Source organism: Stegostoma tigrinum, chromosome 3 (genome assembly GCF_030684315.1).
Source record: "Stegostoma tigrinum isolate sSteTig4 chromosome 3, sSteTig4.hap1, whole genome shotgun sequence".
Taxonomy (NCBI): Eukaryota; Metazoa; Chordata; class Chondrichthyes; order Orectolobiformes; family Stegostomatidae; genus Stegostoma; species Stegostoma tigrinum.
In genome coordinates, this window is record NC_081356.1 from 72,983,028 (window position 1) to 73,127,206 (window position 144,179).

Sequence of the window (144,179 nt, forward strand, 5' to 3'; positions counted from 1 at the left end):
GAGGCAACCTCCTTTTCCTTAATACATATTTGCTTCCTGCACACTGTGCAAATTGGTTTCCTGCCCTGAATAAGTGTTAGGGTGCCCACTTGTTTTGTCACTGTTGCTGTGAGATGACTTTGATACAAAATCTGCAAAAAGAGTAACAGAGAAACTTTTTCTATTGACTTAATGCAGGAGAAGTAGAAAAAGGAAGGCTCTTTAGAACAGAAAATTATCTGTTGAGTTTCTTATGACATAGAAAGTAAGGTACAAGTGACTTTAAATAAAAATGGGAGCAAACACAAAAAGTTGTTCAATGGTTTTAGGCTAAAACCAAACTAACTAGATCATTTCTCCATATTCACTGGTGAAACATAAGGTGGCATGACAAGCTGGCAATCAAAATGGTAAGCTGTTCATTGCATCTTGATGTCTAAATTAGATTGCTTATACAGAGCCAATTGTGGGCAATTTTATGCAGTAAATCTAGACCCATTAAGAGGTAGTCTGACACTTGCTTTATACTAGGCTATTTTACCTTTTTATTGATTATCATCATTCAGGGCTGCACAATCCAAACAACGAGGGTACAGAGTGAACACATGAATGAAATCCATTAAAAATAAGTTAAAACCATTAGCTAATAATCCAGGTCTCATTTAAGAGTGACATGTAATACAAACTGCAGCCAACATATGGCAGTACAGAAAGATAAACAAGTGCAGCATAAAATTGCATCCCACGCCGTTGATGTTGATTGAAACTGAAATTCATCCTCCTGCAGTTTTTGTCTGACCTGTAATTACAGCAAAGTTCTGCTTTTAATGAAGCGACAAATTTAACACTACAGCACTTTTAAATTGAACACCCTATTAAAACTAACTGTGTCACGTCTCTTCTGGAAACACAGCTGTAATTTTCCTATTACATGAACAAGGCATAATCACTCAAGTCCATTCCATTATATTTCATGGGGAACATTTTCCACATTATTCTGGATATGGATGCTAGTAAAAGTACAGGTGCAAAACAACAGCCCTGGATAAATCATTATGCTTTAAAATTAGAACCTGCATAGCCCCTTTGTAAGGGTGAAATTAACGCATCATTTTGCCTGTTCTTGTCAGAGAAGGTGATGTTGGAGCATCTAAATATCACTTTCTATGTTGGTATCACATCTAAACATGTCACACATCATGTTTTTGATAGTATTAAATATTGATACACTAACATATTCAGATATCTTTTAATCATATTGCACTCATTTTCTTTTAGAGAACAGAGAACTGGTGACAAATAATAGACGAAGGAGCTTTGTAGTGTTTGGTTAAAAAGGTGACAAGTTCTATCATGTCAAATAAGGAACTTGTAATTTATCTTTACATAATGATTCAAGATGTGCATACTCATTATTAACTCTTATGTTTATGACAAGTTCCTGTAAATTCAGAAGCCAATGAAAAGATTACATTCAAAACATTTAGATGTTTACAAAATACGTTCTGTAAATATGTCCACTGACATAAGTTGCCACAGTTTTCAGTCAATTATTTTTTCAGTGGGACTTTCTTATTCAGTAAACATTAAGCTTTTGCACACAAATATGTTGAAAGTTATTTCCTGTTACTGGCATGGTCTAAATTGTTTGGAATTTTTGAATATTTATTCAGATATGAGGGGTGAATTTGAGTTAGTATCATACCTCCAGAGTCAACAAACGTTTGTAGGCTTTAAAGGCTGGTAAAATAGTTTGATGTACTTTAGCATTTGAATAAAATCTATCTATTAAGCAGAAATGAAAACTTCCAGAGTTGATGAGGGGGAAAAGGAGAAGTGGTTATAACTTGGGAACGGTGTTCATGTCATTTTCTTAATTACATTTTTTATAGACATTAAAAGCTGCATAGAACACAGGACCAAACACAAATATTTGTCTGTGGTAGAAAGCCCAGTGCTGTAACAATATTTCTGTATAAATCATAATCACCAATCAGAGACATTTAAGGAACATCTTTATGGTGTGTTGTTTTATTAGTACTGTGTCTGTACACTGTATCAGTTGCTATTTTCTGAAGTTTAACAGCATTAATATACCAAATTTCAATTGCTGGTTAAAATATACAAATTTTAGAGGGAACACAGAATGTTCACCTATTATATGTTGCTTTCATGTGCAAACATGCATTGTTTGTGACCTACCCATTTCTACTAGGCAAGTAAGTGGACTAACGAAAAGATTTTTAAAGGAATTTGGAGGTCACTGCTCCACAAAGGACTCTAAACTTTAGTTTCTTGTATTTTTATCGGAGGGAACGGCGAGTAGCTGTTTACAAATCTGGGAAATCCTTGTATTCAGAAAATGTAACAAAAAGACTAGAAACTAGGGATGTTCATGTTGATGCCAGGTTTGGAAGTCTGGAAGACGCACTTGAAGGGGGGGAAGTGAAGGGTCAGAACAGCATTGTCTCCTATCTCCTTCCAATTAAGTTCACATTGGGAAGGCTTGTGGACAGCTTTCCTGACTGAATGCCAGCTGACAGCGATTGGCATTCAGCCAAAGGTGGGCAGCAGATTTGCCACGCAGGAGGCCACCCAGCTAATTATGGGGTAGAGTACTCTTTCAGTTTGACTTAATTGATTCTTCCAAGTCCTTTTCTGTGAATACTGAAGTCTACTTATGTGAATACTCAGAAAACTGAAAGCTTTGACTTTCTCAGCTTTCAATATCTAGCAGATTCCTAACCAAACCCTCGTTGCCTGGAAGTTGAAATGAAGTGAACTGACCTGTATTTTGTTTTATGAGAACAACTATATTTGCTGTTAACCCTAGCCAGGCTTCCTCCAAAACTGCCTAAAAGCTTTCAGTCCCTAGTTTTTCTGAACTAAAATCAATCCTTGATTATCCTAATGCAAAACAAACTAATGGCTTTCAATCTTTACTGCATCTGTCATAAACTGCCACAGTAAAAGCGATATTATTTTAAATAATCCTGGGGCTGTTTTCTGCCTGACATACTCAGTTAAGTCACCATTCTGTGAGGGCTGTTTGACCCAGTTATTATGACTTTTTATGCAGTTTGCAACTGTAAGCCATCCATATGCCACTATTTTAAAATCCAAACTCTAAAAATGATACTTTTATACATAAATCACACATCACTCATCACGAGTGTCTTTCATGAGTACTGGGCATCTCAAAGCACTTTCCAGCTAGTGATGCACTTTTAAAGCACAAGAGCAAATGTGAAGCAACTTTAACAATGTAGGAAAGGCACCAATCAATAGGCACACAGTAAAGTTGCAAAAAGAGCACTATGGTAAAACCTAGATTATCTGTTTTTATAATAATTGAGGGATAAATATTGACCACCATGCCAGAGGTAATGGTCCTGAGCTTGTAAACCATCTTTCAAACCCACCTGAAAGGGCAGGCCAGGCATTGGTTTAATGTCACATCAGAAAGATAACATAACCAACAGGGCAACGCTCCTTCAGTACTGTACTGGAGGGTTAGTCTGGATTTATCACTCAGGAGCTAAAGTTGGACTTTGGTCTTCTGACTCAGAGATGACAGCACAATCAATTGAGCCAGGAGTGACATATTAACATCTCCCTTCTGACTTAGTTTATTTTGCTTAAGGTAGTCTGAGTTTCACATACAAATTGTGTGGTGTATAATCCATTGATATTCATTTGATGAGATTTCCATTGTACGAGCAAGAAATAATATGAAAAGATCATAGTCCTTCCTGCCGTACACAATTTTCATTGAATTAAGAATGTATTCATGTGAGACAAGGATGAGAAGGAATGAATTTCCCAGAGTACATGTCAAAAGACATGGACTGTGAAATTGTAGACCTGACATTAATGATAAAAGTCCTGTGGAATCCCCAAAAGGTAGGTGTATCACCTCAAAGCAGGGGAAATATCCTAGCAAAGGTAAGATATGCACACATATTTCTAAGCAAGATGCTCCATTGAAAAAAAAATTTCCAATTTGGGCAATCTTTAAAAAGAAACACTAATCTGTACATTGACATGACTCACCATGTATGACATCGTAACTTCTTCCAAGAATGCAAACATCTCTGACTCAAATTTGTTTTTTGGTCTCTATGGAACCTTTTACAAACAATGCTAAGGGTACTTATTTTAAGTGGAACTTCAAGTTTCCCATGTTTCAACATGAACACACTTCTCTTTCCATTTCAACACGTTGATTGTAAAGTTTCATAGAAAGAAAAAGACAAAATACTACAGAGAAAACAGGACTATGCTGCTGCCTTAATTTGGCTTTCAATTTGAGTGGAGTTAGCGTGGAAATGACGTCTGATGTTGAATTCCTTAAGCATTTTATGAAGTAGCTGAATTTTTCACACCTAAATTGAGAACCATTGTTACTCATCACAATGTTTAGAATGCAGTCATGAATGAGTGTGCTTACAGGCTTTCTACAGCATCACTGGTATTAGTTGTCATCAGCTTGTCTAATTTCCAGTATTCACAATAGTAATTAAAGATGAGAATGAATAAGTCTACGCCCTGCCTCATCCATAGTTTGTTGAGAATGTCATGTGTCAAATATGGCTCTTTAGTTTGCTGAACTTGCTATTTGTTACAAGTACTGCACTGGCTGCTTTTGTCATTAATCTCATTTCTCATGTTTGACCAGTAGAACAGTTCCTTGCTACGTCAGACTAAAATTCAATTCCTTGATGGTTTTTTGGATACACTTCAGCATCTCTTTTCTCATCTCCTTTTGCATAATGACACTATTTGCTTTGAACTACTTTGAGCTATCACTTCATGCCCTATGAAGCCCCGTAAATCTCTCCTGCATGTTTTGGGTTATGAGTTCAAGCTATAAGTTTCGTTCAGCTGAAATCAGTGGATAATGCCTAACATCTACAATCTGGAATCCCAGAACATGGTTCTTCCAATTGCATTGGATGCTCAACTTGGTTGTTGGTCCTTTGGAGACCCAGATAATGTTCTGAGGACTCAGGTTCAAATCCCGGCATGGCAGATGGTGAAATTTCAATTTAATAAAATATCTGGAATTAAGAATCTAATAATGACCATGGATCCATTGGCAATTGTTGGAAAAAAACCCATCTGGTTCACTAATGTCCCTTATGGAAGGAAACTGCCATCCTTACCTGGTCTGGACTATATGTAATTCCAGACCACAGTAATGTGGTTGACTCTGAACTGTCCTCTGGGCAATTAGGGATGGGCAATAAATGCTGGCTAGCCAGCAATGCCCTCATCCCGTTAATGAATAAAGAAACAAGAAATCTTCTCTCCCATTAATGTGCTGTAGCTGATGATGGACAACCTTAGAGCTTCGCACATGTAGATAGTAAGCCATTTTTCTGTTCTCTCAGGAGATGTCCTCTCATCACAGAATCTCTCATGCCTTGGACAACCTTTTCTCTGATGAGATCATCATTCAGTTATTTAAATTTGTAAGATTCAGCAAGACGCATAAGTGTGGCCACATACTGATCAATAGTCCTTCCCTCCTGAACTATAATTTTGAACACATAGTATTCATAAGCATTTCTCCAAGGCTTCAAAATCTTCGCAGTCTGGATTTTCTGCTTCTCAGTGAGATGTAGGCAGGAAAATGGCTTGTGGTGCTCTTTCACCAACACTGATACCAGGGGTACAACTCCTGTTTGCTCAGTTTAAAAACGTGCAGCTATTTTATAACTTTGCCATTGAGAAGTGGGGGGAAAGAGTTCAATTCTGTCTCATACTTCTTAGTTCATGTCCATAGTGGCAGAGTAGAAAATGTGCAGCTGTATTTACTAACCCAGCAGTTAAAATTGCAGAATGCCTTTACTTCTTCCTGCTGTTTCTTTCAGTAGTTGACCTTGTCACAGCTCAGAAAAGCTGCATATTTTCAGCTCCATCATTCTTGGCATCATGTACTTAGTGATGTATATTAAAGGCTACCATAAACTGAACAAATAGGTACTTACAGCAGAGGCAAAGATAAGATGACAACAGCAAGTACAATTGCATTTCTCCAAGCAGCTGGGAGGGAGAATTTGAGCAGCAGAAGGATCCCAAAAGTAGGATCAGTTCCAACTGCAGATAGGTAAGTGCAAGTCAGGCATGCAGGTAGCGGTAGGTTAGAGTTGGTATCTAAAGGAGATATTAGGGAGGAAACACAGGGCAATGAGGCCTAAAGATTCTTTATGGGATTCAGAGGAGGACCTTGTTATTTGTTACATTTGAAAAAAATGCAGGGAATGAGAAACTCCTCATTGGCAATGCAAATTCTCAACAAATCAGTTTTGTCAATTTCCACATCAGGGCAGCACGGCAGCTCAGTGGTTAGCGCTGCTGCCTCACAGCGCCAGGAACCTGGGTTCGATTTGGCCTCAGGCGACTGTCTGTGTGGAGTTTGCACATTCTCCCCATGTCTGCGTGGGTTTCCTCCGGATGCTTTGGTTTCCTACCAAAGTCCAAAGATGTGAACCTACAGATTAGGTGGGTTAGCCATGGAAAATTGTCTATAGTGCCCTGGAATGTGCAGGCCAGGGTCAGCCAAGGGAAATGCAGGGTTATGCAGAAAGGTTAGGAAGATGGGTCTGGGTGAGATGGCCTTTGGACAGTCTGTGTGGACTCGATGGGCCAAATGGCCTGCTTCCAGACTGTATGGATTCTATGACTGTAATGGACATGAATTTTTAACACTGATGCACCACTAATTTGATGTGTATGCAATAAAATAATGGAGTTAATCAGAAAATCTGTAAAGATGACTGGCATGGTAAATGACCACATTTGGTAGGAATGGTCTTCTGAGTGTAGTTAGCAAACATTCAGACATCGGAAAGAGAAACAGTAATGCACTGTCTAATGTTTCTATTTCCTCTGCTGAGCAAACCAAAGCCATCCAACATCTTGTTGCTGTGGTGGATAGCAGCCAGAGGTCACACAAGTTCAACTGTGGCCCTCCTCACAGTTGTTGATCAGTCAGTCAGTTCATAAAGCTACCAGCCCTGCTGAGGTAGCATACTCTAAAGCCAGGTCTGCTGGGTCAGATCTGCTGTAAACCATGCAAGGCACAAAGAAGATAAACACGAAGGAAATGTACAAGGATGGCTAATTGACATTCGTATGTAGTTTGGCTTTGGTTTAACCTGATGGTTTTGAATGCTTATTTTGTGTTAGCTTTCAGTTTTGTATGCTGGCTGCTACGGAGATCAGTAATAGAAGGAATGTAAAGGTGTCGTTAAGGGAGGAGTTAGAGTTGCATTCAAGGATACCATGAATTTTGACACCTGCTCTGCTGAGTCTATAGATGTCTTCTAGAGTGATCCAGGCAGTGGAAGCTTTATTTGGGCATCCAAGTCATTGGCTTGATTACAATTCATGTGGCAGTGTTGTTTTTACTGTATTCTTGCTTCCTTAGCATATCACATTAATGATGCATGACATCAAAGACTGTTCCAGCTGGCTGGCCAGCACTTCACGCCCATCCTTCTGAGAAAATTGTGGTAAACTGCAGCCCACATGCTGTAGATTGACTCAAAATACCCTTAAGGAAGGAATTCCAGGGTTTTGACCCAGCAATAATGAATGAATGGCAAAGCGTTTGCAAGCCAGGATGGTGAATGGCTTGGAGAGGAAAGTGAAAGTGGTGGTGCTTTTTTCTTCTCTTCATTTGTGGGATGTGGGCATTGCTGGTTGGCCAGCATTTCTTGTCAATCCCTAATGATCCCATGAAGGAAATCTACTACCCTCACCTGGTCAGGCCTACATGCGACTCCACACCCCAGCAATATGGTTGACTCTCAACTGCCCTCAAATGGCCTAGCAAGCCACTCAATTGTATCAATTGCAATGAAGCCTCAACAAAGAAATAAAACCAGATAAACTACCTGGCATCAACACAACCACTGGAAAAGACCATGGCAGAAATGGCCCTGACAATCGTGCAAAATCCTCTGTACTAATATCTGGGGGCTAGTGTCAAAAGTGGGAGAGCTGTCTCACAGATTAGTCAAGCAACAGTTATACTCACAGAATCATACGTTACAGACAATGCCCCAGACACCACCATCACTATCCCCGGATATGTCCTGTCCCACCGGCAGGACAGGCCTAGCAGAGGTGGCGGCACAGTGGTATACAGTTAGGAGAGAGTTGTCTTGGGAGCCCTCAGCATTGACTTTGGACCCCATGAGTTCTCATGGCTTCAAGTGCCTCCTGGTTACCACATGCCATCCTCGCTTGGATGAACCAGTATTAGTCTATTTTGAGTAACAGCAGGCGGGTACACTGAGTGGGGGGTTTTAATGTCCACTACCAAGAATAGTTTGGCAGCAGCATTACTGATCCAGCTGGTTCGGTGCTAAAGGATGTAGCGGCCGGACTGGGTCTGCAGCACGTGGTGAGTGAACCAACAGGAGGGAAAAACATATTTGATTGCATCCTTACCAATTTGCTGACTGCAGATGCATCTATCCATGACAGTATCAATAAAGGTGGCCACCACAGAGTCCTTATGGAGCCTAAGTCCCAACTTCATTTTGACATACAATAGTGTGGCACCATCATAGTTTCATCTCTAAACTAATGGAAGATGTCATCAACAGTGCTAGCAAACAGCACCTGGTCAGCAATGACCTGCTCAGTGATGCCCAGTTTGGGTGCCGCCAGGGCCACTCAGTTCCTGACCTCATTACAGCCTTGGTTCCAACATGAATGACAGAACTGAATTCTAGAGATAAGGTGAGAGTGATAGCCCTTGAAATCAAGGCTGCATTTGACCAAGTGTGGCATCAGCAGTCCTGGCAAAGCTGGAACCAGTGGGTATCAGGGTGCAAGCTATTTGCTGGTTCGAGTCAGATTTGGCAAGTTAGAAGATGACTGTTGTTTTTGGAGGTCAGTCTTCTCAGTTCCAGGACGTCTCTGCAGGAGTTATTCAGGGTTGTGTCCCAGGCCCAAACATCTTCAGCTGCTTCATCAATGACTTTCCCTCCACCATAAGGTCAGAAGTGGGGAAGTTCACTGATGATTACACAATGTTCAGCTCTCTTTGTGATTCCTCAGATATTGAAGCAGCCCATATTCAAATGCAACAAGAATTATACAATTTCCAGGCTTGGGTTGATAAGTGGCAAGTAACATTTGCGTCACACAAATTTTAGGCTCTGGCTATTGCCAATAAAAGACCATATAACCACCATACCTTGACTTACAATGGTGTTACCTTCACTGAATGCCTACTATCAACATCTTAGGGGTTACCTTTGATCAGAAATACTCACTACATTACCACAATGCCTACAAGAGTATGTCAGAAGCTAAGAATTAGTAACTCTTCTCCTTACTCCCCAAAGCCTATCCATCACCTATAAGCCTCAAGTCAGGAGTATGATGGAATACCCCTCACTTACCTAGATAGTGCAGCTCCAACAAAACTCAAGAAGCTTGATCCCTTCCTGAATAAAGCAGCCCACTTGATTGACATTACATCCACAAGCATTCACTCACTCCACCACTGACACTCGTAGCAGCAGTGTGTACCATGTACAAGATACACTGCAGAAATTTTACCAACCATCCTTATACAACACCTTCCAAACCCCTGACATTTCTAGCTAGAAGGGCAAGTGTAGCAGGCACAGTGGAGCACCATCTCCTTCAAGTTCCCCTCCAAGGCACTCTGCATATTGTTATTCCTTCACTATTGATGGGTCAAAATCCTGGAATTCCCTCTGTAAGGGCATTGTCGGTCAACCCACAGAATTGAAAACAAGATGGCATAGGTTTAAGGTGAGAGAGGAAAGATTTAAGAAGAACTTGAGGGGCAACTTCTCCAGGCAGAGAGTGGTGCACGTATGGAAGGGGCTGCCAGAGAAAGTGGTAGAGGCAGGTTAATAGGAACATTTAAAAACCATTTGGATAGGCCATAAGACCATAAGGCAATAAGACATAGGAGCAGAAATTAGGCCATTCGGCCCATTGAATCTGCTCTGCCATTCAATCATGGCTGATAAGATCCTCAACCCCATTCTCCATTTCTCCCTATAAATAAGATAGGTACATGGATGAGAAAGATTTAGAGGGATATGGACCAAATGCAGGCAATTGGAGCTGGCTGAGTGGGCACAGTGGCCAGCATGGACCAGTTTGGGCTGAAGGGCCTGTTTCCATGCTGTGTTACTCTATGACTCTATAGGTGAAGTACTCTGTATGCCACTGCAGAGTTCTTAAGTGTTTTGCAGAAACAAAGCTAAAAATATTTCTACCGTGACCCTGCCCATTTATTTGGTATTCTGTTCAAATACTGCCAGAGCAAAACTGGTGTATGTGATCTATAAGAAATTGTAATATGGAACATGAATTGACTGAAATGCCTGACTAGTCGCTGAGCTGGAAATGAGCTTAGATATTACCTTAATTGTGTGATCATGTGTTTTTATCAAATGAAAACACAAGCGTTGCATGAAAAACAGCCTGTATTTTCTCTCCTTTCAGCATTCTAAAGAAATTATTCGTTCTATGATATAATAATAATAATAAAAACTGCAGATGCTGGAAATCTGAAACAAACATAGAGAATGCTGTGGAAATTCGACTGGTCTGAAGCAAATGAGGAGAGAGAAACAGTTAGCATTTTGAGTTTGATATGATTCCTTTTCAGAACTGAAATGAGTTGGCAAATTATGGTTTTTACACTTTTGACAGTGGCAGAGAAGGGGAAAGGGGAACAGATGATGTGGGGGCCAGGGTAAAAGGCAAAGGGGTCAGTCATTAAATGGAGTGAAAAAGAATGAGTTGTAAAATAGATTTAAGTTGTAAAAAGTATGAAAAATTGATATCCAAACACTTTGAGTCCTGAAAATGTCACATCAAACTTGAAAACATTACTCTGTATCTCTCTCCACAGATCTAAGATTTTCTAGCATTTTCTGAGTTCAGTCCTGCTGTGGCAGCTTAATGACAGCCCTCACTACAACCGTGCCTTCAACACTCCCACCTGCTCTCATTCTGAAGTTCACATTCTGAAATATCTCCTCAAATGTCTGCCATTGCATCTCTTTTAACCTATCCCCAACCTTGACATGTAAGTCAAGGTTGTAAACATGGTAAAAAGTCCTACGTGAAGGTGTAAAGGGTTTTATGATCTATTAAACGTATGTCTGAGGAACTTGGTAGGGATTAAAGAAGCAGTAAATTCATCAAAGGATTCAGGTATATGCCACACGTGCGTAGAAATGAGTTGTTTATGTGTCGTCCAAATCTATAATTAGATTATTGCTTTGAAATCAATCCAGGGTATGAACCAATTAAAGAAAATGTAGGGATTGCTTTCATTTACTTTTGAGACAATGGGCTGAATTTTACCAATAATTGGCCAAATGTCAATTTGTGGAGTTTCATGGAGGGTTTCTCTCTGCGAGCTCTAATGAGTTTTCTCATGTTATTTTCTGAAACTCGCCTTATTAACTATGCACCGTGCCTCTTTGATACCCCACTCATGCTATTTTACGCTCACCAGCAGTGGAAGTGCTTGCTATTGTTAGGATGTCTGCCGCTGGTGCCATAATTAAATCAGAACTATGCACCGGATCAATCAGTGCTAACCAGGACTACTCTTTCCAGTTTCAGTGTCAGAGGATGTGCCGTGGAGATGGGTGACACAGGCAAGTTGGCAACTTGATTTGCAGACAGGGATTTGGTCTTCCTGGTGGGCAGGTTGATGAAGATGAGGGCAATTCTAGCACCAGACCCTGCCAGCTTACTCTGAAGTTGCCATCTAGGTCGGTGCATTATTCATTGAGGGAACATCCAGCATTGCTGGAAGACAGTTAATTACAGTCTGCATTCTGTGAGGTTAACTCTTCTCTCTGCTACCTCATAAGTATATAGGAACATGAGAAATAGGAGCAGGAGTAGGCCACTTTCCCTCTCAAGCCTGCTCTGCCAGGATTCAGTTCCACTTACCCACCCACTCACCACAACCATCAATTCCTTTACTGTTCAAAAACTTACCTCTCTTTACCTTAAAACATTCAGTGAGGTAGCCTCAACTATGTCACTGGGCAGGGAATTCCACAGGTTCATAACACTTTGGGAGAAGATGTTCCTCCTCAACTCAGTCCTAAATCTGCTCTCTCTTATTCTGAGACTCTGCCCCTAATTTGTTGGCATATTTCTGTTATACCTGTTTTGTTAATTCTTTTTATTGTATTTAATAGAGCATGATAGAGCAATAGGCTCACCAATAACTAAAATCAGTGTGAGGTGTAGAATGAAGTATAAAACTCAAATTTACCCATACATAAAAAAGATGGTAAATCGTAGCAGTTGGTCAGGTGAAGGTGAAATGGTACATGAGAAAGTTGATGAGGCAGAAAAATGGCTTCAATGCCATCAATGCCCACTGCTCCTGTAATGACTGCTCCAATAATTTCATGCACCATTTCCTTGCTGGAGACATAACATTAACCTACCATCCATCACACTGGAAAGAGGGAAGCTTGTCAGTGAGTAGGATGTGACACGTTTGAGTGATGTGCCTAACAGAGGTGAATAACGACTGGTTCAGAAAGCTGTGAGATGTGTGTGAGAAGTTTGAGGCAGTGCTGTGTTTGTGAGGATGAGGAAAGACACCAAATGTGTGATGATTTATGGCAATAGAGATAGTTGGTAGGCGAGTGGTGAATGGGGCAAACTGTGGACAGCAGAGTAGTTTTCAAAAGACAACATTTGAAGACATATTCACTTACTTTACTTCACTCACTTCTTGTGGCATTACAATCAGATCATCAGGGCTGGGCTGTTGGCATTTACTGTTATAGCCACCTGTTCCTTTGTCCTTGTCTTCTCTATATTTGTCTAGAAGATCTCCTGACAACTGAATTGAGAGGCCCTTTCACCTCCTGTCAACTACCAAGGCAACCAATGTGAGCATAAAGCATAATAAAATGAGAGGCTGGATGGACACAACAGGGTCTAGGCCCGAAACGTCAGCTTTTGTGCTCCTGAGATGCTGCTGGGCCTGCTGTGTTCATCCAGCCTCACATTTTATTATCTTGGATTCTCCAGCATCTGCAGTTCCCATTATCACTGAGCATAAAGCATACTTTGCATCCAAAAATGCTGGGCAGGCTCTCTGCCATGTTATGCCATTTTTGTAGGCTCTTTCTGGTCTTCAACTCTTCTGTCAGAAGTTGTAAACCTTACAAAAATCAGTATGCTGCTTACATGATAGAAGTGAACTCTCATTTTAAGGAACACAGGCTGCCTTTGAGTGATACCAGCCTTACACAAACATATTCTATTGCTGAGATATCAAGCTAATCCAACAGCACATTTCATCAGAGATAATGGGAACTGCAGATGCTGGAGATTCCAAGATAATAAAATGTGAGGCTGGATGAACACAGCAGGCCAAGCAGCATCTCAGGAGCACAAAAGCTGACGTTTCGGGCCTAGACCCTTCATCAGAGAGGGGGATGGGGGGAGGGAACTGGAATAAATAGGGAGAGAGGGGGAGGCGGACCGAAGATGGAGAGTAAAGAAGATAGGTGGAGAGGGTGTAGGTGGGGAGGTAGGGAGGGGATAGGTCAGTCCAGGGAAGACGGACAGGTCAAGGAGGTGGGATGAGGTTAGTAGGTAGCTGGGGGTGCGGCTTGGGGTGGGAGGAAGGGATGGGTGAGAGGAAGAACCGGTTAGGGAGGCAGAGACAGGTTGGACTGGTTTTGGGATGCAGTGGGTGGGGGGGAAGAGCTGGGCTGGTTGTGTGGTGCAGTGGGGGGAGGGGATGAACTGGGCTGGTTGAGGGATGCAGTGGGGGAAGGGGAGATTTTGAAACTGGTGAAGTCCACATTGATACCATATGGCTGCAGGGTTCCCAGGCGGAATATGAGTTGCTGTTCCTGCAACCTTCGGGTGGCATCATTGTGGCAGTGCAGGAGGCCCATGATGGACATGTCATCAAGAGAATGGGAGGGGGAGTGGAAATGGTTTGCGACTGGGAGGTGCAGTTGTTTGTTGCGAACTGAGCGGAGGTGTTCTGCAAAGCGGTCCCCAAGCCTCCGCTTGGTTTCCCCAATGTAGAGAAAGCCGCACCGGGTACAGTGGATGCAGTATACCACATTGGCAGATGTGCAGGTGAACCTCTGCTTAATGTGGAATGTCATCTTGGGGCCTGGGATGGGGGTGAGGGAGGAGGTGTGGGGACAAGTGTAGCATTTCCTGCGGTTGCAGGGGAAGGTGCCGGGTGTGGTGGGGTTGGAGGGCAGTGTGGAGCGAACAAGGGAGTCACGGAGAGAGTGGTCTCTCCGGAAAGCAGACAGGGGTGGGGATGGAAAAATGTCTTGGGTGGTGGGGTCGGATTGTAAATGGCGGAAGTGTCGGAGGATAATGCGTTGTATCCGGAGGTTGGTAGGGTGGTGTGTGAGAACGAGGGGGATCCTCTTGGGGCGGTTGTGGCGGGGGCGGGGTGTGAGGGATGTGTCGCGGGAAATGCGGGAGACGCGGTCAAGGGCGTTCTCAATCACCGTGGGGGGGAAGTTGCGGTCCTTAAAGAACTTGGACATCTGGGATGTGCGGGAGTGGAATGTCTTATCGTGGGAGCAGATGCGGCGGAGGCGGAGGAATTGGGAATAGGGGATGGAATTTTTGCAGGAGGGTGGGTGGGAGGAGGTGTATTCTAGGTAGCTGTGGGAGTCGGTGGGCTTGTAATGGACATCAGTTACAAGCTGATTGCCTGAGATGGAGACTGAGAGGTCCAGGAAGGTGAGGGATGTGCTGGAGATGGCCCAGGTGAACTGAAGGTTGGGGTGGAAGGTGTTGGTGAAGTGGATGAACTGTTCGAGCTCCTCTGGGGAGCAAGAGGCGGCGCCGATACAGTCATCAATGTACCGGAGGAAGAGGTGGGGTTTGGGGCCTGTGTAGGTGCGGAAGATGGACTGTTCCACGTAACCTACAAAGAGGCAGGCATAGCTGGGGCCCATGCGGGTGCCCATGGCCACCCCCTTAGTCTGTAGGAAGTGGGAGGAGTCAAAAGAGAAGTTGTTGAGTGTGAGGACGAGTTCCGCTAGGCGGATGAGAGTGTCGGTGGAGGGGGCCTGGTCGGGCCTGCGGGACAGGAAGAAGCGGAGGGCCTTGAGGCCATCTCCATGCGGAATGCAGGTGTACAGGGACTGGACGTCCATGGTGAATATGAGGTGTTGGGGGCCAGGGAATTGGAAGTCCTGGAGGAGGTGGAGGGCGTGGGTGGTGTCACGGACATAGGTGGGGAGTTCCTGGACCAAAGGGGAGAAAATGGAGTCCAGATAGGTGGAGATGAGTTCGGTGGGGCAGGAGCAGGCTGAGACGATGGGTCGACCAGGGCAGGCAGGTTTGTGGATTTTGGGAAGGAGATAGAAACGGGCCGTGCGGGGTTGGGGAACAATGAGGTTGGAGGCTGTGGGTGGGAGGTCCCCTGAGGTGATGAGGTCATGAATGGTGTTGGAGATGATGGTTTGGTGCTCGGGTGTGGGGTCATGATCGAGGAGGCGGTAGGAGGTGGTGTCGGAGAGTTGGCGTCTGGCCTCGGCGATGTAGAGGTCAGTACGCCATACTACCACTGCGCCACCCTTGTCTGCGGGTTTGATGGTGAGGTTGGGGTTGGAGCGGAGGGAGCGGAGGGCTGCCCGTTCTGCGGGGGAGAGGTTGGAGTGGGTGAGAGGGGTGGAGAGGTTGAGGCGGTTAATGTCTCGACGGCAGTTGGAGATGAAGAGGTCGAGGGAGGGTAGGAGGCCTGGGGGTGGTGTCCAGGAGGAGGACTTGTGTTCCCTCACCCCATCCCAGGCCCCAAGATGACATTCCACATTAAGCAGAGGTTCACCTGCACATCTGCCAATGTGGTATACTGCATCCACTGTACCCGGTGCGGCTTTCTCTACATTGGGGAAACCAAGCGGAGGCTTGGGGACCGCTTTGCAGAACACCTCCGCTCAGTTCGCAACAAACAACTGCACCTCCCAGTCGCAAACCATTTCCACTCCCCCTCCCATTCTCTTGATGACATGTCCATCATGGGCCTCCTGCACTGCCACAATGATGCCACCCGAAGGTTGCAGGAACAGCAACTCATATTCCGCCTGGGAACCCTGCAGCCATATGGTATCAATGTGGACTTCACCAGTTTCAAAATCTCCCCTTCCCCCACTGCATCCCTCAACCAGCCCAGTTCATCCCCTCCCCCCACTGCACCACACAACCAGCCCAGCTCTTCCCCCCCACCCACTGCATCCCAAAACCAGTCCAACCTGTCTCTGCCTCCCTAACCGGTTCTTCCTCTCACCCATCCCTTCCTCCCACCCCAAGCCGCACCCCCAGCTACCTACTAACCTCATCCCACCTCCTTGACCTGTCCGTCTTCCCTGGACTGACCTATCCCCTCCCTACCTCCCCACCTACACCCTCTCCACCTATCTTCTTTACTCTCCATCTTCGGTCCGCCTCCCCCTCTCTCCCTATTTATTCCAGTTCCCTCCCCCCATCCCCCTCTCTGATGAAGGGTCTAGGCCCGAAACGTCAGCTTTTGTGCTCCTGAGATGCTGCTTGGCCTGCTGTGTTCATCCAGCCTCACATTTTATTATCTTAGCACATTTCATCACTGAGTTTCAAGGTGGCACAACATCATGGGCCGAAGGACCTGTAAGTGCTGTACTGTTCTGTGTTCTATGTTCTATGTTCTAAGACAGAATTGTTAGATCTAGCAGGGGGAATGACGTTTGTTTGCTGTCCGTATCACTTTGCTCAGGCCAGGGGTAATTGTTTATTGTCATCCTCCATATTACCAACTGGAACAGGGTTGTTCATTTTTCTTTTTATTCTTCATTGTTGAGGAAAGATTTTCGTGAGTCTGAAATCAAGTGGGATTTGGCATAAATGCTACTCTGCATTCACTGACAGCAAATTAGAACAGAATAGCAAGCTAGTGTTGTCTCACTAACAAATTAAGCAGTTAGCCTTTTAAAAGACTGGGGAAATGTACATGAAAGTGTGTATCGTAATCATAATAATCAATCCATATAACAAGAGGGCATCATTGATTGATACCTGACACCTCACTCAACCTGTTACAGTTTTATAAATAATACCTAAAATGTAATTAATGTACCAAGTAAAATGAAAGGTTGGCTGAATATTAAAATTAAATTTTCAAATACTGTGACAATTTGATAAATACAGATGCTGATGGACTATTAGTAAATTTAACCATCTAACAAGACTTTCAAAATAGGATGTGTCATCTGGATTGCTAATAATTCAATGCACTCGTGTGATAATCAAATGCAGTTGATCACAAATGACAGCCCATTTTCTAATTTTCCTGAATTTTACGCCCATCAAAGTCAAATTGGGATTAAAAATTATGGGAAACATAATATCAACTTCAAATTTAGTAATATCCATTCTGAATAACTGCACAAAGCCAAAATCACCCTTTAACAATAAGTGGGCTTAGCATTTGCAATTACTGAGAAGAGTTGCCTTATTAGATTTCATGGGCATACATTGTTCTTTTAAGTTTATTTTTGGTTCTCCCAAAAAACAGTCCAAATGATACTTAGCTCCCTTGGGTTTACTTCTGCTCTTTTCACAATCTGAATTTTTCTTAACCCCTGAATTTCCTTTCACAGTATGAGTTTGCCGGAGAGTTTAAATTTAAGCTAGGCAAATCTAGATTTATTTCAACTTGACAAGAATTCGATCTATCCGGTATGAGCACAAGCTTCCAGCCACCAGATCCTGGCAAACTTACTGTGTCTGAGAGTTTTCGGGAATGCCTTGGAAATCTTTTTCATTTCAAAACCTATTTCTATGGCAAAGTAAACCAGATGAACTTTGTTACAAGTAGAAATGATGGTTAGCTATATTTGAGAGCCCAATTGTCTTTGAGTGCACAACACAGTATGTGTTCAATGCAAGGACTCAATTCAAGTAAACTCAAACTGTCTTCTAATAATGCATATACCTGTGGGCAACCTTTCAATTCAATCATCTCCCTTTTGACACAAAAGAAAAGAAAAATATTGGCACGCATTACAGCATATATTTTTAATTACCCAAGTTTACAACTATGTACAAGTACTATTCTCTAGTGTTAACTATTATTTGTGATTGCAACTAGTTCCATTTTTGCAGTCCCAGTTTAGTTGCACACATGATCTTTAAAATGTTGTATGTTGCAATGTTCATATGTGAGTTTTCAGCATTTCCTCCAATGTTTACTGGTTTGGAATGATGTACTGTTAGGTCTGGAAACTGTCTCATCTAATTCTGCTGATTTACACTGTTGCCTTCAACCTCTGTTTTTGTTTAGTTCCATTTGCTGTGTCTGACAAGACATTGATTTCAGCATCAAGGTTCTTTTGTATCCCTGCAGTCAAACTCTCACTGTCTTGCTCTTTGTTTGTGAGTCAGTCAATGTGGCCTGCGAAGCACTGTAAATCTCTTCTGGAGACTGAGGTTGAAAAGTCTGAGCTTTCAATTTGTAATATTCATCGACTGTAAATTTGTGGCTGCTCCACCGGAAAGCAGGTCCTGTTTTGTCCCAAAAGCTAATTTCAATTCGTCTTTTTCTTTGTTCACTCTCGCTTTTCTTGTTTAATAGAAGTTTTAATAATTGTTTTAAAGGCTTTACCACATCGGATACTCACATAATTAGGAATAACAATATGTTACATTCCGATGGGCATTAGAGAAAAAGTAAAACTCCTTCAGGCACAATTCATCATCATCTAGTGTGAGAAAAGACTAGCCTCTATCACTTGGTTCTTGATCTTATAGCTCAAATTACAGCCCATCTGTAATTGTCTATGTGGAGTTTGTACATTCTGCCCATGTCTTTGAGTTTTCCCCGGTTGCTCCAGTTTCCTCCCATAGTTCAAGCATGTGCAGGTTAGATCAATTGTCCCACAGTGCCCAGGGATGTGCAGGGTTATAGGGATAGGATAGGGCTGTGGTTCTGCGTGGGAAGGTCTTTGGGGGGGGGGTTGTGTGCGGACTTGATGGGCCTGATTGACCTGCTCCCACACTGTATGGATTCTATGATGATTCAGTCAGGTGATACTTTAAACTACAAATATGTTTATGTGTGTGATATTCTATCAACACTGAAGAGACAGCCATGTCACCCAATGAGATTCAGATGGTTGTCGTTTTCCTCGTCATCCTACTATGACTATGTGTTGTGAGTCTGTTGTTGATGTGGAGGAGGCCTGCCCTATATTGGAGCCTGCTATGTCTGAAGGTTCAGGAGAATGACCCAAGGATGTTTTTGGCTAGAGGCCCCTGATGTGCTGCGTGTGCAGACTCATCCTCCACAACATCCACAGAACTGATGGTCGCAGGTGGGGGATTCCACCTCTGTCTGGTTGCTGATTGGCACCACTCATCTCCTTGAGGTAGAGGACTGGGAGTAGTCAAGTTCCCTCATTCCCCTGTTGTCTTGTCATTGATGGTGAGCATCAATGACTGAAACAATGGTTCACAGGTCTGTGTGCATTTCTGCTGGACCTGGCTGTCCATGACAGCTCTCAAACTGTCCATGAACACCCAGACACAGGAATGCCAAAAGAAAAATGGTGTTAAAGTTGGTCGACTCCTCCAAATTTTCATCCAGTTTGCTGCGGTGTCTTCACCGACCTGCCTGCTGCTCCTCTATTTGTCTATGCATATTCACCAAGTTATCACTGGCCAACACCATCTTCTGCCTGGGTCTGAGCAGGCACCTGGTCTCTGGCAGTACTGAGCACCAGAGACCTGTGATGTTTCTTCTTCAACCAGCTGCCGAAATGTGCCCATGAAGGGCACACTAAGAATATGCTCCAGAATCTAATCTAGGTACATTACCCACTGAAATGAAAGTATCTAAGTTGGTGGAGGGAACTGGAGATAGCCTTGCCAGTGTATCCTCAGAGAAGATCCTGGCGCTGGCCAGGGAGAACTGAGACCACTCCTATAGGAATTCCAAAATGTCCATTTCTTGTCAACCAAGTAAGGAGAGTTGTCCATTTCTGTTCTACTCACTTTTTGCAAGGATACAGCTTTGGAGTGTTGAAGCATTTGGTAAGTGGATTGGAGATGTGCCATGAGTGTGTGGAGAAGCTGTTTTGAGTCAGATATGAGCATCTGCGGATGTGGTGTACATGTGATTGCTGCCCATGAAGTGTGCCCTGAGATGTTGGTGCTGGGTATCCAAGGTGGATGCCTGATGGAGCAAGCAGCGAGCTGGAGTCACCAGCACTCGCTCTGACCCTCATGCCAGGAATTCAAGCTTCTATCCAGCAGGTGGTAGAATGGGAACTTGCATATTAATGAGGTAAAGTTAGGCATGAATGAGAGTGATAAAGAGTGATAATCACCGTTTATATCTCCTTCATCGGTCACATGTGAGAATCTTGTTTGGATATTCATAATTTAGTTGTAATATATAATCACTGCTCCCAACATCAATAGGAACCTTGTTCCATTTCTCAAGTGATTCCCCTACATTTCTCACTTTTACACAAGTGAGTAAGGGCCTTTTTTTAAAAAAAATCATTTACTTTTTCTACTTTTCTATTAATCCAAACTCATTTTTCACTCTTCAATTTGAATCATAGAATCCCCACAGTGTGGTAGCGAGCTATTCAGCCCATTAAGTCCACACCATTCCTCTGGAGAGGATTCTACTCAGATCTAACACCCTATCCTATCCCTGTAATCCTGCATTTCTAATGGTTAATCCAGCTAGTCTGCACATCCTTGGACTGTGGGAGGAAACCTACTCAGACATGGGGAGAACATGCAAACTAGTCACCTGAGGTTGGAATCGAACCCGGGTCCCTGATGCTGTGAGGAACCAGTTCTAACCACTGAGACACCATACCACCCTACTATCTGGATGTGGTTTAACCTTGACTTCGATATTCAAACTTCCACCGTGAAGTTTCAGTCTTCATTGTCCTTAAATTTTTTTTAGCCTGATTAGTTCATGGGATACTATGTCATTTTGTGTCAAACTGATTTTAATTGCAATGAAGTGAGTACAGTTTTTTTGTTGACAGGAACTTTCATTTCAAACACCCACGGAAAGACTACAGACAAGAAATGTATAATGAATAACAATGTTCATTGAGAAGAGACCTCAAATTCTAGCCCCCTCAGACTTGCGTATGAATATTCAGGTTGTTGTCTAGCCACACTGTCGCACAACCCAGAGAATACATTGCTAGCTATGTGTGTACAAGTTTTATGATCAGGCAAAATTGCTCCCACTGAGACACAGCTGAATCTAATATTGGTTCTGCATCCCATTTGCTTATTCTCAAACACAAAGTAGGAGAATGCCACACTGGTTTTATCTGGTGGTTTAAGAACATATGGAAAATGTTGCCATATAAAAGAAATATATTGCATCAATGGTGAGAATGTAAAAAAATTGAATTCTCATTTGGTGCTCTAATAATGTAAATAAACTCATACTGTGCATGGCAACGAAGACTGTGGTTGGGAGAATGGAAAGTTATTATCGTTATATTTCTTTTTGTTATTACATTGCTGCCTTGAGGCAGACTAGGTTTATGATTGCAAAGTGCTTTGCTTCTTATTGTATTCTGTAATAGAAACTGATTTCTTCCTAAAGATTATTTTCTGCTCTAGCAGACAGTATTTTAATTTCCTACTCTATTTCCTCCATGTCCAGAGTCGTCAAAAAATCAACACTAAGCCACTTATGAGTTTTGTCGTTATAATGGCTGGGTTATATGGCAAGAACAGAGGCAACAACAGCTAACGAACAATGAACCAAGTCTATATCAACTGAAAAGGTCATCCAAATCCTCAGTGAGCTCCTGAACAAATCATTTCTTTCTAATTCCATTTAAACTAAACTACATATTGTAACTTCTAAATATAATTCGGTCTCGATGCAAATCTGGCACTTATTTTGGAATATTTGTAAACTGCATTTTTAATTTTGGACAATTTATCTCTCTAATATGACCACAGCCACATGTCTATTACTTAATTAAGAACACAGTTGGAAACAGCACGATAGGGCACTGTCACTGTGTACAGCAAAATGACTGTTGAAGATATTCTCAATTTCCCATAATGAAAGGAGCATTTAAAATAGCTATATTATAAACATGTTATCAAATGAATACATTTTACAACTCTGTTGCATTACTGCAGCAATTGCCCCTTGTAGTTCAAAAATAAATGTAGAGAAAGCAGTTATAACCTAGACTAAAAGCTGGACAGATGCTTTGATTTTGAACCTGAAGCAAGAATGGTGTGAAGAGATGAAATCCTGAGACTATTAGTGCAGGGAGAGCACAGATGTATAAGTCACTTGAAATTATACAGTTTACAGGAGCTAACTTAAACATAGGGATAGATTATATGCTGAAGGGTCTCAACACCTCAGTGTAGATTTTGGAGTTGAGTAGCCGCTATAGCTCTCTACCTTTTATGGATAATACCTTTTTAATTATTATGAAATGGGACCTCAGCCTTTAGAAGAAAATCCTTGAACAACCAGTCAAGGCCAGTAGCCCTAGGCCACACCAGGATCGGTAGCCACTGTTGGTAATGCAGGAAACTCAAGAGGAATGAAGCCACGGATGCTGCCAGAGCCAGGTAATTCTGAGATCTTGGTAGGAGTGGGTTGCCAGGACCCAGGAGGGGAGTTGGAGGCAAATTCTGTACAGGGCAAGAGAGGGTGTTTGTGGCGGGGTGGATGGATGTGGGAAGGAAGGAGAGTGCTCTGAATGGCATCTAGAACAGGGAAGGAGGCACACACTTTTACTGGCCAGCACTCCACAATGTTAAACCTCCCAGGTTGAATGTTGGATGTAGGTATCTACTGCCAATTGTTAACAAAGAATGGCAGCAGCAAGAGGACATTAATTGTTGTCACTTTAAAGGCCTCACTTGTTGGGGTGACCCTTACTATTCAGACCATAGGGAAAATAGGATTGCTGCAATAAGAAAATATATTTTTGAAAGCAATTAGTTTGATAATAGATAAGTTGGAATTTTCAGGCATTTAGACTATAGCAAAAAGGAATGACTATTCAGAAATACTTCTGATTTCACTACTCACTTGTTCATTAGAGCAAGACTTACTTTCTAAGTTAGAAGGAAATTATATGAACAGATCATTTGAGCCCATGTCATATTCTATTCAGGCACAATCCAAGTAAGAAAATCAGGATGTGAAATGTGAATGCAAATCAACATTAAATATGTAAAACTTTAAATTTAAAGCTGAAGTAAAAAGAAAATGTTAAAATGCACGGATACTGTGCAATCTAAGGATTTGTCTTGAAAATGACTTTTGTTTTACAAAATGTTTGAGCTAAGCACCTGCCACACTTCAGTTGGTAATTCAATACAGGCATTACAGACTCCCTATTTACGAATGTCTGACCTACACCGGCACTTCTGAACATGGTCATGGGAAAGGGTGTAATTTTAAAGATCAGACAAACAAATGTTTCCTCACACTTACGAGCCACTATTTTATACAGCCCTGCATTGTGTTTTGACTTTAGCGTAAATCAGCTTGTGAGTGGACTCAGGCTCAGGGCCCATTTGCGACTCAGGGACTGCCTGTACATTGAAAATATTCATTGTTTTGTATTACTTCATTGCAAGTACAATACATTAGCATCAATGGGGTCTGCCCAATCAACTGAAAGGGTTTTCCAAGAGATTTTCCTGATTTTTTCTTCCCAAATTTATACAGGGTTCTATCTGCACTTTGACATTTACCAGGAAGTTATATGAATGTGTTTGGCAGTGTACTGATGCATAAGACATCACAACTTTATGAGATTAGTTATATGAAGCAATTGGTCTTTTCCTGTTTGTCAGTCCAAATGCTTATACATTTGTATATGTGGCAGAATATGGCAAGATTTGTAATAAGTTGAACCATTGAAATTTTTCCCTTAGGAAATACAGAACCTATTGTAATGGCAGGGAAGGGACTGAATAAACCAGAACAATTCGAGATTTCTTTGGCTTGAAAGCCTACAGGCCTATGTTAATGTGAAAGTAATGGTTGTGTAGCTTGAAAAACTTCAGAAAAAGATGAATAAACCTGAAGCACATCAGCTTCAATGATTTTCAAGTGTTAGTCTGCTTTGCAGGATTTACATCTCACTGCCAGTATTCCCTCAAGATGGATATTCTTCACAATTAAAACATCAAACTGCAATCCAGTGAAACTCACTGATTGCAGCAATGTTTCATTGCTTTCAACGTGATTTTTAGATTTCAATCACAGTGATTTAGAAGAATGTGAATATAAAGATGAACCCGTTTTCAGAATAAAGTGGATAATACTCCAGCCATAAAAACTTGCATCCTTCTATAATTAACCATTGCCTGTGGGGGGCCTCAGAATCTCTCTATTCACCAGAGTTCAGTGCGTTATCGTCATTCCTACTGCCAGTCAGCGTCTGATGCCCTTCTTGGACCTCATTTCCTCTTTCTTGATGTTTCACTTTCTACTGTTGTCAGCAGTAGACCTTCACCCCACCAGTGCTTTCTTAATTTTTATTTCTTCACTTCAGCTAAAAACCTCTGAGATGTGGGATGTGGGTTCTTCTGATGACCCTATATCAGAGCGGTATTTTAATAGCTGGAATACTTTTCTTGTGAGTTGGAGGGTCCAACTCTTGCACCCGTGCAATATGATGCAGTGTGTGCACAAAGGATTTTGAGAGTTGCTTTTTCAAAGTCAGACTACTAATGAATGTTTCTACACCTTATTCAACTAGCAAGTCAGAGAGTGTGTAGTTACTAACCTATTCTCGCCTTGACTACTTTGTGATAGGCTATAGGATTGACCATAGGCCACTACCTGGGCCACAAATGTTATCACTTGAGATCTTGAAAGTTGAAACTGATCGACATTTGCCGTCTTTGCACATCTGAATCACTAACACTGTTCTCAGTGTAATTACTGGCAGTGGGTAGCCCTTGTTTCCTAGTAACCAGCACTGTATGGCCTAGACCCCAACACAGCAGAGACACGACAGTGCTCCAGGACGTATGAGTTGTGACAGCTGCCAGGGTAGTGGCCACACACTTCCAGGAAGCGGAACCACTAATCACAAATTACCACATGACATGGATCGCTTTTGGCACAGCCTGCCGATTCTCACCTACTCTCAGCTCTCGTTATCAATTATTCAGCTTCCCTTCTGTTTTTGCCTACTATCAATAATCCCCTCATCTGCCTACTCCTTTCATATTTCTGTCTCTCTGGGCTCCATCTCTACCTAGCAGCTTACATCACACTCCACCTCTACCATCCAGCCTGCACACCACCCCCCCACCCCCACCCCACCAAATCATAAATAGCACTTTTTCCTTGCTGCTATCAGATCTGATGAAAAGTCACCAGACTCAAAATATTAATTCTGCTTTCCTCCTACAGATGCTGCCAGACCTTCTGAGTTTCACCAGCAAAGTCAGTTTTTGTGCTTGGTAGAGATGCTGGGCTGGATGAGTGAGCAGCACAGAATGGTTTATTGGGATTGTTTTGTATGTTCTGAAGCCTTCTCACCCCAGACTCACATCAAACATGTAAGTTATTATTGCATGCTGTAGTGTCTATTATACTCACACTGCAGGGTATCAGTTTTGTGTTCCACCATGCCCTTGGAAGTCTGAGTTTGTTGTGGCCAGGATTTTCCCTTTTAAAGTCAGTGGTAATAACATCTACTTCAATGAGATCTCAATGTGCAATTTGCAATGGCCAGTGGCATCGTGGATGTTGCCTCCAACCAGCATCTGAAACCCAAACACTTTTCCATTTTATATATTTATGTCAATGTCTTGATTACAAATGAAGTGTAGCTGCATTTTACAGCTGCTTGCCCATCCATGTTCTCTCATGCAACAGAAGAGGAGCCAATGCTTTTACCCATTGGATTGACACTGACTTTACCCACGTCGCGTGCAGATCCAGGCATTTCTTGGTGCAGATCATTTCCATATGGAGAGCGTTGACAGAGAACACAGCATGCAGTAGATGCCCTCCATATCAGGCTTGGCCTGGTCTTCAGCATCCCATTTCCTTAGGGTCTCCACATTCTTTTTTACCTTGTAGTTCCTGGACAGTTCATTTTCTCTGATCACAGCCATGTGGAAACTCAGTACATAGAACTTTGTCTCCAGCATTTCTCTTTATTCCCTGAGCCCTGAAGCTACAGTGCGATGACGTCCACCAGTGCCCTGTATGCTGTGTCTCATGGAGGTCACTGTTGTAGTCACTGCCAATAACCAGCCTTCCTAAAACGTTCCATGCCCTCCCATTCTGTACTGCTTCCATATATTATACCATGGCTTTCCTCCCATCTTTGTCATTCTTCCTCCCTCAAGATATGCTTCTGTTCTTCCGAATACCCTTAGCCCTCTTACTCTTAGACCATCCCTTTGACCCCAGCCTTTCATCTCCCTCTTCATTGTTCAACAATATGACCCCCAGGACAGATTCTCTTCAGTTCCATGACCAACCTCGATGGACAGCCCAAAAAAAAGACTGCTGTTCTTGCTGCGCTCCAGTTGACGGAGTGGGATTTCCCTGACTGTTTGTGATAGTCTTATGGGGTTTTCCACAGTCTACCACTCTGGCTGTAGATGGATGTATCTCCTGACCACACCAAGCAGATGACTGGTTGTGGCTTAGCCTGTAGAATGTTTACAAACTCCTTCCTTTCTGATGGTACCGGGGCACCCTGAGAGCCAGCAGCCCTTCTTGACATGACAGAGGACTACCCCCACCCTCCTCACCCCATACCTTGAGATATTGCTAATGGTTGAAAAATCGTACAGTGTGCTTGTTGTGCAGACAGCTGGCACATGCTGGTGAGGTGAGATTGACCTCTCACTGTGTCAAACAGTAAGATGTCCAACCTTTGCATTGATCACTACTAACAACCATGGCCAGCTACCCGGGCTGTGCTTGTGCTAAACAGCTAAGCAGTATGGCTGCTCTATGAGCCTTTTGTCTCTGGTTGAAGCACCATTCGCGCTAAAAAGCATAACATGGCAAGACAGGGCAGGGATGCTGTGAGCATGCAGAAAGGTGTTAAGTTAGTGAGCACTTAGACAGCAGCACTGAGATGTAGCCCAGTCGAGTGCATGAGCTGGGAGCCTCTCCCTGTGCACAAAGTGTCCTTGCCACAGCATTGCAATGATAGTTGACGATATTCTCTGAAATGCAAAATTAAAGCGCAGGAGCATCCTGGAAGTGGATAAGAAGGTTCTGAGACGCCGCCCGTTTTTACATACCAGTGTCTTTAAACAGAGTCTGCTTACGGCTAGTCCCCTGGAACATTTGGGGCAATGTTTCTGGGTGCCTGAGATTGTGGCCTGGACAAGGTAGTGTCAGGTATTCACTCTGGCTTTCATGTCGCAAACTGTCAATGTTTGGTTTCCTACTCGTGGGTCATAACATAGGAAGCTGCATTTTCATAAGATTGATTGTTAATGAAACTGTAAACAAGAAATAATTCCACTTAATCAGACATTTTTCCATCCCCACCCCTGTCTGCTTTCCGGATAGACCACTCTCTCCATGACTCCCTTGTTCTCTCCACACTGCCCTCCAACCCCACCACACCCGGCACCTTCCCCTACAACCGCAGGAAATGCTACACTTGCCCCCACACCTCCTCCCTCACCCCCATCCCAGGCCCCAAGATGACATTCCACATTAAGCGGAGGTTCACCTGCACATCTGCCAATGTGGTATACTGCATCCACTGTACCCGGTGTGGCTTCCTCTACATTGGGGAAACCAAGCGGAGGCTTGGAGACCGCTTTGCAGAACACCTCCGCTCGGTTCGCAACAAACAACTGCACCTCCCAGTCGCAAACCATTTCCACTCCCCCTCCCATTCTTTAGATGACATGTCCATCATGGGCCTCCTGCAGTGCCACAATGATGCCACCCGAAGGTTGCAGGAACAGCAACTCATATTCCGCCTGGGAACCCTGCAGCCTGATGGTATCAATGTGGACTTCACCAGCTTCAAAATCTCCCCTTCCCCCACCGCATCCCTAAACCAGTCCAGTTCGTCCCCTCCCCCCACTGCACCACACAACCAGCCCAGTTCTTCCCCTCCACCTACTGCATCCCAAAACCAGTCCAACCTGTCTCTGCCTCCCTAACCTGTTCTTCTTCTCACCCATCCCTTCCTCCCACCCCAAGCCGCACCCCCAGCTACCTACTAACCTCATCCCACCTCCTTGACCTGTCCATCTTCCCTGGACTGACCTATCCCCTCCCTACCTCCCCACCTATACTCTCTCCACCTATCTTCTTTTCTCTCCATCTTGGGCCCACCTCCCCCTCTCTCCCTATTTATTCCAGAACCCTCACCCCATCCCCCTCTCTGATGAAGGGTCTAGGCCCGAAACGTCACCTTTTGTGCTCCTGAGATGCTGCTTGGCCTGCTGTGTTCATCCAGCCTCACATTTTATTATCTTGGATTCTCCAGCATCTGCAGTTCCCATTACCACTTAATAGGCATCTGGCTGCTGCCTAGCAAGAATCTTGTCTTGATGCTCACAACTCTGTTTGCAAATGGAACACCTTGTTCCTGACACCGAGAACGGTCTTGCCCAACTTCTCAGACAGTACTCCCAGATTTCTCAGTGTAACCGATAACATTCAGGACTCCTTAAGATTTGGCTCATACTTACTTCAATAATGCAGTCTACTGGGTTCATGGCTGCAAATACAGTTGAATATTTTGACCAATCTTCGCATTTGTTGGTGGTATGTAGCAATTTATTTAAACAATATGAGTTAGAACACATGTATATTTAGTTTTTCTAAAGTGAGATAATATTATTGCCGCAGGCCAAATTAATAATGCAGATGGATCTCAAAGAATCATTGAATCACAAAAGCGCTACTGTGCGGAAAGAGATCAGTTGGCCCATTGAAGGCGCACCAACCTTCTGCAGAACATCCCACCTGAACCCATCACTCTCTCCTATCCCTATAACTCTGCATTTCCCATGGCTCATCCACCTAACCTGCACATCCCTGGACACAACGAACAATTACACACAGCCAATCCACCTAACCTGTATACCAATGGGCTCAAATAAGCTGTAGTCACTTATTTTTATGCTTAAAAGGTCTGATACCCATTAAAAGTGTAGGCATGGTGGCTCAGTGGTTAGCCCTGCTGCCTCACAGCATGGGGAACCCAGGTTCAATTCCACTCTTGGACGACTGTCTGTGTGAAGTTTGCACATTCTCCCTGTGTCTGTGTGGGTTTGTGCCCAATGCTCCAGTTTCCTCCTACAGTCCAAAGATGTGCAGGCTAGGTGGATTGGCCGTGCTAAATTGCCCAAAGTGCTCAGAGATGTGTAAATTAGGTAGGTAATGGGGGATGGGTCTGGCTCTGATGCTCTGAGGGTCTGCATGGACTTGTTAGGCCAAATGGCCTGGTTCCACACTGTAGGAAGTCCATGACTGACTATATATATTTGATTTGGACCAACATGATGGTTGAGCACTTTGGTTTGAAATAAGCATAAATGTATTGCTGATCAGGCTTGGAAGCCTGTTGCCGGTACAACATGTTCAGCATCATCAGATGTAAAGGCCAATCAATTTTCTATTCACCTACTGTGCTTCAGAATGGCAGCACACTTGCCTCTAAATTCCAAGGTTCCTGGTTCACCTCCAGGGCTTGACAACATAAAACAAGGTTGTCAGTCCTGTGTAGTACTGAGGGAGCGCTGCTCTTGTCAGGTGCTTTTTTTGGATGACATGTTAAAATAAGGCTCCATCTTCATCAGATTGTGAATGATCACATGGCACCATATCAAAGAAGAACAATGGTGATATCCCTGCTGTTCTGGCCAATATTTGACTCTCAATCAACAGGAAAACGACAGATAACCCAGCCATCATGACATTGCTGTTTGCGGGAGATTGCTGTGAAAAATTAGTTGTCACGTTTTTTTTACAATTCAACAGTGACTACACTACGAAGAAAGCACTTCATTGTCTGTAAAGTGGTTTGAAATAACTAGCGGTCATAAAAAGTGCTGTCTGAAAACAAGTTATTCTTTTCTGACTTATTACCTGTCTCCTTCGATTTGCTGAAATGTAATGATACTCGTCAACATTCCTATTCCATATGTATATATAGTGAACAGCAGGGACTGCAGGTCAGATTCTTTCAGAATGCCATTAATACCTTTTTCTCAGGGAGGGAATTTCTCACCTGACTCTGTTTTCTGTTGTTAAGCCAGAATCTCAGCTGTACTTTATCATTTGTATTATGTGCCTCAATGACTATTATAAATCTTTGTGAGCAACTTTGTTTCGGAAATTCAAAAACACCATGTCTTTGTGTTGTTCTCTTTCATTACTCTTCTTAAAGACTTGCAGTAGCTTTGCGAGACATGGCTTCTGAAACAATTCACCCAGCCCTCTGCATGTTATTCTGCTCTTTGATAGTTAGTTAATGGTATCCTTTAAAGGACCTCAAAAATTGATCACAAAGTGTGGGGCTGGATGAACACAGCAGGCCAAGCAGCATCCCAGGAGCACAAAAGCTGACGTTTTGGGCCTAGACCCTCCCTGGACTGGCCTCTCCCCTCCCTGACTCCCCACCTACATTCACCTTTACTGGCTCTATCCCCGCCTCTTTGACCTGTCTGTACCCTCTCCACCTATCTTCTCCTTTATCCGTCTTCTTTCCGCCTCCCTCTCTCTCCCTATTTATTTCAGAATCCCTTTCCCCTCCCCCATTTCTGAAGAAGGGTCTCGACCCGAAACGTCAGCTTTCCTGCTTCTCTGATGCTGCTTGGCCCGCTGTGTTCATCCATCTTTACATCTTGTTATCTTAGACATTAAAAGATAATTGTTTTATTTATTTCATTATTTCATGATTCTAAGATATGTTCTATGTGATGTTGGGAAGAAACCATATGTTCCAAGCATCCTTCCTTGGCCATTGCCAGTACTGCCTGCCACCTTCTCTACCACAAATTAGTTGTAGGTCACCAGTAGCTATGGTAACCAACAGCAGTAACTTGAAAACAGGAGATCTGAAAGATTTCCCCCTCAACCAGTTCTGAATCAGAGATCAGCTGGGAACCAATATCCTCGAAATTTGAGTCCAAGTAACTTCAAAGCCTGTTGAGAATTCCTTGCTCTACCAATTTGTTACTTCAAAACTGTGAAACATTGAACCATGCAGTAATCTGTCTCTATCCAAGCAACATACGGACGATGATCTGGACTACACAACAGTTAGTGCCAACGTCTGAGGCTCAAAAATCACCACTCACTACCTCTGCTATTGCACATGTATCTTAACAATGCCCCGAGCCTACAACGCTCACTATTGTATGCCACACATCCACTCAATTGCTCCGTTATTTCATCTGTTAGAAGTTAGGCCCCTCATTCTGCTGCTATCAATTTGCCCAGTTTGAAACTTTCAAGACATTTAACTGAGACAGGTTCGAACTTTCATGTCCAAATGAAAACAATCTTTAACAACAAAGGCATTCACCAACTGATATTACCCACATTTAAATCGATCAGCTGCCCAGATACCTCTGGCTGCTGACTTGTGGAAATGCTGGAGGGCTGTAACAAGAAAAGGGTACCACGGTTAAATTTCACATTGCTGAGAGGAATTCTTTCCCCTTAGCACAAAATTTACAAAATCCACCAACATCAACACAATACCATCAGCAGAGTATAAACAAATCAGTATTTTTCTAGATGTGTTCCCAAACTGAACTAAAATTCTGAAGAAGTCATTAATTCAATTTCTGTCTCCACAGACGCTGCCAGACATGCTGAGTTTCCACAGCAATTGTTGTGTTTGCTTTAGATTTTGAGCTTCTACAGTACTTTGCTAGTATTTTGGTGATGTTTCCACCATGGCTCACTATCTGAGTGTATGCACAAGGTGTGTAAATTGTGACTTGCAGATGTGCGACTTGAAGAAATGCCATGTTTATGAGAGTGAATCATGTATAATAGATTTTAATGAGTGAAAGAGGGTGGTGAATTGAGTCATAGTTAAGGGCACTGGTACAGTTGTTGGGATTTGGCGTTTGAGGATGAATTCATTGATTTTGACTGCATGCGTGAGGTCATTAAAGATATTTGCCACTGCATCCAGGCCCTTGGACATCTCCACTGACATTGACCTGCTTGGCTGTGTGTTTTTGTTGCATTTTCAGAGTTTATCTGGACAGCTTCTGGCTCCCTGTGGCTAGAGGACCTTGCTCTTCCTTCCCACCCCCTGCACTAAGGACAAGGAGTATTGGAGCAGACTGTGTGCCACGTTGGCTTATTCAATATCAAACTGACTTCTAGGTTGACTTCCAACACCTGCAGCTCACCTTTAAAAGATGCAAGCTAGTTCTAATAAATCAATGCTAGCTTGAACTTAAACCTAAGTAGCCTAAGATGTGTTTATAGAGTTTACAGCTGGCATGGTAGTGCTGTGGTAATGTCACTGGACTTGTAATGCAAAACCCCAGATTTCTGGACAAGAGCAATGGTGTGGGCAGTTGGGTGGTTAGTAATATCACTGGGTCAGTAATCCTAAATATTAGCAGAATTTCCTTCGGTCATCGATTCAATTCCCATCTGTAGTAAAATGCTATATAAAGCTATTGTAGAAAACATGTATAAATAGCGCACAGCTGCCTACATACAATATGTTTGATACCAGTTGCATGCCGTAATTATTTAACGTGTAGGCAGTGTGGAAATTCTGAATCAATAGGTGTAGGTTAATTGCAGATAACAATCCCCTTGCTCGTTTCTGATCCTCAATAAAACCTCCTCCACAATGAATTCTTGTCTTACTTTGGGTTAATCAATCACTTGATGAAGATTTGCCAACACTGTATAAATCGGTATTTATATTTAAATTTTTATCACTTAAGCTAGTTAAGAGCCTGTTATAAATGCTTGAAAGACGTTAAATGTGAATTATTACAGGTGTAACCTTCTTGGCTGATTTTCTTTCGTGATTGAAAATTGATTGAGGTTTAATGAAACTTTGGCAACAGAATTGCATGTAAATGAAATTTGCATTAATGTTCATTACTTTCTCCAGCAATAAAGGCAATTAAGCCTTTATTCATGAAGATGTACACATCCTAACAAAACATGTTTCAATGTTAAATGTATTGAGTTGTTTTGTATTGGAAAATAAGTTACGATTTTGCTCATTTATAACATTACACACTAATAAAACATAGATTATTTGAATTTCTGCATTGTTCTTTTGCAATTTCAAGGCAAAGTATTAAAAAATGTTTATTGGGGAATATAATAAATGTAACACAAGGGAAAGTGAGCTTTTAATTTCAAGTTTTTACTTCAACAGCTGAATATCTTGTGGAGCATGTAAGGTTTTAACATCATCAAATTACTATTCTTAAATAATAACCTGTTTTACAGAATAATCTACATATTCAGCAGTGAGAAAGGCCATTTTGTCCTTCATGTCTATCCTGTCCTTTACAGGAGCAGTTGTCCTTGCGTTTCCACTCAATCTCTATCCTTTAAAAGATGCAACACTCCCTGCCTCAACCACTTCCTGAAACAAAACATTCAATGCTCCTAAATCGGATGCTACAAAGGAATTTTGGAGCCTCTGTCCTCTCGCTCTCTCTGATTTTTGTATATTCATGGCTGCTTGCTATTGACTGTTGAACCAAATGGAATATATATTTATTCAGTGTATCAAAACTATCCACATTTTTAAAAAAATGTACAAAAACATCCCTCAGTTTGTGTTGCTTAAGTTTCAATATTTTGTATCTTTGATGTCTAAAGCTTACTGTTCTGTATCAGTCTGGTAAAACCTGATGATAGGTTAAAGATAGTAGGAACTGCTGGAGTCTGAGATAACACAGTGTAAAGCTAGACAAACACAGCAGGCCAGGCAGCATCAGAGGAACAGGAAGGCTAACGTTTCAGATCGGGACCCTTCTTTAGAAAAAGGTCTGAAGAAGGGTCAAGACCCGAAACGTCAGCTTTCCTGCTCCTCCGATGCTGCCTGGCCTGCTGTGTTCATCCAGCTCAACATCTTGTTATTTGATGATAGATTAATTCTTTAATGTCAAATGTGCCAGATTTCCACCAAAATGTAGACATTCACATTTTTGGCCTTGACTGTGCTGAAGCCATTTTGATATGGGAGTTAGCCAATGCATTAGGGATATGATGTCGAGTGGTACTGCCACGGGATGATTAATGTGGGGACCCAGGTAATATCATGGGAATCGAGGTTTTGAATCCTACCTCAGAATTTGAATTACATAAAATCTACAGTTAAACATCTATTGATGACCGTGAATCTGATATTTGCTGTTATTAAAACATTTATCTGATTCAGTAATGCCCTTTAGGAAAAGAAACTGCTGTCTTTACTAAGTCTGGTCTACATGTAACTCCAGATCCACAGCAATGAATTTTAACTGCTCTCTGAAAAGCAGTGGCTCAAAAAGGCAGCTGACCACCACTATTTCCAGGGTTCCTTGGGACGGACAATAAATATCGGCTCAGTCAGCGACGCTGTGTGAATAATGAAAACGTTATAAGAGTAATGCAGAGGAATCAGACCATTAGTTAAATCTGCATTGTGCTAACACATGGTTTTGGGGAAAAAAAATTACATGCTAAATCTTACAGTTTTCTGGCTAATTGTCAGTTTTGCCAAATCGCAGAGACCATTTCTTTGCGTGAGGGTTGGAGAGACGTCTCACCTTATATTACCAAACTTACCTTAATAATTACCGAACATGTCTGTTGCATGCACTTCACTTGAGTTTAGCCCCTTTCCATCAGCTCTTGCATCCAGTAGAACTTGTTATTCACTGCAAAACTGCTGAAGAACCAGCATCCACAGCACATGCACCTTCTTTAAAATGTGACTGTGTACCTGGATAATCACTGGCATTCCAAACTTGTCCTTTTCATTAGTAGTTAGTCTTTCCAAACAAGTCAGAGAGCAATATATTGTCATTCTCTAACAGGGGCCTGGATGTCATGGTGGATGGGGCAGTGCAAAGGAGGGCTATCCCTTCCCTATGAACTGGTAGAGGAGGACATGTCATCAGACCCTGGAGGCCTGGCCTATGTTTGCCAATCAGTTAAGCCCTGTCTCCATGCTGTAGAGGAATGGACAGCAGTGTTGCAATAAGGTCAATAAATTCTTCACTCTGCTGAAGTAAATGCCATACTCTTCTCTCCATTGCCCTACATTCACGCTATCTTTGCTACAGCACCCTCCTCCAACTAAAGTCATGCTCTTCCACTCTCACAATTGCTTGCAACATCTTTGCTCACTCACTCTCACTTCCCCCATCAACCTGCCACACCACTAACCCGACATGGCATCTACACTGACTACTCACTTCAGTTCAGGCACCTCACACTTCTTACTGATCTGCATCAGCACCAACAGCTGTGTCAGCCATGTTCACATCCCTCAGTACCACCCCCCCCTTCCCATGTCACGGGAGAAAAAAATGATCCATGACAGGGTGAAAAGAGCCAGTACAGGTGAAAGGGTGCCTAATGGTTGGCTCCTCAGCCACCATGAGAAGAGAGCCCTGTCACTCACAGGAGAAAGATCATGTCTGTGGGAATGTCCCATCAAATGAGTAAGTACCACTTGTCATTAAACCTAATAAACCTAATGTCAATGTCATTCACAATGCATCATTTCTAACTATTGGCTGTAGTGCCTTCTCTCTTGTGTTTTGTAGGTGCCAGCAGGATGATCACAGCTCCAGAAGAGCAATGTCACCAATACCACCAATGTACTTCAAAAGGTCATTTCTTCAAAAGGGCTGCTCTGCTCAAGGGCAAATTGCAGATGTATTATGGGTACACAGCTGCCTCCAGCATGTGATCTTCGGCTGCCTCCAGGGACAGGTTGACACCCGAGCCAGGACCTCAGCAGCTGCTGAGCACAGGCCTACACTCTATCACCAAAGCACTAGTCCTCATGAAAAAAACATGGCAATAAGGTTGAGGAATCTTGAATTTTCTCCAGGTGCCCCTTCCTAAAATAGAGACAAAATGGTGTCAGGAGTAGCAGAATAGCAGCTAGAGAAGAAAGCATATTCTGCCCCTTAGAACTCTCCTCTGATTGTACTCTTGATGTGACCTGATCCTCTACCTCCACCATCCCTGTCCCCTCTCCAATCTGTGGAAATTCAAGCCAAGGAGGGTCCACTTAAGGAGAAGATCAGCATGTCTGAGCTGTCTAAACACAAATACCACTGGAGCTGCTTTATCAAATCTCCATGGCCAACAGTCTCCACTTCTGAACTCCAGCTCAGCTGCAGAACCTGGGACAACATTAAGAGGGAGAGAAAAAGAAACAACCTTTTGAAGCCACATTGGTGATATTGATGACATTGCACTATGTATATCCATGTTTTTCTTTTCATAAAAGCCAAGAGTTTAATGTCACGTCTGTTTGTCTCTCTGTATAGCTCCGAGGGTAACTGTGGCACCATGTCCAATTTGGATGCATCATGGAACAATGTTTTTATTGAAAGTCTGCTGCAGAATTTCAAGGAAAGATTAACTAAGCATATATAGAGCAATGCTGTCACCATTGCTTCTCTTAGTCAAACATTCACGGATTGCTTCCCTAACCTCTCTATAGAACATAGAACATAGAACATTACAGCACAGTACAGGCCCTTTGGCCCTCGATGTTGTGCCGACCTGTCATACCGATCTCAAGCCCATCTAACCTACACTATTCCATGTACGTCCATATGCTTATCCAATGACGACTTAAATGTACCTAAAGTTGGCGAATCTACTACCGTTGCAGGCAAAGCGTTCCATTCCCTTACTACTCTCTGAGTAAAGAAACTACCTCTGACATCTGTCCTATATCTTTCACCCCTCAATTTAAAGCTATGCCCCCTCGTGCTCGCTGTCACCATCCTAGGAAAAAGGCTCTCCCTATCCACCCTATCTAACCCTCTGATTATTTTATATGTTTCAATTAAGTGACCTCTCAACCTTCTTCTCTCTAATGAAAACAGCCTCAAGTCCCTCAGCCTTTCCTCGTAAGACCTTCCCTCCATACCAGGCAACATCCTAGTAAATCTCCTCTGCAACCTTTCCAAAGCTTCCACATCCTTCTTATAATGCGGTGACCAGAACTGTACACAATGCTCCAAGTGCGGCCGCACCAGAGTTTTGTACAGCTTCGCCATAACCTCATGATTCCAGAACTCGATCCCTCTATTAATAAAAGCTAAATATGCAAACATATTGGTGTGAATGAATGCAATGTCAGTAATGTCTGATGTAAGAAGATGTAGAGTACATTGGGAGCCCATTCATTAGGATTGTGAGGGATTAAGGAACCCACAATTCTGAGTGCTCTACAGTCTATGTGCCTGTGATAAATGTTGTTGCCCTCTAAAGGACCTGATATTGCTGGGCATTGCAGTCTATCCCTCATGGGCTGCAACATTCATCTGGTCAACTCCAGTGGTTAGAAGCAAAATCAAGTGCTATTTGGGCAGTGATTTTCAGCCTCTGCCTCTGTGTATTGGAAGGGCCCTAAGCATTCAGATCCTCTTCTTGATGACCTACACCCTAACCTCCTGTGAAACTCTCAGCCCCACGTTTTGCATCTTTCCTAGCCCCCCTCCATCCCACCCATATTAGCCTGCAGCTGCCCACCTTTTCTATTGGAGATAACCATGCCAGGTACACTCATACTCTGTCACCTTGTTTAGACCAAACTGCTCCAGACTTATAGATAGAATTGCACCACCCCCACTCCCAATTACTGGCCCTCTTCCAAATCTGCAGTTCCAATCCCTTCAAACAGATTCCTGAGTCTCCTTTTCACAGCAGCAGCCCCCCACTGCCCCCATCCCATCCCTTTAGTTTCTGTGGACAGATCCTACAGACTGACTGTGGCCTATCTTGTTGAGGGTCCTAACTGGACAGCCAAGACAAGAAGGAGCCGCACTCCTGACTGAAGCCAGTATATCACTCCAATTGTTTTAGCCCGAGCCCTGGACAGGTTGAAAGGAGGTACCAGGGCTTGCTGTGATCGAATCTTTGATGTTGAGATAGGCCTTGCTGAACTTCTCACACAATTTTTTCACACATCTCACCAGAGGCCACATCTTTCAGGCCCCTATAATATTCCGTCCTATCTTTTGTGATGGGATGATGTTCTTGTGAAGCTAGATTTCTCGGGAAGATTCCTTATAAAGCTCTTTATGTTCAGAAACTGATAAAGCCATCTGGGAGAGAAACAACAAAAAGATGGCTCAACAAGAAGTTAGTTATAGGAGGGTCTAGGTTCACGGCTGTGATTCTGTGTTCAAGAAGTTTGGGTTTTGTTATGAACAATCAGATTTTAGAGCAGTGAACCGATCTTTCCAGAAGAATTCAAGTGAAATCCTACATGATGGTGAAAGAAATTTAAACCTCACGTTATTTGAAGGAGTCCAGCAACAGAGGATTGGATTTCTGGCCAGAGCCAAGCTGAAAAGAAAGAGGAAGTTTTAAATGGAAGATTCACGAGTTAATGAATAGTAGAACCGAGAGAGTACTCAGCCAAGTCTGTGTTTAAGATGTTAGCATTACCTGTGTTAAATGGAGAGTCCACAAGTGTGCAATAGTTGGACAAGATTCAAAGGGCAAATCTTGCTGGAAATAAGTGGTAGGCCCCCAAGATATCTCAACTCTTGTACAAATCTTTGAAATAATTCTCAAGATCAAATGGTTATTTTTCCTTTCTTAAGTATTTGACTTCAGTTATTGGGGGTGTAAATCAAACTGGTACAGTAGAATGAGATAATGGGGACTGCAGATGCTGGAGAATCCAAGATAATAAAGTGTGAAGCTGGATGAACACAGCAGGCCAAGCAGCATCTCAGGAGCACAAAAGCTGACGTTTCGGGCCTAGACCCTGAGTGCTCTACAGTCTATGTGCCTGTGATAAATAGACCCTGAAGGGTCTAGGCCCGAAACGTCAGCTTTTGTGCTCCTGAGATGCTGCTTGGCCTGCTGTGTTCATCCAGCTTCACACTTTATTATCTTGGTACAGTAGATTGCAGATTTCAGTAAGGAAGGGTTACTGGACCTGAAACATTGACTCTGATTTTTTTCTTCACAAACGCTGCCAGACCTGCTGAGCTTTTCCAGCAACTTCTGTTTTTGATACTGGTATGAAAGGAGATTTTAGATTTAACAATTCTGTCTTGAAGGCTGTCTTCATTGTAATTTTAATATTTGTAATGTAAATGATTATTTAAGATGGAAAGTAATTATTGGTGTCACGTTGTTTGATTCTTCTGTAAGAAAATTTTTTTTTTGTGGTTTCATTCTGAAAGCAATTTTCAGATTTTCAGAGTCAGGTTTTCAGATTCCAAAAATAATAAATGCTGAGACCACAGCATGGGTGGTGTCTTATGGGATTATAACAGTGTTTCGTACTTATTTCATACCAGGATTGCCACCTTGAAACTCAATGATTCAGCTAATGCCCTTTCTAAACAAAGTTAAACATGTGCTCAACAGCAGACTAGACCACTTGCCAACTCTATTCAAAGGGATCATAAATAAAGTTCAGGTTAGTTGCTAGTTGAATTCTACTGGCTCTTATCATGACCTTACAGGTGCTTAATAGATTCCGGAGCCATTTAAAATTGCTATAGTCTCCAAAGAGTGGCATGGAACATGAAGAAAAGATTTGGCCTAATTTGAAAGAACCTGCACAGACTCACTTGCTGCCAGACATGGGTCCAGTTATGTTTATCCCTTCACAGGAGAATGTGCAGCAGTGACCCAAAAGACAAGCCTCTTGGAAAGAAGAAGTGCATTCACTATATTCACCTAGTGTTGAGGAAGCAATTCTCCTGTCTGACCTTCAGTGTGGAACAGTGTATGAGGTGCCTGCATTTCATTAAGTATGTCCTCACTGAAATCTGCAATCTTTTTCCAGCCACAGCTACAACTTGAGAACAGAACAAAAACTGTATTGTTTGTTCCTGTGAAGGTGGCCACGGCAATGAACGTTTCTGCATCTGGTTCCTTCTGAGCTGAAGCAGGCATTACTTGCAAAGTTTCTCAGTTCACTATCTACTGTTGGGTAAAATAAGTCACTGTATGCCAAACAAGTGACATGTATTTCATTCTCTCCAAATAAAAGAAGTGGATGAAATGCATATCTTTTTGTGAAGATTTCAGGCCAAGCTTCCTCTAATTCTCCAGTCACCTGAATTTGCATCTTCATTTAATTTGTCTCCTATCTCCATAACCAAGCCCCAACCCCATGTCATCTCTGAGCTCATATTGTCCACAAGACTCATCCATAGCTCCCTTGACTCTGTTCGACTGAATTGTTTATTATTCAACAACCCCTCCTGTTCATCATGTTCCCCAATATTGTGAATGGGTCAATTTCTACAATGTTGTCCCTCCTTTGGATTTGCTACCACCATCCTTGACCCCGCCTTCATTATGTACTGTCACAACTGTCTTTCCCTCTCCAAACTCTTTGAATGCACTGTTGGCTTCCAAATCCATTTCTCTCTTTCCCAGAACTCCACATTTAAGTCTTCCAAATCAGGTTTTCATTCTGTGAGAGTTTGAAACAGCTCAATAAAGTCACAAACGACATCTTCTGCAACAAAAATAAACTTTCACTCCAAATTCTTCCTGATTTTTCTATACCTTTTAATTCATTCAACAACCCCATCCTCCTCCAATAACTCTCTACTGTTGTACGGGCAGTTATGATGGCTGTCATTTGGTTCCATTTTTTAACTATTTCAGCCAGATAGTTACTCACAATAGCTTAGCTTCCCATCACTTCTTCATAATTCATGAATGTAATGAGAGTTTCTGCCTCTACCACCCTTTTTTGGCAGTGAGTGTCCAAGTTCCTACAACCATCCGGGTGGCAAAACATTTCCTCACATCCCTTATAAACCTCCTGCCCTTTGAATCTATGCCCTCTGTGCATTGATCACTACATCAAAGGAAAAAAATCTCTTCCTGTCTACCCTATCCATCCCCAGTCTGTTCAATCTCTCTTCATAAATAAAAGCCTACCTCCCAGGAAAACTCTGGTAAATCTCCCGTATCATCTCTAGTGTAATCACATCCCTCCTATAATGTGAATTCAAGAGCTACATGCAATACCCTACCTGTGGCCTGTCCAATGTTTTATACAGTTTCAGCATAACCTCCCTGTACTTCAACTCAATGCCTCAGCTAAGAAAGGTGAGTACCCCATATTCCTTCTTCACCACATTATCTACATGCCCCGCTTGCATAGGGGACCCGCGGACATGTACGCCAAGATTCCTCTGGTCCTCAGTGCTCTCCAACACTTACCATTCATCGTGTATTCCCTAACATATTTTTGTCCTGCTCAAGTGCATCTCCCCACACTTATCTGATTGAATTTCATCTGCCACTGACCAGCCTATCTATATCTCCTGTAACATGAGACTGTCCTCCTCACTGGTTACGAATACACCAATTTTTGTATCATCTGCAAACTCACAGATCAACCCTCTTACATTTAAATCTAAATAATTTAAACAACATTTTTTCCAAAACAGATCCCAATGGGTCCTTACTGGACACAAAGTCCCATCACCTTCTGGTTCCTGCCATTCAATCATTTCTGGATCCAATTTGTTAACTTTCCTTGGATCCCATGGGCCCTTACTTTCACTGTCAGTCTCCCTTGCAGGACCTTATCAAGAGCTTTGCTGAAATCCAAATAAACTACTTCAAATGCATTGCCCTTATTTACCCACTTGGATACCTCTTCAAAGAATTGAATTCAAATTGGTCAGGCATGATCTCCCTTTATGAAAACCATGCTGATTGTTCTTGATTAATCCTTGCTTCTCCCCACCTCTGAGGTTAGACTAGCTGGCTATAGTTCTGTGGTTTATTCCTTTCTCTCTTCTTGAAGCTACCTCTTTGAATAAACTTTTGATCATTAGACCTTGTTGTCACATTACATTTAATCATGTTGCTGTGAAATACCTTACAATGTTCTCTCAGCTAGCCAACACACACTGCTTCTGACCAGGCATAGTTTTGTTTCCCAAGTCAAGCCTTCTCAATGAAGAGCTGCTCAAGATTGTCTTCCAGGGCCATTGGTGGAATTCCGTGCTAATATTCAGCAACATTGCATCAGCCATGCAGTAGTACTGCATAGGAATATAAGAAGAGGTAAAGCTACATGGAAAACAAGGACTAAGAAAATGCATAAGAGTGATTGGTGATGTCTGCAGGTACTGTGGCAAGTTTTGGTTTAGAAATCGGACTTGGAATATTCGTATTGCTTCAATCATCGATTTTATATGATGTCAGGTCAATACTGCGAAATTAGTAACACAGGGAAGGAAAGGTATGGGCTGTTGGGAAATATGAAGTCGGATAGAATGACCATCGGATGAATTGTTCACAAACCAACTGCAAGAAAGGAGCTGCGTTTGTTGTTTCCTGCATTCTTCTCCTTTTCTCTTCTCTTCCTCCTCCTATTCATGCTGCATGGCTGCTTACCCTAAAACAAGTGTCAAGGACTGTTTCCTTTCGATAGTATGATTGTGTGGCCTGCAGTAGACCACTATGAATCTTGACAGAGCACCCCAAGCACAGAATGTGTTAGTTCGCTACAGGAGTTGTGTGCTGTAGCATATTTAATGTGGCAATGTGTAGTTGCACACTAATGTCATCTCAGATAGTCTTTTAATCTAGTTACTACACTTTAATTTACAGTGGTGGCTCAAATCCAGATAACATGGCACAATGATGTAGAATGAAGGCATAATAATTTCTGCCATCAGGACAGCAGACATTGACATGTACGATAGACTGTGCGTGGTTAAAAAAAAACTGGACTTTTAATGGTGATAATGGGAACTGCAGATGCTGGAGAATCCAAGATGCTGGAGAATCAGAGAGGCTCTCTGATGAAGGGTCTAGGCCCAAAACGTCAGCTTTTGTGCTCCTGAGATGCTGCTTGGCCTGCTGTGTTCATCCAGCTTCACACTTTATTATCTTGGACTTTTAATGACTGGAATTCTTTTCACATATGAAGTGTTTTGGGGTATTTCTTGTATTCAAAATGCTTTATACATTGTTATGAAGCCATGCTTGAAATAAAATGATTTTAGGAATTTACTGGAAGGAAACTGCTGAATGAATTTTTCAACAAAAAGTCCAATGTCTTGCAATCACAGTCAAAATGCCCAAACATTTGCATCATTGAACCTTCTGCATTCCATATCTATTGAAATCGTGACAGCCTGTCTGCAAAGCCTTATCAGGAAAAAAATTGCTTTGGATGAGTAGGAGTTGGGGTCACCTTCTGTCCCATTAGCAATGCTTCTAGTCAAGTAGCTCACTACTTACATGGGTGGAGACAAACTCTTAGATGTAATCACTTGGACAACAGGACTCTGACTGTGAAAGAGCTTTACCCAGACACCAGGTAATCCTGTATGCCACACACTTAGAATCAAATATACCAGATTTGATATCTAAAGAGTCAACAGACTTGACAAATTCTCTGTTTCTCCATCCACAGATGCTGTCAGACCAATAGAGTTTCTACATCAATTTCTGTTTCTGTTTCTGTTTATTTCAGATCTCCAGCATCCACCATTCTTAGTTTTACATTTTGGCAGATTTGAACCCAGTCTGTTGACTATTGTCTGTCCTGGTGCCTCAAGGCAGACATTTTTTAAGGAACTCAACACTGCAGCTGCTGTCCCAGGAGAAAGATTAGTCATCTATCCATTCCTGTAAATGGAGTTGTGCCAGACCCACCAAATTCAAATTCAGCCTGAAGCCAGCCAAGCCACTGACATTCAAGAACTGTACACCCTTTTAACTTTACTGGGCTTTAAATTGCTTAATCTATCTCCCCTACTTGTAACCTATTTGTTTGGTACTGATTTACATTGTAGATGTGCAAAGTTTGGGACAGGGCCAATTACAATAAATATTATTTGATTTCCTCTTTAAAAACTCAAGGAGAAGTATTTGTGTCTTTTTATATTCACAGAACTAGATTGACAAATATTATCCTTTCCAAACAAAAACTGTCGCGATAGAATGAGAAGCGGGAAAAGACGACAGCTGCCCAAACCCTCGTCACGTTGTATACTAACGTCAACTTGTTTCAGTTATGCTATATCTTAGAGTTGAGATGGAGCACCCACAAAGCAACATTCATGCAGCCAATAGCACTATGGACAAATTCTCAGTCCTTGGCAGCATGCTTACTCCCTCGAGCCTTCATCAGAGAGGCTCTCTGATGAAGGGTCTAGGCCTGAAAAGTCAGCTTTTGAGCTCCTGAGATGCTGCTTGGCCTACTGTGTTCATCCAGCTCCACATTTTGTTATCTTGGATTCTCCAGCATCTGCAGTTCCCATTATCACTGCTTACTCCCTCTGCTGCTCTCTTGCACAAAGGAATAAAATGCCTTTAGTTTTCTTGGAATACAGAGCCTCAGTGGTCACCTTCCTTACACAGAGGTGGGAGAACGGTGAGATGTTGCAAATATCTCGAGCTGCTGGAAGGATCCTGACATAGAAAAGTTCATGACCAGGTCACTTTCGCATCTACTAGCAATCCAGTGCTCTCAGCGCTGTGAGCTCGCATTTGTGGCCACTGCATGGAGCAGATTTCAATGAGTACATTCTTGATGAAGAGCAGAAGTCTGATGCATTGTTAACTGCTGAGCTTTGATGCATGGAGCAGATTTCAATGAGTACATCCTTGATGAAGAGCAGAAGTCTGATGCATTGTTAACTGCTGAGCTTTGACTCATCTCTGAACAGGCTGGCCTCCTACTGAAAGCATTTCTTCCAGTTGCTTGTCCTACGGTCCTTGCTCGTCATGTGGTTTTCCATGGAAAATGCCAATTATTGTCTGGAGGATCTGGTTTTTGCTGAAACTTTGAACTCAAGGCCATTTCTTCATCACCTGCCACTCAACTCCTGGTTAACTTTAGCCAACTTGCAGAATTCTGGAAAACAGCCAAAAAGTGTTCCATGATAACAACGGTGATAAAATCAAGTTGGAGCTAATGTGAAAATGGTTGCTACTTTTAACCTGAGATCATAATAGATTCTGCTGTTGAATGTGTGCTCAGGTTTGCAAGATTGAGAAGGCATTAGTGTGAGTGTTGAGTTGCAACTAACATCAGCATTCCACGCTGACTGACAACATCATCTTTCTGAGCGCATTCTGACGGCCTCACCAAAATATTATCGAACGAGTTTCACACCAAAAGTGTCCATGCATGCTGCAAAAGTAATTTCGAAACTCTAAGACCACACATTGCCATCCAAAACAGCAAACTACATCAAAATTTTGCACTGTCAAGATTTTTCCACAAGAGGCGGGACAGATACACAGTTATTAAAATTGTCCTTCACCTAACTGTTTCTCATCTATCTCAATGAGATCTCAACGTCTGTCACCAACAGCGGTTTCCAACAGCAGCACTACTGACCGAGTTGGTTCAGTTCAGACGGACATAGCTGTCAGACTGGGATTGTTGGTGGTGAGGGAACCAAAACAAGAGTGAAGACCCTACTCAAACTCATCCTTATCCATCTTTCTGTCCTATATGTATCAGCCACTGGCACTGTTGTTAACTGTGACCTCCATACATTCCTTGTGGAAGCAAAAGTCAATATTTTCATGCACTGTGTGACACCACTATCGGGCTGTACATAAGAAATTTAACTCAGATCTCGCACCTCAAAATTCGAAGTCCATGAGGTGCTATGGGCCCTCAGTAGCAGCAGCGTTGTAATCCACCACAACCTGGCAGCATGCCACCATTAATCAAAGGATCAATACTGATTCGATCACGGTTATTTGAGAGCATGCCAGGAGCAGCACGAAGAATACATTAAAAATAAATTCTCAATATACTGAAGCTACAACACAGGAGCACACACAAGCTAAATAGAAGAAGCAGCAAACAATAAATAGAGCAAAGTGGTTCCACTAATAATTGGCCAAATGGCCTCCTTCTATGCGGTAAACATCTAAAAATTTGTTAATAAGATCACAATTGTTGTCAATACCATCATAATATGCAAATTAGCACTGTCTATTCCAATTGGATTTAGACAACTCGATTTGATAAAATACAAAGCTACTGTAATTAAAGTTTTATCTGGTCAATCATTAAAAATCTCACTACAGACAGTTTTTTTTGATGAGCTGCCATTCAACATCCATCAATGCAGAAATGAAAGTTAAGAGCTGGGATTTTTGTAAATTGGTAGAGTTTGGTTAGACAACATGGTTAATACTTCTTGAGGAGCCAGGTAACTCAACTAGATAAACACAAGATCAGATCTCAAACAACAGCAATGTTGGAGAAGTATGAAATTGATTCAGTTCAATCATTTGGTGGTTAGACTAATAATTTTAAAATCAGTGCAATTCATTCATTCTTTCAGATTGTTTTTTCATTCACATTCCATGGGAAAATTTTAAATGAGAAATCTGCCCTAAATTATGAATTACCAAAACATTTTGCTGATTCACCTTGTGGGATGCTTTGAGACAGCAAATATTGTATAACCTGATAGCAGTGGGCCCTGAGGTGTGAAGAAGAAATTTGTGGCGGGAACCAGATTGGCTAGATTTTAAGAGGTAGCAGGAATTGCCAATGCTGGAGAATCTGAGCTAACAAGATGTAAAGCTGGATGAACACAGCAGGCCAGGCAGCATCAGAAAACCATTTCTGAAGAAGGATCCAGACGCAAAACGTCAGCCTTCCTGCTCCCCTGATGCTGCCTGGCCTGCTGTGTTCATCCAGTTGCACACCCTGTTATCCCTGCTAGATTTTAACTTGAGCAACCTAACCTTAGAAAGTTTGCTTGTGGGGAGTAGCGCTCATGTACACTGCAACCCCTGCGCCCCCAACCCCCAACCCCACACACACACCTCTGGAAGCAATTATGACGCATATCTGAGATAATGGGAACTGCAGATGCTGGAGAATCCAAGATAATAAAGTGTGAAGCTGGATGAACACAGCAGGCCAAGCAGCATCTCAGGAGCACAAAAGCTGACGTTACGGGCCTAGACCCTTCATCAGAGAGGGGGATGGGGAGAGGGTTGTGGAATAAACAGGGAGAGAGGGGGAGGCGGACTGAAGATGGAGAGAAAAGAAGATAGGTGGAGAGGAGAGTATAGGTGGGGAGGTAGGGAGGGGATAGGTCAGTCCAGTGAAGACAGACAGGTCAAGGAGGTGGGATGAGGTTAGTAGGTAGGAAATGGAGGTGTAGCTTGGAGTGGGAGGAAGAGATGGGTGAGAGGAAGAACAGGTTGGGGAGGCAGAGACAGGCTGGGCTGGTTTTGGGATGCAGTGGGTGGAGGGGAAGAGCTGGGTTGGTTGTGTGATGCAGTGGGGCGAGGGGACGAACTGGGCTGGTTTTGGGATGTGGTGGGGGAAGGGGAGATTTTGAAGCTGGTGAAGTCCACATTGATACCATTGGGCTGCAGGGTTCCCAAGCGGAATATGAGTTGCTGTTCCTGCAACCTTCGGGTGGCATCATTGTGGCATTGCAGGAGGCCCATGATGGACATGTCATCTAAAGAATGGGAGGGGGTGTTGAAACGGTTCGCGACTGGGAGGTGCAGTTGTTTATTGCGAACCGAGCGGAGGTGCTCTGCAAAGCGGTCCCCAAGCCTCCGTTTGGTTTCCTCAATGTAGAGGAAGCTACCTACACAGGCCCCAAACCCCACCTCTTCCTCTGTTACATTGATGACTGTATTGGCGCCGCCTCTTGCTCCCCAGAGGAGCTCGAACAGTTCATCCACTTCACCAACACCTTCCACCCCAACCTCAAGTTCACCTGGGCCACCTCCAACACATCCCTCACCTTCCTGGGCCTCTCAGTCTCCATCTCAGGCAACCAGCTTGTAACTGATGTCCATTTCAAGCCCACTGACTCCCACAGCTACCTAGAATACACTTCCTCCCACCCATCCTCCTGCAAAAATTCCATCCCCTATTCTCAATTCCTCCGCCTCCGCTGCATCTGCTCCCACGATGAGGCATTCCACTCCCGCTCATCCCAGATGCCCAAGTTCTTCAAGGAACGCAACTTTCCCCCCACAGTGGTCGAGAACGCCCTTGACCACGTCTCCCGCATTTCCCGCAACACCTCCCTCACCGCGCCCCGCCACAACCGCCCAAAGAGGATCCCCCTCGTTCTCACACACCCTCCCCACCAACCTCTGGATACAATGCATCATCCTCCGACACTTCCGCCATCTACAATCCGACCCCACCACCCAAGGCATTTTTCCATCCCCACCCTTGTCTGCTTTCCGGAGAAACCACTCTCTCCGTGACTCCCTCGTTTGCTCCACACTGCCCTCCAACCCCACCACACCTGGCACCTTCCCCTGCAACCGCAGGAAGTGCTACACTTGCCCCCATACCTCCTCCCTCACCCCTATCCAAGGCCCCAAGATGGCTTTCCATATTAAGCAGAGGTTCACCTGCACATCTGCCAATGTGGTATACTGTATCCGTTGTATCCCAAAACCAGCCCAGCCTGTCTCTGCCTCCCTAACCTGTTCTTCCTCTCACCCATCCCTTCCTCCCACCCCAAGCCGCACCTCCATTTCCTACCTACTAACCTCATTCCACCTCCTTGACCTGTCCATCTTCCCTGGACTGACCTTTCCCCTCCCTACCTCCCCACCTATACTCTCCTCTCCACCTATCTTCTTTTCTCTCCATCTTCGGTCCACCTCCCCGTCTCTGATGAAGGGTCCAGGCCTGAAATGTCAGCTTTTGTGCTCCTGAGATGCTGCTTGGCCTGCTGTGTTCATTCAGCTTCACACTTCGTTATCTATGCGGCATATCTGTTCTTTCTCAAGACTTCACTCAGCTTGTCTTTACATACGTCAGCTGGAAAAGCATATGTATGTGTCTGCTGAATACACTGATCACTGATTTAAGTCTAGGAATACAGGTGCTTCAAACATTAAGATTTACACCTTCAATTTCCACAGCTTCTACAAATAATAAATGATTGTCCTGTGGCAGGCGCAAGGTGACAACAAGTATGTTACTCAGTTTCGTGCATGATTCTTGTGGGGTCCATGAGGTGTGGCACAAACCTCTATTGGTAAATATGACATGCTCGGAGACGCACCGTACCTCAGGCATTATGGAAAACCATTCCCTTTTTGTATACTCAGTAAGAGCTGCTGGCGCTTGAGTCAGAGATAACACAGTGTGGAGCTGGAAGAACGCAGCAGGCCAGGCAGCATCAGAGGAGCAGGAAAGTTGATGTTTCGGATTGGGACCTTTCTTTAGAAATTCTTTCAACTTTCCTGCTCCTCTGATGTTGCCTGGTCTGATGTGTTCCTCAAGCTCCACACTGTGTTATCCGTTTATGTACACACCTTCTCATTGGCACACTTTGATAAATGATTGAGACGCTAGCCAAGAAATGGGAGAGGCAGTGTGATTGTCATTGACCTATTAATCCAGAGAGCCAGGCTAATGCTCTGGGGACACAGGTTTGAAACCCACCAGGGCAGATGGTAGAATTACAAGCTTACCTAATGTCCTAATGGACCACTGTCAATTGTTGTAAAAACCTGTTAGGCTCAAGGAAGAGTATTGAGCTTGATGGTGAGCCATGATCACATTGAATGGTGAAGCAAACTCAAGGGGTCTAGCAGCTTTCGACTGCTCCTTTCTTCTATGTTTCTATTGTTCACTAATGTCCTTTAGGAAGAAAATCTCCAATCCAACCTGGTCTGATCTACACATGAAACAGGACCCACAGCAACGTGGTTGAACCTTAACTCTCCTCTGCAATGACCTTAGCAATCCAGTCAGTTCAAGCACCTGTTGTGGGGTGGACACTAAATCCGGGCACAGGCAGCAACACCCAGCCCCTAGGAATGGCTCTCCAGGCAGAGTACTCCTGTACTGGTAGAAAAGGCTATTGGAGGTAGGCCCATAAACGGATTTGAGGCCTCATTTAGATCAATACATCAACGTACCGGATGACACAGCAGCCCCAAGGGCCTGTGTGGTATATTCCTATCCCTATACTACATACTAATTAATACTAAATCCCTAATTTGTATGTATGTGGGTAACCGTCAGGCAGAATGCAGAACAGAAACCTCTTCTAAAAAGACCAGCTCATGTTTCTTCTCCATCAGCTAATAAAGGCTTGAAGGCCTGCATTCCAATGAGAGTATCATGGCCACCTTCTGAATAATGGCCACTAATGTGTTTGATGATGATAGTCTTTTGGTCAGATACCACTCTGAGTTGTAAATTAATACAATACCTTTTACTGAATGAAAACCATAGCTTTTTTTGTTCTGATTTGATTTGATTTATTATTGTCATGTACTGAGATACAATGAAAAGCACTGCCTTGCATTCAGACACATCATACCTTACATATCACATCATGGTAATAGGACAGAATGCAGAATATAGTGTTACAGCTACAGAGAAGGTGCAGAGAAAGATAAACTCTTGGATATGAAGGATCTTGGTTTACACATAGATATCACACATAATTAGTTGAGCAGACAGGAACCCAACCAGTAAGATCTCTGTGGGACCAACTGTTCAGTTGGTCTTTATGTCTAAGGAAAGAGAAAACAGAAGCATTTGCACCTATGAAGTTGTTTTCATGACTACTGGATATCTCAAAGCAATTTTTCCAGACAATGATGTATTTTTTTGAAATGCAGGTACTGTTGTAGAGTCATGGAGTTATAGAGTCATACAGCATAGAAGCAGACTCTTTGGTCCAACTAGTCCATGCGATTCAAGTTTCCCAAATTATAATAGTCCCACTTGCCTGCATTTGGCCCATATCCCGTTTAACGTTTCTTACTCATGTACCTGTCCAAATATCCCTTAAATGTTATAATTGTACCTGAAACTACCACTTTCTCTAACAGTTCATTCCACCTACATATTACCCTCTGTGTGAAAGAATTGTCCCTCAGGTCCTTTTTAAATCTTCCTCCTCTCACCATAAAAATCTGCTGCCTAGTTTTTGAACTCTCCCACCTCAGGGAAAAGGCCTTTGCTAAATTACAGAAAATTAATCAGATGACCTGCTTTTTGTGAGGTTGGCTAAAGAATAGATATTGGTCTGGACTCTGAGAATAGCTCCTCCACTTTTCTGTGAAGTAGTGCTGTGGAAGTCTTTTGTATCCACTCAAGCAAAGAAATGAATATAAGAAATGGAAGCAGGAGTATATCATTAGGCCCTCAGGGAATTGCATTAGTAAAGTCCTATAAGCAATGAGAGCTTCTGGCTATGATTCCTTACAAAGGTCAGAGGATGATACCTGATAGGACCCTGAGTGAATGCCACAGTCACAGAATATCCACAATCACAATTTGATATGAAGTCACCAGTCAGCACATCATTCTGTGATGTGACTGACTCCCTGAAAAGAAGTCGTCTCCCCAGGCTCTGGCACTCTGACTTTTGCAGGTATTTTAGGCTTTTCCATTAAACTCTGCTAACAAGATAGTACCTTTGCTTCGCTCATCTTTCCTGATGCTGTTATCTCTCCTTGGCTGTACATTGCTCATCAGTAAATTCCATGACTTATTGGACAACAGAGATTTTGAGATAACGGGAACTGCAGACGCTGGAGAATTCCAAGACAACAAAATGTGAGGCTGGATCAACACAGCAGGCCAAGCAGCATCTCCTGAGATTGTGCTCCTGAGATGCTGCTTGGCCTACTGTGTTCATCCAGCCTCACATTTTGTTGTCAGGGCACTGTCTTTTGCCAGCTTCCCTCTTTTCCTCTCCTCACCTGGGGAGGAACCTCCTCTAGAATACATTATGCATGGGACTTCCATTTCATGGTTCACTACTGGGATGCAGAAAATTCAATTTATACCTGTCTTTAGGGTCTGTTCCCCAACAATATCTCACAGAGAAAGCTCAGAATGATTAGTCAAGCGACTCGTCATACTAGTAAGCTTCCCCACCTTCTTCTGTTAAAGTCAGCTGTCGTTCCTCTTGCTCCAATTTTTTTTTCGGCTTTATAACACCTCTTTTTACCGGGTGTATTTCCTTTTGGATGTTTTTGCTGTGTATCCATTGAAAAGCAGTGTGGACACTATAAAATCCCAGTCTACTGGCTTGTTAACAAGCATTAATAATTCAACAATTAGTTTTTAAAAGAATTGTCGGACCGATGCTGATTGGTTGTTGATTTTGTTGTCCACCAATTTCTGCACGATCAGAGAGTTGGGTGGTGAGACCAGGTAGAAACCTGTCACCAAATTTGAATCAACATAAATACAGGGGGAGCAGTTATCCCGATTTCTAACCACAAAATTTAATCCCCTGTTATGGAAATCTCCTTTTCCGCAAGATGCCGAGACACATTAACATTCGGTTATTTTATAGCAGATGTTTTGGGAAGAAGAGGCAGCAAAGATTATGCTCTTTACATGAGCCAGTGCAAATTTCAAGGTAGTTATTCCTCAGATGTTATTGTATTTCACAAATTGCTTTTTTACATCTCAATACTGCAAGCCTGAAATCCCCAAAAGAATAGGGACTGCCACCTTTTTGCTAATCACAATGTTAAACCAAAAATAAGAGATAACAAGGGGAAAACATGAATAGAAAAATGAACACTTCGACAATAATCATTAACAACAATGCAGTCAAAAATGTTGGAGGAAAGCAAATTACTTTGAAATCTTAACTTTTCTTTGACAGGCAAGTTTTTGCAGATTCCATATGTGTGAACTTTTAAGTGCCATTTCTTGTTAGCATCTTGATCCAACCTGAAATATTCATTTCCTCACTCTTTACGTTATGTGTAAACTGATGTGGTACATAGGAGTATTATGTGCCATTATTTTGGCTTACACAGTTGGCATGAAATAGTGCATCTTGCAAGCTAATCAGATATGTAGTCCAATTGTTAAACCTACCGCTGTTAATCAGAAAGCAACACACTGTGGACGGCCGCAAGCTGAAACAAAACAGAAAGTGCTGGAAATACTCACCATGTTGGCAGCTTTTGTGAAGAGATTCAGGTTAATGATGTTGCATCAGGACAGTGGAAAATTAGGTAGATGATAGCTTTTGAGGAAGTGTGGAAAGCTCAAGAATGATACAGGGAGTGTTAACCATGATTTATGGCAGGGGCGTGCTGCATTGTGTCAGGGGAAGGGTGAGGGCCAGTGAAAGGTTCCCTGGCAGTGGGAAGAATGCTTATCTGAGGACTGAACCTTGAGATTGATATTGTGAAACTCAATAATGATTCAATTTTCAGGGTGACTGCTCCAGCATCTGTGCAAATATTTGTAACTGATCTCAGCTAAAAATGTTCAGAGCGGAATTGATCATGGTGGGCTTAGTGAAGGTCAGGGTGTGTCCAATACTAAATGGAACTTACCTTGGGCTGAAATGTTCAGGACTGGAGAGAGTACCTGAAGGTGTTCGCTGACCTGAACATAGCTTGAATTCTTTCCCAGGTCACCCCAGGCAGCAGATTTGATGAAGGGTCAAGCTGCCACTGTAGAGGGGCTGGCACAGTGTGGATCAGTGCTTTGGCTGTTGCTCTACATCAACAGGGAGAAGCTACAAAGGGCCAAGCAGCACCAGATGCTGCTAATCACGGGATCAATGTGACTGTGAGCAACGGCGAACAGATAAATATACCACAGACAGGCCTGCTACCTGCTGATGGCTGAGAGGCAGTGGTAGAGGCAACTTAGGACTGTAAACATATGCCATTATTTACACATGCCATCTGCAAGATCAGAGGCTAACCAATATTGGAAATATTGAAAGTGACTCGAGCATTGAATTTCATCACCAGTGATTCTTTTCAAGGTTCCAATGAGGACATGTGCGGAATATTGCAGTCTGCAGCATAAAAGTGGATCAGGGAGGCGACAGATTCCACATTCAGAAGAGCTAATGACTTTGTAAAATTCACTGCTGAAGCTGAGAATCAGACAGCCAGATTTGCTGCCATTGCAGGATTTCCACAAGTGCAAGGAGCAATGGACTGCACACATGCATGTTACGAGATTTTCTGGGAGCAGCCAGCAGCTTAGTCTAACAGAAGGAGATTTCACTCTCTGAATTTACAGCTTGTCTGTGACCACAGCAAACAAATCCTTCCAATGCGTGATAACAAGGTGTAGAGCTGGATGAACACAGCAGGCCAAGCAGCATCAGAGGAGTAGGAAAACTGACGTTTCAGGCCTAGACCCTTCTTCTCCTTCCCACGTGTACTGGCTACCAAGGGAGCTCCCATGATTCCCACATCCTAACTAACACACAGGTGTAACAAGCGTTTTCTACCTTTCAGCAATTGCATGGGAGGTTTTATGGTGGCAGGGGGTATCTACAGTCGATCTGGCTAATGACACCATATGGAACTCGCAAAGGGCACTTGAGGGGGAAGTACAACGTCACCCAGACTTCAACAAGGAAAGCAATCAATTAGGTTATTGACAACGTTGTGACCCTTGGATTGCTCAGGCAGAGGCTGCAGTACTCGCCAGAGAAAGAAAGGCCAGAAGAGGAATAGTAGATGTGACAGATGAACTCTGGAAAATTTCACTCAGCAAAGAAGGGGTTTAATTTTCAGAGGGAAGGGGTGCTGGAAATGCCAAATGTCCTGTTCAATAAATGAGAATGGGGAGGCAATGCAGCTTATGAGGGAATGGATGCTGCGAATGCAGCAGTGAATGGCAGGACAATGGTATGATGCGGCAGACAGACCTTATTGTGACACCTCATTGCAACTAAATTCCGGGCCAAGTGAGGTCATCTCTGCTACAATAGATATTGCCTTCCAATGTCTGGAGCTCAGAGTTCCCTTGGGATTCTGCACATTGTGTTCTAAAGGTTGTATTAAATTTAATGTTTCCAGCTTAACATTACTGTTATTGTGATCCTATACATGGTACAATTTGAAATAATACACATCCCAGTAAAGGTAAATGTGCTTCTCAGACAATATTGTCTTGTCTGTGTTAGCAGGACTGGCACTCCTTGTATATCACTGCGCATGCCCATGAGCCTGGGCACCTAGAACTGTTAATAATGTAGGACTTTGGCACAAGCAAGTTCCTGTGCTCCATTGGATGTCACTATTATTTTGAATCTGGCTAAGGTACATTATATCTCACTGACACAATCTCCAAATGGAGGCAATACCTTGGAAAGAGCTCCATCATGTAGATGCCAGCAAAACAGGTAATGACCTGGTCCCAGACAATTCTCAAGACAGTAGCCACAGAGACATGGGAATCGGGTGAACACTTAGTACAGTGTGTTGCAGGCACCCGGCTTACAAATGCTGCTCAAGGATTAAGTTTACACATGTCATGGTTTTCAGGGATGATGAAAGATCATTAATATTGTATCCATAGGTACTCCTCATTTAGAACTGATCAAGAATGAGATTCAATGCCTATGAATGCGCACAACCATGACAGCAACGAGTAACTAAAATAAAACAACAAACATATTTAAAGTGGATTTAAACATATATGTTTGTGTCTGCGCCACCTTAGAATTTTACTTTTTCCTTTTTCTGTCTCTGTGCTTTGGTCCAGATCCAACATCCATAGCTAACGGGGAAGGAACCCAACTGCTATATTGTGTTGACCAGTGAGCCAGTAGTGGTCATTTTCCGGTGGTTCACACCTTAGAATGATCTGGCCTCTGGGGTTTAGGTCTCACACACCAGCTGCGCTGTCTTCATCCTGACTTGCTGGAGGTGATGGGTCATTGGCAGAGGGAAGTTGGAGAGATAGGGCACTTTGAAGTGTCCTGAGAAGATACACCTGGGATGCCAGGCTGCAGATTCCCCTCCTGTTGGTGCACAATGAAAGATACACCTGAAGGGAAATTGAGGTGCCTCTTCCCTCCCCCTTCCCTTACTTAGACATTGCTGCACAGCACCATCGCTAGCATAATAGAGTGAATCTCCAATTGCTTATCTGGTAGTGACGGTCTGTTCTGCTGCCCCTGGCTCTCCAAGGTGGCTGTCATCCTATATACAGAGACAGCTGAGAGCTCATAAGCTGGAACTTTGATAGCAGACAGAATAAGGGAGGCCTTCTTCACATTTTGCTTGAGTTTGCACGCAGACTGTGGTATCTTTTCTAGATGTTTGCCTGCTTGTGTCTTTATCTTCATCACATTTTGTATTATCATTTTCAGAAGCTCATTTGTTGTATGGTGTTGAACAGAGATTAGGACTTCAACAATCTCCTGAATGCCAGAGGCCTCATCTCTCACAATTGTATAAACTAAGAACTTGAGGTTAGTCTAAAATATGCACCCGCTGAGGTGAACGTTTCTCTGTCAGTGGAGGGTGTAGGTGAGTGTCGTGATGGTGCATTCTCTGAGCATTCAGAGTCATTGGCCTCAGAAGAAGTTTGCAAAGTGGAGCTTGGGGAAGTCTGCCTCATCCACTTGTTGCAGGCACTTACTGTGAAGAACAAAATGAAAGAACTGATGGTTTTGAACAAACCCTTTTCTCAACAATGTTTATCTTTCTCAATGCCCATTTGGTAACAACAGAATGGAAGTATCCTCACAGGACTGCTGCAAGATTCTAATCTCCCCATTAGTATATATTCCATACCAATCCTTCAGGAAAGATCTGCAGCCTCCTTCTCAAACAGAATGAGGATTCTTACAACAGGTGACTCTCCACCAGTCATAGTGACATCCTTCTGATTCAATAGCTCTTTCTTCCTACAGATAGACAGAATGGTTAATGATCATCCCAACTGTGTCATGGCCAGACCCCAGATGAAGTTCTGTAACTCTCTCCAGTTTCAGATGAGATTCAACAAACAGTCTAGCTCCCAGTTGAAGAGAAATGAACTGTCTCCCCTTCTTTATTCATCCATCCCCTTGGTTTGTTTCATTAAGGTTCATTTAAAAAGAATCTCATTATTTGTGTGTATCTTTCTCCCGCACCCAAATTAACTTTGACTGGTCACGTTGAGATTGTACGGGACATCGGTAAGGCCTTTTCTGGAGTGCTGTGTGCAGTTCTGGTCACCCTGTTATAGGAAGGATATTATTAATTCTGAGGAAGGGTCACCAGATCCAAAATGTTAACTCTGATTTCTTTTCACAAATGCTGCCAGACCTGCTTGACTTTTCCAGAAACTTCAGTTTTTTTTTAAGGATATTATTAAAGTGGAGAATGTTCAGAAAAGATTTAGCCGGAAGTTGCTGGAAATGCAGGGTTTGAGTTATAAAAATAGGCTGAATAGGCCAGGACACTTTTCACTGGAGCATAGGAAGTTGAGGGGTGACACTATAGAAGTTTATAAAAACATGAGGGGCACTGATAAGGTGAATGGCAGGTGTCTCTTCGCTAAGGTGGAGGTGTTCAAAGCTTGGGGAGCATATGTTTAAGATGAGAGGAGAAAGATTTAAAAAGGACATGAGTGGCAATTTTTTTACACTAAGAGTTGTCAGCTTATGAAATGAGTTATCCCAGCAAGTGGTGAATACAGGTACAGTTACAATGTTTAAAAGACATTTGGATACTTACACGAATAGCAAAGGTTGGAGGGTTATGGGCCAAATGCAGGCAAATAGGACAATCGCTTGGACTGGAAGGTCTGTTTCTATGCTTTATAACTCTATGGCTCTATATCTCTATAACCTACAATTTCAAAGAAGCCAACTTAACCAGTCTACCTTGAATTAACAAAGAGTGAATTTATTAATTATTACATGTGAGAATAAATATTTACCTAACACACATTCACCTAGTTTAGAAACAAGAGATGAGTCTAAAAAGGCACAAGTTTGAAAAGAACATATAAAGTGCTGTCTCTGAAATGCTTGTGAAGAACAAATAGTTGAACTTTGAAGCTGTTGTGTTGGAGGTTACCAATTAATCTTGTGCCTGGGCAGTCTGTTTTATGGATTGGCTATAGTTCTGAATTCTTTCAACTGCTATTGAATGCCTGTGTTCAGAATGAGGGAGTCCTTTTGTTATCCTGTTTCCTTTTGTATACTACCTAGTCAACTTCTAGCACTCAGAGTGAGAGACAACCTTAATACGTAACACCAGAGTGACCAGGGGATAATTCTTTGACAGGGACCTTAATAACATTCTAGCAATCAAACTCAAGTTTGTATACTCAAGAATATTCACTTCCACAAGCACACTCCAGTTAAGCTGAGATTGGCTTCTGAAGTGCCATCGAAGTGAAAAGTACAAAATGCATCTGCCATTTTGGATGTAATCCACAGGGGGTGGCTTGCTGTTGATTAGGGCATCGCCCATCCCTTGTTACCTGGTAGTTGTAGAAGATCACAGTCTCGCCTGTTTTGCATCACCTCCTCTTATTTACAGAGCTGTTGTTTGAAGTTCTCTTTGCATTCATAGGCATGATATTCCTTGGGTGTCTGTCTCCAGAAAGATACATAACTTGCATCTGCGGCCATTTTTGTCTGTATCTACCCTGTTTCAAAAACACATTTTGGAATTGCAAGTTAAAAATGTCCGTAACACTTTGGGGTTCTGATCCATGGTTATGACAATAAACACTGATCCATCCCCATTAAGTGCTTGACACCCACACTGTCCTGCGATCTGTAGCAAATTTACAGCAAAAAGTGGCTCCTATACATTCAGGGTCCAAATTCGAACAGATGCTGAGGTCTGTCTTCCAAAGGCAGCTCTCCACACTTTCACAATTTTGCTGTTTTACGCCTTTATGAGTTTCACTCTACAATGACTACATAATTCTGTTGTGGACAGCAGCAGACCAGTCATCTTTTTCCTTCACTGGATCCAGGTTCTTCTTTGGGTGTCGCTATTGCTGATCTCACTAGGTCTTTGGCCAAGCCACCTTAATCACCTTAATCCAAGATGTAGCAGTTCTCATCTCTCTTGGAGGAGAACTGGCAGCAAAATTGTACCAAAACATGTTGGCTGTGCTCAGAAATGGCAGTTGATGATAGTAGGCAGAGAAAGTGTGGCAACAGATGCAATCCCCAAAGTTCCCTCAACAGGAGGAATGATGTTCCAGGCTTGCAAGAAATGCTTTGACCATCTGACTGCTTGGACTGTCATTTCCTGAGGTAAAATGGCTGGCACACTAACTTCCCTCCTATCTCTGCCACATGACTTGTCCTGATGCTCAGATGAACATTCTGAATCGGCAGGCTGCTGTGAGAATGCACTTGGCCAGCTGACACATTCCTTTATAGAACTGCTGTTTATTTCTGGCCCCTTTGCTGACAACCACATTGCTAATGCAAGATCACCCTGGTGTTGGCAATGGCATTCATTACCCTTGCCATCTCACGATGTTATATAACAAAAATACAATTATTTGCTCTAATTGTCCAACATTCTGCTGCAATACAAGAGTTAATGAGAATTATCTGCCCTACTGCTGACTTCACGTCCATTTCTTTTGGCAATGAAGCTTGCTTAGGTACTCCAGATTTCATGATTACCTCCTGCCCTTAAATCTGCTTAAAGATTTTTGATGCTCCCGCAGCAGACCACTTTTTCTCCCCTCAGTTAGAGAGTTCTTTGGAGATCCTGTACATAATTACAAATTGGTTGAATTCAAAATTATTCTCACAAAATTGAATAAAAATTAAATGCTATTTCTGTATGTCCAAACAAAAGGTAATTTTAGTAGTTGTTGATCTTGTTATAAATTCCATTATAAAATATATGCATAATTGTAAATTTAATAATTGTGCGCACTGTAACACCTTAAATTTTAATATTGATTGTCTAGCGCCTATAATACTACAGTTTCTGCTTCATTTGCTTTTGTAATATTATATTGTTAATAAGGTGCAATCATTTCCTTTGACTTTTTGATGGATAATGAAAAAAAGTTTCCTCATGCAACTTGCATCAGTGTCAGGATCATTTGGAATTGTAGTTTACCTCTACTAAATGTAATTGGTTAGAAATTTGATTGAGCTGCCTCTCAGAATGCTACGAAGATTTACCACCATTTCCTGGGCTCAGTTTCTCATGTGGCCTGTACAATGTTGCAGCAGAGGAACAGCATACATGGGTGCAAATGCAGGAAGAATTGAATCATCTCTATCCTGATGTAATGTAACCAATCGACTAATGTGACAAGTGTATCAGAATTTTTCTTTGGGAATAAGAATTATGACATTTCTGGTCCTCTCCATACACAATGTCAGAAGTGGTCAGATTTGATTTTCAAATAAATAGTCAATTTAGGGCATATAGGCGTACTCACCATTTAAATAAGAACTTGGCAGGTTCCCAATACAGGAGTGCCAACTAACAGTAGAGAAGGCAGCACCCTGCAGATGCAGGTAAAGACAAAAAGTCTCAGAATGGAGATGGCCTTTTACCATATTTTTTTTTATTTAAGGCATGTAATATGATGTAATACACATATTAATATCTTTTATTTTAGTGTCTGGATTTTGAAGTAGTGGCATGTGTGTTTGGTCCATGTGGATGAAGGGATTTAGTAACTAACTTATTAGTTATTCTGGAGCCATGATTTTAAACCCATACATGTCAGAGAACAGCTGATGGAGATCTTCAGGACTGATAAAGGGAATTACACGTATTGTGAGAGTTTTATGATTAGAGAGAAAAAAAACATTGAAAGGCATTACTTGCTTTTGATTTTGGAAAATCAAGAATGTTTTTATTAGACCATAAGACCATAAGACATAGGAGTGGAAGTAACGCCATTTAGCCCATTGAGTCCACTCTACCATTTAAATCATGGCTGATGGGCATCTCAACTCCACTTCCCAGCACTGTCCCTGTAGCCTTTCATTCCTTCTGAGATCAAGAATTTGTCAACCTCTGCCTTGAAGACATTTAATGTCCCAGCCTTCACCGCACTCCGTGGCAATGAATTCCACAAGCCCACCACTCTCTGGCAGAAGAAATGTTATCTCATTTCCATTTTAAATTTACCCCCTCTAATGCTAAGGCTGTGTCCACGGGTCCTAGTCTCCCTGCCTAATGGAGACAACTTCCCAGCGTCCACCCTTTCTAAGCTGTTATTACTGAGGAAAAATCCATAGATTGAAAAACTTGCTGATTTCCTGTATGGAATCAGATGTAAAAATCAGTTTTTTTCAGGAGAAAGGGTTTACTTGGAACACTAATGAAATAGGCTACCTCTGTGCAAGGATTTTTGGTTGAAAATTCCAGACCAGATGTGTTTAGTTAGGAACTTGAATGGTGTATCCAATGATAAGAGAGTTTAACCTCATTTGTTGAATAATCAAGGAAAAGACTATCAACCTCTAAAGGTCTAGAACGAAAAGATCTAGTTATCAAACTTAGAGATATGTTACCAAAAGAAGGAGAATTTGAGTACTGTAAAGTGATGGTGTTGGGATAGATGGAATTTTGATTTACAGTGTTTCGAAATCTTACCAATTATATTACATGTAAGTACCTTTCCTTTTGTAATAAACATCTGCTTTATTGTTAATACTAATCTGCAGCATTGCATGCTGATGTTTCAGTGAAAGGCCACCACGTTTAAGTGTAAAAAAAAAGGTGATCTATTAAGCTATGTTTCATTGAGCTCCGGGATTTGCTGCAGATTGTTATTGCACCCTCATTGGTTAGGGCAGAGGCTGCTCATATACAGGCTACAACACGCAGAGGGAAGAAATGACAGTACCTCTGGGTCAGATGACAGGGAGATGGAACAGTGGCAGCTGAGATAGCAAGTTTTAAATGTTACCATTTAGAACTAGACTTCTGTTTGCTTCTTGACAGAGATAGAAAGTTGTCTGCAGACCAACTAATGCACCAGGATCTCAGTGTCTCTTATGACAGTCCATCCAGGTTCGCTCAGACTGTGTTTGTCCATTACCTTGCCCTCCCCTGAGCTCAAAAATGAACCGCCTCAAGCCTGGCTCCCAATTCTATAATAGCTCCAGGGGGTAAGCAATGCCAATAACTGTGCTGATAGCTGTAAGTGTTGGATCGAGGCTCCTCATCAGTGTTGTATTCTTGTTAACAAAGTGTGAAGCTGGATGAACACAGCAGGCCAAGCAGCATCTCAGGAGCACAAAAGCTGACGTTTCAGGCCTAGACCCTTCATCAGAGAGGCTTCATCAAAGGGTCTAGGCCCGAAATGTCAACTTTTGTGCTCCTGAGATGCTGCTTGGCCTGCTGTGTTCTTCCAGCTTCACACTTTGTTATCTTGGATTCTCCAGCATCTGCAGTTCCCATTATCTCTGATACAATTGTATTGTTGTTGTCTCTCTTGCTTGTAATGCTGCTGTGTCTAGACAGATGGCAGCGTGAAAAAAAACAGGAAATCAGAAAGGGAAGGTAGATGTGAGAGAACGGGGGTGGATTCAGAAGCAAGATTTCCATTATCACCCTATAGCAACCTGTCCATCATGCCAGATGAGGTGATGCTGGGAGATGAGGAGGTGCATTTGTGATTCTGGATACCAGAGGCCTGTTGCAGATTGCCCATGAGTGAGAAAGAAAGCTGGATGTTGCATCAAGATATCAATGGATGGGACAAGAGGGCAGATAATAGTAAAAGAAATTCTGTGTGGGAAAGAGAGATAACATTTTTTAACGAGGGGTACAAAGACAAGGAAATGCACAATAATTAGAAGAATCAATGTTGCTCTACAGATCTGTTCAGCGAATTTTCCTCAAGAAAGGTAAAGCTGTTAAGGTAGCATATGAGATATTTCTCTTTATTAGCTGAAACATGAAAATGGAAGGAGGTTATTCTAAAATGGCATTAAATATTAACTAATCCACAGCTCAAATACTGCATTACATTCTGGTCACTGCATTACAGGAAACATGTGAGTACATAAGAGAGATTAGAGCAGAGACCTATGCAAAAGATGCCAGGAATGTATCATTTCAGCTAAACAGAAAGATTGGATAGGCTGAGGTTGTTTTTTTTGGAAAAGCAGAATTTGAGGGTACAAAATAACAAGGTGTAGAGCTGGATGAACACAGCAGGCCAGGCAGCATCAGAGGAGCAGGAAGCTTGATGTTTTGGGTCTGGCCTCTTCGGAAAGACCCTTCGCCAGACCTGAAACGTCAGCTTTCCTTTTTAATTTCTGCAGAAAGGCCCAGACCCGAAATGTCAGCTTTCTTGCTTTTCTGATACTGCCTGGCCTGCTGTCTTCATCCAGCTCTACACCTTGTGACCTTAGACTCCAGCATCGGCAGCTCCTATTATCTCAGAATTTGAGGGTGGATGTGAAGCCTAGATATGATGAATAGGAAAAACATATTTCCCTCAGCAAAAAAGCCAATAGCCAATTGGTTGAGATTTATAGTAACTAATAGAAAGATTTGAAGAAAGTTGTGGAAAATAGATTTTGCTCAGAGGATGGACGCGGTCTGAAACTTGGTCCTAAAAGGCTAATGGTTGCAGGAACCTTCAGGATGCTTTTAAAAAAATGTATTTTTTACACACGGTTGTAACCTAGGAAGTTTTGTCACAGAAGTTGCAAACTATGATTAAGCATGAAAACACATATGATGGCTGAATGAATTTATCCAACAGATTGAAACCAATCATTCAATGATCTCATCATCCTATTCCACACTCTCAGAATCATAGAGAACAGAAGGAGGCCATTCATCCCATGTATCCATGCTAGCTGTCTGCAAGAGCAACCCATCCCCCACTTTTGGCTACTTTTTGAATACCACATCTATGTCTCCCTTCTCCACACTCTCAGATAATGCATTCCAGATCTTGTCCACCATCACAAGCACAGGTGGTCTGTGAAATATATTTTTGCATAAGGTCATTTGTAGGCTCCTTTTAGCTTTTGAGATTTTACATTAAAAAAAAATGCAGCAACACATCTTTGTGTTTTAAACAAAATACACAACTATTTTATTAAACTATCATTTATGATTTATGTTTAAAGTGATAAGGAAGTAAGGATGCAAGTCACATTAAAAATGCAAATGAGACCAGTCAATAATCATTGCAGGCCTGGCTTATTTGAAGATTCTCTTTCTAAAGGAAAGGGGTTGATAGCTTGAAGTCAGATTCAGCAGCTGCGATATATTTGATAGTCAAAAATTCAATGTTGATCCCATAGATAGACTGAGCAGAGCAGGTAGTTGGAGTATAAGAGTAGGGAGGGCTTGCTACAACTGTACCAAGTGCTGGTGACACTACATCTGGAGGACTGTGAGCAGTTTTAGTCCCCTTGTTTATTGAAACATGTCATTTCATTGGCAGTTCAGAGAGAGTTCATTATGATGATATCTGGTATGGAGGAATTGTTTTAGGAGCAAAGGCTAAACAGTTTGGGACTCTACTCAGTGGAGTTGAGAAGAATGAAACATATAGGATTCTTAAGGGGCCCAGAAAGGGTAAGTACTGAAAGCACGTTTCCCCTTAATAGACAACCTAGAATAAAAGGGCAGTGTCTCCGAATAAAAAGGTGCCAATTTAAGATTGAGATAAGGAGGAATTTCTTCTTTCAGAGGGTTGTAAGTCTTTGGAACTCATTGCCATGGAGTGCTGTGGGGGCAGAGTCCTTTTGGATATTTAAGGATGATGTGGATAGTTTGTTGATCAGTTAGGGAATCAAGGTTATGGGGGAAATGTAGGAAAGGGAAGTGAAGAATCTCGGATCACTGTGATCCTATTGAATGGCAGAGCAGGATCAAAGGGGCTGAATGAACTACCCCTGTTCCTATTTCTTCAGGTTTAATGGTCTTTTAGGGGCTGGGAATGCGCAGAGACTCCTTCGATTCACTCTTACACTACTGCGGATGGTGGAATGGTAGACTGGTTCAGTATAATAGTCCTGATACTGTCCCGCTGTCTCCATGTTTAGATGCAGTGACTAGTTAAGATGTTTTTTCTGACAAAATGGTTGCTTACAGCCAAATCTTTATATAGATCAATACTGAATGTGACCCCTATCCCTACACTATAATCAGGCTTCTCTTAGTTGTTGAGTTGGTCTGGGTTTGGGACACTGAAACATCCACTAACTTTCAGGGAATGAACTTTTTGACTGTCTCAGCCATTAGTTCAGATGCCAGTTTTATTTTAAAATGCAGATTTGTGTTCTTCACAATATATATTATTACTACACTTTTGTGGCACCACTCACTTACCTTGTAGAAATGCTAGCAGCGGGCCTCTCTTGGCTCCCTTTTCAACAACTGCCTCTTCAGTTCAGGCTGCCTGTACTGAAATAAAACTTCAAGTCATTATCAGAGGTGTATTTGGTCTGACCATTCAGCCACTGGGGCTTCCTACAGTCTTCAGTGCACAGCCAAGATGAACAAAATGGAAACTGAACATTTCCTTAGACTTTTGTAACTGCTTGAGGAATAGTCAGCATTGTCTTACCCCTTTGATAAACCAGGAACAGCTTAACAAACAGAATTCCTTACAAGTGCATGCTGTCCTGCATGCTATGGTCTGTGGAAGTTATATTAAAATCCCGTTATTGGATATTAAATTTTTGCAAAATATTGGCCCCTTTAATCACATTGCACATTGCTTCGCAGGATCATTCTTCCAATTTTCCTCAACAAGGCTGAATACTGCAGGCTAAGCAAGGTAGCTGCTGTAGCTTTCACGCTGGGTGAGGGCAAGTCAGAGAAAGATCTGAAGCATTCAAGAGATCAGTTTTTTTGTTTTAAAAAAGATTATATCAAAGTGACCTCCTTGTTGTCCTTAGAAATCCTGAAGCATAATATTGGTCAACAGGTTTGTTAATTCAAATACATTGAAACAGAACTAAAATTAAATGTATATCTTTGAACTCAAATTCAAATAAAAATACAAATCAGACATGAGTACAGACAGATTATGCTACAGTCATTTGATGCATGAAATAAGTCTTGATAATCTAGTGTACTGGTTGCCAATTAAAAAGTATGGCAGCAAAGTAATGCTCTGTTAGCTTTCAGACACAATTATGGATTATTATACTTAGGTTCCAAAGGTTAATTAAAGCCTGGGGTGATAGCAATTTGATCTGAATAAATTTTGTAACAAAACACAGATGAATGGAAGTGAGTAACATCAATAGTGCAGAGGCCCAAATTGTTGCTTCCAGTAAAATGTTACTTATTTGGAATGCTAATTCATAGAAATCAGGACAAGATGAAGCATTACATGCTACAGTTTCCAAGAGCACAAGAGTTACTGGCATATTTCTCCAGAGCATTGATATTTCTTTCACAGTTATACAAATCATCAATAACTTTTTTATATAGTATACCTTCTACATTAATGCCATTTTGTACATATATTCACTGTAATATGGCAATACTGGAGAAATATAGCAAGCCAGAGAATGCTTTGTTATTAGCACAAATAATCTTATAAAACTCTAATGTTGTTTATTTGGCATACAGTTCTAAAGGAACAGCATTCAGCTTATTGTACTTTTGCTGTGGAATGTGACACATTTTTCTGAAAAGCAATAACCTCATTTTTAAGCTGTCATGCCTTTTAACATGTAGAAGTAGTCACAAAAGTGTTGAATAACAAAGGAAAAATTATTCAAAGATGTATGACTCAGATCATCTGTATTGGTATTAGAAGATTAATATTTTCCATATGCTAACTCTTTCAAATGAAATGCGTATAAATCAAGGCAATTTTATGTGACTCAAGAGTTATTACAATCCTCTCAGTTATTATGTGTGAAACATAAAGGCTATGGCATATAATATTCAGATGCATTTTGTCACATTCATACAATTATTTATAATCATGAAAAAAACGCCACCATTTAAGATTGACGTTGATTGTGTTGTACATTCAAAGCCAGTTTTGTGGCCAGTTTCCATGGCCTTTGTGGTAGATATTTCCTTTGTCTCAACAATGCTAGTCACTTTTGTTTCCATATCTCTCCCTGGGTTCTACAGGATGTATATCGTTTCCTAATAACAATTACATTATAGCGTAACCCAGGGATTCTAACACAGAACCCTTCTCCATACATTGGCCACAAAAATGAATTCTTCTGTGTATGAAATATTACTTTACTAAAGTGGGGAAAAGATTCTGACCTCAGACTACTGGTGTTAAACACATGCACAGACAGCTTTTATGGTGAGAAAAATGAATTTTCCTATGCTCCTTGATGATTGCTTTATTGGTCAATTTTCCATCAAAATGTCCCTTTGTTAGCTAAAGCAAAAAATGAAATGTGGATGAGGAAATCAGAAACAAAATCAGAAATTGCTGGAAAAATTCAGCAGGTCCAGCAGCATCTGTGGAGAGAAAGCAGAGTTAACATTTAGGATCCAGTGGTCCTTCAGAACTCAGCATTCTGAAGAAAGGTCACTGGACCCTGAACCTTGGCTCCGCTTTCTCTGCGCAGATGCTTGGGACCTGCTGAATTTTTCCAGCAATTTCTGATTTTGCCCCTTTGTTATCTGTTTATTAACACCATAATTAACATAAGCTCATATTTTTTGCTATATTGAGGGAGCTTGTTGGTTTAGACTTTAAAAACACAGTTTCATGCTGCTGTGAAAATGCAGGCCACTTAGCGTCTCGGGGGAGAAAAGAGAGAAGAGAGAGAGAGAAAAATGGACGAATTCTTCTCTTTGGGAAGGATATTGCCCACTTATTTGTATCTGTTCCGAACCTGATTCATTGGGTTAAAGCTTCTTTACATTCAGTGAATTGAAGGACTCTTGATCACCCAAAAGAGGAAGAATTCAATTTTGTGACGATGAAAGGGGAAAAATCAGTGATGACTTGAAATTTGGTGCCTCTAGGAACCTAAAACCAAATTTAAATGCAAAATTAGTAAACTTTAAATGTTAAAAGTTGTTATCCTTATGAGCTGGTCTCATGTAGAAGATCATAAATTGATTTCAATGGCTGTTTTTGTACATTGGTAGCATTTCTACCTCTGGGTCATTTCTGGTTCTGTCTGCTCTGGAGGTGTGTCATAACGCATCCAAACAGGTTGATTTTTAAAACAGAAAACCTTTACCTGATTTGTACTGCAAACAGGAGTAACAGGTTGTGAAAGTGAAATTTAATGGGGCTGTTGTGATGCAGAGATGGTACGCCCAGAAGGAGCAAATCAGTCCTGTTTACTCCAAAGATGGCCAATAACATGTCTGAACAGGTTGATTTTATCCCCTCTATCGAGAAAAGCTTCCATGCACCTTAGAACATTATTTTGATCATCACCAAATCACCCATTTTACTTTCCCTTAAAACATTGTCTTCACCATGTCTCTAATTAAAGAAACATTTACATGAATAGCCCATCAGGGGGCAGTGCAACAGCAACAAAAGTGAGGAGCAGCAAGGAGAGAAGGAGGAGACTAAATTAAAATAGAGAATTAAAATAAAGAACAGGTTGATTATTAAAAACTTTTGTTTTGCATTTTTTTTTATATCTGGAGGTGCTTTTACATACAATTGAACTTTAGATTAAACTGTCACCAAATAACCCATTGCTTTTTTATAAATCTTTTTCCCCCACTACCACATTAACCATGTCTGTAATTAAATGATGAATTTAGATGTAATGGCGATAAAACATGGAAGGTTAGGGAGAGAGTTAACTAAATCAAAATGGATTTGGAAAGCTGAACAGGTTAATTTTATTTATTGCATCTAAAGCAGAGCAATAGTTTCTCACTAACCCTGACAGTAAAAAAGAAGAAAATAATATTGTTGGTAAATTGACACGTATAAAATTTTAGATTGGAGTTTAAGAAAATCCTCATTAATTCCTGGGATATAACAAAGATGTTCCATTTTCTTAAAATGTACAGGTCAAAAAACTTTTGCTTGGAGATGTTATTACACACTACTCGAACTCAAACTGGAGACACTGCTACTGTACTTTGAGAGCCCTCTGAACTGGTTGACTTGTTTTTAATTCAAGCTGTACAGCGAAGTTGTTACACATGCTGCCGGAGCCTTAAACTCACCCTCTTGGCTTCAAGGTAGGGACACTACCATGGGCCACAAAAGCCCTGAATATGTTGTTTCCTCCCACCCCCCCGCAAAGTGCTTTCACATGTGTTAATGTGATGGTTGAAATCTCAGCATTCTAATAGTTCACAATCTATTTTGAGTGATACCATTCTCATTGAGATTATTTAGTAGTGAGATTGGAAAATATGTCATTACCACCAATCTATTTATCCAGCACTCCCTTATGTCTTTAGACAACTAATATGTGTGGTAAAAATAGTAGAAAAACCCCAAGGTAATAAACCAATTACAATTCAAATAATTGAACACTTGATTATTTGCCTTCGCATGTACCAATAGAAATAAAAAGCCTCAGTATATTAAAAAAGTCAGTGAGTGCTTGTTATATTATTAAGGGATGTATTATCTCCTCAAATGAAATTATAATTGTTGTCATCACATTTGCTGAGAGCAATGATAATCTTGAATGGTAGCATAACATGGGTCATTGTGAATCAAAAGTCTTCTTTGAATTTTAATTTGGGCTGTGTCATCTCTTTACACAAAGCCAAAATTACCCTGAATGACTTTACAATTATCTTAGTTGCACAATAACATATTTTTTTCCTGAATTACCTCAGAACAGCAACTACGAGTAGCATTGTTCTAGTCAAATCTCACCTGCTATCAAAATTACATCAGTTACTGGGATGAGATTGGAACAGGGCAGCAAGTAAGTATATGGACTATCCACTGACTTTGAAAATAAAATATGATGTGGAGGCACTAAAGGCATATGGTGAGATGTTTCAAAAATGTCATCAGAAATGAACCTGGTCATGCCTTTCATGGTTATAAAAGTGCTTGTGCATACTAGACACTAAATCCTTGTTATAGGCTATCAAGTTAATTTAGTGAAGATCCTTTCTCCTAGTTGGCACTGATAATGTAACTTCGTGATTTAGGGAAGATGCCAAGTTATATTTCATCCTTTTTGACTTTTCTTTCTTATCTGGAGGCTGTATAAGAAACAGTTGAAGTATGAAACTAACACCATTACAATGCTGCCATTTCTGTTTTAAATCAAGTTTAATGTTTTCTTTTCAGGTTATTTTTTCAAATTTTTCCAATATCTAATTTTGGTATCAATTGTACTTTTTAGACTGTTATGAGTCCTGTTCAGAAGTATTCCAAATATATAGAATTACTCAATAATAAGTCATATTTCACACACCACCTGCACTTGGAGCTATTGATCTGACAATACAGCCCCACCTTCTACTGCAGATGTGATTAACTAACCCCTGTGGAATTGGAACATGCCTGCAGAGTGCTCTGATTAGCTGGAAACTGAGGAGGGAAAGACTAGAGTACATTGAATTTATGACTCCCTAGGAAAAGTGGAGGAAGGGATTAAGCAAAAACTGTGCAAATGCATCAATATATGTCATTGAACCATAAGTGAGTAGAATGGTTGCTGCTCAAATGGAGGCAAACAGCTTGTATCTTTCCCTTACACATTCTCCATTGCCCTAAAGTTTTATGCTGTTTTAAGTAGTTATCCAACTCTCCTTTGAAAGCTGCTAACTAATTAGTCTCCACTGCCCTTTCAGACAGTGCATTCCAGATAATGACCATTTGCAGCCTAAAGAAGATTTTTCCTAATTTTTTTCCTTTACTTTTATTGCCAATCACCTTGTATATGTGTCCTTTGCCTCTCAATCTCCTTTCAATGGGACCAGTTCTCTCTCTTGCAAGGTATCTTTGATATTTTGGTATTCAGTCAGGTTCTAATGTAAGACACTCTGTCCACCTATTATTGGCTTATCCTTAAACTGTAACCCTTGATTCTGGACTCCCTGGTTATTGTCAACATACTTGCTGTATCTATTCTATCTATTCTTGTAAGAATTTTATTGGCTTACATAGGTTTCCCTCATTCTTTTCAATTCAGTATATAGAGCCCTAACCAATGCTGTTTCTCCCATACCTCTGTCTTGCCATCCCAGAACTCAGTTCGATGAACCTTCTTTGCTCCCTGGGTAACCTGATCATCCTTCCTCAGATAAGAAGACCAAAACTGTGCACAATACTCGAGGTGTGGTCTTACCAAGGCCCTGTACAAGTGCAGGAAGATATCCCTGTTCCTGTACGAATCCTCTTGCTATGAAGACTGACATATCATTTGTTTTCTTCACCATCTGTTGCACCTGCATGTTTTTGATGCTGTATCTCCCCCTTTCTCAATCTATCCTGATTGCGATAATAACCCCCCTCCCTGTTTTTGTTTCCAAAGTGAATGAACTCACACTTATTCACATTATATTGCATCTGCCATGTATTTGCTCACTTGTCCAAATTCCACTGAAGCTTCTCTGCATCCTGCTCACAGCATACACTCCAACTCACTTTGTGTCAGCTGCAAACTTGGAAATTTGACAAATAGTTTCCTTGTTTGAATAATTACTGTGTATTGTGAACAGCTGGATCCAAGCACTGATTCCGGAAACATATCATCTGTCATTGCTTGCCACCTTAAAAAAAGCCCATATATTCCTCCCCTTAGTTTCCTGTTTGCTAAATAATTCTCAACCCATCCAACTGCTAATCACATGCATATTAGTTGTGCATGCTAATTGCTTAAATGGGGCCTTATAAAAATCCTTCTAGAAATCTAAGTAAATCATACCCTCCTATCCACTCTACCAAGCTCAAATAAATGAAAGAATTCCAACAGAATTGTCAAGCACGACTTCCCCTTTGTAAATCCATGCTGACTCGATCCTTTTACTATCTTCCAAGTACTCTGCTATTACATCTTTTATAACACACCTTGACATTTTTCCTCACTACCAATGTCAATCTAAATCATCTACAATTCATTGTTTTCTCTCTCTTTCCCTTCTTAAACATTGGAGTTACACTAGCTACCCTACAAACATAAGAATTGTTCCATAGTCTCTACATTTTGGAAGATGACCATTAGTAACTGTTTCCTGGCCACTTATTTAAATTCTATGGGATGAATTTTTGTCCATTTCCCTACTGAAATAACTCCAAAGAGGCTGGTATCCCATCACCAAGTCACCCTTTACTTACACATTAACTGTCCTTCACTATAGTTCTGCCTTATGCAGAGTCAGGCACCAGATTGTCAGTATCTCTGACTCTTCCCTTTTTATCTGTCAGCCAGAGCTCCCTGATCGGACCAGCCCCAGTCAGGGATCTTATATTCTATGAGGTCCAACTGACTAACACTGTTATGATCACTACATCTATTAATTTCTTTCAATTACTCCTTTCCAAAGGCCCCTGAGTTCGCCTATATTTTTTAGGTGTCACTGTGACTTGCTTTGTGAAGATAGAACTAAAGAATATATTAAATCAGTCTGACATCTCTCTGATCCCCATTTTAAATTCCCATGTTCCTGACTATAGGCGGCCTATATTCACCTTTATTAATTTTTTCTCTTCACAAAGCTATAGAAATTTTTGCTATCGATTTGTATGTTCCCTGTAGATTTACTCCCACACTCTATTTTCCCTCTCTTAGTCAGCATCTTTGCCTCCTTTTGCTGGAATCTAAATTGTTCCTAATCCTCAGATCTGTTATTTTGACTGATTTTCTTTTTCTGAGGATTTAATACTATCCCTAATTTTCCTTGTTAGCCTTTGTCTTCTCATGTTTCCCATTTTATTTTTGTGCTGGACTGGAATGAATTACTTTTACATTTTGTCATGTGCCTACGACTGTCATCTTTTAAATAACAATTTAGCATAGCTAGCTCGTGCCATCATAATTTCCTTTATTTAAATTCAGATCTCTAGTCTCAGAAGCAACCACTTCACTCTCCAACTTAATGTAGAATTCTATCCTATTGCAGTCACTCTTCCTTCAGGGCATACGCACAACTAGATTATAAATTATTCTTTCCTTATTACACAATATCCAGTCTTGTATCTATTTGGATCCGCAATATATTGAATCATGAAACTATCCCTTTACTCTCCAAGAATTCCTCCTTTACTGTATTGCTACTGTAATAAAAACTTCTTGCATACCTAGCTGTTAGTGGGATTGACTCCTGATCTTGCTTGATGTTACACTTACTGTGCTATTTGACGTGCTTGACTGTAGAGAAATTTCTTCCAAAATATTGCTGCTTTAAATGCTGACCCAAACATCAAACTTACAATGACAGGGATTAGTTGTGTCAGGAGCTTGCTACGCTTGATTTAATCAGTGGGCCTCAGAAGAATTAACAAGGTCAGAGATTTCACGTTGATGTGGACACCAATTACACTCTGCTTAATTCCTGATCATTCCTCAAATACCATAGAAAAATTACAATTTGTTTTATTACATAGTTTACTGGTATTGGGGTAATGAGATATACCAACTAGATTGTAGTAGACATAAATTAATTGCCTTTCATTTATAGTATATACTGTATCCAAATGGATCAGATCATGATGGATTGCATTTGGAAAAAAAAACTGGAATGGGAGGAAATTAAAAATGCAGTTAAGAATAATGATAAATAATATTATAACAAAGCCCAGATCTGTCATCACTTACAGCTCTCGGATGCGCAGAACACAGCTCCAATTCTTAAAATAACAAGCAGCACTCATTCCAAACTACAAGGCCACAAGTCTTCTATTCGACCAACAGAAATTTGGATAAAAAGTCACTTTCGTGTAATATATTCCTTTTGGTAATAACGTGAACCAAAATGTTTCTTGAAAGCTGTAAGTGTATGATAAAAAATAGCTACATTTGTCTTAAAAAAAACTATTGGGATACTTAAATAATCTGCTGCATCCAGCTCAGTGTTCAGTGTGGACAAGAAAATCTATTTCAGTTTTCCTTGTATTCATCTGTAATAGAACACAGAAAAGTGCAGACTACAAATACCACTTTCTACCGAATCAATATAGCTTTTACCTGGGCAACTTAAAATGGAACAAAGATGAATTAAAATTAAGACAAAATGTTCTAACTCCTAAATCTCAATCCCACTGAATTGCTGTCCGAGTCAGATACTTGACCACTTCCAGTGACCAGTTTCTGGGGTGGATTAGCCTAAGGCTTGTTTAATTAGATGTCGCATTTTCTCATGCAATTTGCTTTTGCATTTACTCTATGGGCTGCTAGCAGCAGAGTTTACTTTAAATTGTAACGCTGGCACACCTCAAGATTTTCATTGTCTGGAAGTGTCTGTGGAAAAGTTCAGTGTGGTTAGGCTATTTCTGTTTTCCAGCAGTGCCAGGAGGATTTTCAAATAATTTGTGTTGACGACAGTTAGCGCAGAAAATTATATTCAACATCATTCACTCCAATTTTGGCCTTACCAGCAGTGCCCACATCCCACGACAGAATCAAAAAAGACTGAAACTAAACTAAAACAGGCAGGATTTATCTTTTTTACTTCTGTGAAAAATTTTTCAGCGTTCTAATAAGGATAAAATGCCTTGAAAACTGAAACACAGGCTCGTATTTTATCAATGAGAGGATGGGTCTCAAATTTGGGACCTATTATGAATCCCTTTGGGCAGACAGTGGGATGACGTTCATAATCTTCATAGCAGCAGCCTCTTAATTGCCCTCTCCCTATTGGGTCTAACATTCAATTAAGAACAGTGAGTTGGCTGTGCCCACACTGCTAGGCAAACCTGTGGGCTGCAGCTCTGTCGCCTTGGCAGTGTCACCAGCAGTGGTGGTCACTATTGAAATTACATGAGAAGAGGTACCTGTGTGGGGATTGTTAAAATATGTTTTCTCTCCAGGACCAGGCAAGAAAACCTGGGCAATTCGAGTGCTAAACCCTCCAGCGATGATTTGGTGCTGTGAGGGCACAAATGAGTGTTTCAATAGCAGATAAGCTGTGACACTGCATGAAGTTTGCCAATGTTATGCGCTTGGAAAAAAGTGATGACATGAACATTAGGTCAGGCAAAGGCACTATCACAAGATATCAGTGTCTTGAGGATAGATTATTACATATAGCCTACTGTTTTATAACATTGCAAAAACCATTGCAAGCAGTTGAAGGAGCTGCTAGAATGATAAGGAAAATAGCAGCTGATTTAGGATACTGCTGAATACTTTTACATTCAGAAACACCAGCAGTAATTGATGATAATTTTAAAAATTTAAGTCATGTTGACGCGTGATATCAGACATCTACTCCCATTAATCAAAAAGTTGAAAAAAAGGACAAGGCAGACTTACAGTTTGGAAAGAACGCATCACAGCTGCAAACTGAGCATATGAAAGCGAACAGGGGAGGTACTTTCACATTAGCTGGCAAATCTCTCTGCCCCCTCCTCTACTTTTTATTTCCTTTTCCTGCCAAATTTGCCTGATGAATGCTATTCAGTTGAGAGGTCAGTACAGTTCAGGTTGTGTATATATCTCTTCCTGGATGCTGCTAATGCTGTTTTATGACTGCTCAAAATGAAATGAAATATGACCATGATGTTTTAGCTTGTAAGCTCCAGGGAGAAGAATGATCATTTCTAGAGTAGAATTTGAAGGATTATTTAATTGAAGGTTTAGCTGTAATAAAGCAAAGATACAGCTAAACAAAAATTGTGGCATTTGAATGACATACTTTTAAGTAGAAGAGACAAAATTCTAAAGCTGTCACTTAAAGGTTAATTAACACATATTATCATAGAATCTCTATTAGCATGGAAGCAGGCTATTCTGCCCATCAAGTCCACACCGACCATCTGGAAAGCATGCCCTCAAGATTAGACCCCCTCCCTGTAACTCTGCATTTCCATGGCTAATCAACATAGCCTGCACATCTATGGACCATGGGAGGAACCCAGAGGAAACCCATGCAGACACAGTGAGAGTGTGCAAACTCCACACAGACAGTTGACTGAGGGTCGAATTGAACTCAGATTTCTGCTGCTGTGAGGCAGCAGCACAAACCACTGAACCACCGTGCCACCAATTGATAATACATGACGTGTAGACATTCTTTTTATTCCCACCTTGTCTGAAAAGGTGGGTTGTTTCCATGCTACCATTTTGAGTGGCTGCATGCAGATGGATTATACCCAGTGCAGTGTCTAGGATTGGTGGGGAAAGTCCTTGTGAGATAAATGGACTAAACCCATACGAGGGCAAAATGTAATAAGAGGGAGGAAGGATTTCAGATAAGGCGGAGAAAAGGTTGAAGTAAAAGCCTAGATAATAGCAAAATGAGGGTGATGGAAAGTAGAAAGTAGGAGAGGGAAGGGGAAGAAGAGGGAGGAGCAAATGTAGTAGCCAAAAGGGAGAAGGGTATGGGTGAGCTGAGAAGGGTGAAACAAGAGAGTGTGTTTGTGATGAATGGTGAAAGAGGTGATGAGGACGTGGTCAGACAAAGGATGAATGGAAAATCGCATCACCAGAATGAAGAGGGGGAGAGAGACTGAGAGTAGATGGAAATATGTTGATGAAAAATAGGGTAGTGAAGGTAAGAAGCAAAATTGAGACAGGGGAATTGTGAGGAAGGAAGATAGAAAGGGAGTTGGAAAGAGGACAAAAAAATGCATTGGAGTGAGAGGTATAGTTGGAGAAGCAGAAGAAAAGATGAGGAGAAAAGCAAAAGGGAAGTAGAAGTTGAAGAATCATTGATAAACCATGATTATTAGATTTCTCTTTTCATCATTGATTGGTCCTTTCCTCATATGCACCTGAAGTCCATTACCATTTTCCTTCACATACTCGTTCAATATTTATTCATGAGGAGTAATAGGAGACAAAGACCATCATGCCTCGGAGCAGTTTGTGTATTTCATATCTATTGTAGCAGCTTCTTAGAATGGAACCGATTCAGCATGTTACACTCAGAATGTATTGACTGCTTCTGATACATCTGCTGAATAGATCAAAAAGGTCTCAATGCCAAATTCAGCAGGGTGCAAGGTTCTCCAGTCAGACTTGTTGACATTTATAAACTCATCAACAGCAATGAGGTTTCTTAGTCAACATTGTAAAAAGGCTGCAATTGATCTGCTGTGAACATTTGTTTGTGACCAGATTGCTTTCTCTCTGCTGATCAGTGAACTTGGTTACTGATAACAGATCTGTTTGGCCCTGAAGCTGCCATTGCCTTTACTGGCAAATGATAATCAACAGGCTGGAGGAGGTTGTTTTGGATTGCGTTTATGTTTCAACAATTATGTTATATTTTGGTTAGGTGTAATGATCAATCAATTGAGATATCAGTGTTATATGCTGTTTAATTATTGCCAGTAAGGTACTAGCATCACACCTTTGTTTGTAGTTTTATTTTCCGTCTTCATGTGAGATTTGCCATATGGCCTCTGATGATGAGTAAGATTATTGATTTATATTTTTACAAGCTGAAAGACCAGTCCCATTGTTACATTTTCATAAAATCATAGACTCCCTACAGTGTGGAAACAGGCCCTTTGTCCCAACAAGTCCACACTGACACACAGAGCATTCCACCCAGACCCATCCCCTTAATCTACACATCCCTGAACAATACAGGCAATTTAGCATGGGCAAACCACCTAGCCTGAACACCTTTGGATTGTGGGAGGAAACCAGAGCACTTGGAGGAAACCCATACAGACATGGGGAGAATATGCAAACTCCACAGACAATTGCCCAAGGGTGGAATTGAGCCTGGGTTCAGTGCTGTGAGGCAGTAGTGCTAACCATTGAGCCACCGTGCCACCTTATGGTATTTTATTTCTTCATTACAAGACATTTGTGAGGCCATGTCTGTTAAAGCAAATTCTGTGAAGATAAGTTTACAATTTCAGAGGTGATGTAATACTAATGTTTTCTCTTCAAAGATCACCTGTGCTATATCAAACCACATTAGGTTTCAAGATGTTAGAAATTGACTTAGCATTTCAAATTAAAGTTCCATAAAGATGAGTAATCATGTTGTTTTTGAAGTAGTCTTAAACTCAAACTGAATGTGACATTTTGTCATTTTATGATCCATGTCACTCAGAGGCTTCCTTACCATGATAAGAATTGTTCATCCTGTCTTATTGTATATTTCCAGGTCTAGAATAGCCTCTTCTCTGGTTGATGCTAGAATCTATGACTCTAAGGAATTGTCCGCAAAGCACTCCATGAATTCAACTATCAGGCTAACGCTGTCAATCTGACTCACCCAATCAACATTTGGATTAAAATTACATGAATATTGAAATACCTTTCTTTCATGCCCCCTTATCCTTCCTGTTTCCTAGTATCTAACTACTGTTAAGGAACCTGTGAAATAATCATGTGAGTGACAGCTTATTGATCCTATTTCTTACCTCGAACCAAATTAATTCTGCATCTGTGACCTTCTGAATTAAGATAATTTCCAACTGCTGAATTAATGACATCATTAATGAACAGAGGGGCGTAGAATCAAGAGACAAAATAGTCATGGGGAAGGTTGAGGATGGATTTACTTCCCAGAGGCCAATTGAGGCCTGTAAATGGCTAATTCATCAACACTTATGACGGTCTCTTCCTGCTGTTATTTGTATTATGCCAAGGGTGAGGAGGTCTCTCACCAAATGGGTGGACAACCAATAAAACTTGATAGCCAGCCTGTGAAGTCTTGTTAAAGGAGGGGCGAACTTCTGTAGAAACTACCACCCCTGCACCACACTGTCCCTTCAATGGTTCTGTCAAGTGGACTTGTCCTATTAAACCAAACACCACTTATCTACTGCACATCCACAATATAGCTCCATTCTTGGGACAATCCCAGCAATAAGCACTGTTACCAATGACATAATTGTGACTGAGAAGCTGCCAGTCTTCCAACTGGTTGACAGCTACTGAAGATAGAGTCTAAACACTGGAAATTCAATGAAGTGTAAACCATATCAAGATCACTGTGAAATAAACTGGGAGGAGTGCACAGTAGGTCACGAGCTTCGTAAAGCAGGCCTGATTGGATGGAGGTTAGTGTTTCGGTTACAATCACTGTGAAATGTTTTGGAAGGGGTGCATAGTATTCAGAGCCACCATGAAGCAGAACAGGAGAGTACATAGTACGTTATGGTGAAGAAGTAGGGAGGTATGTGCAGGAAGTCAGGATCATCGCGAAGCAGACTGAGATCACTAGGGGGAGAGAGATAAAAATGAAATCATACCTTGACATCACAAGAAGGCCCTGAGTTGATGATTCTTCAACAAAGACCCATCCCTTGACATGGCAGAAAAATCTGTTAGAATGTTTTGAGGAGGCATCAAGTTAGACAAAGGAGATCCGGGGGCATGATATATTTGGTTTCCAGAAGGCCTTTGACAAGGCACCACACAGGAGGCTGCAAAATAAGATAAGAGCCTATGGTGTTAGGGGCAAGGATCTGTTATGGGTGGAGTATTGGCTGAATGGCAGAAGGCAGAAAGTGAGGATAAGGGACTTTTTTCACGGTGGCAGCCAGTCATTAGCCGAGCTCTACAGGGGTTAGTGTTTGGGCCATAACGCTTCACATCATACATTAATGATCTGGATGAAGGGAGTTTGCAGAAGATATAAAGGTTGGTGGAGGGACAGATTATTTCTTGTAGGCAGGGAGGCTGCAGTAGTATGTGGACAGGCTAGGCGAGTGAACAAAGAAGTGGCATTTGGTATTTAATTTGGGAAAGTGTGAGGTTATGCACTTTGAAAGGTAAAAATAAGGCCTAGACTATTTTCTAAACGCGGAAGGCTTTGGAAATCTGAAACACAAATGGTCTCAGGAGGCCTAGATCAGGATTCTCTTACCATTGCCATACTGGTTCAATGGGCAATAAGGAAGGCAAATGCAGTGTTAGAATTCATTTTGAGATGGCTAGAATACAAGAGCAGAAATGTGCTGCTGGGGTTGTACAAAGCTCTGGTCTGACGACATCTGGATTATTGTGAAAATATTGGTACCCATATCTGAGGAACAATATGCTGGCATTGGAGGGGGCCCAGTGGAGATTCACAAGAATACTTCCAAGAATGAAGGTCTTGTCATGTGAGAGTGGTTGCATACTCTGAGCCTGTACTCGATGAAGTTTAGAAGGATGACGAAGGATCTCATTGGAACAAACAGAATACAGAGCAGTCTGGATACAGTGGACATGGTGAAAGTGTTTCCATTAGCAGGACAGGCAGGACCCGAGTGCACAGCCTCATAATAAAGGGTCGATCTTTAGAACTGAGATGAGGAGGAATTTCTTCAGCCAGAAGTGGGTGAATCTGCAAAATTTATTGAAGAAGGCCGTGGAGGCAATTCATTGAGTGTATTTAATAAACAGATCGATAGGTTCTTGATTAGAAAGGGGATTGCGGGTTACGGGGAGAAAGCAGAAGAATGGTTTTGAGAAACATATCAACCATGATCGAAAGCGAAGCAGCCTTTATGGGCTGAATGTCCTAATTCTGCTCCTATATCTTCTGGTCTTATGATGTTATGAACACCTATAACTATACAGAGCCCTTGCTTTAAAAATCCAGGCATAGATTATAAAACCAAGGAAAGTTTGTACACACCCTTTGGTTTCAACTGAATTATTGTATCCAACTTTAGATATCACAGTTTAGGAAAAATATGAAAAAGATGGCAAAAAGATATTTAGGAGAATGGTTTTAAGGGATTTAAAGTACTTAATTGGATTGGAAAATCTGCAGTTGTTCTCTTTTTAAAGAAAATCAATAGCATGAGTGGTCTGGACTTGACAGAGCTGACAAAAAGAAACTTGTCCTTATTGATGGACCAAAGGACGCTGATTTAAAGTAATTTAAGGTAATTGGGGTGGCACGGTAGCTCAGTGGTTAGCACTGCAGCCTCACAGTGCCAGGGACCCAGGTGTGATTCCAGCCTCAGGCGACTGTCTGTGTGGAGTTTGCGCATTCTCGCTGTGTCTGCGTGGGTTTCCTCTGGGTGCTCCGGTTTCCTCCCACAGTCCAAAGATGTGCAGGCTAGGTGGATTGGCCATGCTAAATTGCCCGTAGTGTTCAGGGGTGTGTGGGTGATAGGGGGATGGGTCTGGGTGGGATATATCAAGGGTGGTATGGACTTGTTGGGTCGAAGGGCCTGTTTCCACACTGTAGGGAATCTAATCTAAAAATAATACACGGAAAAATCTTTGGTAGGCAGTGAATAGTAAGGATTTGGAGTGCACGAGCTGAGAATGTGATGTATGCAGATGTAAACACGACTTTCAATAGATATGCATTTGATAAGAAATGAAAATACAGTTCTAGGAGGAAAGGATTAGGTGATGTCATCTTCCAACAAGCTGGTAAGGAGTCAACAAATCCATTGCCATCCTTTTTATGGTATAGCCACTGGAAGAAACTATAAAATTAGTTTTTGGCTGTTCATATAGCTGTGCTTGCATTCTTTTTGGGACAATGGCTGGATGGGTGTTTGTTTAGTGCCAGGAAGCAGATAGTAGTGGAAAATGATTGATTATTAGACTGGAAGGAGATATATGGTGGAGTTGCCCAGGAGGTGTTTTTGAACCACAGCTTTTCATGTTTTCTATTCATGACTAAGATTGGGTGCAGCAAAATTTCAAAATTTACAAAAACGTGCATTGTGAAGGTATTATGAACCGTGGGGAGAATAATGCTAGACTTTAAAAGGACATTACGACAGGCCAATGGAATAGGCAGATATATTTTTGCAGAAAAATAATACGATGAAGTATGAAATGATCAGTCTTAATTGGAAAAAGGGGGATAGGCAATACAAAATAAAAAAGAGCCATTCTAAAACAGATGAAGTAGCAGAGAGACCTGGGGTATATGAGCACAAATTATTGAAGATGGTACAGTAGATCAAGAAATTAGTTAATAATGCCCATGGGACCTTGAGATTCATATGTAGAGACACTGGGCTTAAAAACAAGGAAATAGTAGTGAATCTCTATAAAATGCTTGCCAGCCCCCATTGGATTACTTTTTCAATTCTGGGCATCACATGTTCAGATGTGAAATTTTTGAGAAGGACACAGAAAGGATTTTGGCAAATGGTTCCGAGTGATTTCAGATCCATTTTTGCACAACTCATAAATCAAGGTGAATGTTCTATTTAGTATTTGATCTTGTTGGTTCTCAGTGCTCAAAATCCATGTTATGTGCGTCTTATTGCCTGTTTGGTCTGGTGTTTATTAAAAAATGCTAGACTAATGCTTGATTAAGTTTTTCAGCAGTCCAGTTCTCCTCAACAAAGTCTTCTTGATATGATTATGGTTCTTCACTTCTTTGTGCTGGCTTGTAAGTTAACTCCTGCAATTATTGCCAACACTTTGGATCACTGTGGTGGCTCCTGAGCAGCATTTGCAACTTGTAAAGAGGTGGCCATATTGGACAGATGTAGCATCACTCTGAGAGAAACCTGCATTGCCCACTTTGAAACTACCGACTATCATTTGGAATTTTTATTAGAATTTGATCACTACTGTTTCTTAACTCCATAACGTGCCAAGGCTGAGCCATTGTTCACCATTAAATTTGAGCCTAGCTCTCAAAATCAGTAATTATGAGGATTGTGAGAGAACTTCTGTCTACTCTTAGAGATTTTCCTGGATCTTTGTTGCCTTTCTGGCTCCTCAGGCAATTGGAAGTATTTGGACATGCCACACAAGAAGGTTTGGGTTAGTTACCAATTCCTGGAAGATATTATTTGATACTGATGGATGAAACAATGTGCTTGTATATGAAGAAGTCATTACTTATTTTACTTAGGTTGTAGAGACTGCTAGGCTGACAGGCCTCTACTGTACTGTATGATTCTATGATTAAAAATATTTCTACTGAATCTCCACAAATAAAACTGGTAGGACATTTCTATTCAGCCTTTCTCTATAGCTCACACACTCCAAACCCAAGCAACATCCTTGTGAATATTTTCTGTAGACTTTCAAGTTTCACAACATCTTTCCTATAGCAGGGGCACCAGAACCAAATGCAGGATTCCAAAACAGGCCTAACCAATGCCCTATATGGCTGCAACATGACCTCCCAATCCCTGTGCTCAATACACTGACCAATAAAGGCAAGCGTACAAAATGCCTCCTTCACTATCCTGTCTACATTGCAACTCCACTTTCAAGGAATTATGAACCTACATCCCAAGATCTCTTGGTAAACACAGACTGAAATAATAGAATAATACTAGTAGTCACCAAAAAAATTGGTTACTTTTGATGAAGGCAAGGTGTTTTACTAGCACTGAAAACCAAAACTCCTGGATATTACAGCGGGTCAGGCAACATCTGTGGAGAGAGAGCAAGCTAACTTTTCGAGTTTTTAGATGACTTTTTATCAGACCTTTCAGGACAGATTCCAGTAATTTGCTCCCACATTGTGTTTCATTAGTAGATGTGCTGAGTATTGGCAAGCAGTATCTTCAGGAGGACAAAGAGGAAATGGAGTCAAAGTTGACTAGATCTTTAATAGGAAGTGCAGTGTGGGGAACAACATGCCCACTTGTTTCTGCTAATCTGCTAACTTCGTATTCATGTGAAATCCAAATGAGAGAACTATGCACTGTGTGCTCTTCATTCACTCTGATTGGGTGGTGGGCAGCCTAACCAGTAACAGCTATAAGAAAGGCAAATAAGCTTTTCACTTATTTTGTTATTTTCTGGGACCAGAGAAAGCAGGCATTCTCTTAGAGAAGCTCTGCCATTAAGTAAGTCCAAGACAGAGATTTGTAGATTTAGAGCTACTATTGACATGAAGGGCTATGGGATTAATGTAGGAATATGGCATTGAGGTAGTTGATCAAATATGATGTAGAAAGGTGGAACTTGTTAGAAAAGATGAATGGCCCACTCCTGCTTTTATGTTCTCCTCCTGGTGTCTCCCCAAAGAATCTCTACTTCATTGCTAGCTCAAAACAGGCCTACAGAAATGACAATCCTTTTGTCGATACTGATTACCGAATTCTTTGAAAATGCAAACTCTGGGAGCACAAAGCAAGAAATTCCATATTGTTTCCCAGTCTGGGCCAACAGAAAATGCTTGGCTGTTTTTAATAATTAAGTTTTAGAAGAAAAATCCTGCAGATGCTGAAAACCTGATATAAAAACAGAAAATGCTGGCAGAAACTCAATAGATCAGGCAACACCTTGGCTGAGAGTAAGCCCAGTTTATGTTTCAGAACCTTTCATCGGAACTGGGAAAAATTAGAAATATCAGAGATAATAGGAACTGCCAATGCTGGAGCCTGAGATAGCAAGGTGTGGGGTTGGATGAACACAGCAGGCCGAGCAGCACCAGAGGAGCAGGAAGGCTGATGTTTTGTGTCAAGAACTTTCTTGAGGGTCAAGATCCTGCTGTGTTCATCCAACTCTACACCTTGTTATAGTAAAGTTAGAAATATGATAGGTTTGGAGCAAGAGCAAGAAGAAAGTCTGTGATTGAGTGGAATTCAGGAGAAATGGAATGACAGAAAATTAATTCCTCAAGGGTCAAAGAGAATAGAGATGGCACAAGAAAAGAAACAAAAGGCATTCTCGGCCCGAAATGTTAGCATTCCTGCTCCTCTGATGCTGCTTGCCCTGCTGCATTCATCCAGCTCTGCACCTTGTTATCTCAGGTTCTCCAGCATCTGCAGTTCCTGCTATCTCTGCATTCCAAAGGCAGATATGTTGTTGATTGAAAAAGAAAAGAATCAAAGAAAAGAAAACAAAACAGGTTTATGGCCTGAAATTGTTGAACACAATGCTGAATACAGAAACCTGTAAAGTGCCAACTTGAAGGTTATGTGAACCTCAGTGGAACAGTGGAATGTTGGAAATCTCAGTGAGAGTGTAGGGAGAGAATTAAAATACCAGACCAAATGATGCAGACAGATGGAATGAAGTTTTTTTGCAGAAGAGTCACCTAAGTGTTTTCCCCAGTGTAGAGGAGATCAGAATAAACAGTGAATATAGAGTAGATTGAATTAAGCCCGTGTAACTCGATGATTTATGTATGAGGAGTGTTTAGAGCTTCGGGTAAGTAAGGAGAGAAAAAAGGTATTCATAGAATCCCGACACTGTGGAAAGGGCTCTTCGGCCCATCAATTCCACCCCAACACTTGGTGCATTCCCCCAGACACATCTCCCTATAACCCACCTAATCTACACATCCCTGAATACCACAGGCTATTTAGCATGGACAATCCACCTACCCTGCACATCTTTAGGTTGTGGGAGGAAACCAGAGCACACAGAGGAAACCTATGCAGACACGGGGAGAATGTGCAAACTCCACACAGACAGTTGCCTGAGGGTAGAATTGAACCCTGGTCCTTAGTGTTGAGAGGCAGCAGTGCTAACCACTAAACCATATTAGGGGAGCAAAGGTCACCTTGATTGATTCCCTATAGTATGGAAGCGGCCATTCAGCCCATTGAGTCATGTTGACCCTCCAAATAGTATCCCACCCAGAACCGCCCTCTTACTCTGTAACCCTGCATTTCCCATGGTTAATCCATCTAGCCTGCACAACCCTGGACACTGTGGGCAATTTAGCATGGCCAATACACCTAACCTGTGCATCTCTGGACTGTGAGAGGAAACTGGAGCACCCGGAGGAAACCCGGGCAGACATGTGGAGAATGTGCAAAGTCCACGCAGATAGTCACCCAAGACTGGAATCGAACCCACGTCCTTGGCACTGTAAGGCAGCAGTGCTAACCACTGTGGCCACATGCCACCTATTAGTATTTCCCCTGCCTTTATGTGAAAATGTACTGCAGGAAAGGGATGAGATGTTTGGGGTAACTGAAGAGTGTATCATGGTGTTGTAAAGGGAAATGCTCCCCAGGAATCGTAAAAGGGTTGGAGTGGGGAAGACATGTTTGATGATGACATCTGAAGAAGATGACGGAAATGGTGGAAAATGACTCATCAAAAGCAGATCTTGGTGAGGTGAAATGAGAGCACAAAGTGAATCCCATCATAGTTCTAGCAGGGTGTGGAAAGGATGAGAACAGAAATGCAGAAAATATGATTGAAGGCCCTGACAACTTCTGTAGGATCAGTTATCCCCTTGCTTGAGGTAAAAAGAAGACATTTTAGAAGCAAAGTTGTGGAAGGTTGCATAATCAGAACAGATGAGACGGAGATGGGGGAACTCAGAGAATGGGATGGAATCATTCTCGGGCAGTGAGGTGAGGCTACTGTGGAAACGAATGGGCTGAAAATAAATATTAGTTGGCATTCTATCTTCAGGAATGGAGATAAAGAAGCTGAAGAAGGGAAGGAATAATGTAGAGATGGACAGTATGAAACTGAGACATAGGTGGAGATTGAAAGAAAAATTGATAAAGATTTCTAATTCAAGGGGATCACATGACATGACACTGCTAGAATCAGCAATATACTTGGAAGACATTGAGGGAGGGGGTTTGAACAGGACTATAATAAGAAATGTTTGACACATGTTGCAAAAAGTGAGCCATAGCTCAGACTCATGTGGGGGTGCTTGTAGCAACACCCTTGAATAACATTTTTGACATTCAATCTTTCTGTTCTTCCACCCTATCACTGATCTTTTTGTCCTTGACCTACCCACTCCTTGTTGTTGCATATTTAACATTCCCATTTCTAATGAAAGATAACAAATCCAAAAGTTAACGCTGTTTCTCTCTTCACAGAATTTATTTTAGAAACTGCCTGGTCTTGTATATAAGCTGCTTTTTTTACAGCTATCTGGATCAAAACTTCATCATTCACACGGGTTCCAAATGCTGAATCTTATGTCTTTTTGGCTAAGTTCAAATTGCTTCAAGGATTTTGGAGGAATTTTCTCCATGAGACATTTTCGTCATATCTAACCAAACTTGCCTTATTAACTACCTGCCCCATCCAAACCTCTGTACTGGTATCAGTGGCTGCCCTTGACTTATTGTTTAGTGAGCCACTGACTGAAGATTTGATTAAAGGCAGTTATGAGAATATTCCTTCCTTTCTGTCAGTGCTAACTGGCAAGATGAGGGCATGCCATCCTAAATTGCCCGTAGTGTTCAGGGGTGTGTGGGTTATATTGGGATGGGTGTGGGTGGGATGCTTCAAGGGGCAGTGTGGACTTGTTGGCCAAAGGGCCTGTTTCTAATTTAAAGAATTATTATAAGCCTAGTATTGTTGGTTGATGGGATGAAGTGCTATGAGCATGAGGAGGCAATGGCCTAGTGGTGTTATCGCTGGACCGTTAATCCAGAGACCCAGGTAATGTTCAGGGGGCCCTGATTCGAATACTGCCATGGCAAATGGTGGAATTTGAATTCAATAAAAATTTAGATTTCAGTATCTTATGATAATTGTGAATTGGTTGTCGAGAAAACCCATCTGGTTCACTTATGCCCCTTAGAGAAGGAAACTGCCATCCTTACCTGGTCTTGCCTACTTGTGACTCCAGACCCACTGCAATGCGGTTGGCTCTGAACTGCCCTCTGGGCAATTAGGGATGGGCAATAAATGCTGCCTGGCCAGGGACACCCTCACCCTGTGAATGAATAAAGACTTAGAGTGCATGAGCTCTATGGTAGCAAATAATGAGCCTTGAGATACAGCTAAGACCAGTTCATGAGCGTGGTGCGCATCCCTGAGTGCACAGTGTCCTTGTTACAACACCTCAATGATAGTTGCAGCCTGGCATGCAGTGTTGATGGTTCAGAAGTGTCTTGCAAGCTGGTCAGAGTTGTGTCATAGGCGTTCTTGGAAGGTAGTGCGTGTGAGATGCCAACGTCTGTCAATATGGAGTGTGTGAGGCCAGTGGCCATGGAGCATGCTCTGGGTTGCTGGTGCCCAGCGTTCAACATGGATATCAGTCAGAGCAAGCAAATTCACCAGGTATCTGCTCTGGTTTTCAGGTCGAGACTTTTTCACTCTAGCTTCTATGTGAGTTTCGTGAGATAGAAAGCTGTATTCTAATGAGGCAATCTGGGCCATGAACAGGGTGTTTAACAAGCTATAATCACAGTTAATTGGCAACATGCCACCAGCTTACTGAAAATCTTGGCATGCTGCTTATGGAAAGCATAAAATATAGAGTAAGATACTCCCAACATAGAAATGGGACTCGTTGGAATTCTTGTTTAATTCTTCCACAAATTTCAGCATAAGACATGTCACTCAGACTCTGATACATTCCACCCCACATTTGAAAAGAAATAAAACATAAATCATGTTAAGTTTTCATCGTTCATTGTTTTCAGATTTGCAATCCCTGAAATTAAAGTCGTTGCCATTACTGGATAATACTATCCGTGAGATGTGTTTTCAGAAATTACTGGCAGAGTGACAATGTTGTGTTGCTGTAGCCAAATCCAATTATGAGAAATCATTGTAGGTTTCCCTAATTTGCCAAAGGGGCATAACTTTCTGGCCTAGTCAATAGAACAGCCTGTATAGCTCAGACATATCTTATAGAAAGCCAGATTTCATGTTTTTAAAGTAAGCTTAAACCTATTGAACAAATACTGATTTCACATTTCTAGCTAGTGTCCTGTATCCCAAGAGCTGTGTGTTAGAGACAACACTGTCACTTTGACTTCTCTAAGGCGAATAATTTATTGCTACAGTCAACACTTCTTGCCATCAGTTGTAAAATAGTTTATATGCACATCATGTTAATTAATGATGAGGATGTTCCCCCTTGTTTGCTATGGAGCACAAACATATTGATCAGTGTGGAAACAGGCCCTTTGGCACAACAAATCCACACCGAACCTTAGACCATCCCATCCAGATGCATCCCCCTGTGAACCACCCAATCTACACATCTCTGAACACTCTGGGCAATTTAGCATAGCCACTCCACCTAATCTGCACATCTCTGGACTGTGGGAGGAAACCAGAGCAGCCAGAGAAAACCCACGCAGACACAGGGAGAATGTGCAAACTCCGCACAGACAGTCGCGCAAGACTGGAATCGAATCCGGGTCCCTGGTGCTGTGAGGTATGAAATTAAATTTCCTGGCTGGCTGCAAGGAAGAAATTATCAGTCACAATCTGATTGTTTCGATATAAGGAAGCATAAAAAAGTCTGTGAATATAGCAGAATTGAAGTTGCTTTTGAATAAATGAATGAATTATAAAGTGCAAGGTGTAGAATAGCAATTTTAGGAAGTTTTCACTGTAAGAATTATCTTTCGCATTTATGATACATTAGATAATCGACAATATGTTGAAAAACTCTGCAGAAGACATGAGTCCAGGGAACTATAGAGGCTGATGTACCAGTGTTATAACTCAGCTCAACAAAGTCTTGTAATTTCAGATTTGCCACTAGCTCAGAGGGACATTTTCATGCTGATGGAGGCACAGCAGGATTTTCAGTAGTTTATACAAATATACAGAGAAGTGAACATGTGCACAATTATTTGAGTGGTGTAGCAATCGTAAATACAGCTAATCATTTGTTCCTTCCTCCAAAATTTGGGGCGGCACGGTGGCTCAGTGGTTAGCACTGCAGCCTCACAGCACCAGGGACCTGGGTTCGATTCCAGCCTCAGGCGACTGTCTGTGTGGAGTTTGCACATTCTCGCTGTGTCTGCGTGGGTTTCCTCCAGGTGCTCCGGTTTCTTCCCACAGTCCAAAGATGTGCAGGCTAAGTGGATTGGCCATGCTAAATTGCCCATAGTGTTCAGGTGTGTGTGGGTTATAGGGGGATGGGTCTGGGTGGGAAGCTTCAAGGGGCAGTGTGGACTTGTTGGGCCAAAGGGCCTGTTTCCACACTGTAGGCAATCTAATCTAATCAAAGCTCCTGGCAGCAAACCTCTACCCCTTTCTGCCAGTTTTCTTGTCAATTTATATTCTTTCATCACTATCTTCATCAATCAGCAGTAGGCCCCACAAATACTATCTTCTACTTCCATTACAATCAACTCTTAACTTTTCATTTTACTCTTCTCACTAAACGATTCCACCTATAGGACTTTGTACAACCAACAACTGCTTATTGTTATTTCCTGATGTGAGACTCCACTTAATGGATATTTTTGTTTAATAACTATCTTAGGTGATGAACAAAAATACCATTGACCCTGGGGTATTGCATGGCAAATTACTGTCTGAGGAAGCACAACAAAGCATGGCTACAAATATTTTCAGCGTGAAGACTGACTGGTTTTCCATGACAAAGACCTCCAACCTGGCAACAATTATGTGACTGGTTTGCAGGTAGCTGACATCTTGGGAGTGTGAATGTTTGGGGAAAGGCCTTCAGATGTTTGGTAGAGAAGAACCTGCTCTGTTCTTAAAATGTATCTAAAGCCTGAAGAAAGCTAATCTATTTTGCCCTCTGTACTTGCTGTAAGTTGTGGATCTTGGCCAGTAAGTCAGAGACTTTAACAAAAACAGGAATTGCTGGAGAAACTCAGCAGGTCTGACAGAATCTGTGGAGAGAAAGCAGAGCTAATCTTGTGAGTCCACTGGACTCATTGGATTTATTAAAGGGTCACAGGACTCAAACTATTAACTTGGTTTTCTTATCCATAGATGCTTCCATGCCTGCTAAGTTTCTCCAGCAATTTTTGTTTTTATTTCAGATTTCCAGCATTCTTAGGTCTTTGTTTCAGGTCAGAGACCTAGACCTGAAATGCTAGCTTTCCTGCTCCTCTGAAGCTGCTTGGCTTGCTGTTTTCACCCAGCTCTACACCTTGTTAACTCTGAATGAGTTGCCTTTACCTTTTGCAGACAACTGAAAGTATCAGAAAAAGAATCAAGGAGCAGCATATTTAATTTTAATTATTATTAATTTTTAAGCCGCTATGATTATTGAACTGCTTTCTAAGTCTTTCTCTCTGTCCATTACACCTGTACTTTTTTGTTATCTCTGTCTGTCTGTGTGTGCAGAAATGGAATTTACAAGGGATCAGAGTTTTAAGTAGTAAATTTGTATGCCAATGCTATATCATTATTTACCTGTAGCTAGACTTTACCTATTTATAATAAATAGCAGTTCTTGTTAAGTACAAAAACATGGCCTGTGATATCTGTTAGTCTAGGTCTAAAAGACCTTGGGAATTCTTTATACTTTTTAAAATGTGTAACATCTGTGACAACTCCAAGACTAGTGGGGCTTAATTTCTCGTGAGCTTCTCTACTGAGGCATCACAGCTGACTCTAAAAATAAAACTTTAAATTGTTTTTGCCTCATTTATTTTGGGACATCCTTTTGTTTGCAATGCACAAACTTTTTTTTTCATCATAAAGCATCAAGACAAATATATATTAATAACAGTGCCAGATTTACCTGACCAAGAGAATATTATAATGTGGTCTTGTCTTGTGCATAGAAGACCAAATATCAGCTATTTTATTACATTGTGAAAATCAGTGAATTGTTGAAGATTCCACATGAATTACAACACCAAGGATTGTGCCAGATTCAAGACACTACTGAATACCACCTGTTCCATCAGAAACCTGTCAGCAATAATTGATTATGGTTTTAAATGTTTAAGTCAGTGCATTGACAAATGGTATTAGAGGTCTTGGTCCTATCAATCCAAACCTTTAAGGTCAGGACAAGACTTACAAGCATGGAAGAATGCAATCATCAAGGCAACAAGCACAACAGTATATATAGACATCAATAGAGGAAAGTTCTTTCACATCAGCAGACAGCTTTTTCCCCTACATTTTTTTTTTATTTTCCTACCGCATTTGCCTGATGAATGCTATTCAGTTGAGAGGTCAGTACAGTTCAGCTTGTGTATATATCGCTTCCTGGATGCTGTCAATGCTGTTTTATGACTGCTCAAAATAAAGTGAAATATGAGCATGATGTTGCAGCTTGTAAGCTCTAGTGGGAAGAAAGATCATTCCAAGAATAGCATTTGAAGGATTATTTAATTGAAAGTTTAGCCATAATCAAACAAAGACACTATTTAAAAAAACCATGATTTATGAAACACGTGATTTTAAGTGAAAGGGACAAAACCCTGAATTGATCAGCTGGATCTTGTGGGATAATTAATGTTACAAACTATTTAGGCATTCCTTTAATTTCTAACAGGGATAATGAAAGAAATCAATGATTTGGTTGTTCATTGGCTGATACTACAAAATAATTTTCTGAATCACTATACAATGCTTTATCTAAGGATGAACAGTATTCAAAATCTATGTGTGAGATACTCTCGGATATCGTACCAGGTAAGGAATAGTTGTACAATGAAGCAATAGAGAAGGAGGAAGAAGCAAAAGGGCAAAATACAGAAGAGAAAGGATAAATAAAATGTAGTAGAAAAATGAACTGCAGGACGTAATCAAGTACTACTAGAAAAAAGGCACAACTATATTTTTCATTACATATCTATTATACTACATGGCTATTTTCACTTATTTGTTAAGTAATTTCAAGATATTGATTAAAACTGATCATTGAAACTGCTATTAGAAATCTTTAAATTTCTGATTGAGATAGTAAGTTTGGGGATACTTAAGTATTACAATTATAGATTGCATAGGGTAGATGTCCTTTACCTGTCATTAGATTATGTTTGAATGTTATATATTGAATAGTTCAGATTTGGATGTGATATTTATTACTCCACTGTGAAGGATACTTTGAGGTATAATGAATTTAGATGCAAATCATGTCTTAAGTTTCATTCTAAAAAAAGTTTGTCTTTTCAGCCAAAAATGACTATGGTGGAGAGAATGTCCTTCTTCAAAGCATATCAGAAACTTAGGTAGAATTTTTAGCAAAAGATCTTTTATTGCATTTTCAGGTGTGACAAGAGTCTTTTTAATAAGGAGCTGTGACCTTACTGAAATTAAATAAGACGCTAATAATGTTTAACAACGAATTCCAATAATTGTTCCATGTTTTTAAAAAAACACCTGACTTCTATACTAAGCGCTGAATCTTTACTTTTTGGCTAAGCCTGAGTTATGTAGAAATAGTTGGGATTATTACTGTAAGCCTATTCTGAGAACAACCTGCCACTCACCAGATATCAGTCGCAGGGTCAGCATCCGTTGCATCTATGCCACCTTTAAAGGCTTCTATGTAACTGGACTGGCACTGGCTTTCTGAAGCTGCTCTGCTTATTGATGGACAGAATCGGAACATGGCGGAAAAGGAGAGTTTGGCACCAAGATTCACCACTAGAAATTTGGAGACCCCGATGGATTGGATGGTGTAAAGGAGAAGCATCCTTTTCCTGGAGGGGGTGACAGAGGACGTTAGAACTATAGCTTCTAGGCAGACTGGACTGAGGCCATTATGCAGGGCAGTGCTATATCTGTGGAATTGAAAATGGGCCAGCACTATCAGAAGGAGGTTATTAACCTCTCTGCTGTGCCAGGAAAAGTGTCACACTCTTCTGTCTGCAACCTCACACTCATTCTATCTGTGCAACTGCATTCTATCTCTCCCACTAATGTGGATACTCAGTCACTCTCACTATTATTTGGCATAGCATCACCATTTGGTCTCACTCCCCACCTGCCTCCACCCAAAACTCCCCATCATGAACCATACTCATTATCTCAGAACACCTCACTACGTTATCTTTCACTGTAACCAGCAATAACAGCTGGGCTATCCACTTTCACCTCATTGAGTCCTTCAGAAAAACACAGCTCATAGCAGGGCAGAGTGAGGAGCCCAAGATCCCACTCCTCACTGTGTAGTGAATCCTGATCCTTGCATGAGAAAGCCTGGACTGCTCTTGTGCTCTTGTTGATGCAGTGACATAAATGTCCCACCACCTGAGGAAGTACCATTCTTCATTTGTGTGCAGATGGCATGCAATGTAGGTGTTCCATCCTTGCAAGAAGTCAGGGCAATGCCAGGTGGTACGCAGCTTGAGGACAGATCACTCTTCACTTAGGGCACTCCACGGTCCCTGACCCCTTCACCTCCACCTCCACCATGTCTGCCCATTTCTGTGAGCCCTGGAGGTTCAAACCAAGAAGGGACAACATGCCTTTGGCAAGAAAATTCTTGGCATGCGTGGGCCATCTAGATACAAGTACCTCTGGGGATGCACAACCCAACCTCCAGGGCTAAGGGGCTCCACATCTGATCAGCAACTTTCACCGCAATCAGAGATTGAGCTAAGGCATAATGGGATGGAGAGAAGGAAGGAAACCTATTGAAGGAATTTTGGTGGCATGAATGACAGTGTCTACTGAATGATTCAGGACCTTTGTGTACATTTAACCATACATCTTTTTAGTTTCTCTGTGTAAGGCCGAATGTCACTATTACACCATTGTCACTTCACAACACAGACAAAGTTCCATGGATAGTCTTTGCTGAGAGTCTCTTTTGGAAGCAGGGGAAACCAGATGTATACATTGCACTGGGAGGTGTTGACACATTTGATCCTCCTCAGACAACATCCCTATTAATTTGCAATCTCTTTTTCCAAAAGTGTAACTGTTAATGAATTGTCCAGCAGCTTGTGCACAGGATGGTGTAACACACAATGGAAGGTAATGCTTTAGGAAGATCAGAGAATAGGGATCCCACAGTTTATGTCTTGTACAATACATTGGTCTGTGTGCAAGGTCTTTCCTTTTAAAAGCTTGACTTTGGTGATTGCTGCAGCCCCTTCCCTAATAGGTCTTAGCCTGCCAATGCTAAGCACAGTCGCAGCCGTTTCTTCTCCATTGCACTCTTTACATTTCACTACACTTTTGTTGCAAACATTAAATTCTGTCCAATTTGTGCCTAAGCCTCATTGGGTTTCTTCATTTTAGTCAAAGGTCTGCAAATTAGTCCCTTCCTGAAATTAGCAATCTTTTTACCGCTTCACTAATTCACTAATTTAAAAGATTCACTGGCCTTTAGACATTTGGCTTTTGAAGATGTGATTGAGGATCTACATTTGCATTTGATGCCATTTGATAAATTGCAACATAACATAGAAACAGAAAAAAGACTAGGAACAGTATGTCAGTAGCCCTTTGAGCCTGCTGTGCAATTCAAAATGATTTCTGTCTCAAAGCCAGATTCCCGCTTTCTCCTCAAACCTGTTGATGCCTAAATCTAAACATTTATCTATCACCTTCTTGAATATAGTCAGTGACTTTGCCTCCACAATCTTCCATTGTAGAGAGTTCTGTAAGACCAAATGATATAGAAACGGAATTAAGCCATTCAGCCCATTTGGTCAGCTCCACCATTCAATCAGGGCTGATATGCTGCCCAACCACACTCTTCTGCATTCTCCAAGTGACCCATGATCTCCTTAATAATCAAGAACAGATTCAATGTTCTTTGAATGAAGAAATCTTAACTCAATCCTAAATGGTCTACAATGTATCCTGAGACTCTGTCCTCATGCAAATACTCCTCCTGCATCTAGCATGTCCAGGCATATTGGAATTTTAGACATTTTATTCGGTTCCTTTGTCATTCTTCTAAACTGTACTGAATACTGATCCAGCCAAACCAATCTCTCCTCATAGGATATTCCTGCCATCTCTAGTATCAACCTAATAAATGTCTGTTGCACTATGGCAAGGATAGCCTTTATTAAGTAGGGAGATCAAAACTTCTTGCTATACTTGGGTATGGTCTCACTAAAGCACTGCATAGCTGCCATATGAATCGTTACTTCTGATCTCAAATTCTCTTACCGTGAAGATCAATATACCATTTGTTTTCTTAGTTGCTTGTGGATCCTGCCTGAGCTCTTGATATCTCTGAGTATTGTCATTGACTAGGGTACATGGACACCCAAATCCTTTCATATGCTTCGCATTACGTCACCATGTAAATAATATTCCGCCTTTCTGTTATCCACATCGAAGTATATAACTTCACATTTAGCCACATACTGCAGCTATCATGTTTTTGCCCAGTCACTCAACTTTCCTAAATCATATTGAAACCGTCTTGCATCCTCCTCACAACATACAATTCTGCATGGTTTTGGATCATCGACCAAACATGGAAATGTTGCATTTGGTTCCCTCATCAGGTCATTCATACATATCATGAAAGCTGGGGCTCAGGCACTGATCCTTGTGGTACTCCACTGTTATTGATGGAAAAGACCTAATTATTCCCATTCTCTGTTTCATATCTGTCAACCAGTTCTCGTACCATGCCAATATATTAGTGCTACCCTAAGTGCTTCAAATTGTCCCATTAACTTCTAATGAGGGACTTTTTCTTTCTCGTTTTTCTGACTTCCACTTTTGGATCTTATCTTTCCATCTTTTGTTTCTACCCTTGTTTCTCCGTCCCCTGTCACTCTGCTCAGGTTGCCACAAAGTGACTTGAAAACCTTGGAATCAAGGGACAGTGACAGCGAGGGTAAGACTGATTGACTGGAAATGGAGAGTAATAATGGGCCATCAGTTTTTGGGACAGGAAGAAAGCATATATTGATCATTAACAAAGGCTGGTACTAAAGTAACAGCTTTTCTTGATTATTTTTGATTTGATCACAGTTTGTGGGTGTCACTGACTCAGCCCATCTCTAATTGCCCTTCTTAAAATTGTGGTGGTCTTCTATAAACATCTGCTGTTCATTGGAGTTGGGTGTGGGTACATCCATAGGATTGATGGAGAAAGAGTTCAAATGACAGTGAAGAAACAGTGATTCTACAGTTCCAAGTGAGGAAGATATGTGGCTTGGAGGGGAAAATGCAGTTGATAGTTGTCCTATACATCTACTGTCCTTTCTGTTGTACATTGTAGAGCTCAGGGGTTTTGAAGGTCAAAGGAACTTTAGTGAATTGTTGCAGTGTATCTTATAGATATTACACACTGCTGCTCTGCATTGGTAGTGGAAGGAGTGAATGCTGAAGGTGGTGAATGGGATGACCTTCAAATCGGGCACACAATCCTGGATGTGTTGACCTCCTTGTGTTGTTGAAGCTGCACTCATCTAGTCAAGTACCAGGTATTACATCATGCTCCTGACGTCTGTGTTGTAGATGATGGGTAGATTTTGGGGAGACAGGAGGTGAGTTATTTCCTGAAGAATTCCTGGCCTCTGACATGCATTTGCAACAGTATACGGTTCAGCTCAGTTCAGTTTTGAGTCAATATTGATTCCGAGGGTGTTGATTATGGGAAAGCCAGTGATGTAATGCCATTGGATGTCAACGGTGATGGTCAGATTCTTTAATGTTTAAACGTTCATAATTTCACACTTATGAGGCATGAGTGTTACTTGTCACTTGCCAGCCTAAACCTAGTAAAGCCCAGGTTATACTGTATAAGGGTATCAATTGCCTTTAGCATCTGATGAGTTGCGAATGGTACTTAGTGTCAATGAAATTGTCAGCTTCTGATCTTGTGATGGATAGAAGGTCATTCATAAAGCAGCTGAAGATGGTTGGGCTAGAGACTCTACACTGTGGAGCTCCTACAGTGACATTCCAGGGCTGAGATGATCCACCTCCAATGATAACTAACTTAAAGTGTGCTAAGGATTACTCTTAATGATTTTTTTTTCTCCTGATTTTCAAAGACTTCAATTTTCATAGGTCTCCCTTGTGCCATGCATGTTCCAATGCACATATACAGATTGTGTATTTCTTTGTAATAACCTTCTGCATTCTTCTGCTAAAAGTACCTAGGCAGACTCTTGTGAAAATATTCAGTGGCTGACTACCGTGGTAAACCAAAAGGATGAATAAAACTTATTGTTGGTCAAGCCAGATTCCACTCTGGGATCTGACTTGTCCAGTATTACCATCAGCTGAGATCATAGCACTGTTGTTTTTGATTCAAGTTGACAAGTTCTGTAACCTCAAAAACAATTATCAGTATAAATTTCAAAGCAATTACGTGGACACATCAGATAGTGGCATCAAACTGTTTACAGTTATTCATTTGAACAAACTCATCACAGCTAGTTTTCTCTGAGTTTCCACTATCATGTTTTAAACACTAAGATCTTCAAAATTAGTTGCCTAAAGTGCAATATTTTGACAACAACAACCATAAATGTATATGGTTATAAACTGTCAGATTAATTCCAACTCATTAGGTGCTTATATCAGACAATTTCTTCTGGTCTAAAATGTAAATGTGTTTGATTAGTGAATAATGTAAGGCATAAATAAGCCATGTCAAAGTCTGCTTCTTATGTGCAAAATCTGCCATATATGGGGTGCAAGATGCAGCAATACAATGCACTGGTCTTAGCTTTCTAAAACGTTGAGTCAGCATTTATGAAATGTTCCGCAGAAACTTCAGACATGCTCCGCTGGAAATACAATTTCTACTGTTTTCAATTTCTTTTTGAAATTATTCTTTCTTCTGCTCAGTTTTTCAGGACTTTCCTTCCACAAATTTGTTGGTAACAGCTATATACAAATGATTTAGATATAACAGTATAAAGGTAAAAATGCATTTTGGCATCTAATATTTGTGAAACTGCAATGCAATTGTCGGCAGAAGTTAAAATGCTTTGAATTTCAATAATTTTCTGAAGAAGGGTCTAGGCCCAAAAGGTCAGCTTTCTGCTCCTATGATGCTGCTTGGCCTGCTGTGTTCATCCAGCTCTACACCTTGTTATCTCTTGAATTTCAATAAGTTGTATTTTCTGTCGTAGGATGATTCTGGACATTTTAAATGTGTAATTTAAGTTGATTAAATAAGAAGTGTGAAGTAACACATTTCTTCAACGGTTCTTCAACAGCCCCCATTTCTGAAGAAGGATCCAGACCTGAAACATCAGCTTTCCTGATCCTCTAATGCTGCTTGGCCTGATGCATTCATCCAGCTCCACACCTTGTTATCTCACATTTCTTCAACTCTGTTTGTTCTCAGTCCTCTCAAAGATAAATGGGTATCATCAGGTTACAATGCAAAGAGCTTAAAGAACATTTCTCTGATGCAGTCCGGTACATCTTCAAGTGATCATTCCTGAACGTGGCTCCTCACAAATGCTCACTCATTTTTCCTTTAGAACATAGATTATGAATTATTTTTGTTTTCCAGTTGACTTTGCAATAACTGAACAAATTCAACTATTTTAACAAGAATAACTTTTTAAATCTACAACAACTTCATTGAGTGTTATGTTTGGAAAGATTTGCCTGCGAAACCAAAAATTGACATTGACTAGGTTATTCATTTACTTAGAATGGTTAAAGGCTAACTTGAGAGATATCCTCCTGCTGGCCAAAGCAGGGCTATAGGAAGGCATCCTGCTGTTAGTGGTCTATTGAGTGGCCTCAACCAGGGCCAGCACCAGAAGATCTGCAGCTCAACAATGTACTTAAAAGCAAAATACTGCATCTGAAATAATGAAAAACAAAATGCTGGAAAATGCGAGATTTGAGCAGGTCTTGCAGCATTTGTGGAAAGAGATACAGAGTCAACAATTTGAATCTGATATGATTCTCTTTCAGAACTCAAAGGAGGTGGAAAATAATGTTTTTTATACAGATGACAGAGAGGGTGGGAGAGTGAATGGAACAGACGGTGAATGTGCCTTGATCAAAAGACAAAGGGAATGCTACAGGTGGTAAAGGAGAGATAGGTGTGTAAAATAACTATAAATGTTAAATGTGAAAAGGATAAAATGAATCCATTCTGCTGAGACTCAATAAGGCACAAACAACGCATTGTTAGAGTGAGATGAGAAGGTTTTAAAGTAAAATAGTGGGCAGAGTTATATTCTGAATTATATAAACTCAATAGTGAGTCCAAGAGGCTGCAAGCTGCCTAAATGGAAAATGAAGCGTTCTTCCTTCAGCTTGCATTGAGCTTTGTTGGAACACTGTAGTAGGCCCTGGACGTAAAGATAATGTGGGAGCAAGTAAGTTTACTAAAATGGCAAGCAGCTGTAAGGTTGTGCCATCTTTATAGACAGAATAGAGTTGCTCAGTAAAGCGGTCACCAAATGTTCATTTGAGCTTCCTGATGTAAAGGAGATAGCATTGTGAGCAATGAATGGAGTGTAATAGATTGATGGGAGTAGAAGTAAAATGCTCTTTCACCTGGAAAGTATGTTTGTGGCCTTGGTCGGTGAGGATGGATGAGGTGAAGGGCAAATGTTAGACCTTCTGAGATTGAATGAGAAAGTGCAATTGAGAAGGCTAGGAGTTTATAAGGAAGTATAAGGACTGATGGGAGAGTGGGCTAGGGTGTCACGGAGGGAACAGCCCCTGTGGAATTCTGACAGTTGTTGGAGGGTGGGGAAGGGAATGATGTGTTTGGTGGTAGTATCCTGAGGGTGGTGGTGGAAATGATGGAGGGTGACCCTTTGAATGCAGAGACTGATGGGTTGGAAAGTGAAGCCAGGGGGAGATGATCCTTTGCACCTTAACAGTGCCACTGCTTGTGGTGTCCAATACTGGCGTGTTAGCTGCCGTTTCACAGAGAAAATTCCTCAATGTCTGGATGCCAATAAAAATGGGTGAGTAAGGTTCTGGAATGCTGTGGCCAGGCCTGTGGTTCTTGTGATTGAGGGAGAGAATGTGTTGGGTAGATGAGATGGTAAGGTTTCTGAGTGTTGGCAGTGCCATTTCTATGAGACTGACATTGTTGCTGGAAGTCCTCTCTGTGAGTCATTGTGTGCCGCAAAAATAGAACCACAGTTAATCCTCTCCAACTCCACCCACACAATGTCACCTTCCAGCCTCACTACACACCAGGTCAAGCATTTTCTGACAGCCATCTCCTCTGATATGGGCAAAATGTCCATTAGAAACAGGAACTGACCCTACATCAGGACTTAAGTGACATAAATGGCCTCCTGTTTGGGGCCAGTACAATTTGAGTATAGTGATGGAAAATCATTGGCTCTTATTACCTCCCCGCACCATTTTATAAATGTTTCTGGCTCTCGTCATCCTCAAGAGGTCTAGAAAATTCCATCCAAACACTTTGAAGCCACACAGATAAAGGCCTGCGTTTGTATTCTTCGTCAAGTCTATACTACACACATTAAGAAGTTTTTACTAACATGTAGAGATGTCATTGTAGAAATTCTGATTCGTCATGGATGTTAAAAGAGCTACAAATTGCAGTAGCTAATCCCAAAGGGGGTAAAATACGTTACATTAGTTTTTGCCACTTTAGTTCCTATCCCAATTTTCTAGCTGAATTTTTCCTGTCAACAGGATTGACCATTGGCTTCTAGGCAATCAAATTTAAAATTGGTCCTGTTGATAGTCATAAATTATTTGGTCAAACTTTCCGTGCTTATGCCAATGTGGTGTTCCTACATGCCACAGAATTACATTGGATTTACTATGCAAAAACAGGCCTTTTGATACAACTGATCAATGCCAGTAATTATACTCCAAAGCAGTCTTCTCCCATTCTGTGGGTTGCCATTGTGGTGATATCACTGTACTGATAATCCAAAACTGTAGTCTAATGATCTGGGCCATGATGTCATAATCCCGCCATGTCAGATGGTGAAATTTGAATTCAGTCAAACTCTATAATTAAAGAGAAAGGCAATCATAAAGTCATTATTGATTGCGTGAACACCCATTTGGTTTACTAATGTTCTATAGGGAAGGAAATCTGTTATCTTTAACTTGTCTAGCCAACTTGTGACCTCAGATGCTGGGCAATATGGTTATCTTAAACTCTTATGGTGAAGTAAAATGCTCCCAAATTTCATATTAATTTATTATGGCTGTTATTTGTGGTTTGGCTGCATGTCCCCTTGTTAGGGTCAGAGGAGGGATTGACCAACCACATCAGGCTATCCTATGACAGGCCAGTTAGAGTTGGCAGGTGAGAGGGCTGACCACTGTGCGAATGGATGCGGGCAGAGAGGTAGTGAAGAGGCATGAGACTCCCTGGAATTGGAGCCTAAGTTAATGGGTTACAAACACAAAAAGTAGTGTCTACCATGGTGAGATTTTCAGTGAGGAAGAAAAATGGCTAAACATGGTCAAAAGTAGATCACAAGTGGTCCCATGCTTTAGCAATATATCCCTACAGATTTATTCTGACTTCAAGGGCAAGAAAGGAGGTCCTTTTCTTGATGAACGGGAGACAGAGATTGGACTTCATTTGGCTTCATTATTTGCAATGAATATCATCAGGTTATAAAACTTTTAACTTCATATTTTAGGTATATCTGAAAATTGGTAGACATTGTTGAAACTAGAAATCTGAACTCTGTTGTCTAAATCAAAAGGCATGTTCCTCCAGTGCCAGGGATTACATCTTGGCCCTTATCCTCTGTCTTGTCTCTCCAGTGCTTGTACTGTTCCAACCTCCATGGCATATCACCCAGGCTCTAACAATGGCTGCTTACGGAATCAGCATGGAGCTCCCACTTGCCTGCTATTTCTTTTTAACCAGGTTTAGAGACCCCATAGTCCCCAGTTCTCAGCTACCTTTGGAAAATTCAAAAAATATTTCTGTGAATTAGCTAATCCATTTCCTTAACTGCCTTTCTTCTGCTTTTCAGGCCCAATGCCCTCCCATCAAACGTTCATGAACATCCATCAGGTAGGCAGCCACCAGAGGTTATCTGACTTGCATCTCCTCCCACCTTTCTGCCCATTCCCAAAGAGCCTGGAAAATCCAACCCTTAATTTTGAACTCCTGCACAAAATGCTAATACTTTGACAAATTCATTTTAGAACTCAAATTAATTCACCTATTGTCTTCTTAACAGAATTATTCATGGAATTTCAATACGAGGATTTATTGTTATTATCTGGTTTAATTCCATGAATAAAGTGATATTTTTATGTAAATTCAACTGATATAAGGCTACAATTTAATTAGGATTTTAGATGTCACTGACAGACAATTCACACTTTGCTGGCTAATGACGTAAATTTGAAAGGTTCAATGAAACTACTGCCTTGTGTATCATTCTTAGCCATTCATAATCGAATATATTATGGAAAGAGATCATAAAATTTGAATCTAGCTGGCTAGAAGTGAATCCAGGAGAAACATTCATGAGGAAAGTTACAAGAATGTGCACCTGCTGATCTAACCTCAAAGACATAATTGAAGTTATTTTGTCTGTTACCTTCGGAATTTTTAATATCAAAGTTCAAGTTGCCTGGTCATTCTGGTCTGAAGAAACAATCCCAGACAATTTGATGATGTTGGTTTGGTTATGGTGTTATGTCCCATAGCCATTATTTAGCTTATACTTAAAAGACAAGTTCATGACATTATTGCTATATACAGGTCTCAGTCTCTATTTTAACTGGGGCCATTTGCAACATGACACAATGGTCAAAGTGCTAATGTTTGTAATGAATAGCTTAGTGCTAGACCAGACATAAAGTGACTTGATTGTAATAGTTCAAGTCATAACTGTCCCAGAGATGTATCATAACATCCCCTAACACGTTGATTAACAATGCCTGTATAAGGAACTATAATAAATGTCTGTTAAGCCTTTCAGTACTATCTTTTCTAGTTTTTGTGTTATGGGAGCTAAAGTTAAGTCTTGGCTCATCAGATACTAATACCTGCTTGAGGCAACAACCCATATTACAGTGGCAGATCAGTGCTTTTCTGCATGACCACCATGGTGTGAATATCCTCATCATCAAGGGACAGTTTTACATGAACTTTGTTTCAGCGAGCTATCCATCAATATTCCTAGTTCTTTTCTTCCAAAACCTAAATGATAACTCATTGTTTAAGATGTTACAAAATTATGGGGTGATGCACTGTAATACTTATGGCAGTTACATTAGCAGTCTAGAGATTGTGAAGTCAAATCATTATCATGGAAATTAGGGAAAGTAATTTCTGCTGAGCATGACTGATTGAGGATCTGTTGCTTCTGACTGTTCCCTGTGGTAGCATCAGGAATTTCTATACAATGCTGTTCACAGACTTAGAGCTGCTGGGTACTGGGTCTATAACATGGCAACTTCACTGTACTGCTGGTGATGTTCAATTGTCAAGTAAGAACAACAACCTCAGGAATTCTCTCCCATTGTAAATATGAACCAGAAAGTCCTTAATATTTCACAGAGCTGGAGTGTAATGAGGATGAGCAGGGTCAGGAATGACATTAAACATGCAATCATGCTATAGTATAGCATTAGCGTACTATGAAGGCCCTGCTTTCGCCCTGGAGTTCAGTTACTAGTGGTATACTGCAAGTGTTTGTTTTGGGGCCACTGCAGTTTGTCATTTTTATAAATGACCTGGACGGGGGTGTAGAAGGATGGGTTAATAAATTTGCGGATGACACTAAAGTTGACGGAGTTGCAGATAGTGCAGAAGGATGTTACAGGTTACAGAGGGACATAGATAAGCTGCAGAGCTGGGCTGAGAGGTGGCAAATGTAGTTTAATGTGGAAAAGTGTGAAGTGATTCACTTTGGAAGGAGTAAAATGAATACAGAGTGCTGGGCTAATGGTAAGATTCTTGGTAGTGTGGATGGGCAGAGAGATCTCGGTGTCCACGTGCATAGATACCTGAAAGTTGCCACCCAGGTTGATAGGGTTGTTAAGAAGGCGTACGGTGTGTTAGGTTTTATTGGTAGAGGGATTGAGTTTTGGAATCATGAGGTCAAGTTGTAGCTGTACAAAACTCTGGTGCTGCCGCACTTGGAGTATTGCATACAGTTTTGGTCGCCACATTATAGAAAGGATGTGGAAGCATTGGAAAGGGTGCAGAGAAGATTTACCAAAATGTTGCCTGGTCTGGAGGGAAGATCTTATGAGGAAAGGCTGCGGGACTTGAGGCTGTTTTCGTTAGAGAGAAGAAGGTTAATAGGTGACTTAATAGAGACATACAAGATGATCAGACGATTAGATAGGGTGGACAGCAAGAGCCTTTTTCCTCGGATGGTGATGGCTAGCACGAGGACACATAGCTTTAAATTGAAGGGTGATAGATATAAGACAGATGTCAGGGGTAGGTTCTTTACTCAGAGTAGTAAGGACATGGAATGCTCTGCCTGCTACAGTAGTCGACTCGCCAACTTTAAGGGCATTTAATTGGTCATTGGATAAACATATGGATGATAATGGAATAGTGTAGGTTAGAAAGGCTTCAGATTGGTTTCACAGGTTGACGCAACATCGAGGGCTGAAGGGCCTATACTGTGCGGTAACGTTCTATGTTCTATGCTTGACTCGGGGAGTTGTTGTACCTCCTCTTTAGCTCAGTGGACTTACAAAGGAGATGGAGATGTCTTATAATGTCCTTCTACTGTGCTTTTTTGTTTCATAAATTGATGGATGTGGTGCTGGCTGGAAAAATCTGCCCTGATATATTGTAGCCAGGTTTAACATGAGCAATTCAAATAACTGTCTGCTAATTAAATCATGACCATTCAACTAGTTATAATCCACTTCTCTGTAGCTGATAGTTGCTGTTTAATTTCTTTTAGTCAATTTTTTGTCAGGCCAATTTTTAGGGTGTGGGTCAATTTAGAATGTCTAATTTTGGGCCATGGTCAGGTGACTACAGCCATTCCTGTTGATCCCTTGAAGTTTCCAATGAAAATGGGATCACAGGGCTCAACATACTCTTGTACAAGGACGTATCAATTTTCAGACAGATAGCCTAACTTCCTGAGAATCTGGGTTCCCCACTGTATGTAGAAAACAGTACCTTATACACTATTTTCCTTACATACATCAATATGCTTAATAGTGCTATATACTATAACTTAGTAGATAAGTTGAAAATTAGCCACTATTTATATACACTAGATCGTTCTCAAGCCACTTTAGCCATTAACTGCCAAACTTTTCACCCGACATTGATTAATCCAAAATGGGGGTTTGAAACCGGATTAGTGTGTTGGCATTGCCTGGAAAGATTAAAATTTAGATGAAAAATAGCCGGAAGGTGAAAATGATGATGACTATTTACTGTCTGGTGCTGTAGCCCTGAAAGGACTGTGTGTGTGTGTGTGAGTGAGAGAGAGAGAGGGATAGAGAGAGAAACAGGCGCTCTACCAGACTGGGAGTGCTCTGACTGCCAGTGTCTTGCTCATCCACCGTGTCTCTGTTGGAACATGGGAATGACTACTTTCACAAAGGACCTGTCTCTGTCTTTGGGCGAGAGTAACAAATAGGATGATTTCTTGGGCAGACTGTCTCTAAACATCCCTTTCAGTTCAGGGCTGTTGTGCACCAAGGCCCTGCCTCTTCTAGCTGGAATTGGTGGGGCCAGCTATGGCTCAGATTCTGAGGTTGTGGCCTCAAGAGGGACAGTGTCCAGAATTGGTGCAGTACCCTGGCCTGGTTCGATTATTGTGGTAGGTCCTGGATTGGGATTGGGAATTTGGAATGAGTCTGGATCAGGGCTTAAGTTAGGGTCCACTTCACCTGGGTACCCTAGAAGCACCTGGAGCTGGTGGCTGTTGTTTTGGGCTCCATAGGCCTTTAACTGATTAATATAGTACTACCCAGCTTTTCCTGTAACTTGCAAAATTCCGTACATGGAATGTTGGTCTTATCTACCACCGAGTGGGGTCTTGTATATCTCGGGGTTAGGAATGTTACTGACTGGACAATTTGTAACATCACCAGCCCTACAGTGCCCTACAGTGTCCTTCCCATCAAAGTACACCTTGTTTCGGAGATAGTAGGAGCTGCAGATGCTGGAGGATCTGAGATAATAAGGCGTAGAGCTGGATGAACACAGCGGGCCAAGCAGCATCAGAGGAGCAGTAAAGCTGACGTTTCAAAAGGGTCTAGGCCTGAAACATCAGCCTTCCTGCCCCTGTGATGCTGCTTGGCCTGTTGTGTGCATCCAGCTCTACAGCTTGTTATCTCTTTATCAAAGTACATCTTGTTCTACTCTTTCCTTTTTACCATTCTGGTGACCGCTGCTTTCTGTGCAACCTATAGATTTTCTAATCAAACTTTCACGGATGACTGCAACACTGTCAAATCCAGTTCAATTAAGAGTCTGATATCTCTCACACGGTGTCCAGTCATTAGAATGTGAGGCTGAATCCTAGTTGAACTGGAGGGTGCGTTTCTTCTGAGCAGGAAGACAAAGGGTAAAACTACGTTCCAGATTGAGATGTTTTCTTGGATGACCTCTTGCAGCATCAATTTGGGGTGTGATTCATCCTCTCTACAATCCTGTTGGATTGACGATGGTAGGTGATTGAAATCTTTGGCTAATGTCAAATATATTCGCCTGCATTACCTGGGCTGTGAAATGTGTTCCCTGGTCTGACTCTATGCTGGGAGAAACATCCCATCTAGTGAAAACATGTTGAATTAAGATGTCCATGCAACTTCAGAGGTGTTTGTTCGAGTGAGAAACGCCTCTTCCCATTTGTTAAAAATGTCCACAATAGTCAGGATATATTTATGGCCCCCATTACAGGGTGGCAGGGGGCTGAAGTAGTCTATTTACTGGTCACTCCATGGTTCTGCTACTGGTCTACTCTGCCTTAACTGTTGTTTATTGGCTTACTTGTCTGAATTGTTCTGGGAGTGGATGATACAATTCTTGACACAATGCATTTTGTCTTTTCCCATTTCTGGTCACGGACACAATTCCTTAATTTGTCAGTTGTGGCTTCTATCCCTTGATTACTGTGGACATTGTGACATTGATGAATCATTTGATTTTAGTCCTGGACCAGTACCACATGTTGCCCATCTTTAGCATTTAACTTGTCCTCCCACATGCTATTTGAAGGCAGGGATCACTTCCTCTTGTACTTGTTTTAACTTGGAATCGCTGCTCTCATCCTGGACCAGATCTTTGACCTTGGTTTGGCTCTTGAGGAGCTGCCATGGTCCTCCTGCGCAGACACTCTCTTGTCTGTCCTTTTGTTTCCCAATTGGGAAAGTTCAGTGGTGGGCTCTAATCTTAATGGTACCAAATCTGCAGCTTTGGGAAGTTTGGAGAATAAATTTAAGCAGGGGTGCGGTAGACGGTGGACGGTAATTGTTTGCCATCTGTTGAAATTAATCTTCTAGCTTCCCACAGAGGCAGGAAGTCAGTTCAACTGTTGCAGACATACATTTTGTCTGAGCATATATCTGTAAGGGGGGGGGATTTTTCATGCTGACTGGCCATGTAGTCTATAGCTACTGGCTCAGCAGCCCGAGCACTCATTTTGTTGGAGAACTTTAGTGTTAATTCTCTTTGAGGTTTGCCTAAATTCTCCACATCCTGTGTTTTGGTGTCCATCCTCCACCAAGCGACTATTATTACAGGGACCTCTCTTCTGCTCTCTAGGTTCCCCTTGCACCTTGGCCTGTTTGTCTTGGCACAAATGATCCCTTTGGGATATTTGTTGTCACTACTGGACACTCATGGGTTTTTCCTCCATAGCTCAAATTGTTGTCTGGGAAGGTGGCCTCTTTGGAATGTTTGACCATAATGTCATGACCCTGTAACATTAGGTATCAGCAGGCAGTGTGACTTTGGTTGACTGTACCATCTATAATTCTGCCACCCAGCAAACATTGAATGAGGGTATACTCTGTCAGAATGGTTAGGGGCTTCAGTCCAACAATGTTGGCAAAACGTTGTACCACCCAAAACATGGCCAACAATTGTTTCTCACAAGTAGAGAAGGCTAGCTGTCAATTTCACCTGTGCTAGATTTCCTTTCACATGAGACACTGACCCTATACTTCCCCTGGCTGTCTGACCTTCTCACCTTACAATTTATGGCCCAATCACTGGTCAGAGCCTTTACCCTCTTTCACTCACTGGTACCCTGTCCATCGGGTGGGAAAGCTTAATCCAGGCTCAGGCTGGATGTCTGAGTGGTCAGGGTTGTTGGGGTTTGATTTTGGAGGTTATAAAAATGCCCCTAATCGAAGATCACCCAGGGATGCCAATGTTGTCTGTTTTTTTTTGGACACTTTGCCCTCTTTATGTATGAAAAGCTCTTTACCCAAATGCTCTTGTCAATAAGGTGGACAAAGGGGCACAGAATTTGTGGTTGTTGTTCAGCTCAATTTTATCAACTAAATATGCCCTATTAAAAACACAAAGTGAGTAATTCCCAAAGTTCCACAAATATTTGCACTCTGTCGTGCTCCATCCGTCTGAGAAAACATAATACCCACAACAATCCATGGGTTTGAGCTGAGCTGTTGGAATTTCCATCCTCTCTGATGTGGGGCTGTCTTTTTTCCTCGAAGGTGGGTCTCGCAGGTCAGGACGGACCTTCTCCTAGGTCTTCTTGAGTTGTTGAACAGTCTTCCACAATGAGTTATGCTACAAGTCTTTGCTGAGGGGATGGCTTCTGCTTGTGTGTTTTTATCATGCCTCACCCTGGACCTACCAGAATGGTCTGTGGTTTTCTTTGGCCAACCGAGTCATGAGCTGGGTTCAAAGCACCCAATGGAGCTTTACAAAAATCCTTCAATGTTGCTGTGCTAGGAAGGAATAAAGTGCAAGGCCCCAGACATTGGCTAGAAGTCAAGGTGCCAGGAAGTCTGATCGATATTTCTCCAATACATAACCCTCCGGCTGGTTGTAACTGGCTCCCCAAAACTTTGTGACCTCTTTTACCTCCACTGCTGTCTGTGGCCAACAGCTACTGGCTGCTGTTTAATTTAGTTTGGCCCAAATCTTCTGGCTGTGGGTCAATTTAGAATATTCAATTTTGGGCCCACAGTAGGCTAACATTTTGAGTGTGTGACTAATCATCAGAATATATAAGTCAGAAACAGTTTCTTTAGCCTCGGTCTCCTTCAATCCATTCTGACCCTGAGGAATGTGTTAAAATAGATGTGTTTTGCTGTTTAACTTGAAATCAACTTGAACAATTTTGCCTTAGATTCTTGTGGACATTAGCATGCAACATAAAACTACCTTAATATTCTGCAGTAATTTGGCATTTTCATTCACAGAAGCATGAGATATGTAATAAATTATAATACAACTTGAAATGGGTCACAAGTTGAAAGTTTTTTCTGCACATTAGCTTCGGGACACCTTAAAAAGATGATATGATTTGGTCAGTGTGTCAACCACAAAAGTGTTCACGTTCTTAGGATTATCACCTCCTTACTAGTCATCTTGCTCAACATAGACACCAGATGTAATGAAACAATATGATACAAGTCACAGAAGGTCAAAAAAAAATCCAAGTCTAGTTTATTTGGGACTTTGAATTTATGCATGTGAGAACAAACATCTGGAGTCCATTTTTTACTGCTGACTTTCACTCTCTATTGTAAAGATATTTTACCCCTTGTGATGAATGTGCAGCCTGGATCTATATTACCTTAACAGTAGTTTGTGAATCAGACTAAACAGCTTGTGGAAATGTTCCCAATATTTTAATGAAGACGCCACCCAAGATTACTGTGTTCTGATCATAACTCTGATGCAGGGAAATATCAGCTCCCCTTCGGCACATAGGATTTAGGTTGCCATACCTTCACAATCACAATAAGAAAAATAGCTTTGCTAGATGTTAAACTAATCTGTTAGTTAATTATACTATCAGGAATACTTATTGGTGGGCAGATGAGGGAAAGCTAGACCTGTCTGCCAGAGTAATAGAGCAATAGAAGAGAATATCAATTTTAAAAAAAGGCAAGTATAGCCTTGCTAATAAGAGAAATGAACAGAAAGGTGATTTAAAGTATGAATTTTGAAGAAGTCCTTCAAAATTTAAGGGTGGGATAAGATTTGGTTCCAGATAATGGGTGGCATGGTGACTCAGTTGTTAACACTGCTGCCTCATAGTGCCAGGGACCTGGGTCTCATTTCACCGTTGGATGGCTGTCTGTCTGTGTGGAGTTTGCACATTTTCTCAGTGTCTGCATGGATCTCCTCCAGGTGCTCCGGTTCCCTCCCACAATCCGAAGATGTGCAGGTTAGGTGGATTGGCTGTGTTAAATTGTCCACGGATGCACAGGTTAGGTGAATTAGCCAAAGGGAATGCAAGGATGTGGTGGGTCTGGATGGAATGCTCTTCAGAGGGTGGTGTGCACTTGATGGGCTGAATGGCCTGCTTCTATGCTGTAGGGATTTTATGAGTTAATTATCTGATTGTTTCCTACCTTCAGTTGTCTGTAAGAGGTGGGCTATTAAAGAAGTAAATCAGAGATTTTAGGTTGAATTCATCAAATGGTCACCAAAGCAGGGATTGAGAGGGAGGTGGGGCACCCAGAGGGGTTTCGAGAGTAGCAGGATGATCAGACATTCGGATCATGTTGAAAAATCAGGACGAAAACCAATTATCAAGGTCTATTTTAGTTATGAAAGTTGATTTGAAAAGATAGGATTGTTTTCCTAACTTAAAATGAGCTGAGTGGCAAGGTATTCAAAATTATGAAGCTCCTTCCTGTACAGGATTGTGGATTCATTTACAACATATGGACTACTGTGGCTCAAAGAGGCAGGTCACCACCTCAGGTCTCAAGGACAACTACAGATGGGCAAAAAATGTTAACCCAGCCCCACATCCTGTGAATGAGTAATAATAATAAAAAAGAAACAATTATCTGGGGATCTAGTGGTCAAATAGACTTCTCCTGCACTACAACAGTTATATGATTCTTTGAAGAGGGGAGCTGAGTTATGTGAGAGTCAAACTTTAGGAGAGATGTTAGGTATAGGGAGGGTTATTGACAACAGACGTTGAAAGAGGAGCTAACATTATGAGAGGTAGGATAGATTGGAAATTTATTGTCACGAGTACTTTTACATGAAATACACAGTGGAAGGTTTTATAAGTCACCCCACCAAGGTGCCTATATTAATGACAAGTCATACATAATTATACAAAACGGTGAAATTAAGACAAAGTCTATCACAGTTCAATTAAAGGTTCCTGGGCTTGGGGAAAGTTGATTAAATAATGATGGAATACCTGGAATTTGCAGCCTGGATGAGACCACCGTTCTGGGACAATAATGCCATGCCGGACCCATGGAAATCTGGGTTGGAAGCCTCCACTGGAGAATACCACCATGCCAGGCTCAAATCACCATGCCTGCTGAGCCACTGGCATACCTGGAGTCCGATGCAGAAGAAGACCTCCACATTGGGACCAGACCGACACACCAGGACAGGACCACCATACAGAAAGATGTCCACATGGGGACCAGACCTCCATTCCAGGACAAGACCACCACATCAGGAAACCTCTACATGGGGATGAGGCCCACACTCTGGGGCAAGACCACCAAACTGGGAGATACCCATGCCAGGCCGAGACCTCCATGCTGGGCCGGGTAAGTCTTCCACTGAAGCTGTGAAAAGAAGGCAAGATGGCTCTTGATAATAACTGTAATAACCGGAAACAACATCAAAAAGAAGCAGAAGGAGAAAGAAAGCTGAAAGCAGATGAGTGCCAGGCTCCTAGGCTAAGGAGCTCTCACACTGTGCTGCTGCTCTGTCACCATTTTAAACATGAGTGAAGTGGTAGCCATAGCTTGTCTGACCTTGGGAAGGGCCAGCTATGAAGAAGTAAGTGGACATTGGGATTGGAAGTAAAATTAGGAGGAAAGTTGGCATTGAGAGTGTGTTTGAACATTGAGAGGGGAGGTGACATTGGAAGAGATCAAATATTAGATGTTGGCCATTGATAGGAGTTTGGGAGTCTGGTGAGAGTTAGCCATTAGGAGCTGCACAGTGAGGGCTGTTTACAAGTGGAGAGAATAGGAAAAACACTTCTGCTCTTTCCTATCTGTTCTTAGCTCCTGTCAACTGCAAAGTTTCCCAAGGTCTGTAAAGCCTATGAGGACAACATGAAATTTAAAATCAACCAAAAATAGGAAACAAGCTGCCTCACTGTAATAGTCAATTAAGAATGTCTCTCCATCGAACACGTTAATTGCCTGCTGCCCTCCCAACTCATTTAAGACTGGAAATGGAATTTGGAGGTGAGTGAGATTGGGTTTCTGAAACGCTTATTTTTAACGCCCTCTCCAGGATGTATATTCCCCTGTTTAAGTTTTCAAGCAATAAACCACTTAATGATAGCAGTCTGACAGGCAATCCAGAAACCTGCACCATAATGATGTGCAGCAAAGAGATTTGGGAAATATTACTTCTGTGCAAAAAGCGGCAACAGTTGAAGAAATGGATCATTCAGATATAAACCTGGGGATCGCTGCACAAAGCTTGCCTTCATATGGGAGTTTTTTCTTTCCACCACATATATTTTCAATTCAGGTACTTATGTGATTTCTTTCCAGATGGAATGAATACTCTTTCTCAGTAATTTCTTCTTGTCCCTAGGCAAAGTCTGTTGGGCATGCATTATTTTCAGCAGTGGCCTTTTCTGCATGCAAACTCTTCAGTTTTGCTGATTTATGGATTTCAACACCGGTATGAGTAGACGTGAAGTAGTGATGGTGGGCTTGTTTTATTCAATGGGCTAGTAATCCAGGGTAAAGTTCAGGGTACATGGTTAGAGATAGCGCTATCGGAGACAGTGAGTTTTGAATTCAAATAACGAATATGGAGTTAAAATTTCATCAAATATGGCCATACAGCCATTGTCGTTACAAAAGAACCCTTTGGTTTACCAATGGCCTTAACAGTGGGAAATTTATATTCACATTATAATGGGGATATGTTGGAATCCAAACCATAACCGAAAACGCCTAAGGCAAGTTACCAACACATTGTCCTACATGTTCCCCTCTAGTGGATTTTGTGTCATGATTGTGCCAAATCTGCACGTTGTCTGCTAAGTGCGTAACCTTCCCTAATAAATTTGGACAAATATACCTTCATTGTAAATTTTTATAATAAGATCCTGGAATTATTAACTGCCACTAAGAGCATGAAATGGTCTTATACAATATGAAAATTGTTTAATTTAGTTAATTTAATTCAAATTTTCATTGATGCGCCATATTATTTTGTATGTACTTTACCTTATGTAGAGTAAGACCTGAAAGCAATTTTTCCTCACTTCTTAGAAAAAAAAGTTTCATTGCTTTCATGTTTCTTACATTCCATTTGATATTTTATTCTTTCCTCTTCCCATTGTTTTGATTATGTTCAATTATTGGTTATGATCAAGCCAAATCCTTGGCTCAGTGATAGCAAGCTTAGTCCACACTATGGACTTGAACACATAATCCTGGCCAATAATTCAATACAGCACTAAAGGGAAGGAGATGCTATTTCAGTGATGAAATATTAAAGCAAGGCCATGCATGAACTCAAAGAAAATCCTGCTGTGCGCATAAACAGGAAAGCTCACAGAAATTTTGGGACCAGGTACTTTTCAGTGAATGCATCACAAATGGCTGAGGAGTTCTTTTTAATCCCCCTTTTCTACCCTCGGGATAATGTGACTGTGATGCTTGCATATAAAGTGACATGACTCATCTCACCAAGGTAGGCTTTGGGATGTGCTACCAGAAGCATCTGCGGTGAATATCTTAGCTGCATTTAAGGCGAAGCAGATAATCCTGTCAGAGAAACAGAGATAGAAGTCTACACAGATCGGGTTACATGAAGAGGATTGTAAGTAAGGCTCAACAAGCGTGGACAAATCGGCTGAGATTTGCTGTTTCAGTGGCATACACTGTGTAACTTGATTTAAGGCTTAAAGCTAAAGGACTTTTTGTAATGAACAGCACATTCTATTCGAAGGCAAAATTACTGACTAGGTTACTAGTATATGATTTTTCATTTGTAAACTGATATTTCTCATGAGTATTTTCATTTTTTACCTGTAAGTACATTTTAAAAATTATTTATAAGTATTTCAACCTTACACGTGATGTGAAAACTGTCTGCTTTTTCACTTAGAGATCTTGGTGGACTTATGTTAAGATCTATGGGGTCAAAAATTGGAGACACGAGTATGCAGCCTCAGGGATTTCAAAGTGTCATCACCCCATAACCACTTGAGAAAGGACACAAACCTCGTTCTTCACCCTGACTGAAGTGTGTAGCCCATCACTGACTGACTGCACAGCCTGTGCATCATTGGCACTGTTTAAGTGCACTGCTAGCCTGCACCACTTAAGTCTTCTCTGCTCCTCTTAAAAGGTGAGGTAGACTCTAGTTGCACCAAATGATGGGAATGCCTCTGAAATATTTCTAAGAAGGAAGAAAGCACAGGAGTAGGACAGGAAGTGAGCTTGCAGACTCACTGACAAAGTAATAGCTGAGGAAGTACATAGGAGAAAGACATGATGCTCTAAAGGAATGTAGGAAGAAATTTAAGGTAGCCATTACAAATGGAATATATACAATGGACCAGCAGGGTGGTTAGATATAGCAATGTGCCTCCTCAGGACTCAGATACTGTGCTGTAAAAAGTTCAGTGACCTTACAATGGTGGTCAAGGTCAATGTTGCAGATTCAGAAGCTGTCTCCTACCTGACACCACAGTAACACCTCATTCTGTTCAATGTGTCATACTCCCATCACTAACCAATTGAAAATCATTGCAATCACAACTCAATCCGAACAATTTCAAGCTCTACATCACCCTCACACAATTAGTTATGTTAAAAAGTTTTCATACACACCTTGCAGCATCTGCGTACCCCCAACTATTCATCCATTATGTCATCAAAACATATTGCAACATGCTGACTGAAACTTCTCTCCTCTCATTTAGAGGGGAATGTGGCACTTAAGAAGAGGGAGTAGTCCAGCAGGGGGCAGGTATTCCCGTACCTTCTTACCCTTTAGAAGGTGAAACTATTGTAAATGGCATTATTGAGATTAATCAAGATGACATGATGTTCTCATCTTATGCAACTTCTCAAATTCCACTTAACCTCATCCTTCAAACTGGCATGTATGCTTTCAGGTATCAAGAAATAGCCAAAAATTAAAAACATTATTCACCGTCACTGCTTTTGGTCATCAGCCAGCTTTCCTACTTAGCTTTTGCAAGAGTAATTAGATACTCTTCCATCAGTGTGTTTAAAGAAGGTGCTTCATTCTGTTTATTATTCCTCGTTAAGAAATAAGAAAGTGTTTTTGTCCCTTTCATATATTCATGGTACCTAATACCCACTGAACTGGGAATTGTGGAGAGAAAACTAAATTATAAAACTAGCCACCAGCACATTTAAAATTGCAGTATCAAACAATTCAGGATCTAATAACTAGATAAGAACGTTATTATTATCCTAGTTATAAGTTTCTTTTTGCCTTTAGGAACAATAGCGTAATGAGAAAATTATGTTTCCAGACTAAACTGAACCAGGTGGACAACTAAATCTGAGTCTGACTCACTCTAATGGCTAGGCTGTTAGACTGTAGACAAATGGGAAAAATAGTAACTCCCTGGTAGGTTTCTGAGGCTTTTTCCACAGGCTGAAGCCAAACCACTCAATTTGCACATTTTTTTTTCAAAAATAACAAGGAGATGTTGCTGAGGAAATATCATTAGATCTTAAACTTGTGAGGTTGTACTTCTCCAACTGATTGAAATTTACAGTTCATTTTGAATTATCTTGCAAAATGCCACTTGGATAAATTAATAAATGGCTTGGGCAGTTAAGAAAACTATCAGAACAATATGAAACAGATGCCTTGAAATTGCTTTCGAAAACCGTATTTTCATAGTTCATGGCTTGGTAGTATCTTTAATTGTCGCTGAATAAAACAAAACTTGCCTTTTTGTTGCATATAGTATGGATTATTCATTATACACAAAATAGCAACATTTAAAGCTCATTTATCATGTTGTGAAGAAAGATGTATGCCCAAGGAAACTGATCAACAGTAATCAAGGATATTCATTGTACTCCCAATGATATGCTGCAGTCAACAACATGGAAAGGGAGCTGTGACTGCCTGCAAAATGTGATTGAATTGTTACTGGAATAAGAAACTCATTGTGTATGTACAAGAATTAAATCATAGTTGGGTAATTTTAGAATTTGTGTTAATGCATTCACCAGCCTGCCCATAATATTGATATCTCAATTCCAGGTCCTGTACAAAACACATATTTGGATGCAGATTTTAAAATGACTTGGCACCAAGCTAAATAATCAAGATGGTGGGTTGCTTTTCAAAACTGCCCTTTATGTTGCATTAGATTATATACAGAGATGTGCAATCTGTCTGATCTTTTATACATGCTTAAATCTTAAAATTCTTTAAGTGTTCTTTCTGAGATGTCTGATTTTCCATGACAGGCATAAATGCTTTGCTATTAGATTTACAGTTCTGAAAGAAAAAGTGATAGAGCCACAAAATCAGAGTCATACAGCGTGGAAACAAACCCTTTAGTCCAACTCGTTCACGCTGAGCATGTTCCCAAACTAAACTAGTCCTGGCCTGCATTTGGCCCATATCACTTCAAACCCTTGCAATTTGTGTACTTATCCAAATATCTTTTAAATGTTGTAACGGTACCAGCATCCCACCACTTCCTCTTGCAGTTTATTCCACAAATGAACCACTTTCAGAGTAAAAAAGTTGATCCTCATATCCTTCTGTAAACTGTCTCCTCTCACCTTAAAAAGTTCCCCCTTGTTTTGAACTCCCCCATCCTAGGGAAAAGACCTTTGCTTTTATTCACATTATCTATACCTCTCATGATTTTATAAGCCTCTGTAAGGCCAACCCTCAACCTCCAATGCCCCAGTGGGGAAAATAGGTCCTATCCTATCCAACTTCTCCTTATAACTCAAGCCCTTCATTTCCTGAAATACCCTGATAAACCTGTTCTGAACTCTTCCAATTTAATAATATCCTTCCTACAACAGGGCGACCAGAACTGCACACAGTAGTCCAGAAGTGGCCTCACCCACATCCTGCACAACCTCAACATGACATCCCAACTCCTATGTTGATGGTCAACAGAATTAAATAGGAAGCTGAATGGAACTCTGTTGGATTACTTTACCTATTTGGATGCATTTGACTTTGACGGTCATGTCTTTGAAAAGCAATAGGAGATCAAAGTAATTTCCCATGACAAAAGCTACTTATTCTGTTGGGATCTTGGTGGTCTACTAGAAAAATACATTGCAGATTTTGACCTCATGATCTGGTTAGTGGCAGATCAAACTGCCTATCCTTTATACAGCTTGCCCAGATTTTGTCCTAGTAATTCCATCGCTTGACTTACTGGTTATCTCAAATAATGTTGGCACATAAATTGGCAGAACAAAAAAACAACCAAGCATTCTTACTGAATAATTTGGCTTTTGCCTTCAATGTGTGGGTTAGTTTATCACACACATTTGTAGAACAAAAACACACTGTAATTCATGCATGGGACATTCTTATGTGCAGAAGCACAAAGGATTGTTTGACAATTGTACCATTTAAAAAAACAACTAGCATTCTGCCCAGTTCCCACCATTGCCCAAGGGAGGAAAACATTTAACTGTTTGTGTTGGTATGCATCAGTCCCATTTCAGGATGTTTTCAATTTTTTTTCACAAAGTTAATAAAAAAAAGGATTTACTTCAATATGATGGATTATAAAACAAATTGGATTTGATCAAGCTTGTAAAGAGAGGCCACAAGCAACAAGCGTTTGCAGAATGTGTATTGGAGCCTGGCAGAAATATTGCTGAACCCAGTGCCAAAAATAGGGGTGTAGGAATCATGTTGCATCTTCATGTAGATTTGAGCACTTAATTCTAAAATACCAACAGAAATTGCAGGTAAAACTGTATAGACCCGGCAACATCTGCTTTGAAAAACAGGGTTAATATTTCAGGTTAATACTCTTCCATTTTGTAGTGTAATTCTGACCCTAACTCCCTGATGATTCAGAGTCTCCGAAAGCATTGCTTTTCCACCAAATCCTGGTGGTCCTTTCATGTCAGATTTATTTCATTTTGGACTAGAAGTCTCCTGCTGCAGCTATACTTTACTTTTCAGACATCCAGAATTTCTTCATGACCCTCCTCCCCCTCCATATTTCATGAGTACCATATGCATAATTAGCTTGGAACAATGATCAGAGCCAAAAACAGTGTGTAAACTCGAGCAAAAACAAAAGCTCCTAAAGGCTGGGTTTGAACTGCAACAAATAATTTGATGTTTCTGCCTTTGAAATGCTAAAAAATCAATGTACTGTTTCAAATTAAAGTTACAGACACTACTTGAAATGTCAAATTTAAATGGGAAGTATCAAAACATGACTTGCCACTACAGTTAAGAGGATAAATTAGTGCAGCGAATGTTTTGACAGCACATCTAATTATTTTTACTCCTGTTTAAATCTCAACAACTGTGTCAGGAGTGACATTTCTGTCTCTGACTTGTCACCCTCAATGATGGTCAAAAACAAAATGAATTAAATAAGATCTCTATTCATGCTTTCACTTTGAAATTGCAGTGAAATAGATACAGAGAGAGAGACGTTTTTAATTCTTTCATGGGGTGTGGGCATTGCTGCCCGTCTATGAACTGTCTTGCCCAGTCATTTCACAGGGCAGTTAAGAGTCAATCATATTGCTGTGGGTTTGGAATCCTATATAGGCCAGACCAGCAGATTTTCTTCTCTTGGAGATATTAGTGAATTAGTGACATTTGCAGATTTTTTTTGACAATGATTACATGAGGTAGCTTCTTAATTGCAGATTTTTTTCAATTCAAATTTCACCACTATGCCATGATGGAGTTTGAATCAATGTCCCCACTGCCCTAGATGGGAGCACTGGATTACTAGCCCTGTGATTTTACCACTACCCTAATACTTCCTTGCTTGGCATAAGAAATGTAATCTGGGTGTATGCTCGAATAATAGTTTTTATTGTCGCATTTCCCTCTTTCTCCAAAATTTGAAAAATGTATAGGTCAATTGTTTCGAACTACTCAGAATGCTTTTGCTTAATGCTTCAGGTTTTGTCTATAGTCGCGTATAAATAACACTAGCTCGACTCCTGACTTCTGCCTTCATATTAATTGAAAAAAAGATGAGATATTTTCAGAGATAATGGGAACTGCAGATGCTGGAGAAGTCCAAGATAATAAAATGTGAGGCTGGATGAACACAGCAGGCCAAGCAGCATCTCAGGAGCACAAAAGCTGACGTTTTGGGCCTAGACCCTTCATCAGAGAGGGGGATGGGGAGAGGGAGCTGGAATAAATAGGGAGAGAGGGGGAGGCGGACCGAAGATGGAGAGTAAAGAAGATAGGTGGAGAGAGTATAGGTGGGGAGGTAGGGAGGGGATAGGTCAGTCCAGGGAAGACGGACAGGTCAAGGAGGTGGGATCCCACCTCCTTGACCTGTCCGTCTTCCCTGGACTGACCTATCCCCTCCCTACCTCCCCACCTATACTCTCTCCACCTATCTTCTTTACTCTCCATCTTCGGTCCGCCTCCCCCTCTCTCCCTATTTATTCCAGTTCCCTCTCCCCATCCCCCTCTCTGATGAAGGGTCTAGGCCCGAAACGTCAGCTTTTGTGCTCCTGAGATGCTGCTTGGCCTGCTGTGTTCATCCAGCCTCACATTTTATTATCTTGAGATATTTTCAGATTTACTTTTGAAAGGGAAATGTATGGTTTTGAGCATTTTGATTGATGTGTGCCTCCGAGATCATTGATTGTCTGATCAATGATGAAAATGTTTCTCGCATAAAGATATCACAAGGCTCAGGAGTCCCAGGAAATGAGGGTCAATGTCTCTGTCCTGCAATGAGAGGAATTCCAAACACAGCTCATTAGAAATCTGGAATTTCTTCATCTCACATCTGCAACATTGGAATCAAATAAAGTCACCTATACAAGAGACATGTGCTCAATCTATTTGGTTTGAACATCATCATCATCAAGGCTGGTTCACTAAAATTACGTGAGAATGTGTAACCGTTTGGTACAAAAATAAACTTCTTTCATTGCCTGTTAGAATCCTCCAAGGCCACAAGTTAAGAAGGCTACATGCTAACAGTACAAGGCTCATGTCCAAAGAAAAATCAGTGTAAGGTAAAGGATGAGTGGCGAAGACAGAAAGTCCAAGAAACACAACATGAAAAGTTTTTTGAAGCCAATGGTGCCACCTATAGACCAAAACCAAAAGGACGAATTCTCCTTCATTTACAGGAGAGGGCGATTTTCCTTAAGCCTGTAAATACCATCTGTCAATGTGAGGTAAAAAGTATTCTGAACAGTTACTCAACCAACCCACATAGTCAGCTGATATTCTCCAGAGCACTGTAATAGAATTCATTGGTGAACTTACTTCAATGGAAAAGATGCAGTAAGCAATCAAACTGGATGAAAACCAATGTATGCCCTCTACACATTATGCCATCTTTGAAGGTGGTGGACTTTCATTTATGTCAACGTTCCACGTACTCATCCCAGAAATAAAGAAGGGAAAAGAAATCCCTGGACTTCACAAATGGAAGAATTGTGATAAATTAAGCTCTGCAAGCTATTGAGGGACACGTTCCCTGTAAACGAGGATATTTGATCAAACTGTGGCTATGTGTCTTCTAGATTTGGTGTTTGGTGCCAAGGAAAATGTGGAGAAACTCTTCATTACACTCCAATGTCCTTCCCAAAGCATTTGACTCAATAAATTATTAGGGTCTGCAGATTGTGCTCCAAAGATTTGGATATTCAGCAAACTTCATCTCAAGCCTTGCTTCATGATGATATGGCTGCAACTGCTGAAATATAATTCATACTCAAGCAAAGCTGTGTGATAGCCCCCACACTAGTTAGAGCCCATTTGACAGAGGTTACTCATTTCTTCAAAGATCATTATCAACATGGAAAACTCTTTAATCTCAGCGACTTCCATTGCAAAACTAGACTGATCATCATAAGTAAACATAACCAACAGCTTGTGGATATTTTCACAATCAACGTACATTTTGAACTAGATCTGCAATCTGCTCTCATTCTCTTCAACTCCACATACAATAAATGTGGCCTGCAATTTAATGTGGTCGAGAAAACCTCATACATCAAACCTGACCTAATCAGTATAATATTGTGACTTTCTTACGCTGATAGCCTTCTTCTTAAAAGGCTACCACAAGGTCTGAAATCAATTTCACTTCCTTTTATGTTGATTCGATATCAGGGTGTGCTGGTGAGTGATAAAAATAGAATCCTATTTCTTTTTCTCTGTCTCTCACTCTGGCCACGTCTCCCTCATCATCTGTTATTTCATTGTGGGCCGTTACACAGCTGCAGTCAGAACTAAAAAACATACAAACTTGTCGTTTATTGCAACACAACACAAAGGGTTTATTCGATTGTTGTGCACTCAGTACAAGCTCAATACCAGTCTGAAAAAGCCCTTGAACCTGGCTAATGACTAACCAGTGTGAATCACCAGTGCTCACAGGACTCACCCCTTAAAGGGATACTGTCTCAACATACTGTAATCTAGTATATAAAATATACAAACTATCATATACAAGAGGGATTATCAGATTAGCCATCTCTGAATGATGGAAGAGACTTTGTTGGGATTATTGGCCTACTTCTGCTCCTATGTTTTATGGTCTTTTGGTATGGTGCATCATTTTCACCACCATACCAGAGCTAGAGAATATCACCACTGTATTCATTAACAGGGTGTTTCCAAACATTCACAGGGGGTTTCACAAGATCATAACAGTTAATTGTTCCTCTGTACATTGGTGATTCACTGTAATACTATTATTAATGAATTAAATGACGACAGCAGGTTGCAAAAAGTTTTGGCAGTTGGAAACTCTGTCCCTAACAGAAGAGGTTAGATCAAGTGGAGTTTTCAAACTGATGTTGACAGATATGAAACAATGAGGTATAGAGATTACATGTTGGGAATCAGTGTGCAGAATGAGCATGACATAAATAATGTTAGAGCAGGCTTAAGGTGCTAAATGGTCTACTCCTGACTGATCTTATAATGTTCATACACTTGAATAAGAAGATTGTGTTTTCCATTCATGCACTGTAGCTGAAATCTTGACATTGTTGCCCACACCAAGCTATGAGGCTTCACATGCTGTTACAAGTAGCCAGTCATCTGATCAAACCCAATGTCACAGAAAACAAATAGAAAGGACTATTTTCCCCAACTGTGAAAATATGTATGGAAAGTCATTCTCTATGTTCCATTTCAACACTGCAGTAGAGCACAGTAGGAGTAAATACATTTCTACTTTTCCGTGAAGACAATTTTCATCGTTCAATGTCATCATGGAAGTTCAAAGCATAAATTAATCTTACAGCAATTATACAGGACACAGCTCTTTGACCTCAAAAAACCTTATATGTAGACTGAAAACAAAACAAAACAAAGCTGCTGGAAAAGCTCAGCAGGTTTGTCAGCATCTGTGAAGCAGAAAACAGAGTTAACATTTCAGGTCCAGTGACACTTCCTCAGAATTGAGGAAGAGTTCTGAGGAAGGGTCACCGGATCTGAAATGTTAAATCTGTTTTCTCCTTCACAGATGCTGACAGATCTGCTGAGCTTTTCCAGCAGCTTTGTTTTTATTCTTGATTTATAGCATCTGCAGTTCTTTTGGTTTTTATTTATATGTAGCCGCTTTGGAATTCTTGGTGATGATGCATTAGACAAAAATAGACCATATTTCTTAGCAGGAATAGAAACAAGTTGAATTTTATCAGCAGCATTGTAACAAGTCCTGAGGACATTGTAATGTTTTCAAAACCCTCAGGATCTTATTTTAGTGCTGCTCCAGATATGTCCCATAATAATTGTTGGTGGCCACCCCAGATTCTAATATTACAGGACAGTGAGAGGCCCAAAGATTAGAAGTCCACTTGCCTTCTGTCCTAGGCCAATTATCTAGTTGTGACAATTGGCTTGCCAGTTCCCTATAGTATTCATCATTGTCCATGAGATTTAACAATGGTAACATGGATGGCATAGGTAAGTAGTAATTGGTGCAGGTTGATGTAGAGGGTGATAGATTAGAGTATATGAGGAATTCACTTGGAAATGGAGGTTAGCATCAAGAGGGGGAATTCTGCTGCAAATAAGGCTAAGGTAACTTAGCAATAGCTCATTCCAGAGGAATGTAAGGAGGAGGGAAGAAGGATAGAGAGGAGGGGCAGAGCCAACCAACTTGCTAGCATCATGAAGGGGAAGAAGATGAGCAAGGTGGCCATGGGTAAGTACATCCAAGGAGAAGACACTAACTACACTGTAGAAAGTTGGAGAAGCTGTACTCCACTTACTTTCAAGTGATAGAATGCCAGTATTGCATTATATATCTCTCAACGAAGGCAGTGCCTTTCATCTAACATGATTCTTGGGAAGGTGAATTCCAACAATGTGGCTGATTATTCAATGCTTGTGGCAATACAATTAATGATGCCTTTAAATCTTTATGCCCCGGAATCCTTTCAAGTGTCAGCATCTCATAATCTCATGCTTACCACTGTATCAAATGATGGATGGACATCTTGGTCTGAAGAATGGGAACTCTCAAATCATTCACTAATAGTGCTCAGAGCCAGGCTGAGACAATAAGATTCTGGAGATTTTGCATGTTTTCTTAAGATGAAAAGGATGATTTCTTCAACACTTATAGTCAGAAGACACTTGTGTACCAGCAGGGCTTTTTGTTAACTGGATCACCAAACACATGACCTGTAACTGCATTAGAGAGGCAACAATGCAGTAATATTGTCACTGGCCTAGCAGATCTAAGCAAACTGTGTTCAGCAACTGTTGCTTCTGAATTCTCCTCCTTACTAACATCTACTGCTGTGTAACAAGAATTTGACATAATCATTCTTACAGAATAGTACCTTAAAGGTGATACTGCAGACCTTCACCATTTCTGTGTCGGTCCTACCTGTGGAGCAGGGTCTACTCATTAGATGTAATTGTGACACTGTGGTAATCCACCAAAAAGGAATTGACCTAGATCTGAACAAAATGCAGGCTTAGGCTAATATGTGACAAGTAACATCTACTCTACACAAGTGCCTGTCAATGACTACATCCAAGAAGAAAAAGTCTAGTTATCTCCTTCTGACTGTACCATCACTGAATACCTTTCTATTAATGTCATGGGGGTTACCATTGAGTGGAAACTGAAGTGGTCTAGCTACATAAATATAATTGTTACAATAAAAGTTCTGCGGCTAAAAGTAATGCAGCGAGTAATTCAACCTCCCGAGTCTCCAAAGCCTGTCCACTATCCACAAGGCACAAGAAGCTAGACACTATTCAGGCCAAAACAGTCAGCTTGATTAGCACCATATCGGTAAACAATGACTACCTTCACAACTAATGCTCATTAGCAGTAGTGTGCACTCTTTATGAGTTGTACTGCAGCAATTCACCAAGCTTCCTTTGACAAGATCTTACAGACACATAACTGCTATAATCTAGGGCAGCAGGTACATGGGAGCACCACTAGTTGCAAGTTCCCCTCCAAGCCACTCACCATCCTGACCTGAAACTGTGAGACTATAAGCCCAATTGAGTCTACTCCACCATTCAGTAAGATCATGACTGATCTGGTAAACCCCAGCTCCACTTGCCTGTATTACTGACTAAAGCTCAACCTTGAATATATTTAATAATCCTCTTTCAAAAGCCCTCTGAGGTAAAGAATTCTACAGATGCAGTACCCCAAGGAGAAAAAATTCCTCATCATCATCCCTGTCTTAAATAAGGGAAGGTCCAATAAGGGAAGGATATATGCAGTCAAAATAGGTCTTTCGGGAGTACTAAGGAACAAAGGGAACAAGGTTTACAAGTTTATGGTTCACTGAAGGTGTCAACACAAAGTTGACAGAGTGATAAAGAAGGAATTTAGAATGTTTGCTTTCATTAGGCAGAGCGTAGAATATAGGAGTGAAGATGTCTTGTTACAACTTCATGAAGTATTGGTGAGGCCACCGATGGAATATTGTGTGCAGTTGTAGTCACCACACCATTAGAAGGATGATGTTGCATTGGAGCTGGTACAGAAGAGATTCAACAGGATGAAAAATCCCAGTTATTAAAAAAGGCTGGATACACTGGGTTTATTTTTCTTGGAGCAAAGGGGATTGGGAACGAGGGCAGGTGCCTGACTGAGATATACAACATTACGAAAAGCATAGACAGAGCACAAAATGAGAATATTTTCCCTGTGGCAAATGGGTCTAAGTGGGTTAGAGGAGATATGTTTTCTTTTAGCCAGAGGTTGGTAGAAATATGGAATATACTGATTGAGTGGGTGGTGCAGGCAGGTACTCTCACAACATTTAACAAGCAGCTAAATGAGCACTTAAAATGGTGCGAGGCTATGGATTAAGTGCAAATAAATGGGATTATTGTAGGTTGGTATTTGCTGGTTGGCATAGAAATGGTGGGGGTGGCGGGGGGGGAGCGGCTCTTTCTAAGACCCTTAATGGATTGTCCCATATTTTGACATTAAGTCCTCATGTCATAGACTCTCCCAGAAGGGAAATGACTTTACCATAGTTACCCTGTCAAACCCTCAAGACTCTTAAATGTTTCAATAAGCTCTCCTGTCATTCTTCTAAACTCTAATAAGTGAAAACTATTCAACTTTCCTCATAGGAAAATCTCATGAAACATGGAATTAACTGAGTGAACCTACTCTGGACTGCCTCCAGTACCAATATATCTTTCTTTAGAAAAAGGAACCAAAACCAATCACAGTACCTCAGCTGTCGTTCAATAGTTGTGTAATTTTAACAAGACTTCCTTATTAATTATAGTCCATTCCCTTTGAAAGAAAGGCCAACAGTCTATTTGCCTTTCTGAATTCCGCACTTAAACTTAAATTCTTGTCATTCTTGCACTAGGACCCATCCCCTGCCCAATCTCCCTGTACTGCTGCTTTCAGCACTCTTGCTTCATTTAAATAATATTCGGTTCCTGTATTCTTCATGGCAAAGTACACAACTTCGTATTTTCCCATATTGTATTCCATCTGCCAAGTTGTTGTCCACTTTCTTAACCTGTTAATGTCCCACTGTAAACTCTTTGCATCATCCTCACTACTTGCCTTCTCACATATTTCTGTATTACCTGCAAACATGGTAATAGTACATTAACTTCCCTCGTCCAAGTCTTCAATATATATACTATAAATAATTGCTACTCCAGCACAGATCCCTGTGGCATCCCTGTGACTAGTTACAGTTTGTCAAACTGAAAATGACTCTTTTATTACAACTCTGTATCTTTTAATCGTTAGCCAATCTTTTAGCCTTTCTAATATCCTACGATCAACATGGCGGACACTTACCTTATGAAAGAATCTTATGAGCAGTACCTCATCAATCCTCTTTTAGAAATATTAATATATTACATCTATTGGCACCCTTTAGTCTATATAGCTTGTAATGTCCCCAAAGATTTTTGCTAAAATTGCCAGGATGAAATCTGATGATTAAGCCATGCAGACTCTGATTTTATTATGAATTTATAAATGTGTTAGTATTACATTTTCTGTAATACTTCTCTAATAATATTTTCTCCGTGACTGTTGTTAAACTAGCTGATTTATAGTTGGCCTTTGTTTTGTATTCCTTCTTATTTGAATAGGGTATTAAGCTTAGCAGTTTTCCAATCTCTAAGATTTTTCCAGAACCTGAGGATTCTTGAAAGATTATGGCCAGTTTTTGCATTATCTCTGTAGTTATTTCCTTTAAAATCTTAGGATACAATATATCGCCATTCCTTGCTGTTTTTTTGTGTGAAATCCTGGAACTCCCTACCTAACTACAACATATGTCCACCAAATGTACTGCAGTATTTAAAGAAGGCAGCTCACCAGCATTGTCTCAAGGCAATTAAGGTTGCACAATAAAGGCTGGCTCAGCCAGTGATGTCCACATCTTGTGAATAAATAAAAACGACTGTGTTTGCACTGTAATCAAGATGCTTATTTCCACACACAGTGCAAGGTACTCTGTCTGTTCTTGTCTGTAGTGATGGGACCAAGAGCCAGGTGGATTTCATTGGTTAAAAGACCCTTGATTGGGCCTGTTAACCTGGGCCAATCAAGGAGCTGTGGATGACAGACGTAAACAGGAAATTCAAAGGATATCCTTATTCTTGGGACTGGCTCTAAGCTGGCTGGTCAGAGCCCATGTACTGTCCACATGTAAATAAAGGGTGACTTGGTGATGGTATACCAGCATCTGTGTAGCTAATTTGTGTCTCTGTTGAAATTAATGATTTATAGAACATAGAACATTGAACAGTACAGCACAGTACAGGTCCTTCGGCCCATGATGTTGAGCCGAAATTTTACCCTAAACTTAAGGTCTATCTAATCTCCGCTGCTACCTTATCCTATCACCCATTTGCCTATCTAATAGCTGCATAAATGCCCCTAATAAGGCTGACTCCACTACCCTCTCCAACAATGCATTCCACACCCTGACCACTCTCTGAGTAAAGAACCTACCTCTGACGTCTCCCTGATATCTACTCCTTTCACTTTAAAACTATGTCCCCTTGTAAAACCTACCTCCACTCTAGGAAAATGCCTCTGGCTGTCTACTCTATCTGTACCTCTGATCAATTTGTAGACCTCTAACAAGTCATCTCTCATCCTTCGTTGCTCTGAAGAGAAGAGCCGTAGCTCTCTCAACCTTTCCTGGTAAGATCTTCCCTCCATTCCAGGCAACATCCTGCACCTCTTCCAATGCTTCTACATCTTTCTTGTAATGAGGCAACTAGAACTGGACTCAACACTCTAGATGTGGCTGAACCAGGCTTTTGTATAGCTGGAGCATAACTTCATGGTTCTTGAACTCAATCCCTCTATATTAATGAAGGCTAACACACCATATGCCTTCTGAACAACTCTATCCACCAGGGTGGCAGCTTTCAGGGAACTGTGAACATGAACCCCAAGATCCCTCTGCTCCTCCACACCACCAAGAACCCTTCCGTTAACCCTATATTCTGCTTTCAAGTTTGTCCTTCCAAAATGAATCACCTCACACTTTTCTGGGTTAAACTCCATCTGACACTTCTCAGCCCAGCTCTGCATTCTATCAATATCCCTCTGTAACCTAGAACAGCCTTCCGCACTGTCCACAATGTGACCCACCTTTGTACTGTCACTCCTTCATCTAAGTCATTTATAAAAATCACAAAAAGAAGAGGACCCAGAACAGATCCTTGTGGTACACCACTTGTAACTGAGCACCATGTTGAAGATTTTCCGTCCACTACCACTCTTTGTCTTCTAAGGGTCAGTGAATTCTGAATCCAATCTGTCACATTTCCTCTATCCTATGCCTCCTTACCTTCTGCATGAGCCTACCATGGGGAACCTTAGCAAATGCCTTACTTAAATCCATGTATACTGCATCCACTGCTCCATCTTCATCCACATGTTTGGTCACCTCTTCAAAGAATTCAATAAGGTTTGTGAGGCATGATATACCCCTCATAAATCCATGCTCATTATCACGAATCAAACTGTGCCTTTCCAAGTGATCATAAATCCTATCTCTCAGCCCTTTCCAATAATTTGTCTACCACTGACGTAAGACTGACTGGCCTGTAATTCCTGGGGCTATCCCTGATCCCTTTTTTGAACAAGGGAATGATGTTTGTCTCTTTCCAATCTCCCGGCACTATACCCGTGGACAGTGAGGACAAAAAGATCATTGCCAAATGTCCTGCGATCTCGTCCTTCACTTCTTATAGAATCCTTGGATAAATCCCATCAGGCCCGGGGGACTTATTTATCTTCAACTTCTTCAGAATTCCTAGCACATCTCCTTTACTAAGATCACCTCCTCTAGCCTACCTGTCTGTTTCACACTGTCCTCCTCTACAACTAGGTCCCTCTGAGTTGTGAATACCGAAGAAAAGTATCCATTAAGGACCTCTCATATCTTTAGGCCCCATGCACAAATTCCCTTTACAATCCTTGATTGACCCTACCCTTTCTCTGGTCATTCTCTTGTTCTGCACATACATGTAAAAAGCCTTGGTGTTTTCCTTGATCCTATCCGCCAAGGTTTTCTCATGCCCCCTCTTAAGCCCTTTCTTCAGCCTCTTCCTGGATAACTTGTATCCCTCTGGAGCCTTTTCCATTCCTCTTTTCCTAAACTTTACATAAGCCTCCTTCTTCCTCTTAACCAGTCGTTCGACCTCTCTTGAGAACCAAGGCTCCCTCACTCGACCACATCTTCCCTGCCTACTAGGGACAAACATATTGAGCACATGCAGTATCCATTCCTCAGACAATCTCCACATTTCAATAGTGCTCTTCCCTGACCGTATCTGTTCCTAATTTATGTTACACAGTTCTTGTCTAACAGAATTGTAATTACCCTTCCCCCAAATATAGGCCTTATCCTGCTGTATGCACCTATCTTTTTTCATGACTAACGTGAAAGAAACAGTTATGATCGCTACCGCCAAAATGCTTTCCTACCAACAGGTCTAACACTTGGCCCAGTTCGTTGCCAAGCACCAAATCCAAAGTGGCATCTCCTCATGTTGGCCTATCTACATACTGCATCAGGAATCCTTCCTGAAAACACTGGGAAAAATCAGCTCCATCTAAACTATTACAACAAAAATGTTTCCAATCAATATTTGGAAAGTTGAAGTCACCCATTACTGCAACCCTGGGACTTCTGTACCTTTCCAGCATCTGCCTCCCTATCTGCTCCTCTACTTCTCTGCAACTATTAGGGGGTCTGTAAAAAAAACCTAACCAAGTGACTGCTACTTCCTTGTTCCTGACCTTAACCCAAACTGACTCTGCGGACGTATCATTCTTGAACTGCCTTTCAGTAGCTGCTATACTCGCCCTGACTAGCAATGTCACTCCCTCTCCCTACTTTTTTTAAAGCATCTAAGTCCCAGAACTTCCAGCGATCATTCCTCTCCTTGAGTTACCCAAGTTTCTGTAATGGCCACAACATCGTAGTTCCAAGTTCCAACCCATCTGAGACAAAGGTAACCTGTAATTTAATGAATCATACTGTTGATCAGGTATCCATTGTCTCAGGTATGGGGGAGGGAGAATCATATCTCTACTCAAGCCTGAATGACAGCGCCTTGATCACCAAGGTGGTGCCTTACAGAATGTACTGAGTTGTGTATTTTTGACAGCTGTTACATGCTGTTGCACAAACACACTATAGAGTGAGCTTCTGAGGCTTTGCTGGTGGCACAGAATAAAGATAGGATGATGCAGCCTCTGAGGTCCCCTCCTTTTCCTTCGAGGTTAGTAATGCTCCATCAATGTCAATCTCTGTTTGGGCCATTGAGGGACCTGCTTCAGAATTAATACTCAACAGCTTAAAAATGAATAGAGACAGAATAAATGGAGGTTTATTTCAGACAAACATGATACATAAGACACAGGTTTGGTGATTTTTACTCAGTGCACCACTCACAGCTATCTCAATTCCTGATGGGATTTTGTCCATGGCTGGAACAAAGTGGATATGAAACTCACAACCCTCAACATTAACTCTGGTCTCTCATCTGCCAAAAACAAAAAAACAGCCTCCTCAATAACTGATGAGATCTAATATGTCCTGCTCCATTTCATTACCATTGTCAAGTTTGATGCTCCATCACATACCATCATCCTCTCAAAGCCATATGTACCCTCTTGTCCTGCAAAGACAATGACAAAATGATGAGTTCCATATTAATTGGATCAACCCATTTAGTAGAAACTCATTATCAATGGCCCAGCTTCCAAACCTGAGCACTCCCCGAGTCTTGTTGTATGCCAGGCCTTCTGTTGACTCGTTGGCATATAAATCCATTCATCCCCATTCCTGATGGATATTTCCCATGGAAGCTACATGCACCCTGTCCATTAGTTGGATTATCACATTGGGAGTCTGCTTCCTCGCTAACCTTTGTTGAAGAACACCATTCCCTCTTTCCAATCAGGTTCTATGCATGCCTCTGTGGGTATTGAGCACTTCTACTATCAATGCTTTCTTTTGTAGATGGGGATGTTTCATCTTATCACCTAAAGCTGAATCTCTCAGCATGATCCAAAGCACAATGCTGTGCCATTTATGTTGCATCATTGTTGTGAGTGACTCTCTGAAAGCTGTTGTCGTTTGTGACTTTCTATTCTCAGCCATCAGTGACCTACATTGAATCAGGAGTTGACAGGGCCACTACCACCCTTCTGCCTACAGTTACCCTTCACTTTCTGTCTCTGCACTGCCCTCTGGCATTCTTCTCCAAACAGAATTTTACTGCTGGTATCCCTTTAATCTGTCTGGACTGGCTGCCCGAAGTGTTGAACATAAAAGAAATGAGGCATATGTTTTTCATGGACAACAAAGTTAATATATCTATAATAATTTCCACTGGAAAAGAACTGTGGAGCCTGAAACTACATCTTGCCAAGGTTAAGTTTTATCATGTGCCCACCTTTCCTAATTTAGCTTCTACTGGCAGGACATTCAGTCAATGGAAATCCAATTTCAAAGGAAAATATCTTAATTTTGGCAAAACCAACCACGGAAGATAGGATTTCATCCAATTTCAAATTTTTCTTTGTCCCAGATCCAAGCTTATTATTTGATTTTTAGGAGCTTTGCTTAAAATCATCAATATTAAACTAAAGACTAATGGCTTTTTCCCTTTGATATGCAATTTAAAAAATATGAACATGTTATTTTATCAGTTTAGACTTAAATTTCTACTAAAGTTTGTAAATGGTGAACAATATGATTGAACAACATTACAACAAGCAACAAGATTTCCATCAAAAAGGTTCCAAATGTAGGCAGTTCTTTGGACTGTGTACTAACATTTGTTGGTTGTCTAAAACCTGGAAAGTTAGATGCATTGCACTTCTGGTCTGTGATTAACTGCGATTTTTTAAAAGCTGCAGTCATTATGTTGAAATGGTTCTTCAAAGGCCAGCCTCAATAAGACATATCACCAGTCAACATCATCGAAAAAGCAGTGAAGTAAATGGCGCTCAAGTCTGCTGATTCAACTTACATATAATTCATTACTACTTCATGAGACACCATATATTGAGATCTCTATGAGCATTCTGAAGAAGGTTTGTTTGCTTATCATTTGATTTGCTCCGTCGGTGGTGAAATCTACATTTTGCCCTTAATAGTTGCAAAATAATTGTTCTGGTTGTTTTACTACTTTTAAATTTAAGGCTTGTGAAAACCTTTGCAGTTGTACAGATCGTTACACATAAACCTAGGAATGGGTAAAAAATGTTGGCCTGGTCAGTGACACCTACATCTCATAAAAGAATGCAGAAGAAAAAAATGCTCACAGATCTATCACTTGTGCACTTGTTGATAGTGATTTACTGATGGAGTGAATGACCTTCTCATGCTTGCAGACAAATTGAGCTAACAGATTTATAGCCATAGATCAAAATGAAAAGAAAGAACCTAAAGTAGAGTGAAGATACTCTCTTAAAAATTTGACATGAGTTTAAAAGTATTTCAAAGGAAGTTCTGATATATGAACTTTAAAAATGTTTGGCAGATTAGGCCAGTTGTTGCAGTAAAATAATGTTGACTCTAACAGTTCTTATCCTTATTAATATTTAAGTCAGACAATAACATCCGGTGTCAACGCATGCATGGTTTAATGCATAAATCCAGAAGTTATAGGTTGAGCTGAGCTGCTCCTTCAAAAGCTGTGCAAAATTGGATCTTGCTGATCCATGAAAATCATAGTTAGTCAAGCATGGCTTCATGAAAGAGAATCATGTCTGAGTAATTTGTTAGATTTTTGAGAAAGTCTTAACCACAGTGGATAGAGGGCGAATCAGTAAATGTATTTTATGTGCGCTTCCAGAAGACTTTCGACAAGTTACCTCGCAAAGATTAAGCCATAAGATAAGAGCAAATTTTTTGGAGGTAGTATATTCCCATGGATAAGAATTGGCTCATGGGCGGGAAACAGTGAATTCGGGTATGGGTTTTTTTCTCAGATTGATAACCTGTAAAAAGTGGGGTTCTACAGGGATCAGTGCAGAGGATGCAATTGTTTACAATATATATTAATGTCTTGGAGGGAGGAAGCCAATGCGTTGTAGCCAAATTGGCACGTGATGCAAAATAGTTGGAAAGTCAAGTTGCAAGAGGGATGTCTGAAGCACTGTGAACAGTTTTATTACATTTATTTAAGGAAAACTATTATTTGAGGTAGTTCTGACAGTGTTCACTAGAATGATCCCCAGTATGGACTGATTAACTATGAGGAAAGACAAAACAAAAGCTTTAAACTGGAGGTCGGAAAAATGAAAAGTGATCTGCTTGAAATAAAGATTGACAGAGTAAATGCTGAATGAACGTTCCCCTTAGGAGAGAGTCTAGGACCAGAGAACATAGTCTTAGAATAAAGGGGTGGCAATTTAAAAATTTTCTCTCAGAACGTTGAGAGTCTTTGGAGCTTCTTCACACTGAGAGAGTTGTGGGGGCAGAATTCTTGTGTATAATTAAGGCTGAGATAGATAAATACTTGATCAGTAGAGGAATCAAGACTTTCAGGGAAAGGGCAGGAAGGTGGATGTGAAGAATATCGGATCAGCTATGATCTAATTGAATCGCATAGCAGCCTTGAGGGGCCTAACGGCCTATTCTGTTCCTATTTCATATGGTCTTATGTCTTAATACATCATTGAAATACCTGAAAAAGTGTGTTTTACTTGCCTAAAAGCTAACACTAAATTCACCTAAAACATCAGGGCTTGACCATTCAAGCAGACAACAGAGAATAAGCTGATTTTCCAGCACCATATTAGGTTGCTTAGTAGTGGTTGAGATTTGGGGAAATCAAGCTTTTCATCGGTGAAAAGCTTGGAGCCTAAGGAACTTTCTGCACAGAGCTCAGAGGAGCAAGTTTTTTGGCCCCACTAGGAAATTTCTCTCTTAGAAAGATTCTAATTCTTCCCTGTCAGGTTATACTGAGTGTAGTGTGCTATTGGAGATCTAATGGAGAACTAACGAAGTCAAAGCAACCCTAGTTGCATCCATGAATGAGACCTCTGTCTGAAAAATGTCCAGTAAAGATAACAGTTGGTGAAAATAAAGGAGGAATGCAGCATAACTTCTGTTTTGTTTTAAAAATGATCCATTGCCATCCAGACAGAGTGGATTAAAACTGTCTGAAGAAACGTCAGCCTACCTGCTCCTCTGATGCTGCTTGGCCTGCTGTGTTCATTCAGCTCTACACCTTGTTACCTTAGCGGGAAAAGGCAAGTTTGTAATAAGATTTCATAGCTGTAGCTAATATACGCTAATGTTTATGTAACTCTTTGTATAATTATATGTGGGTTTCTCTTTTTCATGTAATGGTGTGTGCAATGCGATTGGTGTCTGAGATGCTCCCCAATAGTAGAAAGGATTCTGTGGCCTGTATGTTGAGGTCAGTCACAACTGTCATTGATAATGGCACATGCTACAAGTTTTTAACCAGACAGAGTTGTAACATCATCTTTGCTAGACATGATTTTAATAATGCTCTATTCCAATCGTATCAAAATAGCTAATTGTTCCAAAATATTTATTGCTCGGAGTGATGCCTTTTGTCAATCATGGATCTGCTACACAGTATGGTTCCAGGGTAGCCTCTCCTCATTACTGTTGCACTTTCGAAGAAAAGCATCAGGGGATGTGGACATCACTGGCCGGGCTTGCATTTTAATGCCCACCCCTAAGTGTAGTTCAACTGAATATCTTGAAAAGTTGTTTCAGAAAGCATTAAGAGTTAACCATGTCATATGTAGGTCTGAACAGGTGAAGATTACAGATTTCTTTCCCTAAAGGATATTGTGAATGAGATGCGTTTTTAATAACAATTAGCAATGAATGCATGGTCAATATTACTGAGGTTAGCTTTCAATTCCAAAGTTTTTAATGTATCAAATTTAAAGTGCCACCAGCTGCTAAAGTGAGTCTTGAAACTCTGTCCCTAAAACAGCTACCTGGTCCTACTGGATTACAAACATTATTATATACTTGATGTGCAGAATGATTACATTAGGACTGAAAATGTTTTGCTGTTGTGGTGATAAATATTCTTTTATCAATCACTTTTCATCTTGCATAATTCTTGATGGGTTTTTCATGATTAAACATGTTAAACACATCTTACCTAATTAATTTTTGCATTGGAACAATCCCCAGAACATTATTCAATGCGGTGAAATAGTTTGTTGGTCCTGTCTGCCTGCTTTGTACTCATTTTTATCATTTTGATGGAATTATTCAAGAGGCAAATATTCAACAGAAAATTTCCTGCTCTCTCGTATGTGATCATAGTTTTCGCTGGCTCCTGAAAAGACAATTACTAGCAGTCAAACCTATCGTTATCTTAATTGACGCTATCTCACAACCCGAAAGACAGTTTTGCAATGGGTGCTTTGCAATTTTTGGCAATAAACCGATGTCATATCTGAGGATTAGCTACAATGGGCAGAGGTTTCAGTTCTGATGTAGTCTAGCTTGCTGGGAATGGGTAGATAGGCAGCTGGACTTGCAATAGTTTAAATAATAAACAGCAAGTAGCTTCCTGAAGATATACGTCCAGTTATGTAATGTGGCTATTATGCAGATATCAGTCAAATCCTGCCCTGTATATACAGAAGTGAAATACTTAAGGAGGTGGCTCTAGAAATTGTGGACGCATTGGTAATTATTTTCCAAGGTTCTATAGATTCAGATCAGTTCCTGCGATTGGAGGGTGGCAAATGTCGTCCCACTTTTCAAGAAAGGAGGGAGAGAGAAAACAGGAAATTATAGACTGGTTAGCCTGACGTCAGTGGTGGGAAAGATGCTGGAGACAATTATAAAAGATGAAATTACGACTCATTTGGATAGCAGTAACAGAATAGGTCAGAGTCAGCATGGATTTACGAAAGGGAAATTGTGCTTGACTAATCTTCTGGAATTTTTTGAGGATGTATCTATGAAGATGGATAAGGGAGAACCAGTGGATGTAGTGGACCTGGACTTTCAGAAAGCCTTTGACAAAGTCCCGCATAGGAGATTGGTGAACAAAATTAGGGCACATGGTATTGGGGGCAAAATACTGAGTTGGATTGAAAATTGGCTGGCTGACAGGAAGCAAATAGTAGTGCGAAACGGGTCCCTTTCGGAATGGCAGGCAGTGACCAGTGGGGTACCACAAGGTTTGGTGCTGGAGCCGCAGCTGTTTACGATATATATTAATGATATAGACAAAGGCATTAAAAGTAATATTAGCAAATTTGCTGATGATACAAAATTGGGTGGCAGTGTGAAATGTGAGGATGTTATGAGAATACAGGGTGACTTGGACAGGCTAGGTGAGTGGACGGATGCATGGCAGATGCAGTTTAATGTGGATAAATGTGTGGTTATATACTTTGGTGGCAAGAACAGGAAGGCAGATTACTATCTCAATGGAGTCAAGTTAGGTAAAGGGGAAGCACAATGAGATCTAGGTGTTCTTGTACATCAGCCAATGAACGCGAGCACGCAGGTACAGCAGGCAGTGAAGAAAGCTAATAGCATGCTGGCCTTCATAACAAGAGAAATTGAGTATAGGAGCAAAGAGGTCCTTCTGCAGCTGTACAGGGCCCTGCTGAGACCGCACCTGGAGTATTGTGTGCAGCTTTGGCCTCCAAACTTGAGTAAGGACATTCTTGTTATTGAGGGAGTGCAGTGTAGGTTCACGAGGTCAATTCCCAGAATGGCGGGACTATCATATGTTGAAAGATTGGAGCGACTGGGCTTGTATACACTTGAGTTTAGGAGGATGAGAGGGGATCTGATTGAGACGTATAAGATTATTATTCCAACCGGAACTCCATCAACAAACACATTGATTTGGAGCCAATCTACCATCCCCTGAGAATAAGAACAGGAAATGACATCACCAATGCAGGAAATGACATCGCCAACCCAAGGAAACCTAAGTAAATAAATAGAAAGTAGGACATAACACCAGCGCTTTGTCGGAGGCTCACTGATGATGTTATCTATAATGGTGACGAAACGTCTGAAAGCTAAACTTCCAGCTCAGCGAGCAAACTCACCGCCAGATTATTAAGGGATTGGACACTCTGGAGGCAGGAAGTATGCTTCCACTGATGGGTGAGTCCAGAACCAGAGGACACAGTTTAAAAATAAGGCGTAGGCCATTTAGAACAGAGTTGAGGAAAAACTTCTTCACCCAGAGAGTGGTAGATATATGGAATGCTCTGCCCCAGAAGGCAGTGGACGCCAACTCTCTGGATACTTTCAAGAAAGAGATAGATAGAGCTCTTAAAGATAGTGGAATCAAGGGTTATGGGGATAAAGCAGGAACAGGATACTGATTGTGGATGATCAGCCATGATCATAATGAATGGTGGTGCTGGCTCGAAGGGCCGAATGGCCTACTCCAGCACCTATTGTCTATTGTCTATTGTCTATTTCTTAAAGGGACATGAAAACATGGAATGCCATAAGATTCTCTGTCCAAAGTCCTTGAAAAACATCGGATGAACGATTGCGAGATTTTACAGTTCTGCAAAGCAACCAATTTTCATGATCCTTCATTCCTCATTTGAAGTGTTTACTTTGATGAGAAGATAAAACCTTAATGAAACATAGAGTTGGTGTAGAGTTGGATTTTCCAAGAAAACAAAAGAGTTCTGTATTTCTGGCAGGAGATACCAATCACAGCTCCTTTAGAGGTGCAGAGGTTCCCATTCAGACAGGTCCCTCATAAAATAGAACAGGCAGGGGAAGGCAAACTACTCTCTTTTTCACAGTCAGTTGCCATATTTGATGAATTAAAGACCCAGCCTCACAGACAGCTCCTTTGATAGGCATCTCTGACAGGGTCAATACATGAGGTAAATTTAAAATTCAGATGCATGGGAGTTGATGTAGAGAATATTACCAGGAGTAGGGTGCCAGTTGGGTATGGTGCCAACTGGGTGGAGTACCAATAATTAGGGCACCAAGGCACAAGGTAAGTGATGGCATGTTTATGGTAGAGTGATAGGGTCCTGGGAGGTTTGGTGATATGAGGTTTATGTCGGATCAAGTGGCATTTGGATCTGTCAGTGGAGACAGGCTGTAGCAGCCTACTGTCTTTGGGATGTCCCAGGGAGTGTGTGGTAGGTTCCTGGCTCATTTTATTAGATATTCATGATTTAGTCTAGGCACTTAATTGTCTAACAATTCCAGAATAACTATTTACTGAACTGCTGTTAAACCCTCTGTATTCTTTGATTTGAATGGATGCTTTTGAAGGGTTTCAGCGTAAGGGAATTGCTCATTGGAACTTTCAATTTCCCAGGCAATTGCTTTGGTGTCTGCTATAATTGGGATTTTGCAGGACAACTTCCTTGTGCAAATCCCAAGTGCAACTCCAGGCTTTAGAAACAATTGTCTCGATATTGGAAAATCAGGGCACTATGTTTCTGTTAGCCTGATAAGATTTTGAACTGGATAAAATTCTTTGAGGTAGAATAAATGATAACTGATCAATTCAGACAAGATCACCTTAATGTTATTTTACAAATTAGGAGTAGAAGCTTGTGGTATAAAGGTCTGAAAGGGTTAATACTGAAGAAGCACCACAAGCCACATCTACTCGGATGATCTCACATGAAGTTGTGAACAGAATAGTTCAGCAAAGGAGGGAACTCTAACATCAGATTGTCCTCAAAATCTCTGTAACAGAGGAAGAAAGTTAATATTTTGGGTATCGCCTCCCTCCATACATATTGATTTGACCCCTTCCCACAATGCCATCCCTCTACATCCCAACATACAGTCTCCAGTATCCAAGACTAAGTTCCCAAGCCTCCCTCCTTTGAGCATTGAGTCCTTGATAAGCTCCTAAAATCCATCCGATTCCCCCCCTCACCTTTGACGATCAGTAAACATTCCCACTCGACTGACTGTGGCCCAATCCTTGGGCAACTGAACTGGATAAGCACAAACAAGAAATGTCCAGACCATTGACTGATAGATGTACACCTCCTGACTGTGTTCCTGTGACTCCCTGGATTAGCTGCACTGCATCCACGGGGCTATCTGTGACTCACATCCTGGATTGCAGAGGTACTGAGACTTACTTTAAGAGTGAGTTGTTCTGTCCTGTTTCTCTGATCACGGCCATGCTCCTGCACCGATCTCAGAGGCTAGCCTTGCCGCACTGAAAATGGACCCCTTACCTGATGAGTGCCTTTGGGCTGAATTTCTGCATGCATTCTTTAAAGACCATTCAGCATCTTACACGTTACAATCAAGTCAACTCTTCCCCTTCTGAACCCTAGCAGATGCCATCTTAACCTGTCCAACATTTTCCCATTAGAAATTCCATTTATTCGAAGCATGGGTCTGGAAAACCTTCTCTGAACTGAACCTCACCCTTACTGACATGATGAGTGAAACCTCAAATTGGAGCAGACGAACAAACCAGTAAAATTGTAAAAAAAAAATCAGAATAAAGTATTTCACATAAGCGGGCAAGAAAGCAGCCGTTATGTCTTTAACCCCTTCAATTGTTGCTGCATTCTTGCTTTGCTTTCACTGATGAATTCCCAGAACCTCCAGAAACCTATACACATACAGTTACATTTCAAAAGTCAAGTTAATATCACTGTAATTGAACAATTAACATATTGAAATTGACAACCTACCTTTCCCAAAGGGTTGCATACGAGCAGTCTAATGCATTCGAATAAAATACAGAAGTTGTAAAGCTGGAGCTGACTGTCAATTTTTCACATTTCAATCTTAATACCCCCCTCCCAAAACTACATGTCCATTAAAATTCATCCCAAAGTCACACTCTCTGTTGCATTTTCAGGATGCTGGCATTAATTCAGATGATTCTACATGGATGAATGCTTCCTTAACTGAGCATGACCTTAATTTAAACACAAGGTCATGTATAACACTCCTACACGGTTTGAATTCTGCATTTCTAGCACTGATATTGTGTTGGGAATTTGATTTGCCAATGCAAAGAATAAAAGTGATTTAAAAAAATACAATTTAATTGTGGAAGTGGGGTGCAGTTTGAAGAATGAATGCCTACCCACCAATAGAATTGTCCTCCAGGTAGCACCTTCATGCTCGTCTATTAACAACGTACACGAAGGTACAAGCTCATGCCGCACAAAAGTATTATCTTTTGGACTCAAAGTTTTTGATCTTTGGTGTTACTAAATAAAATTTCGGTGTGATTTGGAAGAATCCAATAGTGAGGAAATATAATGCTGTCATCACCTTTACAAACTTATGATTGATGTTACTCCAGTGGTTGCGCTCATGGAGTTTGCATAACTTGTATTGTAGAGATACTGAAGTCAGATGTTTTGAACACAGGAGGAAAGTGTGCACAGGTTTCAGGGCTCTTGAGGCAGGTGTCACATAGAACCAAGTGCATCAGTTTGAATTGTACTTTCCAAATTTAAAACTATCTTTGAAATACACAGCATTTCCAATGACGAACGAATATACAAATGCACACAATGCGATTATACATAACTGGCCAGCTCGAAATGGTAGAAGAGCAGACGGATTTGGGCATACATATTCCTGGGACATTAAGCTAGCATCTCAGATCAATGAGGTTGCACAAGTAATTGCTATCGTGGAGTTCCGTATTTTATCACAAGAGCTAAGTGGTTTAAAATCATGATCATTACTACCCATTGGGTTAATGTTGGGGGGGATCATATGATATCTACGGTGCATATATATTGTCAGATACATTAGGGACATTTAAGTGAATCTTGGATAGGCACATGGATGACAGTAAAATGAAGGATATGTAGGTTAGTTTTTGATCTCAGAGTATGATAATAGGTCGGCACAACATCGTGGGCTGAAGGGCCTGCACTATGCTGTACTGTTCTACGTTCTATATTCATATACCGTGGCAATATGTGTGTTTAAGAGTGAGTTGTTCTGTCCTGTTTCTCTTAAAGAGGGGTGTTCTAAAGCTGCAAAGACGTGTTTGCCCCATGGAAAGAAGGGTAAATAGTTTTGGGTATATTGTAAAGTAGACAACAGAAGCATTAGGGTGGAATTAGGCTGAAACAAACCCAGGGTTTTACTTTTGCTTTCAGATGAAGTTAGGGTTTTTGGAGTTGAAGCTACTAGTAAAAGCTTGAAAGTTCTCTCTGCTGCAAGATTCATTCTTTCACTTTTTCCTTTCTACTGGGTTGGAGGAGATCGAAACTGAGTGAAACTGTTTTGTTAAATTTGCCTTTACCAAGCGTGTGTTTATGGGATGCTGCTTTTTTGGAACAGTTAATGAGTAGTAGTTAAATAATATATTATCCTGTTAAGTATTTTGATAGAATTAACGTTATGCCAATAGTTTTTTAGTTGTTTTTTAACTGTGGTGTAAGTGTAAACTGTGTTTTGCTTAAAACCTAGTAATTTGACCAATGGAATCACATCTGAACTACAGCGCCTTACACTTGCCTTTATATAAGATAAAGGTTAAGGTCGAGAGTATCAATTTGATGTTTTGAGGGGGCTTGGGCTGATCCCTAACAACACACACACACATACACACATGCACACACAGACTCTCTTTTAGTCAAATTGTTAGCATGTACGTAGTGTGTGGCTGCCAAAAATGTAAAGAAAAGGTAGGTCAGGATGTAAAACATTGGCACATGTTTGGTGGTATTTTGGAGCCCAACTTCTTAGGTAATACTAGCATTTAACTTGGCAGATTGAATATGATTCTATCGGAGTAAGGGTAGCTGCACCAGTCATTTTTGAGGTGATCACCAAATTACGTAGAATTTGGATACTAGTTGGTTCCTAGCTGCTGTTTCTATTCTATAAGTGTTTGGTATTTTGTATAATTGTCTGAAGATAAAAATAATCCACAAGAAATGTTATGGCGGGGTGTTTACGGAATTCTTGGTGACTTCAAGGCTTCTGTACAAGACAATTTCTTCCAGATATGGGTGCTAAACTATTAATTCTCTCAGGATATGGCATGACCTGGAGAATGAACAGAGGTTATGCAGAGCAGGACATGATTCTAAAAGAAGGAAGAGAAGTAGCAAGAGAAGGGGTCTGAGAAAGAGACCTTATGTCTTTGTGGTGGTCAGGGGACTATTGTACTACATAAGCCTCAATGACGACCAAAGAGGGCAATGACTGCAATCCAGTAAAGGTGCCCTCATTGAAATCTGCTGCTCGCTGCATTCCCAATCACAAAGTTAGAGGAGAACAAGGTCCTCACTCCTCAAGGTCCAGTGACTATGAAGGCAGTGAAATTTTATGTTTATGTCCTCATCCGGACTGGAGTTGGAGATATGTACAATGCCTCACAGATTCCTATCTCTGGCTGTTTAAGAGAGGTATCTGAGGCTCCAGATTTATTTAGAGTTAACTACATTTAATTCAATGGAAATTGCTGGAAATACGTAACAGGTCTGAATGTGGAGAAGGAAACAGTAACATTTTGAGTCAAATAAAGTTCTTCTGATTCTGAAAAAAAATCATATTCGACCTGAAACATTAACTCAGTTTCTCTCACAGAGGTGCTCTAAGGCCTTCTGAGCTTTTCTTATATTTGCTGTTTGTGTACCATATTTCCAAAAATTCACAGTAATTTGCTTTTACATGTTATCGCATGCTATCAGAGAGAAGTTGAAGGAGTAAACATGCAGTTTTGCTCTAAACTTTGCTATAGTGCATAGGCTTGAAGGTAGCAGACTAAGGGTACTGGTGCAGGATTACTTTTCAGACTGGAAGCCTGTGACCAGCGGTGTGCCACAAGGATAGTTGCTGAGCCTACTGCTGTTCAGCACTTATATATATATGATTTGGATGTGAACATAGGAGGTATGGTTTGGATGTTTGCAGATGAAATCAAAATTGGAGGTGTATTGGAGGTGAAGATTACCTCAGAATACAATGGGATCTTGATCAGATGGGCCAATGGGTCGAGGAGTGGCAGATGGAGTTTAATTTAGATAAACATGAGGTGCTGCATGTTGAAAAGGCAAATCAGAGCAGGACTTATATACTTAACGGTAATGTCTTGGGCTTGTTGCTGAACAAAGAGACCTTGGAGTGCAAGTTCAGAGTTTCTTGAAAGTGGAGTCGCACGTAGATAGGACAGTGTTTGATATGCTCACCTTTATTGGTCAGTGCATTGAGTATAGGAGTTGGGAGATCATGTTGCAGCTGTACAGGACACTGGTTAGGCCAGTTTTGGAAAAGTGCATGCAGTTCTGGTCTCCCTATGACAGGGAGAATATTGTGAAACTTGAAAGGATTCAGAAAAGATTTACAAAGTTGTTGCCAGGGCTATAGTAAGAGGCTGAATAGGCTGGGGTTATTTTCCCTAGAGCTTCAGAAGTGGAGTAGTGACCTTATGGAGCTTTGTAAAATTGCAAGGGGCATGGATAGGAGCATTTTGGTAACAATGATCACAATTCCTTAAGTTTTAAGATAACTGTGAACAAGGATGAGTC

General features: G+C 41.2%; 1 long non-coding RNA gene across 1 annotated transcript; it reads right to left on the reverse strand.

Moving 5' to 3' along the window:
* Positions 1 to 584: 584 nt before the first annotated feature.
* LOC125450126 (uncharacterized) lies at positions 585 to 75,337 on the reverse strand. Its single transcript, XR_007247017.2, has 3 exons — positions 75,280 to 75,337; positions 65,252 to 65,326; positions 585 to 778 (listed from the first exon to the last, which is right to left on the reverse strand). It is a non-coding gene; the product is annotated as an uncharacterized LOC125450126 (long non-coding RNA).
* Positions 75,338 to 144,179: the final 68,842 nt, after the last annotated feature.